This window comes from Phoca vitulina, unplaced genomic scaffold (genome assembly GCF_004348235.1).
Source record: "Phoca vitulina isolate PV1807 unplaced genomic scaffold, GSC_HSeal_1.0 scaffold7, whole genome shotgun sequence".
In the NCBI taxonomy this organism is placed as follows: domain Eukaryota; kingdom Metazoa; phylum Chordata; class Mammalia; order Carnivora; family Phocidae; genus Phoca; species Phoca vitulina.
Window position 1 is genome coordinate 1,199,752 of NW_022589710.1, and position 126,490 is coordinate 1,326,241.

General features: G+C 51.5%; 5 protein-coding genes and 1 long non-coding RNA gene across 13 annotated transcripts; 3 read left to right on the plus strand and 3 right to left on the minus strand.

Annotated features, from left to right (window-relative positions):
• The first annotated feature begins 24,226 nt into the window (after window positions 1–24,226).
• On the plus strand, window positions 24,227–56,947 carry LOC116632822. Of its 6 annotated transcripts, none has more exons than XM_032404773.1 (3): window positions 24,227–24,490; window positions 25,895–26,057; window positions 55,692–56,947. In XM_032404773.1, the coding sequence occupies exons 1-3, from the start codon at window positions 24,467–24,469 to the stop codon at window positions 55,913–55,915; spliced, it is 411 nt and encodes a 136-aa protein (XP_032260664.1). In that variant the 5' UTR covers window positions 24,227–24,466; the 3' UTR covers window positions 55,916–56,947. The 6 variants fall into 6 exon arrangements, 2 of the variants coding, with proteins under 2 accessions (XP_032260664.1, XP_032260663.1); XM_032404772.1 differs by lacking the exon at window positions 24,227–24,490 and adding an exon at window positions 24,926–25,439; XR_004299499.1 differs by lacking the exons at window positions 24,227–24,490; window positions 55,692–56,947 and adding an exon at window positions 42,737–42,817 and having other exon boundaries at window positions 24,926–26,057.
• Window positions 33,218–61,786, minus strand: ZFHX2 (zinc finger homeobox 2). Its single transcript, XM_032404771.1, has 10 exons — window positions 61,469–61,786; window positions 44,331–46,424; window positions 43,617–44,134; window positions 42,782–43,022; window positions 41,177–41,251; window positions 40,707–40,765; window positions 38,857–39,057; window positions 38,319–38,442; window positions 34,680–38,144; window positions 33,218–34,408 (listed from the first exon to the last, which is right to left on the minus strand). The coding sequence occupies exons 2-10, from the start codon at window positions 46,372–46,374 to the stop codon at window positions 33,429–33,431; spliced, it is 7,707 nt and encodes a 2,568-aa protein (XP_032260662.1). The 5' UTR covers window positions 46,375–46,424; window positions 61,469–61,786; the 3' UTR covers window positions 33,218–33,428.
• Window positions 61,787–64,161: 2,375 nt separating this feature from the next.
• Window positions 64,162–67,388, plus strand: THTPA (thiamine triphosphatase). 3 transcript variants are annotated; one of them, XR_004299503.1, is made up of 3 exons: window positions 64,162–64,517; window positions 64,915–65,161; window positions 66,520–67,388. XR_004299503.1 is itself a non-coding variant. In XM_032404775.1 (3 exons), exons 2-3 carry the CDS (start codon window positions 64,929–64,931, stop codon window positions 66,663–66,665), a joined length of 693 nt encoding a protein of 230 aa, XP_032260666.1. In that variant the 5' UTR covers window positions 64,162–64,517; window positions 64,915–64,928; the 3' UTR covers window positions 66,666–67,388. The 3 variants fall into 3 exon arrangements, 2 of the variants coding, with proteins under 2 accessions (XP_032260666.1, XP_032260667.1); XM_032404775.1 differs by having other exon boundaries at window positions 64,915–65,475; XM_032404776.1 differs by having other exon boundaries at window positions 64,924–65,475.
• A 99-nt stretch (window positions 67,389–67,487) lies between these two features.
• AP1G2 (adaptor related protein complex 1 subunit gamma 2) lies at window positions 67,488–75,409 on the minus strand. The gene is made up of 21 exons (XM_032404777.1): window positions 74,948–75,409; window positions 74,398–74,522; window positions 74,117–74,258; window positions 73,895–73,991; window positions 73,642–73,718; window positions 73,428–73,523; window positions 72,938–73,018; window positions 72,538–72,636; window positions 72,309–72,364; window positions 72,025–72,138; window positions 71,699–71,839; window positions 71,560–71,614; window positions 71,351–71,473; window positions 70,557–70,646; window positions 70,343–70,470; window positions 69,992–70,096; window positions 69,532–69,649; window positions 69,313–69,448; window positions 68,270–68,433; window positions 67,957–68,055; window positions 67,488–67,856 (listed from the first exon to the last, which is right to left on the minus strand). The coding sequence occupies exons 1-21, from the start codon at window positions 75,149–75,151 to the stop codon at window positions 67,755–67,757; spliced, it is 2,352 nt and encodes a 783-aa protein (XP_032260668.1). The 5' UTR covers window positions 75,152–75,409; the 3' UTR covers window positions 67,488–67,754.
• A 514-nt stretch (window positions 75,410–75,923) lies between these two features.
• On the minus strand, window positions 75,924–85,981 carry JPH4 (junctophilin 4). Its single transcript, XM_032404778.1, has 6 exons — window positions 85,345–85,981; window positions 84,257–84,806; window positions 82,704–83,475; window positions 79,362–79,480; window positions 78,520–79,052; window positions 75,924–77,596 (listed from the first exon to the last, which is right to left on the minus strand). The coding sequence occupies exons 2-6, from the start codon at window positions 84,633–84,635 to the stop codon at window positions 77,513–77,515; spliced, it is 1,887 nt and encodes a 628-aa protein (XP_032260669.1). The 5' UTR covers window positions 84,636–84,806; window positions 85,345–85,981; the 3' UTR covers window positions 75,924–77,512.
• A 4,049-nt stretch (window positions 85,982–90,030) lies between these two features.
• LOC116632826 lies at window positions 90,031–111,695 on the plus strand. Its single transcript, XR_004299504.1, has 3 exons — window positions 90,031–91,466; window positions 109,523–109,753; window positions 111,375–111,695. It is a non-coding gene; the product is annotated as an uncharacterized LOC116632826 (long non-coding RNA).
• Window positions 111,696–126,490: the final 14,795 nt, after the last annotated feature.

Consider the following 126,490-nt stretch of genomic DNA (forward strand, 5'->3'; position numbering starts at 1 on the left):
TGAGCCCCTGTTCAGTTTTGTGATGGTAAAGAGAGTCTTGGCCTTGCTGTAGTCAAGTAATTTAGTGTCTCTCTCTGCCTTAGTTTTTCATCTGAGGAGGGAGGGAAGAGGGTTTGACCAGGACCTGGTTTTGCCTATTTTTGTTACAGTTTTATGAAGGCTTGGGGAGATGTCTGTCAGGAGTTCACAGCAGTCTTCATGGATATATTTTTTAATTAGAAAAATATATTTTGTTTATAAGGAAGGGATGATCTGATTATGTCCATTTTCAGTACCATGGAGAGTTCAGGCTTTCCCATCTTGTTGCTTGCCTTGGGTGGGTGGAAAGTACATAGCTAAACCAATCCATAGAGCTGCATGGTGTAAATCTGCCACTTTACAGAGCCCAGTTTATCTGTCCAATCTCCAGTTCTGATTGGTAGCAGATTGAGTGAGAGTCAGCAACAGTCCTGGGTATCCTCATCCTCCCTGCAATCTATTAGGTGTGTAAATCTCAGATCTATGTTTAGACTTATCGAAGGATTTGGCCAACTTGATGGAAGCGTGTGCGTGAACTCCTGCCTTCTCCTCTGTTGGTAACATCATTCGTATTGTGATGCACAAGATTTTAAACAACCCTTGAGAGGAACTCTGTCCCCTATTCTTTGCTTGCAGACCCTTGAGGAGACTTAAACTTGCACTATGATTTCTTATGCTCAGCCTCTCTTTCTGCCTCTGCATGGAGAAAGGCATCACTGCTCTGGCTCTCTGCCCAGTCTTGCTTTTGTATTTCTTTGATCTCTTTGTTGAGAGGGTCTCAGAGAAGCCCCAAGAGCCGTGCCTTCGCATGTTTAAGCTATTGATGCTCTTGAAATAACAGAGCATTGCTGTGTAAGAAGTATATTAAAGGTCTGTCCTGAACAAATTTGGGTCAATAGGTGGCAGTAGTCACCTAGTCCCGAGGCCCTGACACCCCCTGAACACAAGCACATTTGATGGCCATTATATTTAAGGTTGTGAGAAAGGAGGTCACATTGAAATAAAAATGGGGGAAAAAACCAGCCGTTTTTGGTGGAATCCAGGAAATGCTGAAATGTACTGGATTAGTTCCGTGGGGGTGTTGTATGGGGAGATTGCCAACAGCTTGAAGGGCCCTGGTAGGAAAGAGCAGGGCCTCAGGATTGGGGGCGGACTCCGTGGGTACTAGGGTTTCTGAGAGCTGGAGTAAGACCGTGTTAAATGAGGACCAGTGCTGGAAAGAGAGAGTCTGGGGTTGGGGGGGGAGTAGATAGGGAGAGAGGTGGAGGAGGGAGAGGCAGAACTGTGTGAAGGAACCAGGAAAGGGTGGGCTGTGATGGGGAGGACTGCGGTTAGAGGGGGAGGGGGAGGCTGCTGCAATACTGAGCCCATCATATGGGGGAGGGGAGGAGGGGGGGATAGTGGTCTGTGCTGCAGCTGCATTGGCTCCCCTCCCCCACGCTTCCAAGGAACTGGAGCAATGCTGGCAAATCTGTCTTCATGTATTTATTATTATTAAAAATGTGACGGATCCTCCTCCCTGGAAGTACAACAAATACCACTGATCACATTTCTCTCTCCTCCCTCTGCAGAGCTTTTGCGTTCTCTCTTTCATTCTTTCCACCCTGGCCCCCTCCTAGGTCTGTTTGACTGTTGGGGGTGGGGGGACACCCTTCCTTTTTCCTTCTCTGAGCTTGGTGGCTCCCTGGGGGTTTCTAATGATGGTTGGGAGTTGCAAGGCGATGCTGGGAGGAAGCAGCTGAATGAGGGGCATCCATTGCCCCAGGGAGGGAGCTGTGCTCCAACATCCAGTGGGGAAAGGAAATCACTTGGAAATAAAGATAAAATCCTTTGTCAAGCTAACGAAAGAAGCAGCAGCACACACGTTCCTTTCAGTACCTGGCATTCCTTCCCTTTCATACCCTTTTCTAGTGCCTGAATTCTAAGGGGGAAACCCCCTTGGAATGGAAAAAGCCAGGAGTTCTGTGTCCTCCCTCCTTACCTTGTTAAGTCCCTCTTTTCCCAGGAGAGCCATATAGAATTTATTCTTCTAGCCTGCGTGTTGGTTACCGAGAAGGGCAGAAGCCATAGCTTCTCCCTCCCCACCCGTACCCCAGACTCCCCGTGCCCAGGTGGGGGCCTCTTTTGTTGCTGTCTGTAACCCTTCGCCATGCCCGTAGGTGGTGCTGCTGTTTCTGAGCATGCTGGCCCTCCTCCCCAACACCATTCCTCTCCACCCCCCCACCGCGCCCTCCCCCTTTCCCCAGCCCTCTACTGCCTGACTGTTATTCCACCAACGTCTCCTCTACTGTTCCCGTCCTCAAATTAATTTTGTGGCGCTCTTTTTTCCGCAGTGCCATCTTCCCCTCCCCCCCGCTCCAGCTCTCTTGCTTTCTCTATTTCTCTCTCTCTCCTCTCTGTCTGCAGGGTTTCCATCGGCCACCCCTATCTAAAATCTACACTCTTCCTTACGCCCTTTCTTTTTCTTTATCTCCTCTACTGTTGGCATCTTACAGATGACTCTCCTAATGAAAAGCAGCTGTGGATGAGAGTGGGTGAGAAGAGAGCAGGGTGAGGGGAACTGAGGAGTCAGTGTCGAGGGCTAGGTCAGGAGAGTGACAGGGCTCTGAGGGAAGTGAATGGAAGTGGAAAAGTAAAGGTATCCTTTGCTGTCCAGATCTATTCAGTGTTTGGATTTGGATGAGAGCTCAGCTGGCAAGGGAATACTGTGTTATCTGAATTCACAGAATTTGATTCCATGTGCTGGGACAATGGGAGATAGGGAGTTACAAGAATTCAGATAATAAGGGCTTTATCCAAAAACTTCTGGTTTAGAGGCGCGTGGGTGGCTCAGTCGTTAAGCGTCTGCCTTCGGCTCAGGTCATGATCCCAGGGTCCTGGGATCAAGCCCCGCATAGGGCTCCGCAGGAAGCCTGCTTCTCCCTCTCCCACTCCCCCTGCTTATGTTCCCTCTCTCACTGTGTCTCTCTCTGTCAAATAAATAAAATCTTCAGCAAAAAAACCCCAAAAAACTTCTGGTTTAGATTGCTAAGGATAGCCGTGCTTTTGTTACCCTGTATTTGAAGACTCAGGAAGAAAACGGTGCTCTAAAACCTGTTCTCTGGTCCCTCAGGAGATGTCCTGGTACTGATCTTTTGAGTCTTGAGAAGGTCCTCTTGCCAGGACAGCTGTGATGCTTGCTTGGTGGGTATCCTGGCTGCCTGCTGAGCACAGTTCTGGCTATAGGACCTCAGTTTGCTCTTGCAGCCTGCTGCTTTCTCCTGCCATTCCGGGTCTCCTTTATCTCAACCAAGTTGACATGGTTGCCACGTCTGCCTTTCTCTCAGCCATAGCTGCCTTTATTGTTTAGTCTTTCCAGAATATAGCCCAAATGCATCAGACCACTACCCTAGCTCTTACCCCACCTGGCTTCTTAACTTTACCTGGAGACTGCTCATTGTGTGACCAATACAACCCCTCAGCTAACTCAGCAGTGCCGTTGATTGTAAGGTTATCCCATTTCTAGGATGGCTAATTTTCCTCTTACTGAATTATCTTTATGGATGAATAGCATCCTAGCAACTCTCTGGACAACAGTGCTGAGTCTTTGCCTTGTGTGTGCCCTAGGAATCATGGATGGACATCCTTCCTTCATTTCCCCATGAGAGGAGATCTTCCGTAGCATATGTGGCTGTCCCAGAGCGACTGGCTCCCACTTCCCTAGCATGTGTGGGTCAAAGCTGCCTCCTAGATTGGAGAGAGGCAGAGTTGCCTGCCCAGCAGAGCACGGGAAGGAGCCTCAGTGAAAATGGGGGCTAGAACACCACACCCTTAGCTTTTTTCTCCAAGCCTTGCAGGTGTCTGTGAAAACCTCTCTTTTGCCTGCCTCTCCCACCTTCCTAAGGTGTGCATATTGATGGAGGCAGGTAGGCCAGTGGACTCTTTGTTTCCTCAGCTGAATTTTCTACTGCCCTTTTTCAGACCCTCTAGTTAGGGTCATGGACTCATGTAATATAGACAGTGATCCCTGTTAAGGTCCCTCTCTTAAAAGCAAGGCCCAATAAATATTTGTTGCACTGAATGGCAGGAACTTTTCAGCTTAGTACCTGTCTAGAAGAGTTATAAATTAAGTTTTAACTGTTTCTTCCCTTAGTGCTTATGGTGCTGTAGCTAAAATTGGTTGATTTTTGTTTCTTTCACTCAAGCCTTACAGAGGGAAGTGATTTGTCCAAAACTTTATGAATAAATCATTAGCAGAGCTGGCATGAGAGCCTATATCCTCTCCGACATCTAGGTCTGGCTTTGTTGACTCCCTCTTGGAAACCAGTGTTCCTATTTCATCCCCAGAGTCACTGACAGCCTTGAAGCCAGCAGCAGGTCAGGTTTTATGTCTAAGCTAAGCCAGCCTTGGTTGGCCTGCTGAGGGAGAGCATTAGCAGTGGGAGAGCTGGGGTATGTGGGCCAGCCGAGGCACCTGCCAGATTCCTCTCGGGTGTTCCACAGTCCAGCCTGTCGGAGAGGCCTTGACAGTGGCAAGGTAGGGGATTTCCAAAGCCCTGGCTTCTATTTCCCATTCCACATTTAATTTGACCTTATTGCTAATATACCCCTTCCCCTAAGACTTCTCCCTCTCAAAACTATCTTAGAGCTCCAGCTCTTAAGTGGTGGATGCTGGAAACTCTGGTCTCTGTTCTTTCCTTGCTGCTCATTTGCAACTAACTCTTCAGTTCCAGTATTTGTACTAAAATAACAAAAGGTTCTATGGACCACCTGCTTCCTCCTACTCATGCCTGTGATCCGGAATCTAGTGTAAAACCATCATTGTGGCTCTATTAATAAATGTCCATGTAGTTTTTTATTGTTAATTTAAACCTAGACTAGAAAATAGGCTCAGAAAGCATTCATGTATTTCTATTCTGACTGAGCCTGTAGCAACTTCCTGAGAACTGCTTTGTCTCATCTGCCAGCCTTGGGTTTAGCCCCATGGGTGAGCTCTGGAGAATAAAGAGCCCCCGAGTTTCTACTTCCTCTCTCCCAATTGTGATTCACTCGCTGCTAGCTCTTGCAGGAAGCCCTAGGAGGTAAAGAGATCAAATCAGAATTCCTAGCCAGGAAAACCCTGTCTCTTAGCTACAATGACCCCTATCTGCCATTGCATTCAGCTCTATGGCAGTTAACACCAGAAAAGCTTCATCTGGCTTCACACCCTCCTTCTGTTTCTTTCAGTCAAGGCTTATGTAATCTATCACTGATGGCAGACTTCCTTCTTGCCCTCCTCTATTCCCTCCAAGGCTTTAAGCTCCAAAGCTTCCTAGATGCCTCCCACCAAAGGGGTGCTTTCTGAAGCCCCTTTCCTCTCTTTCTCATCCCTCAAATCCTCAAATCAACCCCCTAATGGATGTATTTCCCTCAGTATCAGATGATACCCTTAGTGAGCCAGCTGGGTGGTGCTAAAAACCCCATTCCTCACCCATCTCCCCGCTGGAGCTCCTGGAATCGGGTCTGCAGCCTCCTGTCATCCTAGCCTCCTTTTCTGTTCATTTGGAAGCTTTTCTCCATTGCTTTTGATAAATTCCTGGTTTGGCAGAAATATCCAGTATTTAGGAAGGTCCTGCGAGATGAGTTCCCTGTCTCCGGCACCTTAGTTGACCCTCAGAAGGATCTGCTCCTGCCCCTCCCTGCCTTGCTGCCTTTCCCCCTCTGCCTGGCCTAGGCTGGGTGGGATCAGTATGTGGAAGTCCTCTGCTCGGACACTCCATCCCTCTTTATCCATCGTGGCAAACAAAGCGTAGCTGTGCCCCTGACTTCCTCCTCTTCCTTCTCCATTATTTATTTCTTCTCTTTCGCCTTCTCCCACCTCTCCCTTCCCTCTTCACGTAACACTTTTCATTCCTCTTCCTTTAAATCTCCTCGTCCACTTGCTCCCCGTCGCCCATCTGTGCCTACTCCCTCCACACCCCCATCTCTCATTTTCAATAGCTATCTTCCTCATTGCCTGCACATGCTGAGGAAACAGGCAGGTATGGGAAGAATGGCTGCAAAGTGGGTCTCTGGTTGTCAGAGTAAGCTATCCCTTTTTCTCCAGAGGATTAGTGCCTATCTTTTCCCATCTTGTCCTCAGTGGTCCTTTGGAGCCAGGGAACCCCAGGATGCTGGCTCGCTCTTTTGGGATGAACAGTCCCTCCTCTTTGCTTCATCCAGTGTTGAAGAGGAGAGGAGTCATTGGATCCGATGCCCTCTTCTTTTGCTCTTCCTGAGTGTGGGTCTGTCCGTGTTTCTCCCCCTTCTTTCTCGTTTTCTCCCTCTTTCTGTCTCTCCCCAGCACAAAGCAGCGGCAGGACTGAACGATTCTGTCTAGAGGCTCTGCCAGTCTATGCCCCTCACTCTTGCCCCTCCCCCTTCGCTGTGCGTGCTATGGGAGGGGGGGTTGGAGGGCGGTGGCATGGTGCCAGCCAACCCAGAACCATCTCCGGTGCCTTCTGCACTAAGGCGGGCTCTGTCTCTCCTGCCCTCCTCCTCTCCCACTCTTCCTCTCCCATTTTTAATTAGCTGTTGAATTAATTAAATCCCACATGCTAATTAACATTCCTACGGGGAAGCAAGCCGGGTCAGAAAAGCAGGGGGTGGTAAAGCAAGGCTTCTGTCCATCTAGGATAGGAGATTTTGGGATGGGAGGTAGGGGGAAAGGGGATAAAGGGTAGATGAGGAAAGAATCTAAGTGGAAAGAAACCCGAGAGAGGTATGAAGAGACAGAGAAGGGAAATCATGGAGAATGGAACCTATTAAAAAGGAAAATAATTAGAATAATTAAAATGGGAGAAATGAAAGTGTCTTGAAGCCTCTAAAGGTTAGAGGTAGAGCTATGGGTCTCAAACATTAGCATGCATGAGTAACCTGAGAAATAATGATACAGAGGATGCTAATTTGCTGCCTTGAATGTCTTCCAAAGAAATAAATCTCAATTTCAATAGGAGTGCTTTAGGTTAGTAATGAGGGAGAACTTCCTCCTTGCAAGGCAGTGGCGTACTCCGCTGAAGGAACTCTTTGGGAGATAAATTCTTACCTGTCTAGAATGGTTAAAGTTTGCCCCAAACCAGAGGAGATGATGAACTTTGAAGGTGTTTTCTAAATAGACAAATATTAATCTGTAAGTGTGTACTCTGTCCTGGAGAACCAAGAAAATCCAGGATGGGAAAATTCAGGATTCGTTCTCAGTTCCCTTTACTTATTGCATTCTGGTGAGCTTTGAGTTTGCTCTCTGTGGTCCTGTCAACTTTTTAGGGATGAGCCTTCTCCTTAAATCAGATAATTGCTTTGCTGGGAGGTTTAGAGCACTGATTCCTGGTGAGATCTTCAGAAAGATGAGTGCCTTATGGCTACCATGGCGTCTGTCTTTGAGCAAGGGGTAGAGAGATGAGAACAACTGGAGTTACATGTAAGAGAGCAGAGAAGGGAGGTTTGGGTATGGATTGACAAGGGTAGGTCTGGCACCAAGGATTCTATTAAAGTCACTACTGTGGCCCAACCTGAAAAAATTAGGGACATCTTGCTTGTCATTGCTTTTCTTCTCTGAAGAGTAAAGAAAACTATATTCAATACAGCTCTAAACTCCCCCTTGTTTAGCACCCCCCCCCCACCAAGAACTCAAGTCTGGGAGGAGTCCAGCAGGTTAGAAGAATGTTTCCCAACCATTTTGAGTCTGAAATACACCGAGAGCAAGTGCTGTGTTGTCTACACCCCTAACCAACCTTCACTTAGACGGCGTTCCCCGCCATGATACTGCAGTAATTAATTCACTCAAATATATTTGCATACAAGCCGCGCAGAGTGTGATACAGTGCAGTAAGTCAGCCTGTGTGTATGTATCAATGTGTGTGTGGTCCTCTAGCACCTATTGGCCTGTGCTGGTCTTGTGTCCTCTTATATTGTTACTTATTCTTTCTTATATCTGTGTCTGATCTGTCACAGAGATGGTGGCTCCTGGAAAAACCAGGTCTTTAGAGTGGGACACACAGAGCACTAGCCTAAACCCTTACATGTTTGCAGCTCCTCAGCAAATGTTGATTAACATACAGCCATATATCGAGGTTTAACAGTTGATTTAGAGTCTGTGACATTCCTAGTTGTGGCGAATATTTTCCTCTGAAGGGACCACTTATTTTTTAAAGTTATGAAAAGCGTGACGGTGAGTAAGATAATGAATTATGTGACAAGTAAGGTAGGCAACTCAACAGGGTCCTTGCTCCTTGATGGGGTTTGACGCCAGTTTCTAAAGAGGGGCCAGGCCTGAGGAGAGGCAGCAGAGTGCAGAGAACAGGGCACAGGCTTGTTGTCTGTACTGTGTTCCCTTTCACTCTCGCGTAGACATTTCCCAGCATCTTCCCACTCCGGAATTATGATTAGGCCATTCGTGCCCATTTACATCCTATTTTGTCCACTTAATGTTGTGTCATATTCTCCTATGCTATTAAAAATCAGGTTAAAGAACACCTCGTGAACATGTAATATTCTAACATGGATGTACCATAATTTGTGAAACCATTTCTTATTGTTGGACATTTAGGATGTTTCCAGGTTTGTTGTTATTGTTTCTTCCTTCTGTGATGGATATCCACATCTTTATACTTAAATCTTGCAAATCTTGCAATTTTCCGAAGTGGAATTTCTGGAGCAAAGGATAAAGACCCCCATTCTGGTTTGTGGATTGACTGCATTTGATTCACCTAAGGAAGCTTATTATTATTTAATTTTTTAAAAGGATTTATTTTTTGAATAGGTAAAAAATTCAGACACTACAAAAGGGAACACAATGCAATTTCCTTCCACCTTTGTCCCTCATTTCCCTCCCCAGAGGTGTTCTATGCATGTATAAGCATATGTATAGCTACAGAAGGTTTGTAAAAATAGAAATCATTCAATCCCACCTCCAGAAATTCTAATCTGGTCTGAAAAGGAGCCTTAGAATGTCTCCTCCCCTTCCCCCACCTGTAATAGCTTTCTAGCTAATTCTACTGTGCCGGCAGATGTGGGAACAACCACCAAGTCAGATGAACTCTCGGGATCCTTTCCAGCTCTAAAATTTAATGACTGAAACTCACAGAATTAGTAATTTAAAAAATAATAATGATTAATGTTAAGACTAAATCATAATCAAGTGTCATAAAGATTCTCTTTGAAATGATCTCAGGGATCCAATTTTTGATACTGAATTTATTATTATTAATACAAATAATGGCTACCATTTATGGAGTGCTTATCTGTGCCAGGCTTTTAGAAAGTACTTTAAACATTCTCACTTAAATCTCATAGCACCCCATGAGCTAGGGAATTCTTAAAGCAAGGCTTTGGAAAGATCAAGCAGTGAGCCCATGATTGAGGAACCATTAAGTGGCAGAATGAAGATTTGAACCCAGGCGTCTTCCTCTGGTGTCTATTCACCTCTATCCCCACCCCAACCGTGAGATCATACTCTGCCTGTTGTTTGGTAAACTTCCTTTTTTCACTAAAACGTGTCTTGAATGTCTTTTGTTTCATATATAAAGGTGGTATTTATGTTCATTTTTAGGTTTTTTATTTTATTATCTTGTCATGCATTACACATGAATACATATCTAAAACAAAAAATTCAAATAGTACAGATAACTGAAACTCCCTTGATCTCACGCCCTCAATTCTTATAACCACTGTTACCAGATTTGTATGTATCTGGGCCCTCTTCCATGCATTTATGTATGTACAGAAATATATGGTTTTTTTGAGTGTTTTGTAGTTGTTATTTTACTTTTACATGAATGGGAGCACCCTATACATAGGGTTTTGTAACGTGCTTTTTAAATTATTGTATCATGAAAGTCTTTCTAGGTCTTTAAAGATCCTTTTCAATTTTTTAATTGCTACATAATACCTATAGCTCATGCAACTATTTTGCTGGTGATAGGAATTATTATAAACATTACTGTTGTGAAGAATGTTGAATTGTTTTTCTCATAGATGCCTAGAAGTAGAATTGCTGGATAGAAGTTTTAAATGTTAATGGACACTGAAGTTGCCCTCCAGAAAGGCTAAATGAGTTTGTACTTCACCAGCAGTGCACGAGAGTGACATTTCCCTTGCCAGTACCGGACACACTGCAGCTCTTCCCCCGAATTTGCTTTATGTTAATTGCTTCTTCTGGATGGTCTCTTGCAGAACAAGCCAAATATTGACAGATCTCTTTTGATTAAACTCTAGGGTAACTTTTCGCCTATTATTTCTGACCTCTGTACTGGGCCTGTTCTCTGAGATACATAGACCTTTTTTTTTTTTTTTAAAGAATCGAATTGTCTAAGTCTTGTGTCTCTTCTGGAATGTCCTCATGCCTGTCTGCAGCCCCTTTCGCAGTCGTTAATATGCCTGGAATGGTTTAGGCATAACCCTGCTTACAGCCAGAATGCTTCTCTCAATTACCTATTGGCACAGGGAGAGGCGAGTCAAAGAATTACATAACACTTTTTTTTAACACATTGTTTATTTGCTATTTTAATGCTTTCTTTGTTTCATAGCTATGATTTCTTCCTATTGTAATCTTTTTAGAATGTGTGAGTCCGGCTACCTTGAGTAGATGCACTAACCGGTGGGATCATCATCAGCTTGTCAAGAGGCCTCTTGGTTTATAGGGCAGCATTGACTAGCACCCAGAGTGAAAGGGCCTGCCCTAATGATAAGGCAGCCTCAAGCCTTACTGACTTTTGGATCGCAAACACAGGGATAAACAACAAAGAAAGACAAACAGTACTAAAATTAAATGAGAAGAAAAAAACATTGTTTGCTACATTAACAGGTTCAGTTGCCTTAATAGTTATTAGAGGAAAAATAAAGGAGGTGGCGAATTTAGAAAGCCTTCTTTCTATTCCTTAAGGCCTTTCTTGATTCTTCTCCTGTGTGAATAATGGAAGAGCAGATATGTGGAGGGCTAAGAGGTCTTTCCCAGCCCTGCGGATCTAGAGTCCTTGAATAATTTGGAGGATTTGCTTCCGTGGCTATAGAAAGTGCCGTTTGGGCAATTTACCTTCCAGATCTTGATGTTATCGACTGATAAATGAAGAAAAAAATTCTCAGGGATCATTCAAGAAATTTCGGGGCTCTAATGCTGAAAGGGAGTTTGAAGATCGTTTAATAACGGCATATGGTTTAGTGGGTTTTGGGATCTGAAAAAAACTGACTGAAATTCAGCCACTTCTTAGCTGCAGAGCTTTTGGCAAGTCACGTCTCTGAGCCTCAGTTACTTCGTTTGCAAAATAAAGAGAATAACTCCATTCTAGGATTTTTACAAAGGATAAAAATAAGTATAAAGCCTTTCTTGTAGCTCCTCGCCTTTGGAAGGTACCTTAGTGCATGTGGTTATCATGTGGGCCAGCACCCTATTTTGCATGAGGAAACTTGGGCTCAGGGAAGTGAAATGGCCAGCCCAAGGTCACAGAGGGTGTGAGTAGCAGAGCCAGGCCTCAGATTTAGATTTTTTTTACTTTTGGCCCAGTTTCCTTTCTAACAGCCTACATTTAGTCTTTTTTCATTCTTTATTAAAAAACAAACAAAAAACGTGCTGCCCCTTCCCCCCCCCCAATTCTTCTTTGTCTTTCTTTGTGTATAGAGAGATAATAGGGGCAGGAACCCTACAGAGGTACAGGATAGGAGGAAGTATTCTGTTGGAGAAACTTAATTGACCAGCTTATCAAAATGTCTTGCCAGGCTGGCAGAAAACCAGTGATCCTGGATCCAGCTCTGGCTGTAAGCAATGAGAAATGTATTTTGAGCTCCTCTACTCCCTCCCCCTTATTTCCTTCAGTGCCCGCAAGCTCTGGTTGGCCAGGACTTCCAAGAGGATGAGGCTGATTTGAGCCAGTATCCTCTTGGCCAACTCTGTTTTGCTCCTCACTGGGAGCTGCTGAGAGGAAAATGGCTGGTTGGCCTTTGGGATGTTTCTGCCATCTGCAGAGGGAAGAAAAGAAGAGGTGAAACTGGAAGGTCCGAGGTTGACAGTCTGGCATCAGCAAAAAGATGCAAGTGTCTGGGAATCCTTGGCTCTCCTACTGCTAACTTCTGTGCAGAGATTGCCCTGTGTGGATGGAGTTGGCAACACCTACCCACTCTCCTCTCTGAGCTTCTGTCAGGGACTGCTGTAGCCTGCGCTGACGAGGATGCCTGCCAGATCCCTCTTCACTGTGGCACCCTGTGCTCTGGACCTTTACCTGCCTTTCTCAATAATATTTGATATTTTCCTCCTCCTGTTCCCAAAAGGCCTTATTTCTGCTGGGAGACAGTAAATAAATGACACCAGCTAATGACTGCTAACTAGTTTGATTTCTCATGGTATCCTTCCCAGGTGACATAATGGGTAAGAGAAGCACGTGTGTCTGCAGAAGGCCCTACGTGACTCCAGGCGTGGGCAGTTTGGGCAGCGGTATCTGCAGCAGGTAGCATTTGCTAGGCATGCACTAACTCTCTCGGAGCTCTGCTTTTTGCATTAGGCACTGTGCTAGGTGCTGGGATAGGACATGAACTCCCTCTTATGGAGGAATTCAGTTTGGAAGGGAGTCGGGCATGTTCGGATAGTCATTATGATAGTGGCTGTGCTCTGGAGCAGACCATTTGTGTAAGGTCCTATGTAAGATCAGCTGAGCGAATCCATTAGACATGTCGGGGAGATTTCAGAGCCTCAGTCCAGGCCTGGGTGGTAGTGGGGGGGGTGCTGCACTTTAGTTGTCTGTAGACTCAGAATCATGTGGAAAGCTGATACTATGGTGGAGGCAGAACTCTTCAGGTCAGTTTATACTGGAACAAGCACAGCCTGTGTCTAAAAGGAATTTTCCTGGGGCGCCTGGGTGGCTCAGTTGGTTAAGCGACTGCCTTCGGCTCAGGTCATGATCCTGGAGTCCCTGGATCGAGTCCCACATCGGGCTCCCTGCTCGGCAGGGAGTCTGCTTCGCCCTCTGACCCTCCCCCTTCTTATGTGCTCTCTCCCTCTCATTCTCTCTCTCTCAAATAAATAAATAAAAAAATCTTTAAAAAAAAAATAAATAAATAAAATAAAAGGAATTTTCCTGGTGGAGCAGAAGCCTTGATAGCATGTTCAGCCCCACCCAGGGGTAGGGACGATCTTCACGAGAATTCACCCAATTCTGGTATGGTGCAGTGGCAAAACTGTGACTGGGGAATAATAAGACCTAGGTTGAAGTCCAAGTTTTCTTACAGAGAGCTGGATCAGTTAATCTATAACTTTATCGAGTACCTACGATGTGCAAGGAGGGTATGGGAATCAGGCATATAGACTCCTTTCCTGATCCCAAAAGCCCATAGTCAGGGTTCAGGCCAAAGGTTGCATGGCCTAAAGAGGAGGAAGGTAAGTGATTAATAATTACTATTAAACAACTTAATGGCAGGAACTGAGTTACCTACAATTACATCTTTGTGTGTGTGTGTGTGTGTGTGTGTGTGTGTGTGTGTTTAATAGGTATGCTGGCTCCTTGCTTGGAGCTAGGTATTAGCAAAGCCCTTGATAAATATTAGTTGACTGACTATGGTCTATCAATGAAAGGAAAGCCACTTCTGAGGGCCTTGGTGAAGTGATGCTGTATCATTTGAAGAAATAACAGAAAATTCCCTCAGCTCTTAAATGTGTCTGTAGTGCTGGAGGGTCCTTGGAGGGAAACGGGGAACTAAATGCAGATGCCATCATTAGTCTGGCGCATGCCATTGGGAGACCCTTGTCCTGTCATGAGACGCGACCTGCCTATGGCTTCCGTCCAGGCCACTTGGAGTGGAGGCAAGTACCTTGGACCACGAATCAGAGGCCTGGGCTCTACTCCCACTTCTGCCATTTGCCATCTGGGTGAATTTGGGGGAGTCAGCCCTGCCCGTGCCGCGTAAAGGGAATAATGTCTACCCTGCATTAATACGGTAGTCCCCCTTTATCTGCAGTTTCATTTCCCGAGGTTTCCGTTCCCCACAGCCACCTGCAGTCCAGAAGCAAGATGATCCTTCTCATGTGCCATCAGGTCAGTAGTAGCCTCATGCGCCTCACGCACCTGTGTCATTCCCCTCACTGCTTCATCTCATCACGTAGGTGTTTTATCATCTCACGGGATCCCAAGAAGAAGAAGGGTAAGAGAGACCACATTCAAATAACTTCTATTACAGTATATTGTTATAATTGTTCTATGTTATCAGTTATTGTTCATCTCTTACTGTGCCTAATTGATAAACTTTATCATAGGTATGTGTGTTGGGGAGAAAACATGGTATGTATGTGGTTCGGTACTGTCTGTTGTTCAGACATCCACCGGGGGTCTTGGAACATATCCCCTGTGGATAAGGGGGGCTACTGTATGCGGAACAGAAAATCTCCAAAGCAGAGCTTAAAGGATAATGTGTTCCTATCCACAAAGCACCCTATTCAGAGGCATTCACCCTCTAAAGTATCCCTGCTCTGTAGATGAAGTAACGAAGTCTAGAAAGGCTAAATGACTTGCAGATTATGTGTTGAGCTGATGGTATCTTTGTTTCAGAGAAAGAGATCTTTCCTCAATTGTCACCTTCTCTGTGTTTAAAATTGCCCCTTGCCCCTCCCTCCGTACACACTCCGTCTCCCTTTCCTGCTTTATTTTTCTCTGTAGCGCCAACACAATTTAACATATCATATATCCTTAGAGATGGCTTACCTGCTGGACATTGCCTTATGCTACATTTTAGGCTGGCATTTCAGAAGCAAACAAATGAAGGATGGTGATGAAAGTGAGCCCTGGACATTGGAGCCTTGGGCCCTATCTTCTGGCTGAGAAGGGGTTCTGCCAAGTAAAAGGATCTTGGAAGTCTGCTTCGCTGGGTTCAGCTTCTAGGTCAAGGGTAAATCTAGTAGTAGGTAATGTTTGCAAAAAGAGATCTGAGAAATAGGGTTCTTGGGTTCCTTTGCTTTTGTGCTTGGTCCTGGGTTCTGTCATCATGGCGGAGGCCAAGAGGATTCTGAGGGCTCAGCTTCCCTAGAGTGAATTCTCCTATAGGCTTGTCCAGTTAGGAATAAGGCTACTGTATTAAAGCTTTGGGTTTATGCAAGATGTAATGATTAATGAAAGAGGGATTATTTACTTAGAAAAGGATTCTGGGCATTTGTGTGCTGTAGATGACAAAACCCTGGACTAAGCCTTAGCAGTGCTAGGTTCCGGTCTCGGCTTTGCAGCTAATCTTCTGGGTGACCTTTGGCCAGGCACTATACTTCTCTAAAGCTGGTTTTCCCCATTTCTCTCTAGGTTGTAAGAATTGTGTAAGATTGCAGCCTTAAAAGTCTTTAAAGCCTATAAAGGAAGGAAGGAAATGACTGTTCGCATTTATGAGGTGACTCCTAAGAGCCAGCTACAGTGTAGGATGTGTTCATCAGGAAAATTAGCTCATTTAGTCTTCACAAGCACTTGGACCATTTTACAACCATTTTATAGATTAGGGAACTGAGGCTCAGGGGGATTTGTCTTCAGAGGGTCAGCAACAGTTTCAGGGTTCTGGGTCTAGTGCATGAGCTCCTGCCTTAGATGTGGGTCTTGGCCCTCAAGAGACTTCCAGGTGACCCTGCCCTGCTCCTTATCCTGGCGATTCTCTACTAAACCTTAAGGTGAATAAGGAAATTGTTTTTGTTATTCAGTGGCATTAAAAGGGGGCTCATGAAACACAGCAGTGCTAAGCAGTGTTTTCTGTCAGCAGCCTGCGTGGGATAGATTCGGGTGGTCCCAAGATCTTTGTCCAAACATCGTTGACCTCAGCATTTGACCTGTTGACCTCTTCTTCTTGAAACTCTTCTCCCTGGCTTCTGTGACATAGTCTCCCGTCTGTCTTTGTATCATTCTGTTCCTTTTTGGTCTCTTTTGGGGCAGGCCCTGCCTCCACCCCTTAGATGTTATTTTAAGAGTCTGCCTCTTCTTTACTTCTCACTCAGCATTTTCTCCCTGGGTGATACAGCAGTCATTCCCAAGGATTCAACTCCACCAATTTCCTAATAATTCCTACATCTCTATCTTCAGCTCAGATTTCTTCCTTGAATTTCCAACTCCTCTATTCAAAAGCTGCTTGCTGGGAGCGCCTGGCTGACTTAGTCAGTAAAGCACATGACCCTTGATCTCAGGGTTGTGAGATTGAGCCCCACGTTGAGTGTGGAGATTACTTAAAAATAAATCTTTTTAGGGCGCCTGGGTGGCTCAGTTGGTTAAGCGACTGCCTTCGGCTCAGGTCATGATCCTGGAGTCTTGGGATCGAGTCCCGCATCAGGCTCCCCGCTCAGTGGGGAGTCTGCTTCTCCCTCTGACCCTCCCCCCTCTCATGCTCTCTCTATCTCATTCTCTCTCTCAAATAAATAAGTAAAATCTTAAAAAAAATAAAAATAAATAAATAAATAAATAAATAAATAAATAAATCTTTTTAAAAAGGGCGCCTGGGTGGCTCAGTCTGTTAAGCGTCTGCCTTCGGCTCAGGTCATGATCCCAGGGTCCTGGGATCAAGCCCCATGTCTGGCTCCCTGCTCAGCAGGAAGTCTGCTTCTTCCTCTCCTTCTGTCCCTCTCTGTCGGCCCCTCCCCACTGCTCGTGCTCTCTCTCTGTCTCTCTCAAATGAATAAATAAAATCTTAAAAAAAAAAAACTTTAAAAAAATCTGCTTGATGGGTGTGTCCACCTCGATGATCTAAACAAACTTTATTTTATTTTATTTTATTTTTTTAAAGATTTTATTTATTTATTTGACAGAGAGAGAGACAGCTAGAGAGGGAACACAAGCAGGGGGAGTGGGAGAGGAAGAAGCAGGCTCCCTGCTGAGCAGGGAGCCCAATTTGGGGCTTGATCCCAGGACCCTGGGACCACGACCTGAGCTGAAAGCAGACTCTTAACGACTGAGCCATCCAGGCGCCCGTAAACAAACTTTATTTTAGCTTGACTTCTAACTTCAGACTTTTAGCTTAATTTCTAAAGCTAACTCCATTATTTCCCCACCAAATCTACTTTTATTCACTCTCCTAGTAGGTGATTCCATTCTCTTCCTGATCACCAAACATGGGACCTGAGCGTCTTCCGGCATCTTTTTCTTCACTCATCCTTATATACCACCAGTTAAGAAAAGCTAATCTTAACTTCCCTTTCCTTTTTTTTTTTTTTAAGATTTATTTATTTATTTGACAAAAAGAGAGGGAGGGAGAACACAAGCAGGGGGAACGGCAGAGGGAGAAGGAGAAGCAGGCCCCCCACTGAGCAGGGAGCCCGATGCGGGCTTGATCCCAAGACGCTGGGATCATGACCTGAGCCGAAGGCAGACGCTTAACCAACTGAGCCACCCAGGCGCCCCTTAACTTCCCTTTCCTATTACCACTGTTTCTGCTCAGTTTCTAGTCACCTCTGACCTCAACCAGCCACAGCCTCCTGTTATCCCTGCCTCTGGTTTCATCCCCATTCGAATCTAGCCTCTGATGAGCCACCAAAGTCATCTCTCTGAAGCACAAATTTTACCATCATTCCCCTGCTTAAATCTTTCCATTTCTCTTGATAGCCTTCAGGATAATGTTTCCATATGCAGAAGGGGTATAGGTGGTATATATATGTGAAGGCCCTTTCTGCTCTGCCTTCTGCATATCTTTGCCTTATACTTTATACTGTGTAACAACAATCTGCTCATAGTTCCTTGTGTTCATTAACTGAATGATAGTGAAATATATAAACATGAGACCCCCTGGACTCGAAGTATCCCAGGCTCAAAGCTTCTAGAATAGGATGCTAGGGAATCAACTTAGCTAGAGGGCCTAAAAGTTCCTCTAACTGAGGGTGTGTGTAAATCCCACTGACTTTTCTGTTCTTGGTTTTGTGGTGAAGAACTCACATTCCAGCACTGCCCTGGGATTCAGGAGACTTAGACCTAGTCTTGAATCTTTCACTTAGAGCAACTCCCATCCCATCTCTAGGCCCAGAATCAGTGGGTGAGCCAGGTAGTTAGGAGAATGGGCTCTGGAGCCCAGGCTGCCTGACTGGAACTCCATCTACTCCTCTCAAAGCTGACCTCTCCTTGCCTCAGTTTCTCCATCTGTAGAATGAGTATAATGATAGTCCCTATCTCAGAGTTGTTTAATTAGATGAGTTAACATAATGCCTGATACAGAGGAAGTGCTAAGTAAATGTTGGTTTCTATTATTATTATTACCGTTGAAGGAAATCTAGTTGGCCTCGAGAGACCTCCGGATGACAGACAATTACAAGATTAACCTAGTGGAGGTGCGGGGGACCCAGGGCTCCTTTTTAGTTGTCCTGGGATTAAATTATGTCTGAGTAACTCAGTCTTCCATGTCTATGGAATGGGCAGAAATAATGCTTGCCTTTAGCAAGTTTCCCAAAAAGTGGAAGAGCCAAAGAAGAAAGAGAAAGAAGACCTAATGGGTGTGTTCCCCATCCCTTTTTGCTTCCTCTACCTAGATGCCTTTACAACTAGGCTCCCAGAGCCCTCATCTTGCTCCTAGAACCCGGGGACAGCCATGATACCCCTTCTTGCTGCTGGCTTATTCCCATTGTTCCAAGCTTCTAATCTTAGAGGATCCAGGAACCTCTGTGCTAAGATTTAATTGATGGTAATTGTGTCATCCTTTTGGGAACATCTGCTTAACAGTCGCCCTTCCCAGACAGGCAGAGTTGCTCCAAGGAGTAGTGTCCTTGATGATGGGAAGGTTGAGTACCCTTCAGTTCTGTCCATTAGAGCCTGTCTGGGCAATAGTCTATGTTGGGTCTGGCACTTGGAAGCACTCCAACTGAGCTGAGGCCTAGGCCACTCCCCTGGCTTATGCTAGATTTCCCCATATAAAATGGACAGACTTCCATCAGTCTAGACATGCTCATTTTCATCAGTTTACTTTCCAAGATGAGATATTTAAACTTAGCACCTAATGGCCAAAGAGCCTGTCAAAAATAGAAAGTACAGAGTCAGGACACTCTGGGACATGGCCTTACCCATGAGACATGCTTCACCTTAGCTCCACACTGCCGCTCTCCTCTACTTCCTCGTTTTTTCCCCCAGATTTCTCCAAGGGCTATCTTAAATTTTTGTAGCTCTGACGGAAAGAAAATGGCAAGTCCACTGCACAGATCCATTACTTTTGGTCCTCGTCCTGTGCAGAGCCACATACTGGAGTTAGGTAGAAGCAGAGAAGAGAGAGCAATAAGGTTCATGTAATAAGTCTGCTAGCTCTCTGTCCGTACCAGAGATCCTCATGGTGTGGCCCAAACAACACCTGTCATTACAGTCACCTTGAGGATTGGGGAGAGTCTTTAAAAATGCATATTTCTGGGTCCTTCCACATTTAATTGAATCAGTCTCTGGAAGGTAGTCTGCTAGTAAGTGTTAATAAGCTTATCGGGTGAGTCTTAGGCCTACTCAGGTTGGAGGATCATGGTGTTAGAGATTGGGCTTTTAAGTCTGGGATGGCCTGAGAGGGACACTGAAGTCTGGAGGAGGGCTAAATGACCTGATTGAATGCAAGTCAGGCAGGTGCTTGGGGTTCAGCAGTAAACATCCCACTTAAATATCCAGGTTTTCCTGAGTGGCATGTTCTTCAGGCTGTGATGGGGATGGAGGAGGACATGGGGCATCCACCAGCCATCCTGCCAGAAGGGGGAGAGCACTGAAATGGCAAACCATCTCTCCCTGCCCCCAGCCCCAAATGCAGAAGTAGGCAGGTGGGTCTGACCAAAACATGAACCATTCTAACCTTAGCTTCATTTGTTCAGCAAATATTTATTGAGCACCTACCTTCTATGTGTTGGGCATTGTTATTGGTGTTTGGGATATATTCATGAATAAAGCAAATATCCCTACTCTGGTGGAGTTTACATGCCAGAGGTAAGAAATAGAAAATAAACAATAAACATTATGTAAATAAGTCAATTATATGTTAGGAGGTAATAGATGCAATGGAAGAAAAGAGTAGAGCAGGGTAAAGGGGCTGGGTGGGGACAAGCATCAGTACTAAGTAGGGCAGTCAGGTAGGCCTCCTGGGCAAAGAGCAGGAGGAGGGCAGGGAGCTGGCTATGCATCTGTCTGAGGAGATGCATACCAGCACAGAGAACAGAGAGTACAAAGGCCCTGGGGGGTGTAGAGCAGATCTGGTTTAATCTTAAGTCTGGGGCTCAACGTCTTAAACCATTTTCCTAGAAAACTTACTCCCATGACCCTATTTCTGTGAGGGTGCTCAGGACCTAAAAGAAATACGACAGTAACTTTAGAAGACGTGCTAAGCTGCCGTATTAGAGAAGGTTAGTGCTGGACTGAAGTGTAGGCACCTTCCCTTCTCTTTCATGTGAATAGGGGGAAGTGAAGTGCCATCGAAGGTGTGGCAGAGATGGGACTAGACTATAGGCCCCCTTCCTGTTAGATTTTTCTGGGCAGTTTTGTTTCAGATTAACCCTCCAGAAGGACAGGTCAGGACAGAGCCTGAAGGGTCAGAGTAGGCTGGTTTGTGTTGGGGGCTGTAGAAGTGGTGGGCTCTGAGGACTTCATCTTCCCCAAGATTTCTGGGCCCCTTTGCTTTTCCCTCTGCCGCCCCCCGCCACCCCCCCCGCCCGCCCCACCAGGGCCATCACTAACCAGTATCTCCCTCTTTGCTGCTAATGGTGGAGGCTTAGGGAGTGGCTGTCAAGGAGAGTGATGGTTCTAGAAGACAATATACAGTTTATGAATATTGAATTTTGGAGCTCGCCTCTGCCGCCACCGTTGTAGGGAGCCAGCCAGGCTTGGCAATGTTATTTGATAATAGAATAATCATCATTTATATCGCAGCTCTGGAGAGCCTCTGCTACTGACAGTGGCTCAGGCCCTGGCTGTTCGGGAAGTATAACAGGCTCTAGCAGGGAGAGTGAACCGGGTTGAAATCCCTGACCCTAGAGAGCTGGAGTTTGGCCTCTGTCACCGACCACTGAGAGGGGGGTAATTTAGCAGAGATGACACCCAATAATAAAAGCAGCCCTGAAATACTTTCTTTAAAAAATGTGTCCTGTGGGCGCCTGGGTGGCTCAGTTGGTTAAGAGACTGCCTTCGGCTCAGGTCATGATCCTGCAGTCCCAGGATCGAGTCCCGCATCGGGCTCCCTGCTCAGCGGGGAGTCTGCTTCTCCCTCTGACCCTCCCCCGTCTCATGCTCTCTCATCTCATTCTCTCAAATAAATAAATAAAATCTTAAAAAAAAAAAAAAATGTGTCCTGTGAGAACATCTAGGTTTACCTCTGGCTCTCTAGTTGGGTAGTTGACTCCACTTTGTCCTCCCTTTATTGGGTGGTTCCTCAGCTAGAGGTGTAGTTAGCAGGTGGACAGTGGGTCACACTCTGACATGGCTCTGTCACGTGCCAGAGGGCTGTCCCATCAGAAACACGGGAAGGAAGGAGGAAATGGGGTCAGCTGGCACATGCATAGACTTTTAAAGATCCAAAGGAAGGACCTCATCATTCCTGGATCTTTGGATATAAATCTCTTTGGCAAATCAAACTTGTATTTCAAAGCTATTCTCCCTTTAAAATGGGGTGGTGAGTTATCTTGTGAAGAGAGTCATCATTCTTATGAAGTTGTCAGGGGGTTACCCATGGGGGAGTGTGGGTGGAAAGTGGGGCTGGCTCACACAGTAGGACCCAGAAAGCAAAAAATATTCGGTAATGTTCTTCAACTTTGAAATAAGCTAGACTCCCACCTTTCTCCATTGTTTCTAAGTTCCCCAAAGGGCCTTGAGAGAAAAGAGGGGCTCACACTGTGGCGGGAGGATGGATGTTCAGAAGCTCAGAGAGGCTGTGGGCCCCAGGATGTCTCTGAAACTGGCTCCAGGGCCTCCTCACTGGTGAGTCAGGTGTCCCTCCAGCTCGAAGACAGCCTATCCTCTCGAGGACTCTGATGGAGAGGTTAAGGGACCTCAGGGACTCCAGACGCCAAAGTGAGGACAGGCAAAGGGAAGGTTGCTAGGAATACAGCAGGAGATGTCCCAGGAGGCATTTGAGGTTTCTTGACCAGAAGGAGATTGAGGTCATGGGGGAGTAGAAGCTTTGGCTTGAAACCAATAGTATATAGTGGGGGGCAGGGATGGGGGCACCCTAGAAGACAAGTCCTGAATCCATGGTATCAGAAACACTTAGGAGCTTTTGTGGAACACAAACTCCTGCCCCCATCCCCACTTCCACAGGAAGACAGAATAGACTCTCCAGAGGCAGGGAGAGGCTGCAGGGTTCCAAAGGTGGGGATGAAGACAGAGGGCAGTGGTGGTAAAGAACAGGCCCGGGCCTCCGTCCACAGAGGGAAGGGGTCTGGGTGAAGCTCTTTAAGAGCATAGGTAACTGATAAATCCCATGTCAGCCTGGTCCCAGACTTTTAAGTCTTTGCCTATTTTAGAGGTCGGGAAATCCCTGTCCTGATGTCAGTGCTATCATCTAGTGGCTCTGTGACCTTGGGCAAATCACTTCACCTTTCTGAGTCTCAGTTGCTTCTACTATAAAATCAAATGGTTACTAAGGTCTCTCTCCAGCTCTTAAAAATATAGGTCTGTGGTTCTAAAGATTGTTATGGCTGGTGTATTCCATTCAGAAGACCAGAGCCTGGGTGCTATTCCTTTATTTGTGGACTATTAGGAGGCAGCTGACCTGGGGCCAGCTAGTCTGTCGGCCAGCTTTCAGGCCACAACCACACCTGATCACTTAAGAGAGCTTTCCCCAAACTGGAACACTGCTTCTGTGTGAGTAAAATTAATTAAATTAGAAAATATAAAAATGGGGGTTCCATGGCCCAATGAGTTTGAGTGTCTGTGGGTTAAACACATTCAACATTTTCTTTTTTCACAGGACTTCTCAGAGCCTTAACACACCATTATGCATTTTGAATCTCTTAGAGGGGGAATAAACAGAATTTCCCAAACAAATCTGATCATGGAATCCATTTTTCTAAGGAACAGCCCATCAGATTAGTGTTTCATAGAGCACCCGCAGAAAGAAGTTTCCCTACACTGGCATCTCTCTTTCTCTAAAAACAGTAACAATTGCAAGTCAGGTGGCCCTTACTCTTTCTACAAAGGTCACAAATTCTTGACCTTCGAGGTGGGTAGGAGTGTTTCTACTCTTCCTACTCTGGAATCCCAAAGGCAGGCAATCTTTTATCACAGTCTCCCTAGCGCAGCCTTGCAGGCGGTGCCAATGGTTTTTTGCTAATTGCTATTGAATTCCCATTGAATGGACACCCCTCAGGGTTCCCCATATTAGTCCCCATGCCTCCCTGCAGCAGATGCTCACAGATTGTCCCCTTCACCTTGACAGAGAGGTAGAGAAAGACAAGTCAACATGGGCTTCTCTGAGCCCAGAGCTTCCTCTGGGTGGTGACCTGGTCTAAGGATCATTGTGGCTGGATTGACAGGTAGTAGCTGTTGACTCTGGTTTGGAGTTGATTTTCTGTAAGAAACGGAAAGAAAGCTGCTGGAGTCCCCCACCTAAGGAGTATATACGTCGTGGGATGGAAGGTAAGCTTGAGGAGGAGGAGTTGGCTGTCTTATTTGGGCAGGAAGGGCTGGGTTGCACTCCCTTGGACTCTGTTTTTACACCCCATTTTCCACACGCATGTCTCATCACTCTACCCTCTTTCTCCTTCGTCCTTCTTTTGGGTTCTTTCCGTCTCCCCCCTGCTCTTCTAAGCAGACAGGCTCTCCTTCCTCTTCCCCCATCCCAATCTCCCAATCCCCTCTTCACACCCCCGCTGCCCTCCCAGCCTGGCAGCCTGCCCTGTAGGAATGTTAATTAGCATTCATGATTTAATTAATTCAGTAGCTAATTAATGATGGGGGGTGGAGAGCTGGGGTGCAGGGGAGCTAGGGGCTGGAGGTGGCAAGGAGAAAGCGGAGGCTGCAGAAGGCATCGCAGATGGCGGTGTGGTGGCTGGCACGGTGCCCACCGCCATGGATGCAGACACTCACGCGCACGCACACGTACACACACACGCACGCACACACCAAAAAAAAGGAAAGGGTGATCGAGGAATAAAATCAAAAGCAGGGAGAGAAGGGCACAGGGGCCCTGGGAACTGGGGGTGGGGAAGGCTCTAGATCTATTTGAATCTGCTCCGGAAGTGGAAGAGGAGAAAAAAAAGAAACCACCACAGGCGCAGAGAGAGGAGAGAGCTCTCCCGATACCCCAGCCCACCCCCAGCCCACCCCAGCCACCCCTCCTCCCTGGCATGGGATTCATGGGCACCAGCTGAGGACAGGGTCCCCTCCCTCTGCTTTCCATAAATATTGGCACCAAGGACCCAGGCTCAGAAGGACGGGACATTCTCAAAGAAAATTGTGGGGTTTTTTTTTAAGTTCCTTTTTACAATATATGTGTATATATATTTTTAAAGCATTGCACCTGTTTTGGTATGAGGGCGAAGGCGAGTGAAAGAAGGTGACCGAGCCAGGAGGAGAGAGCACAGATGGCTTGGTGGTGGTATGGTGTGGTGAGTTGTGGGGAGGAGGCGAAGGGGTCTGGCAGAGGTTGGGGGTGGGCGGAATGAGGACCCTGTTTTCTTTTCGGTGTGCTGTGGATGAAGGAGAGAGAGAGAGAGAAAGGGGGTGGGGAGAGAAGCGAGACAGATGGCAGAGTGGAGAGGCGGCAGCCAGTGCCGGCACGGCCCAGCCTGGGCGGACCCAGCCCCCCCTACCCCCTCACCCCCCACCCCCCGCCTGCCAGCTTTCCAAATGCCACCCTTCCCCCATCCTCCCCTCTCCCCATCCCCCCAGCTTGGCACTGATCTCCAAGAGGGAGGGAGGGAGGCTGGGCAAAGAGCATCTGTTCCCTCCATTCTCCCAGCTCTATCGGCTGCCAACCTAGGGCCATCGTCTGCCTTCATCACCCCTCCGCCCGCCTGCCCGCCCGCCTACCCACCCAATCCCAAACGGGTGCTGGATCAGGTGCCGAATCGGGCTGCCTCCTCGGGTATACCCGTCACTATGCATTGCTGTGTGTCTGCCACCGCTGCCTGGCACTCGTGGGGCCGTGTGCGTGTACGTGTGTGTGTGTGCGCGTGTACATGTACGCAGAAGCGCGTGCTGTATGTGAGCCTCCTGGGCACGGGTGGGGGTTGGCACTGCGCTGGCCAATCTAGTGTCCAACCAGGAGGACAGAGGGATGGAGTGGCAGAAGGAGGGGAGAGGGTCGGGGCCCGGGAGGGCAGAAGCAAGTGCATGGGTTGCTTCGTGCTGCCTGCTTCCAGGCGTGGGCACTGCAGCTGCCACCCTTGTGCCCGCAGAGATGGGAGGAGTCGGGTGGGGGTGGGGCAGCAGGAGCCCCGGGGCTCTGAGAGGAGGACCGCTGCCCTGGAGCCATTGGCATCACCCCCGTCAGGCCGGTGCCCGAGCTGGCGCCTTGGGAACAGGGGCCCCAGGAGGCAGAGAGGAGGGGCAGGGGTATGCTAATGATGTCGCTGTCCCTCTGGAGCTCAGCTCTGAGAAACGGTGGGACTAGGGGGTAGTCAGCCTTCTTCCGGTCTGGGAAAGTAAAGTGGGGGAAAGAGTAGCCAGGGAAGTGCCCAGAAAGTGTCTAAGAGCCAGGACGAGGGACTGTGCCACTGCTCCCTGGGGAGAGCTCCTCGGGGCCGGCAGTCCGGCCCTACATGAAAAGCAGGGAGACATGGGCGTGAGGCCGTGGGTGCTGGCGCTGCCTGAGGAGCCGGGCACAGGCTCTGGCATTGTGTGGAATGGAGGAGGGTGGCCGTGCCTCTTGCCAATCTGCTTGAGAGGGTGGCTGTGCCAGGGGTGCGAAGGGAGGTGAGATGTTGGAGAGTGTGTGTGTGTGTGTGTGTGTGAGTTGTTTGGGAGAACAGACTTTTTTCTGCCAGGGCCTCCTTCCTGTTCCCTCTTAGGCATGGGGAGTGGAGCAGCAGAGGGAGAGAGGCATGAGGACACAAAGGAGGAAGCGCGCCATTGCCAAGACCCCAAGGAAGAAGGATGGAGAACGCTGGCAGTCCTGTCTGGCCCCCGGCCAGTTTCCTGCTGAAGATGGCCAGCTCCTCTTGCCTGGTCTGCGTATGTCCCTGCGCGAGCGTGCTGAGGGCGGGGGTGGGGCCTGCTTGCTGAGCTCCGATCTAGAATGGGAAGGGCACCTTTCTGGGGATCCCATTTGGACTTTGCACTCTAACAAGTGAGGTATCTGATTTTCTCCCTGGTGCCTTCCTCTCCTCCCCCTCCCTCCCCTCCACCCCTCTTTCATCTCTCTATCACCATCTGGGTCCTACTGCTTGGCACCCAACCAGCTAGATGCCGCCACGCTTGGCGGTGCTGCACTGGCACGTGAACAGCGTCTCAGATCCTGGCACTGCGGCAAACCCAAAGCCGCCAGACATGCTCACGACCGCCACTTGGCGGCAGAGAGAGAGGGGGCGGCGCACACAGGCAGGCCGGGCATCAGGCGGAGCTCTGGGTTGGGGGGTGGCACGAGACGGGACCCTCAACAGCTCGCTGCATCAGTACTCCAGCCAACCCCAACTAGACACCCCCCGCCCTCCTACCTCACTGCCCCCGGGAAAGGGAGTCAGCTGCTACCACACTCAGTGTGTGAGCAGCTATCGCGAGGGAAGCTGGAGCACACAGGGACAAGGGCACAGGCAAGAAGCCAAATCCAAGGCTCCAGGCCAGTGACCTGTACACCTCTCTGGGCAGTGGGGACAGAAAAAAATACTGTCAGGGTGAATGAGAGCTGGAGAGAGGCCAGCCAGCTGTGTTGTCACAAAGCCAGTGCCAGAAGAGATTGGAAGAGAAGTGGGAAGGAGGGACCCTCCAGCCTTGCTGCTGGGTAGTGGGGTGGTTTGCGCCTGTATGCATTTCATCTGCCTTGTGATTGGCTGAGCTGTGGTTGAGATGAATCAGTTCTTTCTCCCTTGTTAGAAGGCCCATATTCAATAACAGTCCTAGAAAAATGAAGAGGTGCTCTAGGCCTAGAGAGGTAGGCAGGTATAAGGAAGACAAAGGCACCTGGGACTTGTCCTTCCAGAAAGACTGTTAGGGGAGATACAGTGTTTCGGAATTTCTCAATGGCACCCCAGTTAGGTAGAATTTGGATAAATATCCATGTCTTTGAAGTCCACCCCTGGAAGGGAAACCACAAATCAGCAATAAGCCCTCATAAAAAGGAAGGCTCTTAGGAGGGGAGTCCCCAGCATCTGTGATGACAGAGACCACCCCTATGCCTTCAGGGGCAGTGCCCTTGGCAGTGCCACAAAACTGGACCTTGGGCCTCCATCTGGAAGAACTTCTAGTAGGATGGGCTTTCCTTCCTAGCCAGAAGCCGTGGATTAGTAACTAGGAAGATACTCAGGTAGAAGATTTGGCTCTGGGTGATGTTGAGGGAGACTGGGTGGCTCTGATGGAGGATAGGACCTGCCCAGAGGGAAGTCAAGCCATAGCCGTGCTGGACTGAGCTGCTTAGGGTTGGGGGAGCTCTGGTTTCAGCATTTCTGGAAGTGGATGCCAACTTCAGAAGAGGGGAGATGGTTTCCACAGCAGAGGAAAAAGCAGGGAGACACTCAGCCAAATGGGTGAGTGGACAATGTTTCTTTTCTCCTGTTCAAGAACAGCCAATGTAAGCAGAAGACACGGTCAGATTTCCCAGATGGCGGAGGTGGGGGTGAAGGCAGAGTAATGAAGAAGACAAACCTGAGGTGATGCTAGGCCCCTGGTGGTACCCCCTGGTGGAGCAGGGTTGGGCCTGGGTGCTGGAGAGCGAGGGGGCAGGTCACAGATGTATATGGGCTGAGCAGCCCAAATCAGGGGTTCTTGAACTCCAGAGAGCATGGGATCACTTCAGGAGTTTCTGATTCAGCGAATCTGAAGTGTGGTTCAGAAATGTGCATTTTAAGCCAGCACTCGGGTGACCGCGCTGCAGGTAGACAGAACTTTGAGATACTGTTCTAAGATGCGGCAGTCACGGTAGGACAGTTAACCTAGTCTGATTTCTCTAGGCCTGTGCATCTTTCTTCTTCCTCCCCAACCACAGGCATGTCTTATGCTGTCATGCCTGTGGTCTGTGTGTTGTGAGATGGGTGTCAGTGTGTTGTGGGTAGGAGCAGTTGGACAGATTGTGAGGTCAAATCAGGCAGATTTAGCTTGTCAGAACCATGCCTCTCGCCTTACGGAACACTTCCAAATTCTGATGGTTGGCTGCCCTGTGTTTTTGAAGCTTCACCACTGAGAACCACTAGGTTAGGAGCACAGCCGGGAGATGGCTCTCTGTGGTCCAGTAAGATTTGTGTGGATTCTGTAGCTCGGTACAGGATGAGTCCTAATTGTACTTCTTCTTGGAGACAGGTCTGGGTCCTGGGTAGTGGAAGGAGGGGTGGACAGAGTACAGGGCCTAGCCTACTGTGGATACCTAGCAAGATGCAAATGAGGCTGTTGTTTGAGCACTTGGTGGGAATGAGCACAGCGTGGGTCAGTCAAGTCCAGTTGAAAAGCCATGGTATGAGGTTGGATATCAGGGAAGGACTGTGGATGTAGGGCATGCTGAGTTCCTACTGATTACCTCTTCCAGTGTTTTAGTCATTGTTTGTGTAAAAGTGTGTGTGTGGTGGTTGGTAAGATTAAGAGTCAACCCCAGGGGGGCGCCTGGCTGGCTCAGTTCGTGGAGCATCTGACTTTTGAACTTGGGGTCATGAGTTTGAGTCCCACGTTGGGTGTAGAGATTACTTAAAAAAAAAAAAAAGTCAATACTGGGTCACCTTTCCCCATCACCTTCCTTCTGGTCCACTTAAAATCAGCCTGCTTCCACACTAGTTTCTAACCAGACACCTCTCTGTGGCTGGAGAGCTGCAGGAAACACCAGGCTCAGACTACTGACAGGGAACAATGCCATTTACCCCTTGCCTATCCTTTGTGTGGAAGGTTGTCTGGGCCCTCTGTATGATGGAGAATGACAGGGTGGGTCCTCACCTAATTTCACGTTCCTCCCATAAAGTATAGTCTCGCCCTGGAGGCTTTCCCTGGGGATCACTTCCCATCTTTCTCCAGACTTTATGAACCACGGTCTAGATCTTCTATGAATGTCCTCTGGTTTTTCTTTCATCTGCCCTTTTCACAAGGTATCCAAGCTATAGTCCTGCAGACTGGGTCTGTAGCCCTTCTTGTAGAAAGGGCCTCCTTGGCATTGGAGCATTTCTTCCTTAGTCCTCAAGGACATCCTCGGGGCTTACAAGTTTCTCACTAGTTGCTCCCAGCTGGTGGGTTGAGCTCCTCACTGCAGCCTAAAGAGAAAGGCCCTATAACACAGGGTCCCAGCCCGGTTTATTCCTGTTTCCAGGAGTTTTCCCAAAAGTTTCCTCCTGGTTTCTCTTCTACCTCTCCTCTCCCCAGTGTCACAATGCAGAGGAATGGAAGGTCCTTTCCCCATGGATTGCAACATTTGGTCACCCTTCCTGATGTAATAGGTTACATTTCCCCTGACTGTTTATAAGTTATTCTCACCTACTGTTGGATGTGAAGAAAATGAATATGTCCTGGAGGCTGGTTGTACTTATGGGAAGTGTAGGTGATAGGGCTGGGGGCATATCCCTTGCGCCTCTGTACCCATGGGGCCCATCCTTGCTGGCATGTGTGTATCCCCATAGCTCTCTCTGCCTGGCCCTGCTGGTTGCTGACAGTGTGCGTGCTTGTTTCATTGGGGCAGTTATATACACAGAGCTCTGTATTTCAGGTGTGAATTTCTATACAGGGATGAATGTTTGGATGAGAAAATGTGCCTTAAAGCAACCAGGCTAGTGGAGGTTTGGGGAATTGGTGATCTGTAAGCCCTATAAGTGGCTAAGGAACAAATAGAAGGAAATTAACAGATAGAAGGAATTAAGCAGATGGGTGCTACTGGGTCTGGAATACTTGGCTTTCTTGGTTCTTGTGCATGCTTCTGTAATGTAGAAAGGGCTAGAGGGTTGAGGGAAGAAGGGTTTCTTTTTGTGGCTCTACTGCAGACTGCCCCATTCGGCTGCTGCAGCTTTAGATTTTCTCATATTCTTCCAGAAGACTCTGAGTTTTGTTCCTAGTTGAGAATGGGGTACCTGAAGCCGTCGCCACACTGATTCTGGTTTAGTGCAAAAACAGCCAAGCTCCCTTCCACCTCCTGTCTCCTGGTACTGATCCTAGCAGTAAGTAGGCTAGGCCAGAATTTGGATGCCTTAGGGCCCATGTATGTCAGAAACCCTAGGCCTTTGCTCCAGGCTGTGGAAGACCAATATTAGGAGCCATGGATTTAAGCTCACTTTAGGGTTGTTGGGGTGGGGCCTGTATTTCAAGATAGATGTTGATGTGCCAGGCGTTTTAAGTTGGGTCTCCTCCTCAGGAGAAGCAACAGGGTTTACCCAGGGTGACCTGGTGTTCGCCTCTAGCATTCTGCATAGGGCCTGATGACCTGGCCTTCCTTCCACCAGAACAGCCCACTGAGCATTTCTGAAGCAGGAGCAGAGCTGTGGGGACTTCTGGTCTAAGAATGGGATTGGGGAGGAAGGCTTCCAGTCACTGGGAACATGGAGTGGCAGACCTGACTCCACAGTCAGCCAGACTCTTATTTCTCAAGTTACAGGGCTCCTGGTAAGGACAGTGGCTTAGAATCAGCTCCTGTCCCCTGCTGTGCATGTACACGATGTCTCTAGACCAGGGTGTCCCCATGTAAGGGAACAGGCCGGAGGGCAGGAGGAGGCAGAGGAGGGATTTCTGGCTATGTTAACTCCTGGTAAAAATATTCACAGTTCAAACAACAGCCAATCTGTCCTGGTTGTAAACTCCTAAAAATGTACACCACCACGCCTCTAATCATCCCCTACCAGGCGTTTGCCCCAGTTTTCTTTAAAATGTTTCCTCTTTCCCTCCTATCTTTCTTTCTAATTTTTGTTTTGTTTTCAACTTTCACACACAAATCACATTCCCTGAAAGCACAGAGTGAAAAAGCTTCTTTCCCCCTACACGTGCTGCTAAGAAAATAGTCTTATACACAGAGTTTCAATGGGAAAAGAAAAGGATAGGAAGGGAGGGACAGAGGAGAGGCTGAGAGGCAGGAAGTGTGGTGGCAAGAGCGAGCACCAGCATGGCAGGGCCTGCATTTATAACTGGCATCACTGAAGGACTGCTTCCCCCCTTCCCTGGTTGGCTAGAGTTGGAGCTCTTAATTTGAGATATGGATTGGATCAGAAGTGAGGTTCACAGAACATGTGGGCACTAGGGACTCGGCGATTTTCCCATCTTTTCGGCACATAAGTCTCTGCTTCGGTATTAACATGTTCATGGGCAGAGTGACAGGCCAGGAAGTGGAAATCCCAGGGCTGACTGAACTGTGTGCGCATATTAAATGGATGATGGTAGTGGAAGAAGCCCTAAAGGAGAAAGTCTGCAAGGAGAATACCTTGAGAGGGGACCCCCCCGCCCCGCCACCCCCGCCCAAGCCTGGGCAAGGGCGGTAGCAGAAACTGGAGGACTGGGAGCTTTTGCAGGCTTTTCTTTGCTGAAATAAAACACCTGCTTTTCTACCTTGTGCCACTTTAGCTGGGCTTTGGGGTCACCACCTGATGCTGGCAGAAACAATGAGGTTAGAGGTGGGGAACCCTCTTCTAGCTCATTCCTTTCATTGGTTTCCCTTGGTGATAGCACTCTGTCAGAGATTCGCCTTGTGCTTCGGTCATTGCCTTGCCCACCCACCCCCTGAGCTGTCCTCAGCTCCAGAGCCCCAGGGCCCTCCCAGACAGCCTCTGACTCTTTGGGTGGTGCCCCCAGCAGCTGCTGCTTACTGGTGGGAGGAAGGGCAAGGGCAGAGGAGGGAAGAACACAGGTGCGGAACAAGGGTCCCTGCAAAGGCAAGGATTTCAAGTGACCAGGAATGTGAAGGGGCCACTGGACATGGAAATAGAAGTTGGGGTTTGTGAAAGAAGTGAATGGGAGGAAATAGTGGTTAGCTGCAGGAAAGGGAAGTATACCCAAGATTCAGAAACCACACAGTCCTGTCCACCCCTTTCTTCCTGGGACCGCCAAGATGTTTGACAACACTGACTTTTCTAACTAGCGGCTGGGAACAAAGGGGTGTTAGCAGTCCTGATACTCAACTCAGGGGGCAAAGGTAGGTCCCTCCCCAGTCTCCAGGCTCTCCTCCCCATGGCCAGCCCCGGCTTTGGAAGCTGGGTACGGCCAGCGCCAGGCTGCATGGCTTTCTGTCCCAAGGATCACCATACCCATGCAAGGACTTAAAGCCATTTGCTCTTTCCAAGACTAGCGGTTTAAAGAAACCCTTAACGTGAGGGGAAAGAGACACAAACAGGAAAACAAACAAACACTTGTTTGATGGGAGAGTTTGCAGTTTTTTTTCTGTATTTTCCAAGTTTATGTTTTACTTTAGTTCATTCCTCTGTCTCCATCTCTCTCCCGTGCACATGTGCGTGCGTGCTCGCTCTCTCTTTTTTTTTTGGTTGTGTGTGTGTTTCAGTTTTTTTAAAAGAACTTTGGATTTGCCGTTGGTGGGCAGTGCCGGTCCCAGAGGCTGGACCCCCACATGGCAGGGCTGGGACAAGGGGCGGGCCCACGGCTGCTGAAAGGATCTCTGTGTTTAAAGCCTTTGAGAATAAGTTACTGCAGTTCCCAGGGTGCAGGGTGGGGGTTGGCAGAGAGGTTCCTGGCGGCGGCTTCCCCTAGAGTCCAGGCCGCAGGGGCTCCTGGTCAGGCGAGGAGAGGGTTAGGAGGGAGGGGTGTGGGGAGAGTGAACTGAGCACTTCTCCCCCTGCCAACCTCCAGTTTGGTTAGAGTTTTGTGGGCTCCCTGCCCATCCCAGGCTCCAGCCTTGGGAGCCAACTGGGTATTTGGAAAGTTTGTGAGCTGTGTGGCGCTCTAGACAAGGGGGTAGGGAGAGAGAAGGGGGAGTAGCAGTTTGTTTTCCTTCCCCCTTCTTTGTCTTGGGTTTTCTTTTAACTTTCTTCTTTTCCTTTTTTTTTTTTTTTTGGTGTTTTCTCAGTCAGTGAACAGCATGGGCTGACATATGTGTGTTTGCGGGGGTTGACTGTGTTGGGGGATGAATCCAGTGGGAATAAGGTAGTGGAAGATGGATTCAAGGATAGACCTCGTGTGTGGTGGGCAGGGCAGAGATGAGCGGGCCGTCAGGATGATGAGATGGGTGTGCGCACAGACGTGGGGCAAGGAGCCGCAGAGGAGGAGCAGCGTGTCTGGGGGCCGGGCTGGGGGGGGGGGCAGGGGAGCGGAGGCAGGACTCTGCCGGAGGCGGGGCGTGTGAAGCCCACTGAGGGTGGGAACTGAAAGAGTCCCGTGAGGTGGGCGGGGCCGAGGGTCGGGGTGAGGGATGTGAGCTCCCACCAAACACCCCTTGGGGTAAGGGAGGGGGCCCTGAGGCCCTCCCCTCTCCCCCCATCTTGGTTTATCTGTTTATAAAGCTAGAAGTGTAGAGGTAGTAGTAGTTTTTGGGTTGGAGTCCGTGTGAGGTAATCTTGCTTCCTCTTTGGCAAAAGCCACAGCAGCCGTGGCGGCTGTGGCGGCGTTGGTGATGGTGATGGGTGGGCCCCCTGGGGGTGGGGCCGCCTTGCGCCGGTGGGCCGAGGAGCGCAGGTGGGAGGCCAGGGCTTCGTGCCCACTCAGCAGCACCTCACACGCCAGGCAGTGGTAGGTGCAGATGGGCACCCGCAGCGGGGGGGGCACAGAACCCCCAGGGCCCCGCCCAAAGAAGCAGAAGGATCTCTGGTGAGCCGTGGCTGGCGCCTCCCCATCAAATGCCGTCTTGCACTGGCGGCACAGATAGCGGTGGGTCACGTCCACGGTGGAGATGCCGGCGCTGCCTGACAGCAGCTCGTCAGCCTCCCCGGCCTCCCCCTCCCCTGGAGCAGCCAGTTCAGGAGGCTTTGGAGGCGCTGTGGCTGTGGGCTCAGGGGGCTGGGGTGGTGGCTGGAGGAGGGCGTTGGGGAGCAGTCCGATGAGGGTCTGAGGTATCATGGGGTTCATGGGAAATAGCCCCTTCTTCATGCCGTAGAGCTGTTGGAAGTAGGCCCCCTGCAACTGGGGGCCAAAGACAGCTGGTGGTGTCGCCCCCCCTGCGGGGGGCAATGGGAAGGGCAGGAATTGGCCCCCCAAGAGGGCTGGGACAGTAGCCTTCAGTGCTTTGAGGTTCTTGAGGGCGTCAGTGGAGGAGTTGGTGGGGGCTGCAACTGGCTTTCGCTCACCAGAGACCTTGTCCCCAGAGGGCTCAGGAGGGGGGCCTGGGGCAGGGTCAGCGGTGCCTGCTGGGGAGGTGTTAGTTTGCTCGGGCACAGGTCTCTGAGGTAAGGGGCAGCCTGGGCCAGCAGTCTGGACCACTGCGGTAGCAGGCAGGACTGAAGTGGCGAGGCCGAGGAGGCCAGAGGAGGCTGCAGGGCCTAGGAAGATGAAAGGAGTGATGAAGGATTAGCCACCTCCTGGCCTGTCATCCTTCCTGCTGTAGGCCACCTCCAGCCACACCCTCGCCCACTCCCACCACCTAGCTGCGACGCGCCCTTCCCTCCCTTCTCTCCCCCCGCCCCCAAGAGCCTGAAACTAAGGGAGGCCACCAGAGGCTGGAGGTGGGGAGAGTCAAGGAGGAAAAAGAGGGGCATGTCATTAGAGAGAGATGGCTCTCTGAAGTTCAACCCCTCCCAACTGCCCACTCACCTGAACTGAAAGGAGCTAAGCTGCCCAGTGGGGGCTGGGCCAGAGCTGGGCCAGACAAGAGGACCGGGGCCAGGCGAGGCAAGGCTGGGGCAGCCCCGAGGGGCAGAGAGGCAGGTGTGGCGGCAGGTGTGGCCTTGGGAGCCGGGGCTGCCTCCGGTGCTGGGGCCAAGTCGTAGCACTTGCTTTCACTCTTCAGCTGGGCTCGGACTGCCTCTTTGAGTTTGGCCAGGTGCTGGCGTGAAAAGAGATGGCCTCGGCAGGAGACATAGAAATCATACTTGACGTCGCAGTAGGGACAGTCAGTGCGCTGGGCTCCCAAGGGGCCCTCACTGCTGCCCCCAGCCCCGCCAACCGCTGCCCCCTGCAGCTTGGCCTTCTTTTCCTTGGCACGAGCATTCTGGAACCAGACCTGGATGACTCTCTTGGGCAGCCCAATCTCCTCCCCCAGCACCTCACACTCCTGCATGGTTGGGGTACGGTAGGCTTCGTAGCAGGCTTTCATGATCTTCAACTGCAGGCTGCTCATCTGGGTCCTGTAGCGCCGCTGCCCCATCCCATCTGGAACCCCAGCCCCACTTCCTGTTCCTCCACTGCTTCCTCCAGCCCCAGGGGACTCTGGTTCGGCCAGACTGGAAGCAGACGAATCGCTGAGATCCCCGGCAGATGGACTGCAAGCCTCGCTCTCTGGAGAAGCTTTAGCCGGCTCCTCTGCACCCTCTTCCTCACCGGGTGGAGGGGGAGGTGGGAGAGGTAGCGGTGGCTCTGGTGTTGGGGTGGTGGCCTCTTTCCCAGGTGGTAGAAAAGGGAGGGGCCCGGCGGCAGGGGTAACCGGGGGGTAGGGAAAAGCAGGTGCTTCCCGCTTTGAGGCCTCCCTCCCACTCCCATCATCTACCTTGCCCAACAAGAGGTTGAACTTGGGGAAGGCTACAGGGGCAGACGTGATGGGGGGCTTGGATGTTGGGTTGGGCACCGCCCCAGGGGTGCTTCGAAATTGGCCTTTCCTCTCCCGGGCCCTGGTGTTCTGGAACCAGACCTGCACCACTCGCTTCTTGAGCCCCACCTCCTCAGAGATGCAGTCGAGCATCTTGCGTGTCGGGTTGGAGTCTTGCATGTACCAGCGGTACAGGATCTCCAGCTGCTCCGGCAGGATGGTGGTGCGCAGGCGCTTGTCCCGGGGGGGCTCGCCCTCCCCTCCCCCCCCTGCTTCACTGCCTGTCGGGGACAGGCTGCCCTCCTCGTGCTTCCGTTTGAGTGGAGGCCCTGGCGCCGGCGGAGTGCCTGCCACCAGGGGGCTTCGCTCCCCAAACACCAGCAAGGGCAGATCCAGGAGGTGCTGGGCCGCACTGGGCTGCACGGACGGCAGGAAGTGTAGCCGCCGGTGACTGGTCAGGAGGTCTTGGCTGGGGAAAGACATGGTGCACTGGTCACAAGTGTGGACCGGGGAAGGTGAGGGAGGGGCCCTCCCTTCAGGTTCTTTGCCTCCTGGCTTTGTTGCCTCTGCTTGGCTCAGCTCTTCCCTGTGCAGGGGCTCTGGTGAGGGACCCTCAGGCCCTGCGGGGGGTTCCAGGCTCTGTTCCTCCTCTGCATCCTCCTCCTCTACCTCTTCCTCCTCTTCCCCTCGCTCTGCCTCTTCCTCCTCCTCTTCAGGGGGCTGGTCGTCATAGCATTTCTTGAGGTGCCGCACCAACTCGAAAACGCAGGAGAAGGTGGCCTGGCAGCGCCTGCAGCCAGAGGCTCCCCCGTTGGCTCCTCCGGTCGGCACAGGCCCACCCTCGATGGCATTTTTGCGTGCTTTCTGGCGGGCATTCTGGAACCACACGACCACCACACGGCTAGCCAGGCCCAGGAGACTTGCGAGCCGCTCCACCTCTCCATCCTTGGGGTAGGCACTGGTCTCAAAGAAGGACTGCAGGGCTTGGGTCTGGAACTCTGTGAACTTGGTTCTGGAGAACCTGCGGCCTGCAGGCACTAGGGGAGGCACATTCCCTCTGGAGCCTTCTTCCTCCTCTGGGGGCCAGCGTCCTGCCCGGCTACGCTCCTCAGAGGGACGGGTCCCCCCTGCCTCAGACTCCGGGACCAGGAATGGAGGGCCCAGTTGGGGAGCTGGTGAATCCAGGGACCCATCAGGAGGTTTGGGGGGCTCTGCAGGGGGTGGGTATAGGCTGTCGTAGCTCTTTCGAAACTGAGCAGCATAACGGCTCAGGGCCTCAAAGGGCAGAAATCGGCGGTGGACGTGCTCCTCGTGTGTCTTGAGGATAAGCATATTGGAGAAGAGTTTCCCACAGGCCCCACAGGCCAGCTTGTCCCCACCCCCCAGGGCCTCTGGTGGGGGGGGCGTCGGGGGAGGGGGCACAGCCTGCTTTCCTTCGTTGTACTGGATCACCAGCTCAAAGCCAAAGTTTTCTAGAAGGGCTTTGGCTGCAGTGCGGGCTGCTTCGTTGGGCGTTGAGGTGGGGGGTGAGGCGGGCCCTGCCTCATTCCCCTCTTCTGCTGTGGGGGGCCGCTCCCACTCCCGCTCGGCCAGCTCAGCCTTGGGTGGCAGGGGCGGGGGAGGAGGGGCGGCAGCTAGTAGGGGTGCAGGCCCAGCCAGTGCCAGCTTGGGCCCCACCTTGAGGTCATGGAGGTAGAAGGGCAGAAGCAGCTGTTGCTGCTGGAGCTTAAGCAGTGATTCGGGCACCAGAGGGAAGGGGGGCAGGACTGGTGAGGTGAAGAGGGGGGCTGGGAAGCGGTGCAGGTCCAAGGGAGGTGGGGGAGGCGACAGGAAGGGCAACCCAGAGGTGAAGCCACCAGGGTCAGGGCCCTTCTTCTCAGTGCCCACCTCCCCCTCCGTCTCGCCCTCCTTGGGCTCTTCTTGGCCCCGCTCTGGCCCCTCAGCCTTGGCGTCAGTCTTGGTCCCCCGAGATCGAGTCTGGTGCAGAACTGAGCGCATGTGGATCTCCAGGGTGGAGCTCTGGTTGTAGGAGACTCGGCAGACCGTGCACTTGAAGGGCTTGTCTGTGGCGGCAGCAGTGGGAGGCGCGGCGCCCGCCTCTCCTCGGGCAGGGCCGGATGGGTCAATGGCAGCCTTCTTCATCTTGTGCAGGTGGGAAACAGAGTTATAATGGACTAGGAGGATATTCTTCTGCGTGAAGGACTCCTTACACACAGTGCACTTATAGGGCCGGGCAGGGTCAAGAAACTTGTCCAGGGCAAAGTTGGTGGTCTTCCGATAGGTCAGAGGGTGGCGAGAGTCAGCTGGAGCGGGCTCTGCAGGGCGGGGCTCCCCGACACTGCCCTCTTCCTCCTCAGCCACGGTGGGTGGAGGGGCCACTTCTTCCACTGGGGCATCAGGCCGAGGGGCTGGAGATGGGGCTGGAGAAGGGGATCGATCAGGGCTTCCCGGGGGCTTGTCTGGGGCCTCGGCTGAGGGTGGGGGAGGCTCAGGAAGAGGATCAGGACTGGCTTCGGGGGTCAGGTGAGGGCCTTCTGAGGGAGAGAGAAGGGTGCCGTGAGACGGGAACTTTGTCTGAAGTCAGACCCCACCCACTCAATGTCTAGGGCAACTGGTCCTTGCCTCGGGTGTCTTCAGACCCTCTTGGAATGTGGAGCCCAGGTCCCCTTTTCCTGCCACCTTGGCAGGTGTGCCGTCCCCATTCTTACCTGCTCCCTGTTCTCTGCTGGGCACAGGCTCTGGGGGAGCAGGGGGCTCTGGGGCATCCCCCAGCGGGCACAGAGTGGGCCCAGGCAGCACTTTGGTTGTAAAGGTCATCTCTACAGTTGTGGCCTGTAATGGAAGAGAGCCCAGTGACTGCCCGCCCCCCCCACCCCCCTACTCCGGACGCCCTGCTTTGCACCTGCTCCCGCCCTGTGCCCAGCCCCTGTCCAGCCTCCACCCTCATCCTGGACTCGCGCCCCCTAACTCTGCTCTTCCCGTGCTGCAGCCTGTGCCTGCTGTGAAGCAGCTCTTGTCTGGACTTAATGGAAATGAAGGAAACCCTGAGCTCCCTCACCGGCGAGCAGAGGCAAGCTCTAAGTTTCCCCCCAACACTAAAACCCCCTCGAACCTGTGAAATGCTGCTTCCTCACCACCACCCTCCCCGCCACGCACACACCTGCCTAGACACCCCTGCCTTTTCTTCCCCTCCTACCCGGCCCGAACGGGGCCTCCTGGTTGGGTCCTCCCCGAGCCAGTACTCACCACAAGCAGCAGCTTCTCCACACACTCGGGCACCACATTGTGCAGGTGGCTGAGGTGGAAGTGCAGGGCAGGCCGGCCCACCAGCTGCTCCTGGCACAGCGGGCACCTGTACTTGGGCTGCACTGCGTGCTGGGAGAGCACGTGAGCCCTCACCTGGTCGGGCTCTGGGCTCAGGAAGCTGCAGTACGGACAGCAAAACACCTGGGGACACATGGGGGTGGGGTGTGTGGAGGAGGTGTCAGGGAAGGGGGGGCCACCATCACCCAGCCCTGTGTGTGCGTGAACACAGCAAGATCTCCACGCCCAGTTTAGGAGGAGTGAGCCCCAAACGAAGGTATCAAGGCATCACGCGGGATCCACCGAGAGGCAAGAAGCTGGCTCCTCCCTCGTTTCCCTTAGATTGGGACAAAGGCCTAGGCTAGACTTGCCCTTGCCCGCCTTCTTTGTCCGGGCCTCTCCCTCCGTTCTGGGCTCTGTCTCTCCTTGGCCTGTCTTTCCCATCTCTTCTGCCTTGCTCACTTCTCCAGCTAACAGTATGGCCTTGTACCTACCTCCCCCAGATTGAGTTTTCTTTTCTTACCCACCCCCACCCTGCCGGTGTCTTCTCCATGAAATGGCTCCCCTGCCCTCTGCACATCTGGATCCAGAGGCTCCTTCATCCCTGCCCACTCTGCCTCTCCGAGGTCCCTAATCTGAGTGTCTCCTGAAGAGGGGCTCTCCCTACCTGTCTGCTCAGAAGCCGGCTCATTCTCCCAGACGCTTAGCAGCTCCCACTTTCTTTTCCTTCTCCTCTTCTTAATGTAAACAAACACCACAGCTCCCCCAGCGGCCCAGGAAAATTCTGGCCTGGCTCTGCTGGCGCATTCCCGCCCACACCTCCAGAGGGATGGGGCCGAGGGAAGGACCTGTCTCCGCCTTAGTCACCTGACTGCCTGACCTCCAGCCTGCAGTTTCTCTCCCTGGCTCACTTCCTCTCCTGCCGGCCGGTGCCACTGGTCCAAGCCCAAGAACTGGGAGGAGGGAATGGCCCGAAAGGAAAGGCATCCAGATGCTCATTTTAATGCCCTCGGCCGTAGGAGCAGACATCTGGAATGCGCCTGCAGGAGCGAACAGGAGCAAGGAGGAGGGCCTGGCCAGCACTGTCATCTGTGGGAATGCAGTAATACTGCGCGCTGAGGTCCCATTTGGAGAGCTGTGAGGGGCAGTGTGGCGCCTCAGGACCCAGGCTGGGAGTCCCCTCAGAATAACACTTTAGAGCCATAGAGCTAAACCACCCAGGTCCTGCCTGGCCTAGGCTGAGGCCCGAGGCCAGGTGACTTGGAGAGCTGCAGAGTTTGCTATCTGGGTCAGTCATCTGGGCTGGGGCCTCTACTCTCAGGAAGGAGGTGCCTGGATGCTTCCCTGCAGGCTCAGGGCCTTCTGCTGGAGATGACCAGTCTAGTTGTCTTTCTGCTCCTGACAGGAATAGAGAGCTGGGCAGCAGCTAGTCTTGTGGTTTGGGCTTTCTCTTTTCATTTCTTCACTTGTGTCTTCCGCCTTGCCTCCACCTGCTTTCAGCCTTTCCTACCTCAATACTGCTTCTGTCTCCCCTTCTCCCTCAAGTCCTGCCCTCCCTTGTCCCTCTGTGCTCCACCCCCTGTGTGGTGCTGAACACATAACTGGCCCTAGGTGGTGTTTCTCAGTGTGGTGTTCTCAGATAAGTCACAGGCCTGACCAAAATTCGGTCTACCTTTAGTCTGAAATCTCTGTGTAAAGCTCTACCAATGAGAATTTTAGGCTTTAGAATATGAACAGATCTCAGTAACACCAGACCCCCGACCCCAGCTTTTCCCAGTTATCCCAGTTCTGACCGTGGTCCGGTTGGCATTGTCTCCTGGAGGGCCAGTCTTGTTCTCTGCCTCTTCAGAAGCTGAAAGGAGAGGAGATTAAAGAGATCTGACAGCCCTCCCTCTTCCTTTCTAGACCCCCCAGCCCTTAAGATGACCTGATTTGTAGCAGAGAGCTTCCAGGGTAGGTGTTGGACTCTGGGGAAAGAGGAAAAGGCAGGAAAGGACAACGCCGCACTCAGTACAGGGAGAAGAGGCCCAGAGGGGCCAACCCCAGGTTAACGGGATGGCCAGGTTTGAGCTTTTTGGGGCCCCCCCTCCTTTCCCTCTGGTGAGTCCTTTCTTGCATCAGTTCAGCTCCCCACGCCCAGGGGGCCTTGCCAGGCATCTGGATTACTGCCATGTCCCCTGTGCCTCTCAGACTGTATGGGGGGGAGGGGAGCGGGGAATAGGGGGCAGGGATGGAGGGAAAACGGACCAGTTGAGCAACTCACCCAATTGTTCAGTTTTGTTCTGAGCATCTTTTTCAGGGGTGGGCGGCTCAGCTAAGGGGGTGACAGGAGGCTTCCCTGTGTAGGAGGAGGGGAGAGTCAGCTTAAGAGTGAAGCATCAGGGGGCGCCTGGGTGGCTCAGTCGTTAAGCGTCTGCCTTCGGCTCAGGTCATGATCCCAGGGTCCTGGGATCGAGCCCCGCATCAGGTGCCCCACTCGGCGGGAAGCCTGCTTCTCCCTCTCCCACTCCCCCTGCCTTGGTTCCCTCTCTCACTGTGTCTCACTCTGTCAAATAAATAAATAAAATCTTTAAAAAAAAAAAAAAGAGTGAAGCATCAGGAAAGGGAGTACATAGGGCAGAGGAAGTAGGACAAGCAGCCAGGAGAAGGAGAAGATGGATGGATGAGCCAACAGGCTGGAGAGGACAAAAAGCTGCCAAAAAGAAAGAGAGGATGAAGGAGAAACGGCAGGGTTAGAGCTAGGAGGGCCTAAGAGATCCTGTCTGTGAGCCCAGCCCCCGTCATTTCAAGATGAGGAAACAAGTCTAGCCGTAGGCAGCAGAGATGGGGCCCAAGTCGGCTCCCCATCTTGACTGGTCCTGGAAGCAGGGAGCCCAGAAACAAAAAGGGAGGGGCACTGGAGAAGGAAGGTGAGGCCGAATGGAAGCAGGTGCAGCGAACAGGAGGCGGCAGGTCTAGCTGGGAGAGGAGATTACCACTCAAGTAAGAATTGACAGATGTGTAGGAATTTATTTTCGGTGGCAGCCTAATTAAAGTGTTAAAGTTCCTTAACTCCATTCAGCCCTGCGCCAGGATCATTAGCTATTGATCCGGGCCCCTCCGGCACTTAACTCCAGCCAGCATATTGGCAATTCAATTAGCACCAGTCAATGCTGCCTGTTCCTGGTTCCTGCTGCCCGCACCCTCACCCTCACCCGCTGCCGCCGGCCCCTACAAAGCCCGGATGCCCGTGCCCACCTCTGACAGCCCCTTCCAGGCTCTTCTCCTGCACCCTCTGCATCAGTGGCGCCTGGCTGGCTGTTCCCGGTCTCTGCTGGTACAACCTCAGCTGCCTAAGGGGGACCCTAAGCCCAGCCTTCAGGCTGAAGACCTCCTAGGAGATAGGAAGAGGCTGGGGAGCTCGTCAAGGGCTTCCTCTCCCTGCTGCCTTCGGGCCAGGTCCCCAGCTCCCATCTCCCATCTCCTTCCTTCACGCCCTGGCCCAGCACAAAGTGCATCCCATTCTTCTGCTTTTCTACTTCCTCTCTCCTTCCTGACCAGCTCCTGCCGCCCCCCAGCACCTAGCGTTGCTGGGACACTGGTCACCATTCGGAATCACTGGGTGATTCCTCCTCACCTCCCTTCCCGTTCTCTGCTCTCCACCCAGCAAAGCCCCTGCCCTTCTCTGCCTCTCCCTCCCATGAGCCTCCTGCTTCCCCCTTCACTGGGCCGCCCCACTGCTCCCCAAGTCCGGTTTTATCAGCCCTTCACGGCTGGCTCCTTTCCACTTGCTCTCAACTGCCCACAGACCCGGTTCTCCTCACTGGCATGCCCTTCTCCCCAGCCCCAGCTCCCACCGCGTGCCGCCGCCCAGCCCCCTCTTCCTCACCGGGAGTCCGGAGCTGCCCGTGGCTGAAGCTCAGGATGCTCTGCAGGGCCGAGAGCCCTTCCTCGGCCGCGGGGCCGCTGTGCAGCAGCTGCAGGCGCCGCTGGGCCTGGGCGTCGCGGTGAGCCGGCGCGCGCAGGTGCTGCAGCACAGCCAGGCGGGAGGGGGTCTCCCACGCACACAGCAGGCAGCGGAAGAGCCCCAGCTCGGCCCCGGCCGCGGCCCCCTCCATCTCCAGCAGAAACTGGAAGCGCGGAAAGAGGCTGCTCAGGCCAGAAGGGACAGGCCCCTCTAGATCTCGGGGGCCCCCTCCGCCTCCCCAAGGGGAGCCTGACCAGCAGCAGCCCCTCCCTGCCCATCCCTTCTGCCCTCTTGAGCACACCCTTTTCCCTCCTCTGGCCACCTGGATATTAGTGCTTTTTCTCCCCCATCTCCTTCTCTTCCTCCTACCAATCCTGGCCTCCCTCCTGGTAGGTGAATGGAATCTGCTTCCATCCTCTTGAGCTGGTGACAAGATGGCCTGAGCAGACAGATACCCCCCTCCCTCTCCCCACCCCCCGCTCTAGTCCCAAACACCAGAAAAACTGAATAAAGTACTGGATTCATTTTCTCTGAGTCCACCATCCTTTGGTCTCCTCTCCACAACCGTCTCCAAAAAGTTGATGATCCTGGTACATACTTGCCATTTTATCCAAGCCTGCCACCCTAGGTTTTCCCATCGCTCTCCCACTCGTGGGGGTCTCCTCAGTCCACCCCCATGCCCTTCAACTCTTCTCTCTCCCCAGGGGCTCTGTGTCGGGGCCCCTCAAGTGCCAGACCCTCCCTGGCCCACTCTCACCTTATAGATCTGGCTGTTGTCTTCATGGGCTGCACCCCGGGCGTGCAGCTGCATCTTCTCCTTGCTGTTGGACTCGAAGTCGCAGATGTTGCAGCGCAGGTGCAGCGGGGTCATGGAGCCGTAAGGGGCCCCGTCTCCCAGGGGCACCGGGGACGGGGAGCCCATGGCCCCGCCCCCCTCCCTCAGGTGGGCGGCCAGCTGGTACTTCTGAGCATGTTTGTCGGTCTTGAGGTGGAGCTGAAAGTTGGCCTTGAGCTGGGTGCCATAGCAGCAGAGCTTGCAGCGGTGGGTGTCCCCGGCCACCTCCTTCCACTCGGCCTCCGGGAGGCTTCGGCCCACGCTGCAGTGGTAGAGCAGCAGCTCCAGGCTGTCCGTGCTGAAGGCCTGGCACACCAGGCAGCGGAACACCTTCAGGGACGGGCTGTCATCTGGGGGCGGTGAGGTGGGCAGGCTGTCGGACAAGGAGCCCAGGAGCTGACTCGGAGGCAGGTGGGTGTCCGGTGAGAGGCTGCCAGGGGCTGGGCGACAGACACAGATGAGTGGCCCAGGGAAGGAAAGGGGCGGGTGGGCAAATGAGGACAGTGCTGAGGGAGGGAGCTGGGGTTACCGAGTGTGGGGGGGGCGGCCCTTGGGAGGAAGCAGGGACTTGAGTTTGGGCCTGGGGAAGGGAGGAGGGGAAGCAGGTGCAGAGCCCGGGCTGCTTACCCTGCTTACCGGCTGTGGGGAACTTGCGAGCAGGTGCTCCGAGGTGGTGGAAGCCGTTGAGAAGCAGCTGGGCTTCCAGGGGCTTGTCCGGCCTCAGCCCGGGGCCAGGCAAGGGAGCCTGAGGCTGCCCTAGGGCCTGCGGCCCGAAGTACTGGAAGAGTTCAGGGGAGGTGGCGGGGGCAGCTCCGCCCGGGGGCGGGGGGCCTGGCCCCACCAGCCCGGGGGGCAGGCCCAGCGGCAGCCCCTGGTGCAGCATGAGGACATTCTGCATGTGCTTCTCGGAGGTCATGTGGATGCGCAGGTTGCGGGAGATGTTGGTCTCATAGCTGCACACCTTGCACTGCCAGGACGATTTGGTCTTGGGCTCCTTGTCCCCGGCAGAGGGCGGGAGGGACGCCTCCGGGGAACTGCCCCGGCCGCCGGGGCCCGCCTGGAAGCCCTGCAGGTTGGCCAGGTGCTTGTCCGACTGCGTGTGGATGCTGAGGTTGCCCTTGGTGGTGGTGGAGTAGTTGCACACGTCGCAGCGGTAGGGCTTGTAGCCGCAGTTGTAGCTCTCGCCCCGGGCCAGGCGGGGGTGGGCGCCCCCCGCGCTGCAGTAGCTGCAGTGGCTGTTGCTCTCGGGGTGCTTTTCCCGCATGTGCACGTCCAGGGTCTGCTGGTACTTGTAGTGCCAGTTGCACTTGGGACACTTGAGCGTCTTGCAGGAGTTGCGAGAGTGTAACAGAGACATGTGGCTGGACAGGCTGAGGCCCTGGAAGGCCGCAGGGGCCGGGCTATAGTCTTCAGCGAGGCGGTAGGGCTGCGGTGGGTCGCTGGGGTCTTCGGGGGAGCCGACTGGGGCAGGGAGAGTGCCCCCCTCCTTGGAGGCAGGTGAGCTTTGGTTGAGGGGGGCGCAGAGCCCTCCATCCTCTTCTTGCCCCTCGGGGAACCAATCCGGCCCCGCCTCACCTGCTGCCATCGGCGATTCTTTGGCTTCGGTTGGGCTGGGGTCCCAGGTGGCGGGAGGTGTGGGCGGGGAGGGCGGGCTGAGGGTTGTGACTTCCGCAGGCAGGACAGGAGCCTGGGCTTCTGCCTCAGGGGGGCCATCCTCGGGCCGGGCTACATTCGCCTCCGTGCCCACCGTGCTGCTATTGTCAAGGGGGGCTTCTAAAGGGGGCCGAGCAGCTGGTTTTGGTTCCAGAAAGCTTAGGAGGGCCCTGCAGCCCTCCTCTGCCGCCTGGAGGACAGCTGGGTTACCGGGCAGGCCCAGGTGGTGAGCAGGAGTTAGCTTCACCCCGTGAGACTGTGTGTGACCCACGAAAGCCTGGAGCCTGCTGAAACCCAGGCGGCACAGGACACAGAGCCAGAAGAGTGCCCTGTGGTCTCCTCCCCGGCTCCCCGTAGGGCCATCTTTGGGATCTCCGGGGGGGTTTGGAGCCAGCTGGTAGCTCCAGAAGGCTCCATCCCTTCCCTCACAGGTGGCCGGAGATGGCGCTGAGGTATCATGGGACAGAATTTGGTCAGAAGAGCTAAAGCCTTGGATTGGGTCAAAGCCATGTTGGATGTGAAGGGCAGTGAGGAGTGCAGGGGGCGGGTGGGCAAGGAGGGGCAGGCTGGGCTCTTCCTTGATTCCCACCTCGCCCCAGGGGAAGCCCTTTGGTAACAGGAGTTCACTGCCACCTGACAGGGACAGCTTGGCCACGAGGTAGGCCTCGCCACCAGCTGTGAAGAATAAATGGTTGCTTAGGTCCACGGGAGGGAGCCCTCCTCCTTCTTCCTCCTGCTCCTTGTCCTCTTGCACTCCTAGGTCCTTTGGTGAGAAGCCACCACAGCCAGGCTCTTCTCGGGGCTCCCCAGTCTCCTTTGGTGGGACGAGGCCACAGCCCGACTCCAGGGCCTGTCCCCCTGGCTCTGAGGGCCTCATGCTCTCAGAGCTGGAGGGGGCAGCAGGGGGATCTTTGGTGACAGGATCAGCAGGGGTGCTGGGGAAGGAGGTGTCCGGAGGCGGGGACGGGGCATCGTGCCCAGGGGTGGGGGCGGTGCCAGTGGTAGAGGATGCGTTAAGGGTAGCCATGGCAGACGGAGGAGTGCCGGGGGTTCATTTCAGCGTGACAGCCAGTAACCCTGGGTGGGGGGGAACGTGGAGAGAGAGGGGGGCCGTGAGGTGGCAGGAGAGACAACCAGCCAGGCAGTCAACCCTCCAGCTACTCCAGCCCCACGCTCTTCTTCCCCGAGCACCAGACTCAGGTACCCGCTTGCCAACGTGAAGCTTCACCTTAGTACTAAGTCTTCAAACTTAACATGTCCAAAATCGGAACTCTGTATTTCTCCCCTGAACTTGTTCCTCCCATCTTTCCTATCTCCAAAATTGGTACCTCCATTGATCTGGCTGCTTAGGCTAAAAGGCTAAAAGGTGGACGCCTGGGTGGCTCAGTTGGTTAAGCGTCTGCCTTCAGCTCAGGTCATGATCTCAGGGGCCTGGGATCGAGCCCCAGGTCAGGCTCCCTGCTCTGCTGGGGGTCTGCTTCTCCCTCTGCCCCTCCTCCCACTCATTCTCTCAATCTCTCTCTCTCAAATAAATAAATACAATCTTTAAAAAAAAAAATCAATAAAAACCTAAAAGGTTCCTCTTGCCCCCACCCATATGCAACTGGACAGCAACCTCTCAGACACCTGTCCTGTCCCCCACCAGCGTCGTCTCCACTAGCACCTGGGTGGCCCCAGCCACTGCCCTTCCTGAACCAGGCCAACGGACCCCACGGTGGCCTCTGCTCCCACTACTGCCCCTACAACCCAGTCTCCTTCCTTCCAGCAGCCAGAATGATCTTTCACTTAATTCTCAATTAGGAAAAATGCCAGGGCGCCTGGGTGGCTCATCGGTTAAGCATCTGCCTTAGGCTCAGGTCATGATCCCAAGTCTCCGGATCAAGTCCCGGCCTCAGGCTCCCGGCTCAGCGGGGCGTCTGCTTCTCCCTCTGACCCTTCCCCCTCTTCGTGCTTTCTCTCTCACTCTCTCAAATAAATAAAATCTTAAAAAAAAGGAAAATAAAAATGCCAAACCTACCTATATAAAAGTAGACCAAATAATATCAGGAACCCTTTCATACTCATTACTCAGCTTCAAAAGCCACCTGACAGGGACAGCTTGGCCGGTCTTGTTCCATCCATATCCTCACCCACTTCCCCTTTTCCTATATTGTTTTAAAGCACATTTCAGGTATCATAAAGAAGCATCTTTTAAAACGTAAATTGTACTATATTCTGCTTAGAACCCATCCGTGATTTCTCACTGCACTGTGAATAAGATCCAAACTCCGTCCCTGATCTACAAAAGGATCTATCTGATCTGGTGCCTACCTACTTCTGACACACCTTAAAACCCTCCACCCCGCCTGGCTGGCTAGCAGCGGCCCACTGGCCTTTCTGTTCCTCAAACACGCCAAGTTCATTCCCACCTTAGGGCCTTGCCTAAGGCTAAACAGCTTACTCAGTCTGACAGGAAGACTCTTCCCTAGACTTCTGCTTAGCGGCTCTGTCTCATTCAGGTCTCTGCTTCCATATCCCCTCTTCCAACAGGCCTTCCCGCCCTACGGAGGCTAACATGCCCTGGGGGTTACCTTCTTCAGAGATTTAGCACTACCCGGTATTTCCTGGTTTACTTATTTCTCCCTTCTAGAAGGTAAGTTCCAGGGGAGCAGGAACTCTGCTTTATTTATTACTCTATCATTGGCACCAAGAAAGATGCCTGCCACATAGTCAATACATTATCTGTTGAATGAATGAACTCTAGGAAAGACCCTCAGATTTTCCACTCGATGAAGGGGTTGTTTCCCTAAGTCAAGGTCCTCTAGCCAGAGAGGCCACAGTGAATTTTCACTGGCCTGCAGGTGCCCTCCAGATCATCCATCTCTGGTCTCAGCATGTGGAATAGGTGGGGGCTTCCCTGGCCAGTTGGAAGACAACAGCTTCTATGTGATTAACCTCCTCCTCCTCAAAGAGATTAAAAAAAAAAAAAGTAACAGTAATATTATTAAAAGCTATCCAGGTACATATACCACGGTCCTGGCACTGTGCTAAATGCTTTCATCAATAATCTCATTTAATCTAACAACCACCTTACTTTACAGATGAGGCAGCCAAAGACACAGAGAGGTTGAGTGAGCTGCTGACCGTCACACAGGTCCAAGGAGGTGAAACTAGAAAAGGACTGGCGGGGCACAGAGACCTGGGCTCCTCCAACTACCTGGATCGTCCTCAGACCCAGTACAGACCAAATACACCTCCAAAGGTCTAGCAGTCAGGATTCCTGGGCTCCCTCCAGCTGACTAGAAGCACCGGGCCTCCCACGCCCCACAGTTTTACCTTGATTACCCCACCTCCCCGCCGCACCCCCACCCAACTCACCAACTCCCCAGACTTCACCATCCCATACTTCTCCCAATGTCCCAAGTGGCCTGCATCCTCTCCAGTTCTTACTATCAGCCAGCCTCTGACTTAACCTTCAGCGCTCAGCCCAGTGCCGGGAAGGGATGTGGCCTCTCCTTCCTTGGGCCACCTCTAACCCTCACCTTCAGATTCTTCCATTAGGATTGGGTCTTCAGTCTGGCCCCACCTAGCCTGCAGGCCCCCTTTCCCACCTCCCCCCTCCTCCTGGGGGGCTAGCCAGGCGTGAAGACGGAGCCATTAAGGAGCTCCGCGTGGGGCTGGATCAGCATGCTAATGAAAATGCAAATCAGCACCTGGGCGAGGGGTGGAGGGCTGGGGGTGGTGCGGGGGGAGGTACTTGGAGAACCAAGAGGGAAGTAAAGGAATTAGATGGAGGGGTTATCCTACATAACCAGAAAGCAGAAGCCCAACACTATCTGAGAAAGGTGTCCCTCCTACGGACCCCTTGGGGGTAGGTGAGCTGGCTCACGAGGGTCTGAGAGTCCACTGTCACCCCCCACAGTGAGGACCCGCTACCCTTCCGCTGCCCCACCTGGTGAGAAGAACTGTGGCTGGGCCGGAGGGGCTTCTCCCAGGCCCTGCCACGGAGGGCTGACCTGGGTGGTGCTCCGTCCCCGCGGGGCCACCGTGCCTACATCACATCGATCAGCTGCTTCCTCCTGCCTCACAACTCCAGATCCAACTTCAGAGGAGGTGCTAGGAAGACCTAAGACCCAAATCCTCTCTCCAAAGCCTTTATTTCCCAGGCCTGGAAAAAGACCCAGCTGATTGCTAGCTAGAAGAAACCAAAGGAGTTTAGCTTTGGGCTAGCTTGTGGGTGAGACCCAGACAGCCGAGGGGAGGTCGGCAGCTGTTTAAAATTGCAAATCTCTTCCCCACCTCCCCCTCCTCCTCTACAGGAAAGAATTTCAATTGCAAATTTATCTCTGCCTCAGTGCACCCTCCTTCCTCACTCCCCCCTCTTCTCTGCGCTTCTCCCCTCACCCTCTATTTATTACAAACCTTTAACTGCTGCAATTAGTTTTTCACCTTTTCCCCCTCCTTCCGTTTCCCTCCTCCTCACTCTTTTCTTCCTTCCCTCTCTGGGTCTCTGTCCCTCTCCTTGCCCTTCCTACCTGGAACTCGGTTTGCAGCTCTTGTTGGAGATGATGCAGAACCAGAGGACAGACCAAAAAGTCACCCTCCACCTACCACCCCCAGGCCAAGCGTCCTGTCCCCCCTCAGACCACTGCCATTCCTCCTGTAGGTCCGGGCTGTCCTTAAGGGCGTCTCCTGTCCCTTGGGGCACATCCTAGATGTGGGGAAGGGGAGAAGGCGACCCTCAAGGGCCCTGGCATTCCTGCCTCTGGGGGAGGGAGGGGCCGAAGAGGGCGGACCAGGCAGAGGGTGGAAGTGGGGGGACCGTCAAAGGAAAGGTGGCAGCAAGGGCTGGGGCCCAGGAGGAGAGGGGTTAGGGGAGCCAGCAGGCAGTGGCGGCGGTGTGATTAGAGCGGAGATTGATGTGAAGGGGCGCCACGGACGGCAGAGAGAGTCAATAAAACGAGAGGATCACATTAGAGGCGACAGAGAGAGCTTTAAATTACAAGGCTGCTGCCACCGAGGGGGATGGGAGGAGGCAGGCCTGGAGCCAAGGGAGGGTGGAGAGTTCTGAGGGTGTAGTCGTCCCCTGAGATGAATCTTCCAGCTCCAAAATGGCCCCAGTCTCCAGAGCTCCCCTGCTGCCCCTTCATCCCACTTCCCTCCCTAATGCTTCCTTCCCTCACAGGGGGAGGAGGGAGAGAAAGCTATGGAGAAATAGAAGATTTTTTTTTTTTCCTATTACCCTCTTCCTCTTTCCAGAGCCGTGTCCCTGGCTACTGCTCAGATGAGAAGGGAAGGATGGAAGTGCTACTTTCAAAGCTCAGCTAGGGAGGGGTTGCCCCACAAACGTCATCACTGAACTGCACGTATTAGTCCATGGGAGGTGGACAGAAAGACACCCAGTTAATAGCTGAACAAGAATTCCTCCTTCTTGATGTGCGCTCCCTGTTCACTGGGCAGACACACAGTACTTAGAACAGGAGGGAGCCTGGAGGCTCCAAGACATACAGTGGGACCAGAAAGCTATCGAGAGAGAGAGGAAGAGAGAGACAAAGAGAGAGAGAGGTTCTGAGATGGACCAAAAAAGGTTTGGGTGTGAAGTTACGGCCATCTGAAAAGGTGGGCTCTGAGACCACGCAAGACAGGCAGAACACAGTGAGACTTAAGACCAGAGAATTATAGGAGCCAAAGGAGCAAGGGCAAAGGAAGGACCAAAGAAAGGAGGCCCGAAGAAAGAATCTCTCCCTCACGGAGGAGGAATTAGGGTGTGGGTTCAGGTTGGCCTGTGGAAGCGGAGGCAAAGCCGGCCAGGAGCGCTCCCTCCGGAGCCCGGCGAGACGGGGACTACCCTTGGGTAGCGCCCCCTCCCGGCCCCAGCCGACTACGCGAGGAAAAGGAACACTACTGCTCCCTAGTGGTTACGGAAGGAACATCACCAAGGGGAAGACAGGCCGGGCGGGGGTGGGGGTGGAGGGACAGACTGCCTTTCTCTTCCCGGCCTCCCTTCCTTACACCAGAAAGCAAAACCCCACTCCCTTCTTTTCTCCAAACCCAAGGACAAGGCAAAAGCTTTCGCAGGAAAGTCTGCCAGAGGGCACCAGCACCTTTGCTTAAAATTTGCATACAATGATTTGTGCATCAGAGCCCTCCAAACACTCTGGCCTTCCACTTTTCCAAATGTTGGATCTATCCCCTTTCCCTTATTTAGAATCAATTTTTAGGACCTTTCCTTTTCTCTTTTCCTCTCTCTGAAATTCTTGCCTACGGCACTGCTCTCTTCCACACTCACTTTGCCCTGGCCTCTCTCCCCATTTTGTCTCCTCAACCTGTTGCTTTCAAGAGGCCTCGGCCATGGAGAAGAGGTCTCGAAGAGAAAAAGGAAAGATGGAGTGAGTGCCCTGTCTCAGGGGGACTTTTTGGTATAAACAGCAAATAAACTCTGACTTGATGAGCTTTATTTTTAAGGCAGGGGAAGAACATGGGCTTTGGATTCAAGCAGACCCAGGTTCAGTGCTGGTTCCCCCACTCACCAGCTGTGCAACCTTGGTAAGTTACTTGTCTGTTTCCTTATCTGGGAAAATGGGAAGAATGATCCCTTCCTTCCTGGCCCACTGTGAAGACTATGTGACCACGCACACACTGGATGGTCAGGTTAGTTCTTTTCCTTCTCTCTTGGCTAGCTCCGCCCACAGAGCAGAGCAAGGTGTTTGCAGGTAGGTGACAACTTTCCTTCTGCCTTGCCTTCTTTTTTTTTTTTTTTTTTTTTAAGATTTTATTTATTTGACAGAGAGATACACAGCGAGAGAGGGAACACAAGCAGGGGCAGTGGGAGAGGGAGAAGCGGTCTTCCCGCTGAGCAGGGAGTCTGACGCGGGGCTCGATTCCAGGACCCTGGGATCATGACCTGAGCTGAAGGCAGACGCTTAACGACTGAGCCACCCAGGCGCCCCTGCCTTGCCCCTTCTTGACCAGGACTCATCCTCTAATTTCTGCCCATTTCAAAAACTGAGGGCAGCATCTTCAATGGACAGGATTTAAATCTAAGTGTGCCCAGCAGCAGAGTTCATTTCTCACTTGGCCCTCTTGATTGCCAGGCCTTGAGACACCCCATCATCCCAGAGCAGAGAATGGAAGTCTTGCCTAGGCCCACATTTGGCCTGGGTGCAGAAGCAGCTCATGCTTGGATCAAAACTAAAAGGCCTCTCCCTGCATTTAAAACTATCATTTTCTCTGTCTCTAAATCTTACCTTCTTATTTAAAAAGAAAACAAAAAGAGGTACCCCCTTTATTTATTTTTCATATTTCAAGTTTTTATTTAAATTCTGATAAGTAACATAGAGTGTAATATTAGTTTCAGGAGTATTTATTCCTCTATTTTAATCCTACCTACCTCTCCTAGATCTCCCCATCTCCCCCTACCCCAAATATTTGGCAGTGTTTACTTTGTGCAATAGAAGTTTTGTCCACAGGGCAGAAAATGAGAATGGCAGGGAATGAGACACTCAGGCAGGAGAAGGAGTGTCATGGGGGTAAAGAGACAGCTAAGACAGAGAGTAAGAGGGAGAAAGAGGGAGAGGTAGAGAAGCTGGGAGAAGGGGCTGGATCTTGATCCACACATGTGATTACTGAATCTCATTGAAGCCTCCCAGCTTTGACATCAGATTGGGCAGGTGGCCTGTCCCCACTGGGAGGGATGGAGCAAGGGGGCTGTGTCTCACACCCTGCAAGATGCTTAAGGTGGTCATGAGGGAACTAGGTGAGGTGTGAGGAGAAAGGAGAGACAGAGAGGAAGAAGACGGCGGGCGGGGGGCGGGGGGGGAAGGCTGGGAGCTGAAGACGGGGGTCAAAGGGAAACAGTGGACTAAAACCACAGCTAGCTAGTTGAACATCCATCCACATTTGCACGGCTTGTTGAGTGGGCTGCTGGAGGGGTGGATGTCCTGGAGAGGACTGGACCTCTTGCCCATGCTTCTCGCTTAATGACACCTCAATGTTAGGACAGCAGTATGGAGCTGTGATATTGTAGGTGCACCTGGCAGACTCAGGCTCAGACAACCCCACAAAGCCAGCTCTGAACCCTACTTCTATATGAGGGGCACGGAGTAGTGCCCTTGAGTTCAGATTCGGGATCCTCTCTGATCCTGGCAGGGGGGACCTCTGTAGAAGACTGCGGATCTCTCTGTACTCAAAAGGAATTACACACAATTCCTTAGAATTATTTGGAAGAATACAATTGTAAGTGACTGTGTATATAAATAAAATCTGATTCTTTGAGTCTACATGAACCTTTGTGATGGTAACGACTCCATTTAAATAGTGTCACAACAGCAACTAATAATATCTTTAAATGTTTACCATGTGCCAGCACCGGGCTGAGCCCTGGCCAAGCAAGCACTGCATTACCTGATTCTCCACTACAATCTGATGAAACAGATATAGCTACTCATTCCCATTTTACAAACATGGAACCAGACTTAGACGGGTTAAGGATTTCTAAGGTCTCACACTTGGAAAGAAGTAGAGTCCAGACTGGACTCAGGTAGCCTGACCCCAGCACAATTTGTAAGCTTCTGAACTCGGGCTGCCGTGCATTTTGAATGAGGTCTTTGAGTTTTTTGTGTGTGTTACTCTGCCCTTATGTGTGTCTCGCCTTGAGCATATCAGGTCCTCTTTCAGCTTGGAAGGTGTTGGTCAGATGGCCGCTCTGTTTCTTAGAAGATGGGCCAGAACAGGACCACTGCTTTGTGCAACTCCAGGGGGCGCTATTCACACTGCAGTCAATGAGGGGCCGTGGCCATTCCTTTTGTGTGTTTGTGTTTGGGGGTGTGGGTGGAACTAGATATCAAAAGGTCGAGTTGAGGATATGTGTATTCATTTGTGATAATGTCTCTTAAAGTCTACATATGTGCATCCATAATAGCATATGGACTTCAAGACAAGCAGTATGGTATTATATAAGAACGCGGCCTTTAGGGTCAGACGGACTTGGAATCAAATTTTAGTTCTAGTGTGTATTATGTACGTGACTTCTGGTGAGTTGCTTAAAAACTGCTTCTTCATATACAGAATGGGGAATAGCTCCTCATGGAGTTGTGTCCATTGAGATGATCATTATCCAGGCCAGCACTTTGTGATCAATAAGTGGAAACGATAATTATTCATCCACGTGCCTTATTCGCTGAGTCGGGGTGTACGTGTGTGTTTACTGCTTTCTGACTGTGTGTGTGGCTGAGGGCCTGGGTGGAGCGCTGTCTGTCCCAGCCCCTCTTCGGGGTGAGTGAAGGTGCTGGCTCTCAAGCCTCCGGCTCGGTCTCCCCGACGGCCCGGTTCTGCCCGCGCGGGCCGGCGGCGTGTCCGGTGCGGGTGTGTGGCCGCGTGCCTGTGTGTGCTCGGCGGCCTGGCTGGCGCGGGCGTGTTTGGGGTGGTGGTAATTACTGGGATGGCCCAGCCCTAATGAGTGTGATCCCGTTACACTCTCGCCGCCTCTAATGGAGCTAACCTCATTTCACAGCCATTAGAGATGGAGATGAGGCCCCGCCCACTGGCCCCGCCAGCTGCAGCTCCCGCAGCCCGGCCACGATCCTTCCCTCCGGCTCGCCATTTCCCCGTGCCGCCTCTCCGTCTCCCGCCTGGTCTTTCTGCTCCTCCTTCCAGGCTTCCCTGCCCTGTTCCCCATTGTTCTTTTCCCTCCCGTCTCTCCGCTCCCCACTCTTCTCCCCTGCTCCTGGCGCGTGCCCTTCCCTCGGCCTCCCCCATGCCTGGGTTCCCTCCCCCTCGCTCAGGTCCGCTCGGCCTCCGCATCGCCACTCGCCCGTCCTCTTCTCCGCGCCCCTCCTCCGCCCTTCCCCGCCGCTGGCCCTCCCCTCCCCCACGTTGCCCCGTCTGGCCAAAGGACAAATCTCAAGGGGAAACCAGCAAAGACAAACAAGGAGCAGTGACTTCATTATCGTCGTTAATTTGCCACTTCAGTTCCTCCCACAAGGGTCAAAGCCAGCACGGCTTGAACTCAGGACTGCCACGGAGGCTGAGCCGGGGCTGCCTTTTCCGCTGGAAGCCTCTCGCCAGCCACTCTCCCTCCCTCCTCCTCCCCGCTGCCTTCGCTTCCCGGCAGGGGGTCAGGCGCCCGGTTTTGCTCCTCCATTTCTTTCCCCGCTGCACAGCCTACCGCCCTCCTTCCTTTTTCATTTAAATTGTGGCCTTCACTCCAGCTCCAAGTCACATGGTTTTTACCTCGGACTCCTTCTCTCAGTCGTACTCTGCCTCTCCCCGCCTCTCCCACTCCCTGCCCCATCCATCCTGCACCTCTTCCTTGGCCTCCCCTGGCCTTCTCTCTTCCTAACTTCAAGTGCACTCCTTTCCCTGAAGCACCAGGATTTATCTCTGGATTTTGGAAATGGGGTAGCCAGAAGAAGCTGGAGATGGAAGAAGGCATTCAGGCCCAAGCAGGCCAGTGGTCCAGAACTTGGAAAGGGCTGGAGAGAAAGGAAGACAGCTGCCGTGGGGGCAACAGGCCCATGAGTCAGAGGAAGCAGCAGAATCCAGACTCAGACATCCCAGACTTGAGAAACCACCTCCAAGACCAGAGATAAAGGAGGACAGAGCCAGCCAGAGGGCCTTGGGCTTGAGACTTGGGGGGGGGGGGGGGCTGTCACCAATAAAACAAGGATTGAAAGATTTGATGATGGAAATGGCGTGTATCCCATCAGTTCCTAAGGGAAACCCAGTCTAACACTCCGTCCCACCCTCTGCCTTCCTTCACTGAGAAGCCAGATGACTGGCAATTGACTCTTAACCTTTCTTCCGATCCCAGCCCCAAAGAGAGAGGCTAAGGGTAGCTGGCTGTGACTGGAGAAGGCACTAGGGAAATGTCCACACAGGAAGTAAAAATTTCTGGCCCACACCCCTCCTGCCCCACTGACTGCACATCGGCGCGCTACACGGAGCGGGACCCTGCATACATTTACCTTCTCTCAGAACAGAGCTCTTGCTACTGTGTCCTAAATGCACAGGCCGCCGAGCCGGCACCGGGCAGGTGGATGGCCCTGCGGCGATTCCAAGGCTGGAAACTTCGCTTTCATGGAATCCCTTATTCCTGCCCAAACACAGGGGCAGCTCCTGTTCTCTCACTTGACTTTGAAAGAAAAATTTTGAGGGATGCCCAGCTATCTCGGCAGGAATTTAGAAAAAGATGTCTCCCTCCAGGTATATGCAGCCTGCACTTCAGTGGTATAGCTTGGTGACAGGAGAACGGGTGGATCTCAGCCCAGCCACCCCTTACACGGGGCACCCCAAACAACCGTCCAAAGGCCCCGTCTCCGGACTAGTTTCCTACAGGAGGGGGCTACTGAGAGCCAATGGCATTACCTCAGGGTGCCGGAAGGCCCTCTAAATCTTTCACCCCTGTCTCAAGAGCCTGGGGTGGGGGAGGGGTGGGCAGGCAGTCCCCTGGGGCTTTCCCCAGAGAGGCAAGGGGCTCTGGGAAAGTGAGTGGTGGGATGACTGAGAAGGCAGAGAAGAAAGATGGAAAAATCAATGAAATGAGTTTCTAACGGTGAGGTAAAGGACCGCCGTGTCGACAGCCTGTCGCCTGCTACAAAATATGAGCTGCCCAGGTCCATGGTGGTGGCTGACAGTGCATCCAACCGCCACGGCCCTCCCTTCAGGCTACCCCCCTCCCCCCCAGCCCCTTCTCCAGTTGCCCTGGCCTTTCTCATTATAGCCAGACTCCCCACCCCCACCCCCCACTAGGGCTCCCCGCTTGCTTGCTCCCTTCCAGGTCTTCTCTCCTAGAGTCCTCAACCCATTCAGGGTCTTTCTGACTCCACCATAGAAACAGGACAGGTTATAATCCGTGACCGGTGCATCTTTCTCTAAGACTTCTGTGTATTGAGACCTCTCTGCAGATTTCCCTCAGAGTTGTGCTGAGCTCTGCATCTCTTGCCCCACCCCATCCCTTTCTAGATACCGCTGGACTCTCTCAACAACGGGGCCATCCCTCACAGGGTTCCTTACATCCAAGTCCGTGCCTCCTGCCTGCTGGCCCACTTGGCCAATGCTGACTTCCTTGTAATTGCCTGGATTGGCACAGGGTGTATAGGATGGGCCTGGTATTGATTTATGAACTCTTTGTGACTTGGGGGGCTGGGCAGGGGTAGGGCTGATTCAGTTGTGGTTTCATGATTGGGAATGGGGTAGGGTGGGGATGCTACTTCCAATTCAAATCTGCCAACTCTGTCTTTAGAAACAACTCCCAACCTTTTCTGGAAACCACCTCCTTTCTCTACCCTCCTCCGCATCTTCCTCTTGGCTCCTGAGATTGTTCATTCATGTTTTCTTCCCATCATCTCTCCAAAGACTCCCCAGATCAGCCCCTGGAGTCAGCCCTCCAAGTGTGGCTGCCCTTGGCTAACACCAGGTGTGCCCCTCACCTAGTCAGTCTCTCCTCTCTCCACCTCAGGTCTCACTGGGGCTCAGTGAACTCCCCTCCAGCCCTTTCCTTCAGTTTCTGCTTTCCCAACTTGCCCATTTATGCAGACTTAGGCTTGAGGCTTGGGGTGAGAGGAAGGTGGGCAACTCTTTTCCCTAGCTTCTCCCGATTAATTCAACATTCAATCAATAGATATTTATTAAGCATCTTCTATGTGGCAGACGCCGGGCTAGGTGCTGGGAAACAATCGGAAAGTAGATGGACAAGGCCCCTTGCTCCTAGGGCCATCATGACTAACCCTGGGTCTCTCACCCAACAGCTTCCTTTCTCCACTCAGTTCCCTCACCCCCCTCCCCAGCCAAATTCCACTGTGCCCTCTGGCCTTTCAGAACCCTGCCCTTTTCTCTAGCTCTGCCTCAGGTTACACTCACACAGCCCTGATCTCCTCTCTTCTGCATTTCCAGCTTCAGTCTCCATGCCTAAACCCAGAGCTAGGTTCATCTTACATTTTCAACAACTCTCCTCCCTGCTCACAAAACCCTTCTCCTTTCATGTTCCCTAACTGCCATTTCCAGTTTTCTTCCTTCTTTGCCTGCCTTTCAGTCCTACCACCTGGTCCTTAATGCCCCCTGTCTCCCAAGGTCCCTTCCTCTTGCTCCTGTAGGTTTTAGTGAACGTCAGGCACTCACAGGTCTCACTCTGAGCTCAGAACAGCTCCAGGGAGGCAAGGTCAAGCTACCGACCCAGACCCAGGGATCCTACAGATCAGACTCCGGCCCTGGCCCTGTCCGTGTACAGCTCCCAGCAAAGCAGCAAGTTGTTCCTCTGTGGGTCTCAAGGTAACACCAGCTGCTCTGACATCATGGAGGGAGGAACCCTGTCAGGTTGCCAAGGCAACACGAGCAATTTATGACATCAGAAGCTTGAGGTCTTTGGTTCTCAGGGGGCTAGAAAGATGCAAGTTCCTGTCAGCTAAAGTAAATGGGAATTCTACTTTTTCGTCTTTTTGCTTGTGTCCCCCTGGCTTGGGAATGAAAAGCAAAGGCCTCTAGTGGGGCAGTGAGGGATGTGGCCAATGGAACGAATGCTTGTGAGGTCTCTTTTCCTGTCTCTTCACCAGTATCTCTGCACGCGCTCTGCCTCTCCTTTGGCATCTCTCCCTTGCGGGGCTTCACCCAGTGGTATTTCTGCTATGCCTTTTTCCGAATCACCCCTCCTGCGGTGCTCTCTTTGCACCGGTCACGCTGTGTCCCTCTCACACCAGAGGCATTTGTTCCCTTTGATACCTCATTCTCTCCTTTCTTCCCCCTCCCAAGCTCTGTGCGGCTCTGATCTGCTTCAGCACTCCTCCATTTGCCTTCCATTTACCTTCTTTGTACCATATTCTTTTTCCACCTCATCTTATTCTTCAATTCCTCCCTTCCCCCACTTTACCATTGTATTCACTGCATATTGCCTTTTCTGTTGACCTCCTCTTTGGGAATACTCTATCATTTCTGTCCATCTTCTGTATCGCTCTAAACTCATGCTTTATTTTATTCTCCCAATTTTTCATTAATCACCCCTCAGTTCCTTCCCTGCCCCCATTCCGCATGGATTTTCTTCCCTTCCTTTTGCACATTCCTCACGTCATGCATTTCTCTACCCCACACATTTATTGTACCCAGCCTCTCCTTCCTTTCTGGAATACTGTTCACCTCTGAAATCTTCCATCTTCTGCCCCTATCTACCTCCTTCTCTTACCCTTCCAAGCTCCGAGGGCTGGAAAACAATGATGGGCTTAAAACAAGGTAAAGTCTCCTGACTATCCACCTTTCCCATTCTTTAGGCTGAATGAACCTGGCCTCTTGTACAAGATAGCGTCTGTCATATGAATGAAAACAGCCTCGTAAAGGATTATGCTGAATCCAAATATGATAATAACAGGGGCCCAGGAAGAAGATGAGCTAGAAAGTGAAGAAAAAGCCACTGAAATCTAGAATGAACTGAAGGATGAGAGGCAACCAAGCAGGGTGGAGCTCAGAGTCCTAGAGAATGTCCCCTTACAAAATCAAAGTTGACAGTTAATGGACATAATGGCCCTGACTAATGAAGGGGTTATATGCCCCTGGAAGCCCATTAAATTGATTTCTTGGCCTGTTTATGTGCCTTCACAAACCATACTCCCCACCTCTCCCAGCCCCTTGCTCTCTGGTACCTTCTGCTGCCGAGGTTAAAATGCTGGGTGAGAGGATAAGGGATAAAAGGAAATTAGGGTGACCAAGGAGAAAAGGTAGGCAGAGGGCATGTTATGGGAACAAAGGTAAAGACAGGCAAGGGAGATCATGGGAGACAGGAATGCAAAAAAAGGGGGTGAAACAAAGTGGGGAAATGAAAAAAAAATACAATGGCAAAATGAGGGAAGGGAGGAAATCAAGTCAGCAAAGAAGAGGTTTGTGGTGGGAAGCTCCTGGAGAGGCAGATGACACGCAGGAGACCAGAGGTTCTGGTAGGGGAGACAGGCACATGGCAAAGGAGATAGTCAACAATGCTAGAACTTCCAAAGCTTCCTGGGTGAAGGTGCAAAAGGATGCTATCCTGGCTGTGCTGAAGGGGTACTTGAGTCCTTCAGGAAGATACATCTGCCCCATCCCTCAGACTCTTTCCAGGCCCCTGACCAGTGACTGCCACAATCATGACTGATAAGCATGAAAAAAAGTAGCCTGAAAAGGCCAGGGATATCATAAGGACTCTGAAGAAGAGGGCATGGAGTCCTAGACCAGTCAGGCAGCCAAGGCGTGACACATAGTGACAGGGACACACAGGGAGAGGATCACTCGGATAGGAAGAGTCACATGCGGAGACAGTGGCACACAGACCCAGAGATGGATGGCTGGAGAGAATGAACGAGGGGGAAGAATGGCAAAATCAAGAGGCAGGGACGCATGGACACAGATCAGCGGGGCTACAGGCACATCGAGACCACGCGTGGTCGAGTGCTCAAAAATGATAGGGCTACTCTGAGAGGGGGGCAGACAAGAGCAGAGCAGATGGAGAGTTGGGGGGCCAGGAGAGACACACTTCACCTTGAGTGGAGCAGTGGCCTCCCCTCACTACTCGCACCTTTCCAAAAAAAAAAAGCTCAACTTCAGGCAAAAACGAAGATCGAAGATTAAGAGTATCCACGTCCCCTCCCACCCACCCTCGCCCCCAGCACGCTAGCCCATCCGTCAGCCCGCCTGCCGCGGTTTCCGATCCCGCAGCCGGCGGGGGGCAGCCGAGACCCAGGCCCCTCCGGGCTGACAGCTCCGAGCCCGCACTCACCCGGCCTCCCCTTCCCTCCGGGACCCCCGCTCCCCGCACAGCTCGGCGCGGTCCGTCTAGGCTCTCGTTACCCTCCGTCTGTCCGGCTGGCTCCTGGTCCAGCCTCGATGCCTTTTCCCTTCGCCGTCTCTCCCTCCACCCCTGCATCTCTCTCCCCCACCCCATCCTCCTTCGCACACCCCTCCCCCCCACCGCTGCCCCTCCTTCTCCTCAGGCTCTCCGTCTGTCTGTCCGTCCGTCCGTTTCCCCTCCCCCAGCCCCTTCCCGTCCCTCGCCGTGCCCTCCAGCGGCAGTCTCCGAGCGCCTCCTCTCCCCTCCGTCTCCAGCTTCCAAAGAGCAAGGAAAGGAAGAAGAGAGAGAGGGAGAGGAGAAAAAAAACCAACCCAGCAGCATCGGAAATCGATGCACTTACACCTCAGCTGGAAGCAGGGACGGGAGTCGAACCGCGGCCGCCGAGCAGCGCGAGGCGGGGAGGGGAGGGGGCGGCTCTTGGAAGGGACTTCTCCGATGTGTTGATTCCTTTTTTTTTTTCCCCTCCTCCTCCCTCCCTCCAGCGCTCACTCCGGGGCGTCAGGGACGGAGATGGAAAAAAAAAAATAAATAAATTCACGGCGGTGAGGGAAGTGAAGGAAAATAATCAATGCTATTTGGCTGCGGCTGAAGTGTTTTCCCGGCTTCGTGAGGGGGTTTCCATTGATTCACCCTGGGCACTCGCTCTCTCCCTGCCTCCTCCTCCTCGCCCTCCTCCTCCTCCTCGCCGCCCTCCTCCTCCTCCTCCTCCTCCTCCTCCTCCTCCTCGCCCTCACTCCTCCGCCTCATTCACTGGCTGGAGCCGAGGCGTCCCACACAATGGAATAATCAATACCCAGGCGCCCGGGGCGGCCCCACTGAGCAGGTGCAGCGTCCCGCCCGCCGCGGTGAGTGCCGGGAGTTGTAGTCCGTCCGTCCCTGCTCCCACCGGCCTGCCCGCAAGCGCTGCGTACGCGCGCCGGACAGAGGCCCCAAGGTAGGCCGGCCAGCGGGCGGGGCCACCTTGCTCGACTGTGGTCCTGGGTCCAAGCCAGTGCTTGCAAAGGTGGCAGGCGCCTTTAAACTCCTTCCCGTGTTCTCCTCTTCCTCCTGCCTACAGAAACCATACATGTGTTTTGTTGTTTTAAATCGGCTCTAGGGTAAGCCTGGGCTTCTACCAGCTTCCCAGAGCCTCCCCAGGCCTATCTTTCTTTTCCACTCCCTTCTTCCTGCCTTACCAGTCCCCCACCTTTCCAATGGGGTACTAGAACCTTCTCTTCCTCAGCAGTTACTCTGAAGTCTCCGAGAGCGTTTGTCTCCTCCACCCAGAGTTGGGTCGGGAAAGGGAGGTTCTGGCTCCTGGTCCTCATCTTCAGGTTATAAGCTCTCTTATATTCTAATAATAACTGTAGAGATCTATTGAGTGCACAGAACAGTTCCAAGCAAGCACTTTTATGTACATTAACTTGCTTAATTCTCACAACTAGTCCCATTTTACAGTTGCGGAAACCAGGCCACAAAGAAGTTATGTGGCCCAAAGTCACATGGCCAGTAAGTGACAGTGCCAGGTTTCAAACCTCGATGGTCTGACTCCAGAGCTCACAATAGCTGCTGTGGCCTACTTCTCTTAAAAGTAAAAGAAAGAAGAAGGAAGGAAGGGAGGGAGGGAGGGAGGGAGGAAGGAAGGAAGGAAGGAAGGAAGGAAGGAAGGAAGGAAGGAAGGAAGGAGAGAAAAAAAAACAAACCTTGGAGTTTATAGGAAAAAAGGAAGGAGAAAGAAACTAACATTTTGAGGCTTTATGATGTGACCGTTTATCACTGAATCCCCACCCATAACTGTGGCAGTCCACATCTTACCAAGGAGAGATGAAAAGTTTGGGGAGGTGAAGTAGCCTGCCCAAGACCAAACACCTGGAAATCAAAGCTGGTAGTCAACCCCAGGTCTGTCTGGTTTCTGAGTCTGCCCTCTGCCCCACTGAACTGTACCTTATAACTCAGGGAAGAGGACCTTATAATTCAGGGGAAGAGGTCTTTTTCCCCACGGAAGAAAACTGAAAATCGAAGGATGGATGAAAAGTAGGCCAGTGATTGGAGCTAGGGGCTGGGGGCCCTCCCCTCCCTGACTACTAGTACCTGTTATGGAGTGGAAGAGAGATGCATCCAAGACATCCCAAGTTCAAGATGCTATGTCTATAAATCAGTGTCCTCTCCACAGTATTTCCCACAGGTCATTTGTTTCCAGAAACATACTGGGAAGATGACAGATGTTAAGAACCTGGCACTTCTCACCCATCATAGGAGTTGAAAAGAGCCACTGTTCCTCAGCAAGCTACCTCACCCAGAGGGTCAGACACACAGTCTCCAGGTAATCATAGCCCTCAGAGAGAGTAAGGAGAAGGAGCTCTTCTTTATTTTATCTCCCAAAGCAGTCAAAGGGCCACCCCCACATCTTCCTGTATTTTAAGCAAACATGAGAGTTTCTCCCACTCCAGACAAAGCCTGCTCAGGGGCCACTGGCAACCCAGTGAAAATTCCTCAGGCTGGCACTCAAGGCCATTTCCACCGTGCCCTTCAACTGTATTTCTAGCCTCATCTCCTTATACACTGGCCAGGTGCTCTCCAGCTTCTTGGTCTTTGCTCATGCTGTTCTGTCTCCATCTGGGTCTCTGTTGAAATCCTGTCGTGTCTTTTGTTCCTATCCAAAACACTGTTCCTTCTCTGAAAGTTTTCAACCTTACCCTAAACACTCATGGCAGGATGTATTATCCCCTCTAAAACTCCTGAGTAGTTAAACTGGTCTTAGTTATCCCCCTTTGCAGCCCATTACTACTCGCTTGTATTTTGTGGGCCGCCATGATAGCCAATAAAATCTCTCTTGGACAGCGTCTGAGTAAGTGGCTTGGATTTCAGGCCTATTTGCCTAGGAAGTGAAGGGGCTGGAGACCGGACTGGGGCTCGGCTTCTTACATCAGGCTGTCCGTGCCGCCCCTGCTCAACTTTAGGTTGAGTCCCGCGGGCAGTAACCGCAGCTTTCCTGTCACCATAGCGACGGGTGGGGCGAGAAAGCAAAATCTCCCTTTGGAACTACACCTCCCATCATGCACCCGGGCCCCAGGGTGCCGGGCTCAGCCTGAGGCCTGAGACCCGGGCCGACCCCCGGGAGCCGGCAGGGGTCGGGCAGGAGGAGCAGAGCGCAGGGGGACTTCTGCGCTCCCGGCCCACCGCGGAGGTCGCGGACCCCCATCACGTAGCGGGCCTCTGGGACCCTGGCCTGTCCTCGGCACCGCCACATCGGGCCTAATATGGCCGCTCGTGCTGGCACCGGGCAGGTGCGCAGAGATCCGGGCCGAGGTCCAAGGCCAGGGACTGCTCCCGGCATTCCTCGCGGGCGTGGCGTAGGCTCCCATCGCCCATCTCCAGGTCCCGCGAGTGGAAAACCCTCGGGCTTTGAGGTGAGACCCGAGGCTCCGCGGGCCGGGCCGGTGCTGTGGCGAAGGGCGGGGTCGTTGCGCGAAGTGAGCCACTGGACACCTGGGGTAGTTGGTATAGAGGGCGAGTGTGGAAAGGAGGACCCCCACTACAGTTTTCCAGGGAACCCTTTGGATTGAGGACATCAGCAAGGGTGTAAGGGATTACCTGGAGATCTGTCACCGTTGCAGAACCTTAAGATACCGGAGCCAGACGGGGGCTATCCATCACTGAGGCAGGGAGAAAGAGCTGTAGCCCCAACACAGAGCTCGGTGACAGCGTGTGCCTCATAAATTCTTGCGGGGTGGGGGGCGGTTTGCCGAATTGTCACCCTGCAAGGCTGAGCACCCTTGGGAGCTCAGCAGATGTTTATTGATTTAGTGATTGCAGGTAGCATGGCCCAGGCCTTGATTGAGGTGGAGCGAAAGTTCATTCCTGGCCCTGACACAGAAGAGCGGCTGCAGGAGTTGGGGGGCACCCTGGAGCACCAGGTCACCTTCCGGGACAGCTACTATGACACCCCTGAGCTGAGCCTCATGCGGGCGGACCACTGGCTGCGACAGCGAGAGGGTAGTGGATGGGAGCTCAAATATCCGGGAGCGGCAGTGGTCTCAGGACCTCACACTGAGTATGTGGAACTCACAGTTGAGCCTGCAATTGTGGCCAAGCTCTGTGAAGTGCTGGGGGCTGACGTCCAGGGGGCTGGAGGTGTGGCTGTTGTGCTGGGCCCACTGGAGCTGCGGGAAGTAGCTAGTTTTGTGACTAGGCGTAGTGCCTGGAAGCTGGTGCTATCCGGAGCTGATGAAGAGGAGACTCCGCTCAGGGTGGACCTGGATACAGCCGACTTTGGCTACACTGTGGGGGAGGTAGAAGCCCTGGTGTACCAGAAGGCTGAGGTCCCAGCTGCCCTAGAGAAGATCCACAGGCTCAGCAGCATGCTCGGTGAGGGAGACAGGCCCTTCTGTGCTTTCATTGCCTTCCCTACTGCTCTTGCGGATGTACCCACTGAACCAGCTAGAGGGGAGGGTCTTGGCATTATTCTGTAACGGGGATTGTCTTGGCAATTTTTTGGAGGGCCCAGTTTGCTTTTACAGAAGCTGCCTAACTGGATCGGATCCTTCCTTGTCTTCCCTAGTCCTTGCCTCATTTAGTTCTCATACCTCCAGCCGCTCCAAGTTTGCGTCCGTTCTCTGCTTGAATCCTTCCATCCATCCTTCCTTCTCCCAAATCCTGTCCTCTTAATTTTTACAACTACCTAGATCCTCATTTAATTTGTCCTGTTGGCTTTGAGTAAAAGGCAGGAACACTGTATTTATGTGACAGATAACAGGACAAGTCGTGGCAGGTTTTTCTGTAGACAGTTCATCCACAGAAGTATGGGGTTGTGCCTCCCATGAGGCCTTAAAGTGGTGGAATGCTGCTCTCGCTTTCTCAGCAAACATACACTGAGTTGAGTTTCCTGCTCTCCGCCCAGCATGCTGCCAGGCTCTAACAGTAAGACCCTGACTTATCACGGCTCCATACCATAGAGGGGCTAGAATTCTATGTGAATCCCACCCCATGGTTGTTGCTGCTTCTCTCCTTTCTCTATCCCCGTTCTCTGTGTGCATCTCTGCATGTGCTTCATTACCAACCTAATGAGCTTTGGCCTGCCTCCATGGGCTTTAATCTTGACTGGGGGACAGGAGCAGTAACTGAAAAGAGTGGATATGGAGGCACCCTCTGTCTACATGGCACCTGAGCGACTCTTCACCATTTCTCCTTGCTGGAGGAGAGGCTCATGCTTGGCTTCCCAGCCTCACTCCCACCCGCGGTGGCCCTTGTAGGCCCCACTGGCACAGGCCAATCAGGGTGTGCGCTGGCGGGTTACAGAAACTGGTTGGATGGCATTCAGAATCCAACTTTGGGGTCGGCTATGAGGGCAGGGAGCCGAGTCAAAGCATTTACAGCTCTGTCTGCTTCTCTCCTTTCTCCTCTGGCCTGCAGGCGTGCCGGCGCAGGAGCGAGCACCTGCCAAGGTGCTGGTGTACTTACAGTGCTTCCGGCCTCAGGACTACCAGCACCTGCTAGAAGTATACAGCCCCAGAGAGAGGCCACAGGGGACTAACGCTCCTGACAGCAGCTTGGCCTAGGGTGTCACTTCCTCAACAGCGAAGAGAACTCTGGGTCTAACGGGGTTCCTTCCTGAGCACACTGTGCCTCTTCCCCTGGCCTCCTTCCCACAGTGACTCCTCTCTCTCCAGCTCTGCCTGTTCTTTCACCTTACCCTCAGCTATCCTTCCTTGAGCCCTCCCTGGCTGCCCCCTCCCTCATCCGTCAGATGCAATCTGTGGGCCGCCCCTCTCCCCTGGCCGCTAAGCAGCCTCCATTGATTTCCGCTCGTGTTTATAGGATTTCCACTTAGCCGTGATCAGTAGTTAAGCACAGGAAAATCCCTTGCCACCCCCCCTCCCTTGGTCGATGCCATTGATTCTGCCAGCGCCTCCTAAACCGCCTGACAGCTGAGTTAGAGATGAGGGGAGGCAGCAGGGACTTCCCTGCCTTGGGGTGTGGGGAATAGCAGCAGGTTGGGGAAGTGGGTGGGAATCCCTTTTAGACATCTGGAAGTTCTGGTTTCACTTTGCTACTGTGCCCTAGTCTGGCCCAGATGGTAGAGTGCCTCCTGTGGAGGTTTAGGGGCAAATCTCCCCAACCTGGAGAGGGTAAAAGGAGCCCTTCTTTGTTGAAACAAGTTCCTAAGGCTCAAGGGAAGATACAGACTTCCTGGATAAGAAGACTCTTCCCAGGGCGCCGGGGTGGCTCAGTTGGTTAGGTGTCTGTCTTTGGCTCGGGTCATGATCCCAGGGTCCTGGGATCGAGCCCCGTGTCGGGCTCCCTGCTCAGTGGAGTGTCTGCTTCTCCCTCTCCCTCTGTGATCTCTCTTGCTTTCGTTCTCTCAAATAAACAATGAAATCTTAAAAAACAAACAAACAACAAACCTTCCCTTGCTATGATTTGTAAACGTTTTCTATCTCAAATATCCCCAAATATGGCTTTCCCCCCTCAGGCTTTATTGGGCTTTCATTATTTGTGGGGGGTGGAAGGGCACCCCCCCCAATTTTGCAGAGGCAAACGCAGGACCAGAGCGCCACCTGCTGGTAGTCGTCAGGTGCAGGCTCCAAGTGGCCGAGACCCTGGGGAGTTTGGGATACAGGAGGATTTCAGACTGAGTGGAGGCTGAGTTACTGCCACGTCTCCACCGGCAAGTTGTTCACTTCAAAGATCTCCTGCACCGACCGGCCAAAGTGGTTGTAGGTGAGGCGCAGCTTTAGCCTCAAGGGGGCCTAGGAATTCGGGAGTGGAGACCAGGGTTAGCTCCTATGATCTCTGTCCCTGGGCCTTATCCACAGGGGGTGGGGTGGGGGCAGGTGCTCCTGAGCTCACCTTGTTAGGATTGAGGATTCTGAGGAGCTGGGTCACTGGAAGGCCACCCTGAGCTGGAACTGTGTCCCCACTGGGGGCCTGTAGCTGCAGCTGCAAACTCTGAACACAAGAGGTTGGGCAGAGCACAGTAAGGCAACGAGCTGGGCTCAGGCAACCCCTCCACACCCAACAGTTTCAAAGCCTCTTCCCATAACACCCCAAGTGCTTATCTCTGCACGTCATTCCCTTCCCGTCTCATTCTTCCACCCACCTCCTCTACTTAGCCTTTCTCCTGGAGTGCCCAGGCCACCTCAAACCCTGGTCTTCTACAAACCTTGGGCACCGCAGCCTGACAGACAAAGTGGGTGACATCAGCCCCTGAGGTGTTGATAGCAGTGACCGTGATTAAGAGCAAAGCAGGGGTTCCAGGGGGGCGAACAAAAGACAGATTCAGCTGCAGTCCTTCACGCTCAAACACTCTGAGATTTGGGATGGAAGCTGGAGTATGGAGAGAGAAGCAGCTCAATGTATGGGGAAGATAACAAGTTCATTCATTCATTCAACAGAAATTAAGTGAGTGCCCACTGGGTGCAGGCAGTGCTTGAGATGCTAGCGACAAAATGGACAAGAAGACGAAGTCCCTATTCTGAGCTTATAGTCTAATGGGCAGAGAAAAACAATAAACAAGAAAACAACCAAGATAATCACAGACTACTTGGTGCTATGAGGAATAACTTAAATAGGAATGGTAGGGGAAGGTATCTGGCATTTTAGCTGAGGCCCGAAGAATGAAAATGAGCCAGTCATCTGATGTGCTGGGCAAGAACATTCCATGTAGGGGCGCCTGGGTGGCTCAATTGGTTAAGCATCTGTCTTTGGCTCAGGTCATGATCCCAGGGTCCTGGGTTTGAGCCCCGCATTGGGCTCCCTGCTCAGTGGGGAAGTCTGCTTCTCACTCTGCCCCTCACCCCGCTCATGCTCTTTGTGTCCCTCAAATAAATAAAATCTAAAAAAAAAAAGAACAGACATTCCATGCAAAAGGAGCACAGATTACCAAGGGTTTCAGGTGAGACGGTCTGAGGAGCTGAGAGGGGCCAGTGGAGCAGAGAGTGGGAAAGTATAGGAGATGGGCTGGGAGGAAGCTGGGCCTCACAGGCCAGGATACAAAGTCTGGAACAAAGGGAAGGCATTGAGGGGTATCCAGGAGGGAACTGGCACAAGCTAATGAACCCTTTTATCAAGATGGGGATGTGATGGGGGGCTCACAGCACGGAAGAGGGCATGTGGACCCCAATCCTTGGCAAAGAAGGAGAAGCAGCACATTTCCAGCCCTCCTTTTCTTAAGACGTCTCCCGTCTCCCCTTTGTTGAGGCTTACCTGGGGCTGGAGACGCACAGGGCAGGTCGAGGAGGTGTACTAAAGTGCCTCCTGGGGAGGGTTCCAGAGCAGGTGGGGGCTGGGCAGCCCCAGAAGTGCCATCCAGGAGATCTAACAGATCCAAGAGCTTGGAGGCCTGGGGGAAAAGGCAGAAGGAGCAGGGCTAGGTGTGGAAGCCAGACCAAGTCCTCTTCCCTTGGGGGCTTCCGGCCTCCTCACCTGCGGCTCTGTGGCAACAAGGGCTGCTTCCGAAAGCTGGGCCTCTTTGCTTTCCTTTGCTTCCTCATCCTGAGTGCCACCTCGCTCCACGAGAGGCATCTTTTCTAGGATGGCAGCCCTGAGAGGATGGAATACAGGTGTCTCCCTCTGGGTGGACCCCGGGCTTTTCATAAGAAGCATGTGGGAGGATGGCTAAGACCGTGCAGAACCCTGCACACGGTGGGTCGGAGTGCCCTTCTGATTTCCTAAGACCGGCACGCTGTTGCTGGTTTTCGGTGAGCGAGGAGGGCTGGGAGCCACCTTGGCTACAGTCAACTATGGGTGGGAGGCTCTGACTGTGGAGGAGGAAGGACGAAGGGGAGGATGAGACCCTTGTACCCAGAAAGGGGCACTGGGGAGAGGCCACATGGGGACAGGGCAGGGGTTTGGGTCCTCCACTGTGGCACAGTGATGGTCGCACCTCATGTGGTCGTACTTCCGGAAGAGCGTGTTGTACTCCACGGCCCGCTGCTGCAGCTCCACGTCCAGGCAGCTCCCGTAGATGGACACCACCTGGCGGATGCGGCTGGGCCACAGGGTGGCGTGTGAGCGGGAGGGCAGCCTGCCCTGCCCTTCAACTCCAGGATGTGGCACGGAAGGGAAAGGCCGCACAGAGCAGGGGGGTACCCACAACACCTGGCTCAGGACGAAGAACCTAAGGACTGGGGGACTTGGGGTGTGTGCACGGAGAGAAACTCCGAAACTGGTGGGCACGGTGAAGGGACATCTGTCACTGGAGGCACCAAGAAGAGGGGCCGGGACCCTTTCTTACTTGTTGTCCCCACGGAGCCGGGTGCTGAGCTTCATGAGGGCAGTCAGGGCATATCCTCGGGTGGCCGGTAGGGACATATGGGACTGCAGCACCTTTTCCAGGAGTGCCAACACCTTCTCTTCCTCCACCTTTGCGGGGACATAGGCAGTAACCGTGGGGCATCTTGCCTCTCCCGCTGAGGCCCTCCTCAGTGTACTCCCGAGGTCGGTCTCACCTGAAGGGGCTCAGTTTCCTCACAGCCCCCCTCCAGCAGGAGGTCCCCGTATTCTCCAATGCACCAGGCTGCCACTTGCACCAGCGGTTGCTGCGTGGGACAAGAAAGATGCCAGGCCAGGTTCTGGGTCCCCTCCCCACTTCTACGCCCTGTGACATCCCTTTGTGCAGTGCAGAGCTTGTGGGGTTTGGAGAGGTGGGGAAAGGGAAGGCTCTCGCACAGTTTTGTAAGTTTGTCCGTCCCCCCCACCCCTGCCAGCTCTGTCCTGGCTCCTGGCTGTCTTCTGCCCTCTGGTGGCCAAGCGTCAGAACTACATGGCCCCACCAAAAGGAGCTCAGTGAGAACCAAGCAAGAGGGTCCCTGCCTTGAGGAAGGGGTATGTGGTTTCTGCCCACCCTACTTAATATGGAAAAAAGACGGTAGATAGATAGTGGCTGGCTTCTGTTAATCCACTCAACATTCAAGGTAGTAAAAACCTGATACACACAGAAAGAGCTCTATCTCAATTTGATCGTCAAGACAGCTGTGGGAGGCAGGCAGGGTAGAGAGCTGAGTACACTGGGCGTAAGGAGACTTAAATTAGTCATCTGTGGTTACAGAGCCAGTAGGTACTAGAGCCAGGACAGAAGTCCAGGTGTTCTAACTAAAAACAGGGCTCTGTCCTTGAGTGTCTCCATTAAACGGGTAGCTGTGACCTCCAGGGAAAAACAGTGGGGCATCAGGTATGGGGAGTAGGTGGCCCAGGAAGGGCTGGGAGGCTCGGGCAGCCCTGGGTCTGGTTGGGGGAACAGTACTTGGGAGATGTCGTCTGCCAGGGCGCTGTAGAGACGGCGCACAGAGTAGGCGTGTAGCTCCTGAGCACCCCCAATCAGCTGGGTCAGGTTGGCCACCGCGTCATCCCGTACATGGGTGCCTGCCTGGAGGGGGTGAATGTGGCCAAGGGTTCAGGGTGGTGAACCTTGCCCACTCCCTCCCAGCTCTCTCACATCAGTCCCTGCCTCACCGTTGTCAGCACACGCAGGATGGTGTCTATGTGCCACCGCTTGGTTGGGGCAAACCTAGGGGACATATGCCTCTTCAGCCCTGGTACTGACCCTCCCCAGATTCTACCGTCTCTGCCTTCTGGGCACCTATCACCTCACCTCTCTGCTGCCAGCAGGATGCCTGAGGCACAGTCGGCCCGTAGATCAGGGGGGCAGGATTCCAGAAAGCTCTGCAGCTCTTGTGTCATGGCTCGCACATTGGAGCTATTCACCAGAGCCAGACTCAGTTCCAGGGCCCGCCTGGCAGGAGAAAGATGTCGTCAATACAGGGTAGCCAGGTCACCCTGAGCTAGGCCTCAGGCCCTTCCTTCTCCAGGGACCTGTTTCCTTAATCCCTCTACTTCAGCTGCTCTGACCCGGTCCAGGTCTTGGCTATCAGGCGCTGGGCCCCCTGCCCTGCCTTCTCGTTCCTCTGTCCTCCTCACCGGCTAAGGGAGGCGTCGGGTTCCCGCAGACACTCCACCACAGTGGGCCGGTGCCGCTGCACAGCGCTGTGATCGGACTGCACCATACGCAGCAATGACGTCAGGGCTACGTACCTGGCCAGGGCGGGGGAGGGCCTATCACACCGTGGTCCTCAGCCCCCTCCCTGCCCCATCCCGCCCTAGTCCTGGAATAAGAGGCAGGTAAATCAAGAGACGCTGGAAGGGGGAGGGCCAGGGACCAGGGGCTCAGTGGCACAGCCCAGCCAGACACCTGGGATGATTACCTAATGTTCTTGTCATTGTTGAGCAGAAAGCGGCCAAGAATGTTGACAGCCAGGACCTACGGGAGGCAAAGGTTGAGGACAGTCAGGGAAGGAGCGACGCGCTCGTTAAGGAGTGCCAGCTGCAGGGCACAGGATGATGGGTGGGGAGGAGAAAGCAGTGCATAGGACCTGTCTGCCTGGCTGGGGTTGGTGGGTGGGGCCGCAGTGGGAGGGGCATATGGGATGATACCCGCAGGCCGGCTGCAGCGCGGATGTCCATGATGGTCAGCACAGTCTCAAACAGGACCGCATTGCCCGCATTGCGGCTGGTGTCTGTGTTAGTGGCCACCTGAGTGGATGGGGGAGAAGATGCAACTAGAAGGGGCTCTGTCCTCTCCTCAGGTCTCTGGAAGGTACCCACCACATCATCCCTTCATCATCTAACAAAGTTCCCCAAGCCCCCACGATGTGCCAGGGGCCACCACACTGAGACAGACTGTGTCCATGTCCTCATGGAGATCGCAGTCTAGAGGGAAACGGAGACGTGATTATATGGCCACCATGGGGTGGGTGGTCATGTGAGGGGTGCCTGGGGCTGGTAGGATCTCAGAGCCACACACCTAACCAGTGCCCACTCTCCAGCCTCCCACCTGGGCCAGCAAGTCATTCATGGTCTCACTGCTTTCTTCATGGTTCTGGCCCAGAATCCGAAGTAGACGAAGTATCTGGACCTGAGATGGGTTAAAAATTGAAAGGTGGAGGGGTTCAAAGGGTAAGGAGTTGGGTTGAAGAGAAAAATCCAGCACCAAAGAAAGTATTGCGAGGGGCCTGGCTGGTTTCCTAGAGTTTCCCTCCCCTTCCCCCCACACAGGTCCCTGGGGTCCTGGGAGATCAGAGGCATGTGAGGCCAGGGGATTTGGAGACAGGCTTTTTGTTGTTGTTGTTACCAAACTGGATTTCTGACCTTTAGGTATCCCCCGCTTCCCGCACTGGTCTCGGGATGACCCGTGCGATCCTGTGCCTGCCACCCTCCTGCCTGACACTCACTGACCCAAAGTGTTCTCTGGGAGGTGGCCGCTAGCCATGGGCTTACTGCTAAGCTCTTTTTTCCAGGGATACAGCAGGACAGGGTCAGCCCACCTGCAGAAAGGGGTCGCTGACTCCAGATACACTGTGTTCTACGGAGTATCCCGTCGTCACCAGAGTCCGGAGGATCTGCACCAGCTGGGGAACCACCTGGAGGGAGGGCACAGCCTTACTGGTCATTCTTCCTAATCCTCTCAACCTTCAGACCCATTCCAACCCCATGGCCCCTCTTTTCCTGGCCCAGGGCCTGCCCCTTTCACCAGCCCACCTTTCGAAAGTGCTTGAGGGCTGCAGGGCTTCGTTCACAGAGCTCCATGATCAGCGTGATGGTGCCCAGCAGGATGCCTGGTGTCGGGGGGGAGGGCAGTGAATGGTGGGCCAGGGGCACAGGAGAGTCTACTGCGTGTGTGTGTTCATGGGCACATGCTACCCTGCTCCTAGCGGCTGGTGTTCCCATCCTATATTTCACTTCTGTCCACAGCCAGAGGTAAGGCAGGGGATGGGGAGGCCCGTGGCCTTACCGTGGTGGCGTTCATGAAGCAGTTGGGCACAGGGTGGGAGGAAAATGTTGGAGAGCTCGGGGACCTTCCGGATCATGTGCACTGCAGTCAGAACAGCCTGCAGAGATCAGGGGGCTCAAAAAGGGGCAGGGGTCTCCCAGGATGGACCTCCCACCTTTAACACATGGCAAACAGGACGGTTTCGGGGAGGAGGGGCGAGTGCCTAGAGTCCTGCCATCTCACCTTCTTGCGCACATAGGAGCTGGGCTGCAGGAGCAGTTTCTCCACCTCAGTGGCCAGGTCCCGGCACATCTCAGCAGAGCCCACAGTGCTCAGAGTGCACAGGGCCAGGCCTTGTACTGCCTGAATCCCCTGGCTCAGGTCACTGCAGAGTTGGGAGGGTGGTCAGTCAAGCTCTGAGAAATCCATCCTTCCCAGTACCTACAACAGGCAGCCCCCTGGGACTTCCCAGTTCCCCACTCTCCCATCCCCCTGATTCCAAGTGCTTCCCAGAACCCTCTCACTTCTTGATGCTGTTGGTAATGAGCAGGTGGGCATCCTGCCTCTCATCCAGTAGAAGCATGGCCCCCAGGTAGCCCACCCTCTTGTCTGTGAATCTGGGGGAGGCGATCAGTTTCAGGCACTCCATCTACAGGGAAGGGGGCAGACCAGGAAGGGGCAGGGGTGAAACTCGAGGCACTAACATCCCTTTTCTATCTTCTTTACCACCAGATTAACTTATGCTAACACCATTTCCCATCATCCTCCCTTCAACAAAGGAAAAGGCTTAGGAAATTCAAAGTTAGTGGGTAGTTTCAAGGAACCAGGAGTCGAGGAGGTGGGAGAGAAAAGGAGGTGGCTTGAATGGGGCTGGCCAGAGAATGAAGGGTTCAGTCCAGCTTATGACCTACAGGGGTTGTAATGGGGAAGGAGGTCGGCAGTGCATGCTGTGAGGAAGGGCTCAGAAACTTTGGAGAATAAAAAAATCAGGGCACAAGCAGGTGAAAGTGTCCAAGACCCTGCCCCATTAGCCTTCCTCATCAAACTCCGAAGGGAGGCACCCCTGCCCAGTACCTGTCCAAAGTGGGCGGGGTAGCCCAACATGTGGACGTAGAGCAGTTTGGCCAGCTGGCGGTGCCTGTGCAGAGGGTCCCCATCGCGGAAGGAGGCGCGGATGTGGGCGCACTCCTTCTGGATCACCTCCCGCTCCTGGGCCTGGGTCTTGGCCCCACGAATTTCCTCGATTAGATCTTGAAGCTTCAGCGAAGGCACCACCATCCTGAGGGGGCAGAGCCCGGAAATGGAGAGGGCTTTGAACCTCTCGGGCCGGGAGTACCTGGCCGTCCAGCCCAGACTCGCTCTGTACCACGATCCTGAACGCCCGGGTCCTGCAGCTATCCTAAAACTGAGCCCACATTTACCTTTGCCCACGTGGGTTTACCAAATTCCGCCCCCTCCTCACCGTGGGAGGAGATCCCCACTACGCATGCGTCTCCGCCCCACTCCGCGCCCATTCAGACGGAGCATGCGCCAGAACCCCGCCTATCCCCCCCACCCCACCCCACCCAATCCTCCGGTCCCACCTGGTTTCCCATCCCTAGCTCGGCCATTGCTTTCCTCCCAGGGCCCTGCGCTACCTCTTCCGCGGGATTCCTCCCCAAGGTCACACCTCAGGCGGACTCAGCTTCACACCAGGACGCCAGCCTTAACGACAGCCTCACCTGGCTTGTTTCAACTCCGCTCCTCTTCCCCCCAGCGCTTCCTGGTACCCGGCCCGACGGGGGTTGGTCCTTCGTCTGGTCCTTCCCTCTTCCCGCCCCTGTCACGGGACCCCGCCCCCCCTGGGCCGCCCGGCTGAGCTGTCTAGAACCCTCTGACCTCAGGCCTCAGGCTTTGGAGTTGAGGGCAAGGAGCTGTCCTGGCGGCAAGACTGCATAACAGGCCTGGGGTTCCCCAAGAGGCCTCTTTGTACATTCTCACCCCCCAGGGAGCCTCAAGAGAGCTTGGATTTGAAACCATCGCACCCCAAAGGAGATGACAGTCCCCCCCCTTTTTTGAACTTTTTTATTAATATATTTTTTTGTTAAATTTCTTTGTATTTTTTTTTCCTGCAAGACTTGGTGTTGGCGGCACTGTTGTAGTTTAACTTCAATCCCAAATTCCATGAAATAGAAATCAGAAGTAAAGGTTTAGAGGGGAGGGAGGGAGGCAGGCCAAGGAGTAAACAGAGTTTGACTAGAAAAAAAGAAGAGGGTATGTGTGGTGGGCATTCCCAGGCAAGGCCATTCCTTGAGGGAGGGGGTTGGCAGGCAGCTTGCATCTGCCTCATGCAGGGGAGGGAGGAAAGATCCCCTGGGGACCCTACAGAGGGGTCCCCCTCTTCCTAGGACTTCCTGCCCCCAGGGGAAAGCTATTAACAGGGATCAGCCACAACCTCAAACAGGGCTCTCCACCCACCTCTCACCCTGCTTTGACTCCCACCTCTGCCCTGCCTGGAAAGTGTGTGAGAGATTGGCTTCCTTTGATCCCTCTTTCTGTTGTTTTCCCATTTCACAAGATTCTGATGTGACGGGGGAAGGGATATAACCCACTTAGAGACTACTAAACTTGTCACAGCTTCTGCTGCTCTGTGAGTTCCTGTTATCTAGGCTGGTTGTGTTCCCCAGAAATGCCTCCCCCCCCACCCCCACGCCACAACTGCCAGAGTTGGGGAGTAGGGTCCTAGCTCAAGTGCCTCTAACCCTCTGCAGTAGAAATGTCTTCTTCAGGCCCCTTAGAAATCTAATCAAAGGCCACAAGTGAGTCCAGACCAACCAAATGAACTTTTAGGGGGAGAGAGGAGGGTGGGAGAGGTCAGTGGGTAGACGTGACTGCATTGGACGGTTTCTTTCCTTTACACATTGCTCTTGACAAGGCATGCCACCCTAGGGGGTTGGACGAGGGGCTGGCTGTTGAGGAAAGGAAGAGGGAGATCCTAGGGAGTCATTCTACTTTTCATCTCCCTTATCTCCTTCAGGGAAGGATGGAGTTAGGCAAGAACCTAGCTCAGTGCTTGGAGGTGAAATAGGCTCCTCCACAGTCAGAGATGGAGGCCGTACCTCCTCCAGCTCTTTCACTAGGCCTCGCAGGGACACCAGGCCCCTTGGGTCAGGGAGCCACAGCAGCTCAGCCAGTGCCTTGCCCAGTATACAGTCATCCCTTCTCTATTTTCTTCTTCCTTTCCACTCAGCTTCTAGGAGACTCCTCAGGACACCAAACCCCCACCCTCATCGAAGTTCAGGTCTAAAGAAAAGGCGGGGAAGACACGGGGCAATGGTCTGACTTAGATTTGTGTGTCTCAGAGAAGAGAGCGACTCTGAGCGAGAAAAGCCCTTCATATGTAAACAATCTAGAGAGAGAGGTGGGGTGGGGCGGGGGAGGGAGTGAGGAAGACAGAGACAGATCCAGAATAAATGAGACAATCTGAAAGGAGAGCTGGAAAGAAAAAGCAAAAGACAAAACCAAAGGGGGACAGAAAAGAAACAGAAGGAAGGAGAGAAAGAAAGGAGAAAAAACAACCAGGAGGAGGAAAAGAGAAAAAGGCGGGTCAAAGAAGTGAAGAGGCAGCAACCGAAGCCAGAACTAGGCTGGGCAGGAGCCTCAGGTGAGGAGCTGGGAGAACAGGAACGCCAGGCTGAGGTCCAGGAGGGCCACGGCTCCCACCACCAGGGGGTTGGCAGCTCCCTAGAGAGATGGGGGGGAAAGGCAGTCTCAGTCCCTGAGGACCATGTCCAGCGACAGGTCCCACCTTCCTGCCCTGGCAGAGGTGGCAAAGCTAAAGGGTCCCAGGCACCTCTCCCCAGAGGTCAGAGCAGGGGCATCTCCAACCTTTTTTGGATTGCAAAAAAACACCTCCCTCCTGCCAGGCAGGGCCCCTCCTTCCCTCTGGCTCCCTCAAGTCGGGAACAGCCCTTCCTCCCCCTCCCTCCGCTCCCCGCCCACTAGCATGTCACGTGGCCCAGGCAGAAGGTGCCTGGCCTTAGTAGCAGACGTTGGCAGCAGCAGTCCGTACTGCAGTAAAGCACAGAGGGATGAAGGGGTGAGGATGTGGTTGCTAGGAAACAGGAGAAGGCCTGGAGTCCAATCAGAGTAGAGGCTTCTGGGAAAACTCCACCCCTCCCAGTTTTCTGCCTCCTTTCCCATTTCCCTTCTTCCCAGGAGAGGGAGGGAGAGTCAGGGTAGGGAGGGAACAAGCTTTTCCTTTTTTATTTCTGAGCACCAAAGAGAGAAAGTGTGGAGGTGGGGGTGGGGGTGGAGTAGGAAACCAGGAGCTGGAAATGATATGGAAGGAGAACAGGGAAAGATGTTTTGGCTCTACCATTCCTTATTGGTAACCTTGGGCAAATTACTTTAAGGGCTCTGGGCCTCAGTTCCCCCATCTGTCAAATGAGGGAGCTGGAGGTGAAGGTCTCTAAAGTTGCTTGCAGCTCACAAGTTCCCTATTTTTTTTTTTTTTTAGGTGGGATATAGTCCAAGAGTGGGCAGGCAGGAAGGAAGCTGAGTCCAAATCAGAGCCCCTGAAGGAATCAGAGAGAGGTCTGGAAAGGATGAGAGGCAAGGCTGCGAGGAGAAAAGGGGCCACAAAGCAGGGACAGAGGGCAGCTCACCGGCTGGGCGGGCCTCTCGGTTGCAGCAGGCTCCTCCAGCTCTTCTGTCAGGCAGCCGGCCTCAGGAGCCCTTGAGGCTGGGTCCCGCAGGACCGGTGTGGCCATGGGCTCAGGCTCCGAGCCCCCTGGGGTTCTCAGCTGGGGCAAGGGCTCTTCGTCTTCCCCTTCCTCCTCTCGAAGACTTCCGGAGCTGTCGCTGCAGCCTCCGAGGAGTGGGGAACCGTCTCTGGGCCCTGGCCCCTGCATCCCAGCCTCGTCCTCGGCCTCATAGCCAGCTAGTTCCTCTGCCTGTTCACCGGGGCCCCCCCACTCCTCAGGCCAAGCTTTGGGGCTGGAGAAGGGACCTCGGTCCCCTCCAGGAGGCAGTGGGCTCCGGCGGGCAGGGGGTCGCCAGGGTTGGCGGGAGGAGGCAGGACTGCTGGGCAGTTCAGGGGAGCCCTCTGAGGGGGTCAGTCCATTCTCGTATACCCCAGGGCTGTCCTCATCCAAGGGTTCTGTGTCGGAACCTTCTGAGTCCTGCCTGGGTCTGCGGCCTGTGGCAGGGAGAGCTAAGAATCAGAGGGGCCTAACTGGCCTTGGGCAGCAAAAGCTAGAGCTTTATCCCCCTGTCTGAGCACCTCCCAGGCTTACAGCCTCTCATAGCCAGACCCCAGACCCCTAGTCCTTATTACCCTATTTTATAAATTCCCAGTTCCACTCCCCAAACACCTGGGTCTGGCCCCCATCCTTGTCCCCTTGGACCCTCATACCTTGGCTTTTTCCATCCCCAGTCCTCTGCAGGGACTTCCTTCCCTTTCCCCACACCTGAGCCCCTCCAGCTCCCCAGGCTGCCCACGCCTCACCTGGGGCCTCTAACATGGGTTGCAGGTCCTGGGCTATCAGTTTGGCCATTCGAGCTGCCTCCACAGCCTTCTCAGCGACACTGCTGGCTGCCACTGCCTTTAGAAGGGCATCTGCCGCCCTGTCGGGTTCCAGGGACAGGGACTTAGCAGACCTGCTCAGATGCTCCAGCCCCCTGGTCCATGTCCCCACCACATCGTGTCCTCTGGATCGGAGGTCACCTCTGGAGGGCTCGGTCTTGCTCACCTTGCTCCCTGGCCTGGTGGGGCAGCTGGCCTCTGCTTTCCATTCCTAGACCTGGGCTGTGCCTGCTCTCATCACACTCTCCGGCTCCCCTCACACCTGCCACCATCACGTCCCCTCTTCCAGCCACAGCCACCGGCCGCCCTCCACTCCGTTATCGCAGTCCCATCCTGCTCCCTTCCCAGGGACAGATGAGACCTCATGCCCTCCGCACACCTCTCTATAGTCGCACCTGCTTGGGCCTTCCCAGCAGCTTTGCTCTCCCTGCCCCTTGTTCTGGGCCACCCGCTCCCTGTGCCTGGAGCCTTTGCCTCCTTTCCCGTTACCACTGCTAACCCCCCTAACATAACCCTGCCCCTTCCCTGCAGATTTCCTGACATGACAGTTTCACAGGCTCCTTCTCTTCAGCCTCGTCTGTTACCACACTCTTCTCACCTCTAGGTCACTGCCCCTTCCTCCTTGCACCATCACATCCTTTCTGAGCTCTGGAATTGGGGTAAGCGTGGGTCCCCTCCCTTTCTGCTCTTTCTACTCTCTCTCCCAGCCACCATGCATTTCTCACCGTTGTGATTATACCTTCCAAGGAAACTCTTAGTTTCCTTCCCTTCCACATGCCCCTCCCATTGTGCCCTGCGCCCTGGGTACGGGAGCCCTGAAACACTATCAGTCCTTTCTCCACGGTGGTTTCCCAGTTCTCCCTCTAATGTCAGATGCTTCCTCAGTTTCCCCTCCCTTTCACCGTCTGCTGTTAATCGCAGATGCCCGTGATCATTCAATGAGTTCTGTAATACTGACTGAAGGTGGGGCACAACGGGGCAGAGGTAAAGGTAATCAGATATCCTTGGGCTTAAATGGATCAAGACCCCTCTGCTGGCCCCAGGCTTGTTTATCTGGCTTAGGAAGGCAGTCTGGGTACCTGGGTAGGAAGAAGGCTGGTGGTGTTCACTGTAGTCTTAAGCCTACCCCCTCTTTATGTACCTAGGGAGATATGGTCAGCCTCCTCCCCTCAAACCTGCTGGGTCAAGGACTTTTAGAGCCTGTTTGGAGGGACCTCAGATAACCCTGTTCTTTTCTCTTTGGGCTGTCAGACTCTATAGAACTAGCCTTGCCCTGAAACTAAACTGGTCTCAGGGTTTAGTGCAGGGGATGACGATCACAGTCTTGGGTTGCATGGAGTTCTGTCGGGCAGCCAAAAACTGCAACAGTGACAAGAGGCTGTGTTTTTGAGTTTGGAGGGTGTAGATGAGCAAGTCTGAGGCAGTAGATCCAGTCATCAGGCCAGGCTCAGGCTACCTGGCAGAGGCACCTGCTGCTGAGGCTCTGCTGTTTCCATGGCAGCTGGCAACCAATCAGGTTTGCCAGGCCTGTTGCTGGGGAGACCAACCAGCCTCCTCCCACTGACTGATCTTTCAGCTACTGAGATCAGTTTTTCCTGCCCATGCCTGTTCCTCATCTAGACTAACGTGCTCCCTGGTGCCCTGCCCTCCGCCTTCCCTGGCTTAAGGCCCTGGACTCTAACCACCTAGACACTGAGATGTAGCTACTGATAGACATCTCTGGCTCAGGCATCTACTTTGGGTATGACACATTCCTACACAGACACCTTGGTCACTCCTTATACAAATGCACTGAAGCATATTTGGATATATCTTGGTATCTGATCCTCTGAAGCAGTCTCAAATTTCAACAAAATCCTTCAACTGTACCCTCCTTTTTAAAGAAAATCCAATATACAAAAATTCACATGTATGAGTTGTATAAATCAGAGGTCTGTGAACCTCATTACAAATGGGTTTTTGGCTTTCTTTAGATTTGTGCTATCGAATCCAGCACTAAATGTGGCTAGTCTGGGGGTGCCTGGGTGGCTCAGTCTTTAGGCGTCTGCCTTCGGCTCAGGTCATGATCCCAGGTCCTGGGATCAAGCCCCGCATCGGGCTTCCTGTTCCTCAGGAAGCTTGCTTCTCCCTCTCCCACTGCCCCTGCTTGTGTTCCCTCTCTCGCTGTGTCTCTCTCTGTCAAATAAATAAATAAAATCTTTAAAAAAAATTTATAAAAAAAGATGTGGCTAGTTTGATTTGAAATGATGCACTGATCTGAAATGATGCATATAAACATGAAATATATACTAGATTTCAAAGACTTAGTAAAAAAAAAAAAGGGGGGAGAATATAAAGTCCCTCATTAGTAATTTTATGTTGATACTAGGTTGAAATGATCAAATTTTGGATATATTGGTTTAAATAAAGATGTACTATTTATGGGGCACCTGGTTAGCTCACTTGGTGGAGTGTGGGACTCTTGATCCCGGGGTTGCTTGAGTTCAAGTCCCATGTTGGGCCTAGAGCTTACTTTAAAAAAATGTAATAATTAAAATCATTTATCTGTTTTTATTTTTTCACATGGCTACTAGATTTAAAATTACATATTTGGCTTACATTATATTCCTACTGCACAGTGCTGCTTTAGATAATAAGATAATGTGTGGACATGTAATCTGATTTACGGAGAGAAAATTTCATTTACAGGCGAGCCTCCTCCCCTCAAACCTTTATCAGCTGGGTAAAGGGAGGCAGAGGAAGCAAAGCTGAGAGGAACTATCTTCTCATGTGGATAGGTCAGCTGTACAAACTAGATCTCCCCAAGGCCCAAGGCTGAAATAACATCAGTCTGTGGGCAGGCAGGGATGTGGCTAGGAATGCACATTCCCTGTCTCTCCGCCCAGGGCTGCTCCTCCCAGCTGCAAGAGGAGCACTGGGGACACAGGTTTCTGAGCCTGCACAAGCCAGCGCTCCTTGCTACTCCCACACACAACATTGACACACATCCCCACAAAAAACACCAAGACACGGTTAGAGTCTAACACGGCTTCCCTCAAATACCCAGCCACCCACAGTTACACCCACATCCACCTGTAGCCTCAGATATAAACAATCGAAATACCCAGGGCTACAACTGCTTGGCCTTAGGCCTGCTCTTCCCCACCAGGTCCTACGCCTTGGGTCGTGGTCCTCCTTTAGGCACTACCTACCCCCACCCCCGCAACTGTCCCCAGGGTACCTTCTCCACTTAGCCCAGCTTTGGCCTCTGCAGCGGATGCCCACCTGGCAGCGGCGATCTCCTGGCGCTGGCGGGCAGCGCTCACGGCTCGACGGGCGCCTTCGACAGCCCTGTCCACCTTCTCCTTGACTTTGCCCCGGCGAAGGGCCAGAGGCAGGAGGCTGCGCACGCGCCCCCCGTGCACCAGCCGGTTGCGCTTGTACTTGCCCTCCTCGCGGGAGCCGTCCGGGCGGGTGGTGCGTCCGTAGCCGTGCCGCCGGTTGCCCAGCCACTCGCCCTCATAGCGCAGCCCGTTGGAGCGCTGGCTCACGCCGAAGCCGCTGCGCCGGTCGGCGCGCCATTCGCCCGCATACACCTCAGTGGCAGAGCCCTCGATGAGGGCGGGCGGAGCTGGGGCCGGGGGCCCGCTGGCCTCGGAGCCCGGGGGTCCTGTGCTGCCCACCTCGCTGCTCACCTCGCTGCGCAGGGAGCCCCGCTTGCTGCCCAAGGAGCTGCGGCGCCCGCCCGCCCGGAGCCCGCTGAGCAGCAGCGAGCGGCGGAAGAACCCGCCGGCCGCGGGGGTGCGCTTTCGGGAGGACGCGCCGTCAGCGTCCCCCGGCCCGGCCAGCACGAAGCCGCCCCGGGAGCCCGAGGCCGGGCTGCCTCCCTCGTCGCCCGGCAGGGGCAGGGGCGGGGGCGGTGTCGGGGGGTCGCTGTGGCCTGAGTCCAGGGAGGTGCGGCGGGGCGAGCGCAGCAGCGCCGCCTGGTGGTAGGGCACGCTCTGGCGCACCCCGTAGCCGTGGCGCTTCCCGGCCTGCCACTGGCCCTGGTAGGTGCCTGCGGGCGGGGTAGGACGGGGAGAAAGGGTCAGGACCCGCTGCTTCCTGCACCCTCGGCCCCAAGCGCCCCTGGAGGCCTTAAGTGTCGGGAGGGAGGGGTGGGGGCAGTTAGCATGGAGGTCGAGGAAGAGCTCTAGGAGTGGGGACGGGCCAGGTTGGGTCGGAAGGTGTGGAAGAGCAGAGTGAAGACCGACAGATAGCAGCAGGAGATCTGTGGTTTTGGGTCGTGCAGGTAGACAAGGGAAAGGGGGAGGGCCAGGCAGGCTGGGGTGTGTGAAGGACAGCTAGTCCAGAGGGTGCGAGGGACAGGCTGATGGGGTGTTTAAGATAGTCATGTGACAAGCAGACAGGACGATGAGGGGCAAGCTGACTGAGGAAATGTGAGGGGACAGGCAGAGCAGAGGTGTTAGGGACAGGCGGGTGGGGGGAGAGGAGAGGTGTGGGACAGGCAGAGAGGAGGGGTGGAAGGGACAAGCAGATGGGGGGGTGAGGGTCAGGTAGATGGGGGGTGTGAGGGACAGGCAGACAGGGAAGGGGTGAGGGCAGGCAGACTGCAGACCGGGGAGAGGGAGAAGCAGGCAGGGGCCAGAGTGGGAGGAAGGAGTGCGCGATGGGAGGAGAGGGCGGCAAGATGGGCGCAGGGGGCGCATATGGATGGGGGAGGCGTACAGGAGAACAGCGGGGCAGGGGGCCGATGGCGGGGAAGGCGGACGCGGGACAGGCGGACGCGGAGGCGCACGCGGACGAGCAGACAGACAGTAGTGGGCCGGGCCCCGCACCTCCGTCGGAGTAGGTCTCGGTGCCGTAGCCGTCCTGGAAGCCGTCCTTCCAGAGCCCGGCGTAGCGCAGGCCCGACACGCTCTCCCACACGCCGCTGCGCCCCTTCAGCCCGCCCAGCCACTCGCCGCGGTACGTCCAGCGGCTCTTGCGCTCCACGCCCAGCCCTTCGCGCTTGCCCTGCTGCCAGTGGCCCTGGTAGCTGTGTCCGCCGGGCCCCGTGAAGACGCCCAGTGACTCGAAGCCGTGCGCCCAGCAGCCGCTGTACTCGCCCTGGGCGCCGGGCCCCGTGCACACGCCGTAGCCATGTGCCCGCCCCGCCTCCCAGCCCCCCACGTAGCAGCCCCCGTCGTCAAAGTCGAACTTGCCCCCGGGGGACATGCATGTAGTTGGCGCGGCCTCAGCCCCCCGGCGGCTCAGCGCATCCTGGGGCTGGAGAGCCGGCTGGGGGCCTGCGAGCCGGGCGAGGCCTGGGGGCGGGGGCAGTTAGACCGGGGCCGGGCGGGGGGGCCCCAGCGCGGGCTGGCAGGGCCGGACCCTCATCCTGAGTGGCTGCGGAGAAAGAGGGGGGAAGTGGCGAGCGAGGCCCCTCCTCTTTGCCCGCCGCTCCCTGGCCCAGTGGCTCCGGGGCATCAGCACCGCCCCCCAACCCCCCACCCTTCGGCAGCGTCTTCCAGCAGCTCCTAAGCTTTGGAGGCATGGGGGCTCTCCCCACCCCTCCCTCCTTGTAGAGGACCCCTCCCAGGACTTGGGGCCCCAACCCCAAGCGGTAGTCCCGCTTCTCCAGCCTAGAACCCCAAAGTGTCGAGTGTGGATGACAGTTGCTGGCGGGGGCGGTGGAAAGGTGGTCCTGAGAGGGGGCTGGGCAGAGTCGTAGGCCACCCGCTCCTCTGGCTGCTGTCAAGACCCTTCTACCCCGGTTCTTTGGCTTCCCAGGCAAGGGGTGGGGGTTGGAAATGTAAGGGGGGGCATCGGAGCAAGGTGGGCAGTGGGTTTGGTGGGAGAAAGGATGGGGATGGAGGAGGCTCTGCGGGAAAAGGCGAGGGTGGGGATGGGCAAACAGGCGGAAGGGAGGGGGCAGGTTACTCACCATGTGGGCTGGGGCTCAGGCTGCCTCCCAGGCACAGCATCCATGGCAGGATACCTCCACTCCCACCTCGTCCCGACAAGCCAAAGCCCCCTCCCTTCCGGAGAGACTGCTCCTACCCAGAGAGCGAAGGTGGGGGAGCCGCAAGAGAGAGTCCCCTCTCTCCCCAGCTGGAGGAGCAGGCGGTGGGGGTGGGGGGCGAGGTAGTGGCAGGGGTGGGGGGGAATGAGAATAGTGGAGGGGAAAAAAATCTGCCTTGGATGGAGATAGGGAAGAGGAGCTGGGAACTGGATGGGAAGAGAGAGGGGGCTATCAAAAGGGGGTGTTTTTATTATTTTTTTCCTTCTTATGGTTGGGAGAGGAAAAAAAAAATCAAAATTCCGATTCCATCCCAGCACAAATCAATGTTTGCTCCATCCCAGCATCACGGGGGAGGCTGGGCCAGGCAGATTTAAAGGGGCAGGGAGAAGAGAGAAGAGGAGAGGGTGGGGAGAGGAGGAGAGGAAGAAGACACAGTGGCGATGTTAGCAGTTTGGGAGGGGGGTGCCCAGGCTGGAAAAGATGGGTTCCCGCTAAACCTGAGGTGAGGGAGGAGGCAGGTAGAGGGGAGAATGAGAGGCACAGAGACCCCCAGGGTGGAAAGAAACTCTGGAATGCCGGCGGGGAGTGGGGTGAGACCGAGGGTGGGGGGGAGAAAGGGGAGGGGAGCAGAGCGAGAGGGAGGAGACAGAGCTGAAGATGGGGAGGCTGGGGGAGGCCGATGCCAGGCGGGGGAGGAGAGATGCAGGCGAGGCCGGGAGAGGGCGAGAGGAATACAAAGAAAGAGGTGCAGGGGTGAGAGCTAAGGAGGGGGAGATGCTGCCGGAGAAGGAGGGAGGGGGGAGACCCATTCTGGGGCTGCTGAGGGTTGGCAAGGAGGAGAGAAGCAGGGGAGGAGGGGGAGGGGGAAAGAAATAGGGAGAGTGAGAGCGAATAAGGGTTGTAAGGGAGAGAGAAAGCGCTGCACAGGGAAGGGCTGGTATGGGCATGGAAATCCAGGCAGGAAGAGCCCAAGCGGAGGCAGGAGGGCCGGAAGTGGTGTTTGTGGGGCTCCAGGGAGAAGGATGAACCTGCCAGCGGCTTGGACTGAAGCCAGGAAGCCTTTGGAAGCCAGGAAGCCTGTGTCCTCCAAGTCCGCTGTCCTCCCTAAGTAACCACAGCAGGGCGACCAGAAGCCTCCCTTACTTGTACTTTCTGAGGAAGCTTGAAATGGGGCCCTGCAGGAAGCCTGGCCCCACTAGTGCTTATCCAGACCCCCCCCCCCCCCCCCCAACGATTTCTCCCTGGGTTGTCCCTCTGAAGGGGAAGGGGTGGCATGAGGGGTGGATTGTTTTTGAATGGGGAGCAGGGGCCATGCTTGGTAGTGCCATGAAGACTCTGGGGCTTTGGAGCCTTTTGCAAACCTAGAGGCTAAGACACATAGACATGTTGGGGTGGCCCCTTACTGTGGCAAAGCCCCCTTCAGCCTACCACCTTCCAACCACTCACAAGAGGGGCAGCACATCCTGGGCCTTATTGTTTACAGACAGAAGTGGGCACATACTATCTTCCCTGCCCCTCAGCTTACTTGCTGAGATGCTGCATCTATCCCACTCCTAAGCATTTAGGAGGGAAGACACTGTCCAATTACCCACAATGGGGTAAATAGACGTACTCAATTGCTTTTATTTTCATACAAAGTCTGATCCACTCCATTTTACAAAGAACTGAGGCCCAGAAGGGAAAGTCACTCACTAGAGTCACACAGCAGAGGTGGCAGAGCTAGAACACTAGACTTTATTTATTTTTAAGATTTTATTTATTTGAGAGAGAGTGAGCGAGAGAGCAGGAGCAGGGGCAGAGGGAGAAGGAGACCTTCTGCTGAGCAAGGGACTTGGGGCGGGCTTGATCCCAGGACCCTGGGGGTCAGGACCTGAGCCGAAGGCAGACGCCCAACCACCTGAGCCACCCAAGCGCCCCAGAACACTAGACTTGAGACTTCTGAGCTCTGTAATTCCTCCCAGGATTCCATGTACTTAGGAACCTCCCAGACTCGGGAGCTCCATTTTGAGTACTTTAGTAAAATAGTGTGAGGTTTGGAATAAACAGGAATGTCCCTTGCAATTTATTTTCCTAAAGGTGGATACAAAATTGGAGAAATGTGTATATTTTTAAGTCTCCAGGGCAGGGACCACATCTTCAAAGTGCTTTGCACAGAACAGGGCAGCTGCAGGTCTACTTGGGCGAAGACTGATGGTAGAGAAGTCCTCCCTCCCTCCCTTCCTTCCTCCCTCCAGTTCTCCATTTAGCAAACATTTACATAGTTGACTGTGTACCAGGCACATTGCTAGGTTGGAGATACAGTCTCACCCTCATGGAGCTTACCAGTGAAAAAGACAGAGATGACCAACAAGCAACTCTAGTGTAGTTAGTGCTGTAACAGGTTGGAGGGGTAGAAATAGGGAGAAGGGATGGAAACTAACTTAGGCTGGCTCCCTAGGGAAAGAGGCATTTATGACAAATCCAGAAGGGATTCTCGAGCAGGCCAAGCTCCATCTCATTGCTCATCCTTAGATATTCAAGCCTTCTTTCTTTTATCCAAGAAAGAGGGACAACAAGAAAAGAAAAGCAACCTATAGGCCTGGTGAGACCTGTGCCCTGTTCTTTAGGAAGACAGGGTGGGAGGGGTAATGGAAGGTAGGGAGTGATGCCTGTTGGTAGAGCGACTCTGTACTGAATTCTAGGCTGCAAACCAATGTGTAGGGCTGAAGAAGTCACTGACAGAAGTACCTGGAACTTGGGCACACGGTCCCAGCCACCTCCCTGGGTGAGGCAGTCTTCCAGCCCCAATCTGTTTCTGTCCCTACAGGTCTTATAATCCCTTCTCTTAAGGCAGAGACACTTTTGGAGGGTGCACTGGTTTTTGGCACAATTTGTCATTATGCTGGGGTCCTAGAAAAGGGAACAAGGATGGAGCAGCTCTGTGCCCGAGCCAGGCACTGTGTGCGGCACTTAGTCTGCATCACTGCGTTCAGTCCTCCCACAAACCTGTAACCGTAAGCAGCCCAGGCTGGAGGCCGAGATCTGGGCTTTCACAGATGGACAGACCTCTGTCTGAATCCCGACTCTACTGCTAATTAACTGGGTAACCCTGAGCACATTCCCTAACTTTCTGAGCCGCAGTACGCATAGCTCTAAGAGGGGAAGATGCTAATCTACTCCAGAGCTAATTGTGAGGACTGAAATAATCATGTCTGAATAGTGTGTGGGACCATATATAGGGGAAGACCCTTTGGGCATAGTGCCTACCTAACACATGGTAAATACCCGGTAAATGGTGGCTTGAAAAATAGGCTGGCATTATGCCAGCTTTATAGGTAAGGAATCTGGGACCCAGATGTCAATTTGCTCAACGTTGCACAGCTAATATACGGGAGTCCTTGGAGTTGAATATAGCTCAGATTCCCAAGTTGGTGTACTTCAACAAAGTCAATTTGGGGGCCTATTTATAAAAGTAAAACATGCTTATTGTTGAACTAAGAAAATAAAGGACAATATCAAGAATAGAAATCACCCCTAGTCTCACTGTATAAGAAACATGTTAGTGTATTTTCATATAGTTTTCCTTCTATGCACTGTTTAATATAATTAGTTAAGTTAGCATATCCATTTTGTATCCTGCTTATTTGCTTTGCATTACACTGTAAGGCATTTTTCTATGGCATTGAAACAGCCTGGAATTTTTAATGGCTGCATAATATTCCACTGTTTGGATGCAGCATGATCTACTTAGCCATCCCGGCATAGCACTTTTGTGCTGTTTGCAGTTTTTTGCTACTAAAAATTAACATCTTTTATACAAATCTTTGCATCTCTGATGCTTTCTTTTAAAAATGTTTTATCATGGCAAATTTCAAACATAAACCAAAGTAGACCAAAAAAACCAAAACCAAAAACAAAACAAAAAAAAACCCACAACAAAACAACCAAACCAAAAAACAGAATAAAGAAGTCCAATGTGCCCATCACCAAGCCTCAGCGATGATCATGCTCGGCTCATCTTGTTTTTTCCTTTCCCATTTAATTCAAATTCTGGGTATCATGTTATTTGAGTATTGATTTTTTGAAGTTGGATTCCTAACAGAAGAATTACTGAGCCAGAGGGTAGGAACACTTTGTAAGATTTTGGATTTCTTTTGCTTGGATCACTTGCAGAAGGGTTGTACAAATTTGTATTCTCACCCATTGTGCAGGAGAGTGCTGGTCTTTTGCACCCTGACCTGCATTGACCTTTAGTTATAACACACATACACCCCTTTTGTAACATACCTTTTGCCAACTTGACAGGTGACAGTGCTTTCTTTATATACATTTGTTTGGTTGTTGGACTTACACTGAGAAGTCACCTGGGGACTGCAGTGGAGTAAACCCTCTTGAGGGACCCCTAGGAAACATGCCAGTACTTCTTGGGGACCCTAGCCAGGACCTGTGGGGTGGGGGATTCCGTTTTCCTGCTATGCTGGGACCAGGCAGGGTGGAGCTTGGGAAGAGTGCCGGCCTTATCCCATGGGCAGCCACCAGGGGTCAGGATGGGGCCATCGAGCCTGACGGTGGGAGCGAGGGTAAGAATGGACAGCAGCCAGACCCTGCATTTCCTCTGTCTGGCCACGACTGGCTGCACACACAGCTCCCCTCTGCTGCTCAGACAATGATTCCAGAATCTTCTGGATGGCTGTCCCCTGCCTGATCACTCCTGCCTCTCGCTGCTCCCAGGTTTGGCTTTCTGAAAAGGGAAAGGTGTTTGAGAACTCGGTTCTGCTTCTTTCTCTATACTCTCTGTGGGACGAAGTTCAGTATGGAGGAGGAATTTTTACCCCGGGGTCCATGGACTGAGGGACCCAAAGAAAATGGGCAAGCGAGGCATGGATATCCATTCCCCACCCTTCCCTTGGGGAGAGGACAGTATTTTTTGTGAGATTCTGAAAGGGGGATCTGCGCCCCTCCAAGTCCAGCATTTTCTGATACGTCCTCATCCCTCCTAAGCCCATTTGCTTTCTGTGGGTGTTGTGAGGGAGCAGCTTAGTGTTGGAGACAGGGGTGGTCTCGGGGGTTATGCTAAGGAGTTGGACCTTCTGTATCATCCAATGGAGCTGAGAGAACGAGCCTGAATTTTCCCTAGAGTCGGATGGGATGGGGGAGGGGAGCTGGTCTGTACTCCAGCCACCTGAGCCGTCAGCGGGGCTGCACTAGATTTGGCTACACGCTGAGGTACCCTGCCTCACACCGAGGTACACGTGTTTATGTGCTTTAAATGACTGGCACAGGGAGCAGAGGATCGGGGAAGGAAGGCTGGTCCTAGGTCAGTTGTCTTGGAACCCGGACCTCTGAGCCATGGGTGGTGGCAGGGGCAAGATGTACAAGAGGTAGAGGAAACCAGCCGGGTTACTTTCTGCCAGGGCGCTGCTCTGATCTTCTCCACCGAGGGCTCTAAGTGACAGCCGCTGCGCATGCGCATCTGGGCGGTGGGGCTAGGGCCCCTGGGATTCTCAGAGCAGCGCAGGCTGGCCCCGCGGTAATGAGAGAAGCTGGGGGCTTGGAGAGGCAGAGTCAAGGCCAGAGTCATCCAACACAGCGGACATGAAGGAAAAATAAATTCCACGTTAGTACTCCATTTTATGTCATAAAAATGGTTTCTCTCCGTACATTAAGATATAGCAAATTGTGTTTGGCAGCCAGGCAAAGGGAAGGAGGCAGCCGGTTTGAACCACAGTGTTCACGCTTATGTGCATACAGGACATTCGGCTTCAGGCTTCCTGGTTTCTGGTGTTCACTCTGGACTCAGTAGCTCACCTGTCTTATCTTCCAGAGTAGTTTCACCTCTCGAAATTGCAACTGCTTCTTCTCACGGAACTTCCTTATTAAATGGGGAAATTGGCCCATGTTAAAGGCACATTCACATCTAGTGGACTCTCTTCGATGAAAATAGAAAAATTGAAAACATATCTTAAAAGTGACATCTTTGAAGAAAACTGGGAGCGACTGTTCAAAATGCTGTATGCCAAGAATAAGTGCGGGGAGATTTCCATACCTGTGAAATTCATTTTCAGGTAAAGAGTTTCCTCCATCTGCCCCCCCCCCCCCCCGGAGCCTGCAGGGGCCCCAGCCTTTCCTCCCTTGCCTCTCCTGCCAGTCCTCCCAGACCCGGCAGCCACGGATGCAGTTCCTGCTGTTTACACTACAGGTCCTCCTGGGCAAGGTTGCTCTTGGTAACCATAGAGACTGGAACGGGCCCCTGCACAAGTGTTAGGTGGAAGAACACATTTACCTGTCCAATCTGTTGTTTGATTCAGAGCTTCCCAGCAAGCCTGCACTAGGAGGCGATGGTGCAGGCTGATTCATTGAGTGAGACACGGAGAAGTTGAGGTGGATTTCACCTTTCAGTGAGAACTGGGCAGCCAGCACATCCCCGTTCTGTTGCATGGATCGCTCTCCAAGCAGAACACGGGACTCTACACCTAGGGCAGCTCTGGAGTTTCTTACATTGTATTATTGGTGGTTGTACTCCCCCCCACCCCCATCTCCCACCCGTGGGCCCTAGAGGGCAGGGACCCTAATTAGGTGCTAGGCAAAGCCTGAGGAGCAATAAGAAACCAAAGGCAGTCACATGACCCCTGGGGCTGCTGGCCTCTTCCCAGGTCCCAACTGGGCTTACTGGGTTTTCTGGATTCGTTCTGAAACCCAAAGCTCAAGCTACTCCAGCCAAATAGGCACCCTTGTGAGGGGGAGGCAGCCAGGGAGAGGGGAGATGGGGTGTGGGGGCGCAGCAAAACTGTGACAAGCTGGGGACTGTTCCTTCAACGGCGTGGGAACCTGCTGCAGGAAGAAGAGGGAGTGTTGGTGGGCGGGGAACAAAGAAGCCCAACACACTAGGGGTTGGGACGAGCCTCTAGCAGCTGTGGTAGCTCCAACTGGGCTGGACCCTCCTCCCTTTGGAACGCACGCATGCTCATAAAACCCACTATCAGTTGGGTTGGGGATCTGGCCAGCTTAGGGTGGGAAGGGCAGAAGGCCTGGGGCCCCTGTGGCTGGGGGTGTGGGGTGGTGGTGTTGGTGGAGGGGGGGTGGCGGTGCGAAGTCACTTGACATTCAACTGTCCAGTAACTCTTCATGATCGACACGACACGGATGTTAGGCCTGAGCTTGTCCCCAGGCTGAACACAGGTGGCCAGGGCCCCTGATAAGGCTCCAGGGGGCTCTTCTCAGCAGCCTGGGTGTCTGAGCCGGTTCTGGAGTCTGTAGTTTGTGTCGTCTTTGGGAAAGTTTATGACTTCTCTGGGACCGAGATTTCTTATCTGTTCTGTTGGGCATAGTCGCGCCTCACGGGCATGAAGAGCATGAAGCTGCACAGCCCGGGGCAGAGCCTGGCAGAGTGGGTAGGTCCTTGCTCCTGGCCTCCCCTTCTTCCCCGCCTCTGGCTCCCGCTGGTTAGAGGCCGTACGGCTAACACGGGGCTCTCTGCCGTAGTGTCTGGGCTGGGGGCTTCGTCCCCAGCTCCTGTGGTCCCTCAGAGCCTTTGGCTGGTTGTGTCCAGTCCGCAGGACTCTGCCTGGGGCTCTGGGACAGGAGGCTGGTTGCTGAGCCCCAGACCCTTGGGAATCCTCAAGGCTGGCATCTCCAGGCATTGGAGAAGGAGCCTGTTCCTGCCTCTCTGCAGGGTAGAAACTGGCTCAAGTCTCTGGTCCGACTCAACCACTCAGTGACTCCTGCTTCAGGGTTTCGTTCTTTCTGGACCCAGGGCTCTACAGGGACTCTCTTCTCCATTACCTACAAGGAAAGGGACAAAGACTGGCCGTGGGCCCCTTACACTTCGGCCTTGCTCTGACCATATGGGACCCGACCTGTCAGGAGGTAAGAGGGGAGAAGTTAAAGACCCCTTGACTCCCTGCACAATTCTGTCCACCCTGGCCCTGCTTATCTTCACTTGTGTGCAGACAGAGACTAGGCTGCCAGGCCTGACCCAAACTGAATCCAATGATTTGGGGCCACAGGGAAGACCTTTGTCTGGCAGGCATATGTCCCAGACTGCAGCTGAGAGGTGGAGAAAAGCCGTCCACGAGAGGATGAACCGGAGGGGAGATTTGTGCCAACGGCAGCTCGGTGCAATTAACAAAAGATTCAAGCTTCAAGTACTTATCCGAGACCCTCTCCTGGCGCTCTTCAACAAGTTTTTGCACACGGTCGTTGCTGAATGAACGACAGCACTAAAAGCACAGCCAGAAGAGAAGGGAAAACACTGGGAGAAAGCACTTAGGGAAGGACCAGGCCTGTGTGCAGCCCGGGTTGCAGGGCAGGTGGGAAGCATTCAAACGTAAGGCAACTGTGTGGTACAGGGCCTAGTATGTACCCAACATGGCACAGTCGGGCCTCCTACTCTTTGTGGGTCAGATGGCACATATTCCAGGATTGCCTGGCTCGCCACATGACATCACACTACTAATTCATGGTTAGGGTGTAGCCAACTCTGACCCACAGCTTTTCTTCTAGCATTCTTGGTACCCAGCCAGTTGAGCACCAGCCTATATTTTTGGGGTTGGACTTTTTTTTTTTTTTTGAGAGAGAGAGAGCACAAGCAGGGCTGGGGGGCAAGGAGAGAGGGAGAGAGAATCTTAAGCAGGCTCCACACCCAGCAAGGAGCCCAACATGGGGTTTAACCAATGGAGCCATGCAGGCGCCCCCCCCCCCCTTTTTTTTAAGATTTTATTTATTTGAGAGAGAGAGAGAAGGGGAAATGGGAGGGACAGAGGGAGAGGGACAAATAGACTCCAGGACCCCGGGATCATGACCTGAGAGGAAGTCAGACGCTTAACCGATTGAACCACCCAGATGCCCCTGACTTTGTATTCCTATCTATAGCAACATTGTTCTAAGAATGGAGGGATCATCTTCACCCCCCTACAGTGTCTTCTCCACACTGTAGTCACAGGCAACCTTTTATAGTGAGTATCAGCTGCATCACTGCCCTGCTCAAACCCTCCACTCAGAGCTACAGCGGAAGTCCTATCATGGCCAGGAAGCCTGACCCTCCCTGACTTCATTCCTATCCTTCCCTTCGGTCTGTCCACTCTAGCTTCACTGGTCTCCTTGCTGTTTCCTGAGCTACAGCAAACACCCTGTCTCCTGACTCTGCCTTAGTTTTCCTTGCTGTCCAGAACATTCTGTCCTCTCCCTGTTCCTTTAGGTCCCTGTTCACTTTTTGCCTTCTCACCTTTTGTCTGACCTGTGGCCCAATAGGAAACAAGCACTGCATCCCATCTTCCCTGACCTCACCTTGCTGTATTTCTTTTTCAGAGCACTTGTCAGAACCTGTCCCGTTGGGTTTCTTTGTGGATTGCCTGTCTCCCTCCACAGGAATGTAAGCTCCTTGCAGGAATAGACTTTTGTTTGTTTTTTAAAGATTTATTGATTTAGGGGCACCTGGGTGGCTCAGTCTTTAAGTGTCTGCCTTTGGCTCGGGTCATGGTCCCAGGGTCCTGGAATGGAGCCCCGCATCTGGCTCCTTGCGGGGCGGGAAGCCTTCTTCTCCCTCCCCCACTCCTCCCCTCCCCGCTTGTGTTCCTTCTCTCGCTGTGTCTCTCTCTGTCAGATAAATAAATAAAATCTTTAAAAAAAAAAAAGATTATTTATTTGAGATAGAGTGTGTGAGAGAGGGGGGAGGGGCAGAGGGAGAAGCAGACTCCCTGCTGAGCAAGGAGCCTGATACGGGGCTCAATCCTGGGACTTCAGGATCAGGACCTGAGCCAAAGGCAGATGCTCAACCCACGGAGCCTCCCAGAAGTCCCAGGAATAGACCTTTTAATTTAATTTATTTAAAGATTTTATTTTTAAGTCATCTCTATACCCAACATGGTGCTCAAACTTATAACCCTGAGATCAAGAGTTGCATGCTCTCCTGACTGAGCCAGCCAGGTACCCTGAGGAATAGATTTTTTTTTTAAAACTCACTGCTGTATCCCCATCACCTAGAGCAGTCCCTGGCACCTAAGAGGTGCTGAATAAACATCTGCTGAGTTAGTAAATCATGAAGACTTTGAAAACACCCCCAGCCCTGTACACCTGCCATGACAGCTCTTACAGGGTGTCCCTGGCTGTCATACTGTGGTCAGTCATCTGCAGGGGCTGAGAGGTGGCCAATGGTGACCTGCCTGCACTCGCCTACCCACAAAGGGGTTACCGGACAAGGGGCCGTTGCCTGATGCCCAGTAAGCCAAACACCGACACCGGCTTTGTGGCAGAGAGAAAGAGTTTTACTGTAGGGCACTGACCAAAGAGTCAGGAGAAAATTTCTCAATTCCACCTTCCTGAGGATACAGGGAGCTGAGTATTTATGGGATTTTTTCCAGGGGTGGGGTGGGGTGAGGGAATGGAGCTCTTGAGGATTGGATGTAGGTGATTGGATGTTGGGAAAAGGTGAGGTGCAAGGGAAAAGACATCGCTGATTCTGTGAAGGTGCCACCCAGTGACATAGTTGTACTTTCGTTGTATGTATACAAGATGGCGACACCAGCATGGCAAACAGGGGAGGTCTCGAGGTAGGCATTACGGAGATTGCTTTCACTCTTGGTCCCTTCTGCACGACTGCAAGAATTCTTCCCAGTTCTAGTCTTAGCTGCTCTTATGGGTGGTCAGTCATCTGCAAAGCAGGCTCATAAATCAATCAGGTCAACTAGAGTTTCCTCAGAGTAGAACAGCCAAGTATTTGTTAACTCGATGTGTCGGTTTCAAGGGCAGAGTCCATCAGGAGGCTATCGGCAGAAGCAAGGGACCTTGGGCCAGCTGCCCAGATGTGTTGCTGTCAGAGGCAGGGCTGGGGGCACAGCGTGGGGTGGGTTATTGGAGGAGGGGAGGTGGCTACTTCATGGGTCCCATGTGTTTGTCAAGGCAGAGGTGACCAACAGTCCTGACATGGGCATTACTGTCTCCATTTTTATTTCCTGCATGGGTGAGGGGTCCAGGCACCACATCAGCCCCTTCCCTCAAGCTGCCTGCCATTCACACTCTCCAAAGACCAGGCTGTGTCTGCCTCCAGTTTGCTCCTACCCCTGCCATCCCCGGAAGCTGCTTCTGGAAGGTTTGGCAGTTCTTCCTGGTCTTGTAGTCATCAGCCTCTTCTCAAGCTTCCTCCTCTCACACTGGCTCACCATGCCCACCTTCCCCAACCGCTTTTCCCTTCAGTTTCAAAACACACCTACTTTGCCTCCTGCCTCTCGGGCTCCTTTTTTGCTTCCTTTTCCTCTTCCCACCCCTAAAACAGAAGGATTTCTGTGTCATTCTGGGCCCAGCCAAGAAAACAATTCCAGGAAAGACACTCCAAACAGTATGGAGAACCGGTGATCTGGTGTTGATGGGTTGGAAGAGCAAACAGAGGCATTGTGGTGACTAGAGGTGGTAACTGCCAGAAACACTATTACCCCTGAGCTGGAGGGACAGAGAGAAGAGGTGGTGTTGCCAGACCCTCTGGGCTCAGAGGAGTAGCCTCCTGGCTACTTCTCAGACCACAGAATGAGGACGCACTGTGACTGCTATGTGGGCCCCTGGGGGCAAGCACTTCATGGCCCTGTTGGTGTCTCCAAGGAGGTGTGCTTCAGCTGCTGCTAAAGCTGAAATCAGGATGCCAGAGCAGGGCGAGCTACAGCTCCTAGGCCAAGTCTGGCTGCCACCTATTTCTCTATGGCCTGTGAGAATTTTTTTTTTTTTTTACATTTTTATTTATTTAAGAAAAAGTTTTTTTTAAAGTAAGCTCTACACCCAACATGGGGCTTGAACTCAAGACCCAGAGATCAAGAGTTGCATGCTCTACCAACTGAGCCAGCCAGATGCACTCCCCTACTACCCCCCTTCTACATTTTTAAATAGTTGAAAAAAGAAAACATATCTCACGACACGTGAACATTATAAAAAATGGAAACATCAGTGCCCATAATTCCAGTTTTTATTGGAACACAGTCATGCTTTTTCACTTATGTAATGTCTGTGGCCCCAATCCACAGAATTTCTGTCTGCTGGGCAACTGCAATGACAAGCCTTCCCTCTCAAAACCACTATGTCCAATAGGCGGAATTCATATTTCCTTTCAAATTCCTTCCTTTTCCTCTGTTCCCCATTTCTGTTGCTGACACCATCCTTCTCTCAGGGTAGTGTTTACATAGGCCTGGCCTCATGCTTGGATCCTTTGTCTATTGCTTTCCACATCAAAGCAATTAGAAAGACTGAGTCTGTATGAGACTGTGCAATTGTGTTGCTCTTTTCCTTTCCCAGAACCATCACCTGGGGTTAGGCCATGCTTACCCCTTGCCTAGACTACGGATAAGACCTAACAATGGCCATTACCCCACGTGAGTCTCATTCTACCTCATCCCACACGTCGTCACCAGATTCATCTTTTGAATCATCCTGTTTCTTGGTTTCTTTTTGTGTGGGTTGGCCAGGCATTTGAAGCTTTCCATATAGTCCAAATGACTACAATTTGGTTTCCCAACTTTGTTTTCTATTTCTTCCTTTCCTATACCTTGATATACACCCTTCCCCCGAGGCTCTGTGCACCTTACATTTCCCCCTCTCCAGGAAGGGCCTTGGTATTTGTGAGAATTAGGGTCAGCTATGAGTCATCAAAAACGCAGTGTAAGGGGCCTGTTGAGATGGTACAAGATCCCCTTGGACCTGTTTATCATTTCCCATAGCTTCTGCACATGCAGAGGGCCTGGGGCAGGCTTTAGCTGAACTAGTGAGGAAGGACAAAAGCCCAGTCCCTCATTTCAAATTAGGACAAACTCTGAGGTGCAATTTGTGCTCAAGAGCTCCCTTTCAGGATCAGCCTGAGACTGGCACTTTGCTGAAAACACACCTGTCCTCTTCTCCATTCCTGTCTTGCTTCCCAAACTCCCTTACTTGTTCCTTCTGGGAGCATTTAATAGTTCACTTGCAAGTGAAGCCTAGTCTTGAGATCTGTTGCAGGCAGCCCAACCTAAGACATAAATATAACAGTGGTTTAAACAAGATCACAGTGGGTCTCATATGGTCTTTATTTTTATTTTATTTTACTTTGTTATTTTTTAAAGGAAGAGAAGTTTGTAAAAAATATTTTATTTATTTATTTTGAGAGAGAGTGAGAGAGCAGGGGTAGGGGGAGAGGGAGAGGGAGAGAGAGAATCTCCAGGAGACTCCCTGCTGAGCACGGAACCCACTGGGGGGTTGGATCCCATGACCCTGAGATCATGACCCGAGCCAAAATCGAGAGTCAGACGCTTAACCAACTGAGCCACCCAGGCACCATTATTTTATTTTATTTTTGAGAGGGAGAGAGAGTGTGTGCTTGCACGTGTGCCCATGGTGGGGGGAGGGGTGGGAGGGCAGAGGCAGAGGGAGAGAGAATCTTAAGCAGCCTCCATGGTGAGCGCAGAGCCTGATGTAGTGTTCCATCTCATGACCCTGAGATCACTACCTGGGCCAAAATCAAGAGTCCGATGCTTAACCGAGTGAGCCATCCGGGTGCCCCTTGTATGGTCTTTATGATCTCCATGGACCCAGACTGCTTCAACATTATACTGCAATATTCTCATTGTGTAGCTTCCTCTTAGGTCAAGGATAGCTGCTCCAGCTTATCATTAAGTTTGCATTGTAGCCAGCAGGAGGGAGAGAAAGAAAGGAAGGGCATGCTCTCTGCATTGAAAAATACTTCCTGGAAGTTGAATACCTCACGTCCACTATATCCTTTTATCCAGAACTTGGTCATGTGGCCATGCCTGGCTGAAAGGGAGGCTGGGAAATGTCGCCTTTATTCTGAGTGTCCAGTTGCACAGCTAAAATGTTGGGTAAGGATTCCTGAGGGAACAGATAGATAGTAGGGGACAACGAATCATCTCATTTACTCTCCCTTCTTATCTCTGCCTGTTCAGATTCTTTATTTTATTTTATTAATTTTTTTAAATGGAGAGTGGATTTTTTTTTTTTTTAAGATTTTATTTATTTGGCAGAGAGAGACCCAGCGAGAGAGGGAACACAAGCAGGGGGAGTAGGAGAGGGAGAAGCAGGCTTCCCTCGGAGCAGGGAGCCCAATGCGGGGCTCGATCCCAGGACCCTGGGATCATGACCTGGGCCGAAGGCAGACTCTTAAAGACTGAGCCACCCAGGCGCCCCCGTTCAGATTCTTTAAACCCTAGTACAAATGTCACTTTCTCCAGAAATAAAATTCACCTGAGTAAATTTAAAGATCTAATTGACTTATTGAAGGATTCATTAATCAGGCAACATCTCATCCAGCAAGTGGAGGAGAGCTCCACTGAACTAAACAAAAGAAGGGTTTTCAAAGGCAGAGAGAAGGCATTAAAAAAAAAAAAAAAGAAAGGAAGGAAGGAATTTATTAGCAGGGAATGCATTGCTTAGGAAATGTCGCCTTTCTAAGGGGAGTGGAAGGGGGTCCATCAGGAAATTCCATGTTGAGTGGTTAAAGGTTACATTCCTGGAGGGTTAAAGTTGCAGTTAGGTTAGGCCTTTCAGTCTTGGCTTACTGAATTGAGGCTTTAACCTGATTGATGCCATTTTGGGGCCTGTGGTTTTCTTTTTGACATAGCCCTGCTTTCCCTCCTTAAGGATAAAATGACTCTCGCTTCCCTCAACAAAAGTGCATCTCCATTTGTCATACCTTGTGTTAATGAAAAGACATCTTACTTTCCTGGGAAGTAGAGATGATTACCTTACTTTTAGTGGCTTTAATTACATGAATTAATTAGAATTCTTAACCCTTAAAAACCTTAATTTTCTTTTTTTTAAAGATTTTTATTTATTGGGGCACCTGGGTGGCTCAGTCCTTAAGCATCCGCCTTTGACTCAGGTCATGATCCCAGGGTCCTGGGATCGAGCCCCGCATTGGGCTACCTGCTCAGCAGGAAGCCTGCTTCTCCCTCTCCTGCTCCCCCTGCTTGTGTTCCCTCTCTCGCTGTGTCTCTCTCTGTCAAAGAAATAAACAAAATCTTTAAAAAAAAAGATTTTATTTATTTATTTGAGAGAAAGAGCGAGCACATGGGGGGGCAGAGAGAGAGAGGGGGAGTAGAGAGGGAAGGAGAGGGACAAGCAGACTCAGTGCTGAGCAAGGAGCCTGACGTGGGTCTGATCCCAGGACTCCAAGATCATGATCTGAGCCAAAGGCAGAAGCTTAAGCGACTAAGCCACCCAGGCGCCCCAGAAACCTTAATTTCTAGTGAAAACTAAGAAGTAAACAGTTGTGAACTGCCTGTTATACCACATTCTTTAAGTTTGCAAATATACAAATACATTTCATAGTTTTTAGAAGCACATGTCTTTTAAATTTTTCTAATATAGCACTAAGACATCCAAATATCTTTTAGTTTCTCTGTAATAAGAACCTAAAAGTAGATAAAACTATGTTCAGCAATTAATGATTTATTATTTTATCTTATTGGGAAATGGTCTAGCTATTCAATGAAGTTAAGTGAACTCACCACCTAACTTTAGGTTAGCAAAGGTTTTAGGCTACTAAAAAGATTTGGGGAAACTCCTTAAGTAGACATATATATTCCTGCAAAATTCACTTATAAACTTTATGTTGTTTACATCTATTTAATTCAAAATTTTTAAAGATTTTATTTATTTGAGAAAGAGAGCCCACACGGGATAGAAAGAGAGAGAGAGGGAGAAGCAGGCCTCCCGCTGAGCAGGGAGCCCGATGTGGGGCTGGATCCCAGGACCCTGAGATCATGACCTGAGCTGAAGGCAGACGCTTAACCGACTGAGCCACCCAGGCTTGTTTTTAAGAATTGTTTAGACTACCTACGAAAACTTTGTTAAATATTTGACAAAATCAGTCATTATCCTAAGCTATTTATTTTTTGTTGGCAGATCTTGTAAGAGGTAACATGAACTTATTTGGCTAGTACACTCAGTTTTATATTTGGAGCGCCTGGGTGGCTCAGTTGGTTACATGTCTGCTTTTGGCTCAGGTCATGATCCCAGGGTCCTGGGATAGACTGAGCCCCAGTCAGGCTCCCCGCTCAACAGGGAGTCTGCTTCTCCTTCCCCCTCTGCTCCTCCCCCTGCTTGTGCTCTCTCTCTCTCAAATAAATAAATAAATAAGTTTTATATTTAATATTAACTCTAAATACATGCCTGTGTTAATTAAACCAATGAACTTAAACTTTAATTTACCAAAGATTATTCTGGATTATGTGACCTTGAAAAACATTTGAATTAGAACTACTATCTTTCTGGGGCGCCTGGGTGGCTCAGTTGTTAAGCGTCTGCCTTTGGCTCAGGTCATGATCCTAGGGTCCTGGGATTGAGCCCCACATTGGGCTCCCTGCTCGGCGGGAAGCCTGCTTCTCCCTCTCCCACTCCCCCTACTTGTGTTCCTGCTCTCGCTATCTCTCTCTCTGTCGAATAAATAAATAAAATCGTAAAAAAAAAGAAAAAAGAATTACTATCTTTCTGAGAATTTTAGAAGCCCCAAATCTTACAAGTGCTTACCTTCAAACCAACTAGAGCTCTTTTACAAATTAATTTTAGTAATGCCATCTGGAGGTCGAACAAGACCTCACACATACAACGTATATATATAGACATACACACAAACGCAGAGACAGATATAAAGACTTTATAGTTACTAATATTTCTGGATAAGATTTTGAAGATTTGTATTTGTCCCTGGACAATTCATCTTAAGGAGGCTGTGCTAGCATTTGGGCTCCACAGACCATTTAGAAGTTCTTATTCTGAAAAGTACTCTTTTCTCCCTTTCTCCTTCATTCTCCCAGTGATGGTGGGTTGTGTTTACATTTCAAAGACATGATAAAATGTATAACTTTAATGGACAGAGAAAGAATTTAAGTTCTTTCAAGAATGACTTCGGTTTCCGAAGGCCAATAATTTCCAAGTCCTTTGCAATAAATGGGGGAAGTTTTGGGATTTGGAAATAGGTGAATTTTGAATTTTGAATTGCTTCTCGAATCGATTTTTGTTTTGCAAAAGATTTGTAAGATTAGGATAGTTACTCTCAATTCCTCAAAGATTTGGGTTATAAATCAAATGCTATCATAGGGTGATCCACCTATCCAACTACGTTATCTTCAATTTGCTTCTTTCCCTCTAGGTACATAATTTTCATTTTAAATATTTCTGGCAATATTGAATGACCCTGCTTGGATCCTGAAAGATGGTACATAGGATATTAGCCAAAAGAAAGAACCAACAACCTACATGTCCCAAGCAGGCAGAAAGCCAAACCCAGTTACACAAACAAGAAGGCAATAATTTTTGTTGGGAGAGAAAGGATCAATACATAATGGGTCTGGATTTGCAAAGGAAAGGACGTGACATTTTATTTTCCACTCTGGACTGGGCACTAGAGACAGAAATTCCGAATAACTGATTCTGGTAAGAATTTTTACCTTTTGTTGGCTTCTGCCAGTTTTTGAGGGATCCCCTCTATAGGCTCTGGTATCTACCAGCACTTGCCCATGGCTGTTTAAAGGAACAATGTAGCAATTGACCAGGAAATCCCTCAGTTTGGACAACTCTGGAAGGGTTGGGGGCCCTACCTTGAAGGCAGATACGGGGGTGTCTGTAAGACCATTACCTTGGCAGATTTTTTTTTTTTAAAGATTTTATTTATTTGACAGAGAGAGAGACACAGCGAGAGAGGGAACACAAGCAGGGGGAGTGGGAGAGGGAGAAGCAGGCTTCCCGCCAAGCAGGGAGCCCGACATGGGGCTCGATCCCAGGACCCTGGGATCATGACCTGAGCCGAAGGCAGACGCTTAACGACTGAGCCACCCAGGTGCCCCACCTTGGCAGATTTTTGTTTATGGTTGTGTAGTCTTTTCAGAGTGGAAAACACTTCAGACAAGCATGAGTAGAATGAGTATTCAAAGGAGAGAGGAGTACAGCAGTAGGAGGTCTGTCAGTCCTACAGTCTTTTGCCTTACGTACCTCTTATACCTTTAATTTTTCTTTAGCCTTTTGCAATGAATCTTTCAATGAAACTATTTTGGAATTTTGAGACTTTTAGAGGCTTCTGCTTGCCAATTTAAGCAGGCATGGCATTCTGTTTAATTTGGAACGCTTGCTTTCAAGTGCATGTCTTAAATGATCTTATCTCATTGAAACGGTCCCCATAATGGCCGTGATAATTCCACATTGTTTTTAGTAATATTTGCCATCTTGCTCGACACCCACAACCCCCAGGATGATCATTCTTAGACATAAAATAAGCAGGTGTGCCTGAGAGGAACTTGCCCAGGAGGGCGTTGGGATGGGGGGTGCTCTCCGGTGTGCCTCGCTACATGGAAACTTTCTTGAGATCGGCAGGTGACTTTGTGTCAATCTAAACTGTTCAGTGACCAGTTTATCCTAACCCGGGAGTCTGAGTTAAGTGACGAGTGCTCTAACAGCTCTTAAATGCTCAACCTGTGCCCACCAGTTTTCGTGGCTTTTGGCCTCGGAGATCCCCACTAGCGGTAGCCTTTATTTAGACAAAACAAGACAAAAAACATGTGCAAACAATTCTCAACTCGCCTGCAGTAACCAAAACCTGTCACTGCAGACTGGCCAAGAGAAGACTGTGGGCACTACCAGAGGATAGACTCCATTATGGAGACTACAGATTGGACTCTGGGCTAGAACTGGGACAGGGTTCCAATGTGGAATTACAGACTGAATCAAGCGCTAAGGACTGGTGCTCTGTTAGAGCCTCCTGTCAGTCTACACTGCCCTGTTCACCATGGGCTGGAAAGCCAATGAGATCAGTTGCCCAGACACAAACAGAGGAGCTGAAACCCAGGGGACTTACCAGTGGCCCTCAGGATGAGAAAGATAACCAACTAAAAAGGGCTCCTGTGTTTCTCATTGTTCTCAAAGGCCATCACAAGTTTGCTTCACATCTCACTGCTGCCACCAATTTGTTAAAATACAAAATTCAACTGAGTAAATTTGAAGACCTAATTAGTTTTATTAAACAGCTCATGAATCAGGCGGCATCCCATCTAGCAAGTAGAGGGGGCTCTGAGGACGAATACAAAATGGCAGATTTTTATAGGAAGGAGGGTGGGGCAAGAATGTTATTAGTAAAAGGAAAGGATTGTTTTGGGCCAGGTAGCTTTCCCTTAGGGGGAAAGGAATGGGTCTTTTTTTTTTTTTTTTTAAAGATTTTATTTATTTATTTGACAGAGAGAGACACAGCGAAAGAGAGGGAACACAAGCAGGGGGAGTGGGAGAGGGAGAAGCAGGCTCCCCGCTGAGCAGGGAGCCCAATGCGGGGCTCGATCCCAGGACCCTGGGATCATGACCCGAGCCGAAGGCAGATGCTTAACGGCCTGAGCCACCCAGGCACCCCAAAGGAATGGGTCTTATCAAACATGTTACCTCAATCTGGGGGCAGATGGAGAGGACCCCTGTGGCAGATTCACTGATGCTGTTCGGAAATTTTCTGACTGACCTGTTAACACTTCATTTCTGGGGGAGGTTGAAACTGCAGTTAGGTCAGGTATTAAGCCCTGGTTTGGGGACTTGACCCAAGTGATGTCATTTAGGGCCTGTGGTTTTCTTTCTAACAGTTCCTTGAACTTCCAGTTAAAAGTTATCAACCCCTGAGCAGAACCCCATGGCACTTTGTGTGCCCCTCACCTGTGGTACTTAAATTTTTCTACTTTGTAACCTAGTTATTTACATATGCATTTACCAGAACACTGTAAGGGTCTTTAGGGTAGCCAGCAAATTTCAATGTTCTGGTTTGAACCTTGTAATCCGCCAATTCCTATATTCTGGAGAGTGTGGATTTGGAGTCAGACCAATCTAGCTCAAAGGCAGGCTTATTTTTAAACTAGTTATGCAGCACTCATTTATTTATTCTACAGAGTTTTATTGGTGCTCTACCAGGCGTTGTTATAGGCGCTGTAGACACGGCAGAGAATAATATAAATAAGGGCCCCATAGCAGGAGGATTAAAAACACACACTTCATAGCCTGACTAACTAGGCTTGTAGCCAGCTTCACTGTGTGACCCTGGCCAAGTTACTCTGCCTCTCTGTTCCTGAGTTTCATCCTCTGAAACATGGAGATGCTCATAGTGCAACTTTTTAGGATTGTGGTGACAGTCACACTGGTTTACATGTATAAAGTGCTTAGAACAGTGCCTGGCACATAATAAGAGCCACATAGGCATTACTTATTATTATTATTAGCTTGCAGAGCTTGCATCTGATTAAGCAGTGATAAGTGCTATGAAGGAAATAATTCTAGGATGTGAGGAAAAAGGAACCTGATGTACTGTTGGGGGAAATGAAAATTAGTGTAACCACTATGAAAAACAGTGTGGAGTTTCCTTAAAAAATTAAAAATAGACCCACCTTATGGTAACAGTGATTCCACTACTGGGTATTTACCCAAAGAAAATGAAAACACTAATTTGAAAAGATACATGCACCCCTATGTTGATAGCAGCATTATTTACAATAGCTAAGATATGCAAGCGACCTAAGTGTCCATTGATAGATGAATGGATGAGGAAGAGGCAGCATATATATATAATAGAATATTACTCAGCCATCAAAAAGTATGAAATCTTGCCATTTGCAATAACATGGATGGAGCCAGAGACTATAATGCTAAGTAAAATAAGTCAGAGAGAAAGACGAATACCATATGATTTCGCTTATGTGGAATTTAAGAAACAAAACAAATGAACAACCAAAAGAAAAAAAGAGACAAAAAAACAGACTCTTAAATACAGAGAACAAACTGGTAGTTGCCAAAGAAGAGGTGGGTGGGAGGTGAAATACGTAAAGGGGATTAAGATTATACTCACTTATGAGGAGCACTGGGTGACGTATGGAATTGTTGAGTCATTACATTGTATACCTGAAACTAATATAACACTGTATGTTAATTATACTTCAATTAAAAAAAAAAAGAAAGAGAAGAGAATGGGTAGGCGAAGTGCTTCTGGAGGGTCTGCTTTGTACCAGATGCACAGGGAAAGTCTCTATGAGGAAGTGACATTTAGGGGCCATGAAATGTAGGTGGGAAGAGTTTTCAGGGAATAGCAAATGCGAAAGCTATGAAAGCAGGCCTGAGCTGGCAGGTTTGGGGCAGAAAGAGACCTGTGGGCCAGAGCCTGCAGGCCAAGGGGAGAGCATATCAGGTGGTCTGAGAGATACTTGGAAGCCAGATCCTGCGGGGCTTTGCAAATTGGGGAAATAATTTAAGTTTTGATTCTAAGTGCAATGGGAAGACACTGGAAGGCTTTAAGCAGAGATTTCTTTTTATTATATTTTTCTTTTTTTTTAAAGATTTTATTTATTTACTTGAGAGAGAGAGAGAGAGAGCACGAGCAGGGGGAGAGGCAAAGGGACCAGCAGACCCCCCGCCTTGTGGAGCCCGATGCAGGGCTCCATCTCAGGACCCTGAAATCATGACCCGAGCCGAAAAGAAGCTTAACTGATGGAGCCCCGCAAGGAGGTTTCTTTCTTTCTTTCTTTCTTTCTTTCTTTCTTTCTTTCTTTCTTTCTTTCTTTCTTTCTTTCTTTCTTTTCTTTCTTTCTTTCTTTCTCTTTAAATATTTTATTTATTTATTTGAGAGAGAGAGAACATGAGCAGGTGGGAGGGACAGAGGGAGAGGGAGAAGCAGACTCCCTGCTGAGTAGGGAGCCAAAAGGGATCCTGGGAGCCAGGGATCATGACCTGAGCTGAAGGCAGCCACTTAACAGACTGAGCCACCCAGGAGCCCCCCACCCTCCACCCCGAGAGTTCTTTTTAAAAAGATAATTCTAGGGGGCACCTGGGTGGCTCAGTCTGTTAAGTGTCTGCTTTCGGCTCGGGTCATGATCCCAGGGTCATGGGATCGAGACCCTCATTGGGCTCTCTGCTCAGCGGGGAGTCTGCTTCTCCCTCTGCCTCTCCCCTGCTCGTGCTCGCTCTCTCTGTCAATAAATAAATAAAATCTTAAAAAAAAAAAAAGATAATTCTAGCTGCAGGGTAGAGGGAGAATGGTTTATGAGGATTTAGAAGTGCAGTGAAGGAGGTCAGTTAGGAGGCCCATGCATGATAGTATGAATGAGAAAGGGTGGTCAAGATAGAGAAGAGAGGGTTGGACACATGTTTTGGAGGCGAAATCAACAGAATTTGCTGATGGATTGAATGCAGGAGGTAAGGGGAAGAGAAAACTCAAGGGCAACTCTCAAAAATTTGGTTGAAACACCTTCCTGAGATGGGGAGATGTGAAAGGACAGGCTTTATGGTGGACGGGAATCAAGAGTTCTACTTTGGCTACATTCAATGGGGCAAATCACTTAAGAGTCTGTTCTTGAGTTTCGTTACCTAGAGCGTGAAAAGAACACTAATGTCCTGGGGCGCCTGGGTGGCTCAGTCGGTTAAGCAGCTGCCTTCAACTCAGGTCATGATCTCAGGGTCCTGGGCTCGAGCCCCGCATTGGGCTCCTTGTTCAGCGGGGAGTCTGCTTCTCCCTCTCCCTCTGCTATTCCCCCCCTTGTCTCTCTGGCTCTCTCTCTCTCTTTCTGTGTCAAATAAATAAATAAAATCTTTAAAAAAAAAAAAAGAATACTAACGTCCCTTTAGGCAGAAGGGTATTGTGGTTAAGAGAACAGAGACCTGCGTTGAAATCCTGACCCTGCCATTTACTACCTGTGTGACCTCATGTAAGTTACTTTATTTCTCTGTGCCTCAGTTTTATCATCTGTAAAATAGGGATAATCATAGTGCTTACCTCAAATGGTGGTTGTATGAAAATAAAAAGAATTAATGTTTACAAAGTGGTTAGAATAGTTTCTGGGACATAGTAAAAGCAATACCAGTATTATGGAAATATAAAAACAAATAGGAAAGAATTGAGCCTTATATTACATAAGTGGCTCTACTCCTTAAGATAATCATTAATCATGTGGAAGGAAGGAAGGAAGGCAGACAGACAGATGGACCTGTTCCTCCGAATTATGATATATAGATTCAACCAGTTTGACATAGTCTCTTACAGAAATGAAAAAGAAGGGAAAACTTCCCCAACTCATTTTATGAAGCTAGTATGACCTTGATACTAAAACCAGAAAAAGTATTAAAAAAAAAGAAAAAGAAAATTACAATCTTTATCCCTGAATATAGACCCAAAAGTCCTTAGCCAAATGTTACCAAATAGAATTCAGCAATATATAAAAATCATTATATATCATGACCAACCAAGGGTGCAAGGCCCAGTCAATATTCAAAAATCAATCCATGTAATTTACCATATTAACAGTCTAAGGGAGATTCTTCTACATTTTCTCCTAAAAGTTGTATAGTTTTATGTTTTACCTTTCAGTCTGTGCTTCCATTGTGAGTTAAGTTCTGCGTGTACACGAGGCTTAGGGGGAGGCTGACTTACTAGATGCGCCTGGAGCTGGGAACACAGGAGGGGTGGGGAGCGTGGCCGGACATTCTGTATGTTACATTGTGAAATGAACACCTTACTGATTCCTAGAAAATAATTTATGACTCAGCAAAAGTTTGTTGAGTTAATACTGAGAACGAACAGGGAGAATATATCCTTAGGAAAGAGGGGGATAAGGACAAAGTCTCCTGAAGGTTCTTGGTGTGTAGGAAGCCATGTCCTCATTCATTCCATTAATGACCTGTAGTTTCCAGGAGCCTGACCTGTATTCACCTGGGGAGAGTTTGGGGGTAAATAGGGATTGACAAACCTTCAGTTAGGGTAGAGTCTCCTAGAGGAGGAGGTTGGAGCCTCTTGCCCGTGGGTCATGGCAGGGAGGGGTGGGTATGTGGGGGGCCTGTTTTCTGAGTAATTTCTCTTGGACAGAAACTGGGTGATAGTTGTCTGTGGGGAGTCTGCCAAGGGGCCTGGCTGTCTGCCCAGCTGCCTCCCGGGGCAGTAGCCAGCTCACTGCTCTGCCCCTCAGGTTGCACAGTGGGCATCTCGGATCTGAGAGGCTGAGGGCAGGAAGGTGGGGAGTGGCGTCAGGAAGCTTCAGGCAGGTACAGGCTGGGAAATAGGTTAAAACCTGAGTGAAAATGGAACCCGCTCTACCCCGAAATGGGCATCAGGGAGTCTGGGCTCATGGCACTGGATTCCCTTCTCTGATCTTTTTAGGGCAAGAGACTGCCTCTTCCTGTCATTCCCTGCAGTCCGGCTGGTGAGTCTGGGACTGGGCCTTCTCTGTGCTCCAGCATGCGGTGGCCAGAAGTATTGAGGCAGGCCACACAGCGAAGGGGAAAGAAGGGGAAAAAGGGAGTTACCGTCTGATCAGTGCCTGGGATGCTCCCTGAGATCACGACTGAGCCGAAATCAAGAGTCAGACGCTTAACCGACTGAGCCACCCAGGTGCCCCACTTTTTTTTTTTTAGATTCCACATATAAGTGGTACTGTCTAGAATTTGTCTTTCCATCTGGCTTATTTCACTTATAATGCCCTTAAGGTTCATCTGGGTTGTTGCAAATGACAATATTTCCTTCATTTTTAAAGCTGAACTATTTTGTGTGTATTGTCCCATTCATCCACTGAGGGACCCTTAGGTTGTTTCCGTATCTCGACTATAGCGAATAATATACTGCAACGGACATAGAAGTACAGCTATCTCTTCAAGATCATGGTTTTATTTCCTCTGGATATTTATCCAGAAGTGGGATTGCTGGATCACGTGGTAGTTCTATTTTTAATTTCTTGAGCAACTTCCATATAGCAGACATCATTCTAAATGAAAAATAACCGTATTTTCTAAAATAAGAAAAATCAGTGAGAAGAGTGGCATTGTTGTCCATTTAAAAAAATCTCTTTAATGTCTGGCTTAATAGAAGACAGCTGGAATCTCACACTTGCTTCTACATTTAACCTGTTACAATATGCTGTTTTGATGGAAGTATAGAAAGCATATCTGGTCTTGCACAGATATGCAGTTGGAAGAAGGAGGAATATTAGCTTTTTCAGGCAATCATTACTATTTTCCTTTGGTACCACACCCAAACTTGACAAATGGTAGTTTCTTAAAGGTTAGTTGCAATGTGGAATCTGAGACCATATCAATGAATTTTTGGTACTCTGTTATATTAAAATCCCCTTGGCATCTTGCACTTTGAGTGGATCTTTTAACCACGTGTGATTTTTGTAACATCATGCATTGGTTATCTGGACAATTTTGGTTCACTGAGATATTCAGGTCCTCCAGATGTTGGCATATTCCATGCTACAATATCAAAAATCACATTAAGCACTGATCTCACTGGAAAAAATCTTAGAGAGTCAGGCAGTTGTCAAACTCAGGATGGCAGATACAAATTTTCTACAGTCCTAAATTTTGGCAGAAAGTTCAAATTTTTATCAATGGCAGCAAATGTTGGCAATTATTTTCCTTGAAGTTATAGTCTGCCTTGTTCATTTTTGAGAAACTATCTGCCAAATCCCTGAATCTGAATAATCATGGCTTGGCTGTCAGTCACTCCTTCCAGTAAAAACAAAGTTACATGAAAAAGGCAGATGGTTCAGCTCACATCTCAGATGATGGCACAAGGGCTTGTTCTTGAGATAACCATCATTCTTCAGGACACAACAGAAACGTTTTCTGTACATGTGCCATTTCTTCACCAAGAATGTTAAAAAGTGTGTTCTCAAAGATCAACATTTCAGACGATAATCCTTTTTAAAAATTTTATTGTATTATCTTATGTTAGTCACCATACATTACATCATTAGTTTTTGATGTAGTGCTCCATGATTCATTGTTTGCATATAACACCCAGTGCTCCATGCAGTACGTGCCCTCTTTAATACCCATCACCGGGCTAACCCATCCCCCCACCCCCCTCCCCTCTAGAACCCTCAGTTTGTTTCTCAGAGTCCATCGTCTCTCATGGTTCGCCTCCCCCTCCGATTTCCCCCCTTCATTCTTCCCTTCCTGCTATTTTCTTCTTCTTCTTTTTTTAACATATAATGTATTATTTGTTTCAGGGGTACAGGTCCATGATTCATCAGGCTTATACAACTCACGGTGCTCACCACAGCACATATCCTCCCCAGTGTCAGACGATAATCTTAAGTGGCTTTGCTTGAGCTGCAAGTTTGCGGCAGTAAGGAACGCAGTGCCCTCCTGGCTGCCTCATTGTGAGGAGCGCCAGCACCTGTGCCCTCCATCGCTCCGTGTCAGCCGTGGAAATGCCAAAGCCATTCTTTCAGGAGCAACCATGAGATTCGAGAAAGTTAGTCAGCGCTGAACATTTCACCACCACTTGTGTTCGTTGCCAAGTATTCAAATAAAAGATTTCTCATGACTAGTCTGTGCTGACACCCCCCCAATCCCCCTCCCCCCCATCGTGTATGCTGGTCCATCCATTTGTGAGGCACAAGTGCCATTCTTCAGACAAGAGATTCACTCAGTCTTCAGGTTTGCAACTACGTCAATCTTCCTTCCTTCCTTTCTTTCTTTCCCTTTCTTTCTTTCTTTCTTTCTCTTTCTTTCTTTCTTTCTCTTTCTTTCTTTCCTCCCTCCCTTCCTTCCTTCCTTCCTTCTTCCCTCCCTCCCTCCCCCCTTCCTTCCTTCTTTCCTTTCTTTCTTGATTTTATTTTATTTTATTTTTTTAAAAGATTTTATTTATTTATTTCAGAGAGAGAGTACACAAGCGGGGGGAGACAGGCAGAGGGAGAGGGAGAAGCAGACTCCCCGCCGAGCAGGGAGCCCCATATGAGGCTCAATCCCAAGACCATGAGATCATGACCTGAGCTGAAGGCAGACGCTTAACCGACTGAGCCACCCAGGTGCCCTTGATTTTATTTATTTATGAGAGAGGGAGAGAGAGAGAGAGAGAACGTGCACACGTGAGCAGGGGGCAGAGGCATATGGAGAAGCAAGCTCCCCACTGAGCAAGGAGCCCCATGCAGGACTCCATCCCAGGATCCTGGGATCCTGACCTGAGCCGAAGGCAGACACTTAACCAACTGAGCCACTCAGGTGCCTGTGACTACATTTTCGATTTGGCAAGTGAGTGACTGTACTGTTGGAAAGTGAGGGTGCCCAGGATTTCCTTCATGGACCTCCTCCAGCAGGTACTCAGCACTGTCAGTGCGCAAGGCTGGATTATCTCTCAGCTATCGTGTGCTCTTCTCCAGCTAATACAGTGTGATAACTTACCCAGTAAGATACTTCAGTGACTTTTTCATTTCTACTCCGAAGTACTCCAGGAAAATTTTTTTGGCTTTTAAAGAGCTCATCATATCTACATTTACAATAGGCAGTTCCTTTCTATCTCAACTCTGAGTGACTGGTCTCAAAATGATGCTGCATCTTGCCGAGTGCTATAACACTATTCAAAATGTTCTGTTGTCTCACACATAACAAGATAAACTACTAATATCTGTGTAGTGGAGGAAAATCTGGATTTCATCATATTTTTGTTTCTTACTTAGTTGTGCACAATTTCTTTGGAGTACGTCCTTCCCTCTCGCTAGTCAGAGAGCTCTCGGATAGTCCACCTTCATCTTTTCTAGTATTTTTATTTTTATTTTTATTTATTTTTATTTTTTTTTTAATTTTATTTATTTATTTGACAGAGAGAGAACACAAGTAGGCAGAGAGAGAGGGAGAAGCAGGCTCCCCGCAGAGCAGGGAGCCCGATGCGGGACTCGATCCCAGGACCCTGGGATCATGACCTGAGCCGAAGGCAGCCGCTCAACCGACTGAGCCACCCAGGCGCCCCTTTTCTAGTATTTTTAGACATAGAGGGCGCAGCTGTGGGTTGAGGAAGCAAGTCTTCTAATCTATCTTTCTTCAGGCAATGATGAATCCTTGAATAGAAGGAAAAGTATAATGTAGATAAATAATTTTATGTGTTAGAATAAAATACTACTATGTCTTAACAATTTCAGATAAAAACTGCAAAATTTAGAAAGGTTTTTGAAAACTATTTTATTTATTTACTTATTTATTTTTAAAATTATTTATTTATTTATTTGAGAGATATAGAGAGAGAGCGTACATGAGGGGAGGGGCAGAGGGAGAGAAGCCCAAGCAGACTCCTGAGCACGGAGCCTGACGCGAGGCTGGATCTCACGACCTTGAGATCATGACCTGAGCTGAAACCAAGAGTTGGACGGTCAACCAACTGAGCCACCCAGGTGCTCCTGAAAACTATTTTAAGATATTATTTCAAAACAAGGTAAAGTGTACTTGTTCCTTGTGTTTCCACAGAAGTACAAGAGAATTCCAGAATTTCAAAATAACAATTTATTGGATGATAATATTGAAATTATAGAAAGTATAACTGAAGATAGCTAGGAAGTTGGAGAATGGACTAAGCTAATCTCTTGGAAGTGTACATATTTATACCCTAAATCTACTTCTTTAGAGAACTTTGGAAAACATAAGAAATATACACACATTTCATTAGCCATCAGAACAATGACATCATCCCACACATGTGGCCTCTGGGAAACTCCACTGTGTGCACTGTGAGACTGAAGGTGCAAATGGCAAATAATATCTTGCCATTATTATGGAAATAATTTCGAACTCATAGACCCCTGAAAGGATTCCTCACGGGGTTCTCCCACCACACCTTGAGAATTGCTAAACTGGATAATGTTTATTCTGTGGAATATTATACAACTTTTAAAAATAATGAGGCAGGGAGGTGCCTGGGTGGCTCAGTCGTTAAGCGTCTGCCTTCGGCTCAGGTCATGATCCCAGGGTCCTGGGATCGAGCCCCGCATTGGGTTCCCTGCTCAGCGGGAAGCCTGCTTCTCCCTCTCCCACTCCCCCTGCTTGTGTTCCCTCTCTCGCTGCCTCTCTGTCAAATAAATAAATAAAATCTTTAAAAAAATAATGAGGTAGATCTATATGTACTATCATGTAACCAGTTGCAGAACAACGGAGCAGCGTTTCCAATATGATGCACACTAACACGTAAAACAAATCTACATATTCCACACTTATAAATGTATGCAAATACATAGAAAAGTTTTAGAAGAACACACTGCTAACTGTAGTTACTTTGGGGACGGGTATAGGAATTTGGTGGCTTAATAATGGAGGACTTCTCCTTTATCCATATATATATATTTTTTAAGATTTTATTTATTTATTTGACAGAGAGAGACACAGCGAGAGAGGGAACACAAGCAGGGGGAGTGGGAGAGGGAGAAGCAGGCTTCCCGTGGAGCAGGGAGCCCGATGTGGGACTCGATCCCAGGACCCTGGGATCATGACCTGAGCCAAAGGCAGACGCTTGACTGAGCCACCCAGGTGCCCCCCCATATATTTTTTTAAAAAATGGATGCATATGGATGCAAGGAGATTGTACCCATGTGTTACCGGTGTTATTTAAATATATTTTATAAATAATAGTTGTTCTTCATCTTTCTCCTGGGTGTGGTGTTAAATTTGTACAATTTTGATATTTTTTCCAGATCAATTAATAAGCTGACAAAAAGAATAAAAAGTAAAGAAGCTGACTGTCACTATTCTCTGAAGAATAGTTATCACTAGCATAAAAGGGCATGGTTGCTAGATAAAATACAGGGTGCCCAGGTTAGTTTGAATTTCAAATAACCCAGGAATAAGTTTTTTAGTATAAGCACGTCCCATGCAATTTTTGGGATATACTTATACTACAAAATCGCTTTTGGTTTATCTGAAATTCACATTTAACTGGGCATTCTGGTTTGTTTGCTTTTTATTTGCTAAATCTGTCAGTCTCATAAAAGGGACATCAAGGAGGTGCCAAGATGTGGAGTAGAACCCAGATCCATTGGCAGCTTGCTGACGCTCCTTCGAGTGTGCTGTGACAGCTTTGGGAGTCAGAGCTCATCGGACGATAAGCTAAGGAGCTCTGAGAGGAGAGTGTTGGTGGCAGTTACACTGGCAAGCTGACTTTTCTCCTGATAAATGCCTTTGCAGCTGGCCAAGCTTTTGAGATGTTGTGGCGAAAAGGGTAAGCAGGGAATGAATTGGAGGGAGGTTATAAAATGTTGTAATGGGAATTTTTGCTTTGTTTTTGAACACACATATGTCTTCAACAAATTGTGGCCTCTGGAGTTAAGTTAGCATAACTCTCCTGCAGCATCGTGGACCTGGTAATGCTTCCCGTGCTTCTGAGCTCTAGCCTGGCCCCTGTCTGTCTACATCACCCCATGGCTACCAAAGGCTATGGTTACTAAGGGGTTTCCTTGGGGTGTTAACAGGTCATCACCAGACTCTTCTCTATCATCTCTTTTCCTCCCCCTCAGGGGAATGCACATATAACCACTTTCCCCATTGTTTTCCCCACTTTTGTCTTATGAAATTTCACCATGGTCAATATCTTCTTCAAATGGACAGAACTTTAAGGTTTGTTTTTTTTTTTTTCCTTTTTTCCTCTTAGGTGTTTTCCTTCTTTTCTTCGGTGTTCCCTTTCTTTTTCTTCTCTTTTCATTTTTTTTCTTCTTTTCTTCCCTCTTGCAGTTTTTTGCCCATAGAGAAATCTCTCTTGCTTTTTCCATCTCCCCACTCTGTGAACCAACCAACCTTCCAAACAACCAATCAGCCAACCAACCTATCTGTCTTAGTCTGGTTAGGTCGCTATAGCAAAAATGACACAGACTGGGTGGCTTAAACAACATCTATCTCTCACAGTTCTGGAGGCTAGGAAGTCCAAGATCAAGGCCCTGGCAAACTCGGTGTCTATCAAAGATCTGCTTCCTGGTTCATAAACGGCTGTCTTCTCACTGTGTCCTCACATGGTGGAGGGAATAAGGGACCTCTCTAGAGTCTCTTTTATAAGTGTACTAATCCCATTTATGAGGGTTCCACCCTCATGTCCCAATCACCTCCCAAAGACCCCACCTCCTAATACTATCCCATTGGGGATTAAGCTTCAGCATGAATTTTGGGAGACACAAACATTCAGTCTAATTCCAGCACCAACCTAGAAACCAAGATTGGAGGATGCTTCAAACTGGTGTAGAGACCAAAGCAAAGTAATGCACTGCTTCATATAGATCTCAAATCTGTGAAGATAGTCTCTTATGTTGTAGGAATTCAGCTTTGAATCATTTATGCCTAGGAGAAGCGGGGAAGGGTCACCACTGGAGAAGAAAGGGTTTGGAAGCAGGTCGGGATCCAGGACTATCAATTCCCATAGAAAAATCTTATTTTTATAAAACATCATACTTACTGGTGTTTGCCCTCAGTTTGTCCTTTTACTTTTTCTTTTAAAAATCAACCCTATTGAAGTAGGGTTGTGAAATGCACACACCTTAAGTATACAGTTCCTGGAGTTTTGACAAATGCATATATCTGTGTATCCACCGTCCCAATCAAGATATAGAAAAAATCCTTCACCCTAGAACATTCCCTTGTGTCCCTATACTCAGACAACCATTGATTTCTATCACTATCTGTTAGTTTTGTCTAGTCTAAAACATCACATAAATTGTACTTTTCTTTTGACTTTGCTTAGGTAGTCTTTTTTCATGCAGCAGTAAAAAAGAATTATTATAGGGCGCCTGGGTGGCTCAGTCGGTTAAGCGGCTGCCTTCGGCTCGGGTCATGATCCCAGGGTCCTGGGATCGAGCCCCGCATCGGGCTCCCTGCTCAGCGGGGAGCCTGCTTCTCCCTCTCCCTCTGCCTGCCTCTCGTCGTACTTGTTCTCTCTCTCTATCTCTCTGTCAAATAAATAAATAAAAAAAAAAAAAAAAGAATTATTATAGTTTTTTGTTTTTTGGGTTTGTTTTTTTTTTTGAGAGAGAGAAAGAGGCAGAGAGAGAGAGAGAGTGTGCAACCTGGGGGGAGGGTTAAAGGGTGAGGGAAAGAATCTTCAGCAGGCTGTAGGCCCAGCACTGAGCCAGTCTCGGGGCTTGATCTTAAGATCCTGAGATCAGGACCTGAGCCGAAATCAGGAGTCAGACACTTAACCAATTGCGCCACCCAAGTGCCCCAAGAATTGTAGTTTTTAATGGTTTCATTTTTTTTTTACATTTAAAATTTTAGATTTTATTTATTTGAGAGAGGGAGAGAGAGCGGGAGAGCGCAAGCGAGGGGGGGAGGGGCAGACAGAGAGGGAGAAGCAGACTTCTTGATGAGCAGGGAGCTGATGACATGGGGCTCGATCCCAGGAGCCTGGGATCATGACCTGAGCCGAAGGCAGACGCTTAACCGACTGAGCCATCCAGGCGCCCTATATTTAAATTTTGTATCCATCTGAAATTTATTTTGGTGTGTTGTATGAAAGGCACAGATCTAATTTAGTTTCTTTTCCCCCAGAGAGCTAGCCAGTTGTCTCAGCATCGTTTATTGGTAAATCTTTTTTCTCGCTGCTGTGAAATGCCACCTTTATCACCTGTAAAATTCTCAAGTGTGTTTGGATTTATTTCTGAACCTTCCCTTCCGCTCCTTTGATTTGTTTGTTCACGAATTGATGCAACCCTGTTTGACCTGTGGCTAACTTATTTTAAAAAATCTTATATTTTATTTATTTATTTATTTTTAAAGATTTTATTTATTTATTTGACAGAGAGAGAGAGAGCGAGAGAGGGAACACAAGCAGGGGGAGTGGGAGAAGGAGAAGCAGTCTTCCCGTGGAGCAGGGAGCCCGATGCGGGGCTCGATCCCAGGATCCTGGGATCATGACCTGAGCCGAAGGCAGACGCTTAACGACTGAGCCACCCAGGCGCCCCTAAAAAAATCTTATATTTTAAAAGCATTTTCTGCTCTGTCTCTTCAATGAGCTAATTCTCTCCAAGATTCCTGTACTAGTTATCTATTGCTGCATAACAAATCCCCCTAACACTTAGCAGCTTGGAAATGTATTACTTCATAGTTTCCGAGAGTCAGGAATGAGAACAATGTAGCTGGTGGTTCTGGCTCAGGATGTTTCATGAGGCTGATGTGAAGTTGGTGTCTTCTCCAGACTTGACTGGGGCCAACTGGGTTTGCTCCTGAGCTTGCTCACATGGTTGTTGTCAGGCTGCAGTTCCTTGCTACGTGAGTCTTGCCATAGGGGTGCTCACAACATGGCAGGTGGGAGTGACCCAAAGGAGAAAGGGAGAGACAGAGAGGGTCCAAGACAGAACACTCAGTTTTACGTATCCTTATCTCAGAAGTGACATACCATTACTTCTGCCAAGCCCTCTATGCTGGTGGGGGTTGGATTACACAAGGTGGTGAATATCCACCTACAAGGATCACAAGGACCATCTTAGAGGCTGGCTGCCACTCTTCCAGGTTTGACTTTCCTTCCTCTTCACTTTCCCTGGATATCGCATCCATTTATGAGGCTACTGCCACCCATACCGATAGTTTGCAAATCATTCTTCTGATCTCTGACTTGCCCTCCTGAGTGCCCGGACGCTTTATCCAACTGCCTGGGTACCTCCTCTGAAATATCCATAGGCATCTCTATGTGGCTTTTTCCACCCTCTCCTTGGGTGAGCCTCAAATTGACTTCTATTTTAAGATGTAGCACTCTGCACTACATTTATTTGATTTCTCCATTAGGCTGTAAGCTTATCAAGGGTGGGGACTGTGCCTTCATTATTTTGGTGTTCATAGTACTTAACACAGTCCTGGCAGGAAGCTGGTGCTCATTCAAATATTTGGACCCAGGTGAGAGCTTGGGTGGTGGGTGGAAACCCACCCACTCTACCCCTGTTAGTCCTGTAGACCTGATCCCCAATCCTGCGGGGAGGGCCTGTTTCACTGGCTTTGAGACTGAGGCCTGCAGTCTCTTTTCGGTGCATGTAGAAATATCTTGGTGGCTTTGTACCCAGCTCTGCCCCCCAGCCAGCTAACCCTGTAGGCCCCACAGGGTGGGGTCTGGAGCCTGCTTAGACCCATGGGTCTGTTTCTGTTGTGTGAGTGTCTGGGGACAGTTGGACTGATCGGATGGACCATGGGTTCCTGGTAGGTATGATAAGGAAAATTTGTGCCCTAAGATGGCCAACTGAGCCAGCAAGGGAGTCCCAGTCCTTGCCCCGGGTCTCTTCCGGGTTCTTTTCCCTTCTCTGCTTCACGCAAGTGCCAAAAGTGCCAAGTATGTGGAAGTAGATGTATATAAATTGCCTCCTTCGTTTGTGCTCGGGGCTCAGACCTTTGGAGACCACTGTCCTCTGAGCCCGCCGGCATTAAATAAACCTCCGATCCTCCAAGATCTCTGGGTGCCGCTTGGTTTCTTCCGTCGGGAGATCCAGTCCAGGTTCTGTAACATTTGGTTCCCTGACTGGGAAACCCAACTGCGCTGGCCCATTGTTGCCACCGGTTTGGGGGCAACAGCGGGGTGGTGACGGAATGAGGGATCGTAACAGAGACGGCATGCCCTGCCTAATTTTCAGCAGTCTCCCACCCAGGTCGCCTCGGGCCGGCCCCGCTCCGCTGTTCCCACCGGACTCGAGGAGACTTGGCAGGTGAGGACCTGGTCCTGACATTGGATTCCGGTAAGGCCTGGGGCCCCAGGACCCAGACAGGCCCACCCCTATTGGGGTGGAAGGGGAGCCTGATCACCTCCCAGAGACCTCTTAGAAGTCTCACAGGTAGGGATTCCCAGGGAGGGAATGTAATAACTTCTGGAGTGTGAATGTGTGAGTGAATGTGCAGTCCAACCGGGCTTGCTCAAGCGGACTGATTCTGTGACTCCACGGGTGGGCACCCTTAAGGTCCCCAGAAGCCTACGGAGTCTGAGTGGGCCCGTCTGTAATTCCATGGTGAACGGCAGACAGTCTATGGCGGCATCGGAATAGTTTCCGATCATAAGTCACAACACTGAGACTGCTATGGCTAAGCCTCACCTAAGCTCCTTCAGGACATGGCCAGACGGGCATCTGATTAGTCTCCTCATCTCAGGAGGCACCCCCCCTTTGTCTGTCTCTGCGCCACTGTACACGGGGACATCACCATGGGGTCAGGGCAGAGTAAACCTATGGTTCTAGAGACCATGATCAAAAATTACAAGAAGGGGTTTTCGGGAGACTATGGAGTCAGGATGAACCCCGGCAAGTTGAGAACCCTATGTGAATTGGAATGGCCCACCTTTGATGTCTGTCAGGTGGCCTTCAGACAGGACATTGGATGTCCCAATGATTCGTCGAGTATGGCGAGTCGTAACAGGAAAACCAGGACACCCTGACCAGTTTCAGTACATTGACTCCTGGCTAGGAATTGCTCAGACCCTTCCCCCCCGGGTGCGATACACTTGCAATAGGCAAGGACAGGCCAGAGTCTTAATCGTCTCATCCAAGCGACCTAAAGAAAATCAGCAAAAGCCCCAGCCTCCACAAATCCTAGCCGGAGATCCCGAGGACGAACCGAACCCACCCCCACCATACATACCCCCAAGATTGCCTATACCTGGCCCTTCAGCTCCAGACACTCTGCCGCCATCGGTTTCACTGGTGCCCCCAGGCCCAGAGGATCCACCAGCGCCCCCAGGCCCAAATGATCCACTTTCTCCAGGACCAGCAGCCAGGCTGTGCCCCAGGCCAGGCGCAAGCGCCTTCCAAATGCTGGTACAAGAGACACGGGAACCTGAGAGGCGTGATGAAGATGGGACGGTCCAACCCGGCTGTTCCATGATGTATTATCAGCCCTTCTCCAGCACCGACCTCCTCAACTGGAAACATAACACCCCAACCTACTCTGAGAAACCACAGACCAGGGGCGCCTTGGTGGCTCAGTCGTTAAGCGTCTGCCTTCGGCTCAGGTCATGATCCCAGGGTCCTGGGATTGAGCCCCGAATCAGGCTCCCTGCTCAGCGGGAAGCCTGCTTCTCCCTCTCCCACTCCCCCTGCTTGTGTTCCCTCTCTCACTGTGTCTCTCTCTGTCAAATAAATAAATAAAATCTTTAAAAAAAAAAAAAAAAAAGAAACCACAGACCATGGTAGACCTCATAGAATCCCTCTTCCAGACTCATCAGCCAACCTGGGAAGACTGCCAACAGTTACTCCGCACCCTGTTTAACACAGAGGAGAGGAGGAGAATAAAGAAAGGTGCACGGCAGTACCTGGAAGAGCACGCACCCCCGGGAGTCATCAACCCTGCTGCCTGGGCTAATACAGCCGCACCCAAAGAGCACCCAGCATGGGACTTCATCACTGCACAAAAGGCAGCAAGGCCCTGCTACAGCTCCTGTCAGACTCGGGATACCGAGCCTCAGGGAAGAAGGCACAAATCTGCCAATAACAGGTCTGATACCTCGGTTTTCTCCTCACCCAAGAGAAAAGAGAACTAGGGCCAGAGAGGAAAAGGATCATCATCTCCCTGCCACAGCCCCAGACAAAAAGGGGCCTATGAGAATTCCTGGGGGCTGCAGGATTCTGCCACATCTGGATCCCTGGGTTCTCGGCAATAGCAAGACCCCTTTATGATCTCTTAGGGGGACCAGATTGAGAACCCCCTGCCTGGACTGAAAAGGAAAAAATAGCACTCAGGGTACTCACCCAGACTGTTGGACCCTGGCAATGGCCAGTTGCTTGCCTGTCAAAGAAGCTGGACCCCATGGCAGCTGGATGGCCACCATGCCTCAGGGTGCTGGCAGCCACCATCCTACTTATCAAGGAGGCAGACAAACTTACCCTGGGGCAAGAACTTAATGTCAGGGTCCCTCATGCAGTTGTGTCCCTCATGAACGCACAGGGACATCACTTCCGTTCCAACTCTCAGCTAGCACAATACCAAGGACTCCTCTGCGAAAACCCGCGGGTCACCCTTGAAACAGTAAGGACATTAAATCCAGCAACCTTTCTCCCCACGGAAGAGGGGGAACCAGACCATGACTGCTCTGAGGTGACTGATGAAGTCTACGTGAGCCGTCCAGATCTGCAGGATCAAGCCATAAAGAATCCAGAGCTCACGCTGTTCAGCGATGGCAGCAGTTACCTACAGGAGGGTGCCCGGAAAGCAGGTTATACAGTAACCACAACCACTGAAGTCCTAGAAGCTAAGGCATTACCAGCTGGATGATCAGCTCAATGGGCTGAATTATATGCCTTAGTCTGAGCCCTCACCCTCAGTGAAGGCAAGCGAGTCAACATCTATACTGACCCTCGGTATGCCTTTGCTACTGTACATATACATGGAGACATCTACAAGGAAAGGGGCCTCCTAACCATAGCCGGAAAAGCTATCAAGAACAAGGAGGAGATACTGAGATTCCTCGAAGCCATCTGGCTTCCAATGGAAGTAGCAATCCTGCACTGTAAGGGACACCAGAAAGGAGGAAGAAGCACGGGGAAATCGTCTGGCAGATGAGGCAGCCAAGACCACAGCCAGTGAGGACATGGACACAGCCCCTTCCCTCACCATGGCCCTGACACCCCTGGAAGAAGTCCCTCCGCCCAGTTACACTAAAAAGGAAAAGGAATGGGCCATGGCTGAGGGAGCCACCCTGACTGAAAAGGGATGGTGGATGATGCCAGGCGGGTGCATCTTTGTTCCAACAGCAACTGGAGGGCATCTAGTCAACGAGTACCACCGACTCACTCATCTGGGGAAAACTGCATTAGAGGCCCTTCTCAAGAAGCACTACTACCTCAGTCAGCTGCCAGCACTGTGCCGAGCAACGAGTGAACGATGCATAACATGTGCTAAAAATAATGCTCGGTCTGCACCATGGCCCCCGCCAGGTGTCCAGAGGATGGGAGCAACCCCATTCGAAGATCTAGAGGTAGACTTCACAGATGTGCAGCCGAGCAGGGGGTTCAGATATCTCTTAGTAATAGTATGCACATATTCTGGGTGGGTTGAAGCCTTCCCGACCAGGATGGAACAAAGCCAGGAAGTAGCTAAAGTCCTCTTGCAGGAGATCGTGCCCCGGTTCGGCCTGCCACTAACAATCCGTAGTGACAATGGACCGCATTTGTGGCAGACCTTGTACAGGTCTTGACCAAATCCCTCAACATCACCTGGAGACTCCACACCGCTTACCGGCCCCAAAGTTCAGGGAAAGTAGAGCGAATGAATCGCACCCTCAAGGGAACCTTAGCAAAGTTTTGTCAGGAGACTAACCTCCCATGGCCGGATCTGCTACCCCAGCCCTCCTGTGTGCTCGCTGCATGCCTGGGACATTCGGTTTCTCCCCATTCGAATTAATATATGGACGGCCACCCCCGTGCTTGGGACGCCTTCCAGGAAACTTGCATCAGGTTGGAGATAAAGGGATAAAGGAAAAGCTTCAGGCCCTGGGGACCACCCTAAATAAATTACAAAAGTACACCTTTGAGAGGACTCCAATCTCCTTAGGGTCTCAGGTACACTCCTTCCAGACAGGGGACTCAGTTTGGGTTAAAGACTGGAAGAAAGAAGAAAGCTCATCATTCGGATGAGGAGCCACACCAGTGGAGAGTCCAGCCAGACTTCACGCACCCACTCCGGCTTCACCTTCGATGAGACCCCACCGACTGATGGACACCTGCTTACCGTGGTCCCTGGCTCTCATCGGCATGATTTCCCTCACGTTGGAAGTTGGACTCTACACTGTTGCCCCTCCTGACTGGACTTTCCCCCAGAGGCTTCTACCTAAGGTCATAGATCCCACTTTTACTGGCTCTCTGCTGTCTACTCCTGAGCGCATTTCACCGTGGTTTTCCTGGCCCCAGTCAGTCTTGGTCTTCTGCTACCTGGTGTGCTGTTAAGTTTATGATTAAGTCCGTGTTCACCCCAAGCCTTGTAGTCAACCCTCAGAGTCAAACAGAATCATGCCCTCTAAACTAGGTGTTTAAAGGGGCATCAAAGGGGGGAATGATAAGGAAAATCTGTGTCCTAAGATGGCCGACCGAGCCAGCGAGAGAGTCCCAGTCCTTGCCCCGGGGCTCTTCCAGGTTCTTCTCCCTGCTCCGCTTCGTGCATGCGCCAGACGTGCCAAGTATGTGGAAGTAGAAGTGTATAAATTGCCCCCTTTGTGCTCGGAGACCTTTGGAGACCACTCTTCTCTGAGCCCCCCCCCCAGTGTTAAATAAACCTCCTATCCTCCAAGATCTCCGGGTGCCGCTTGGTTCTTCCGTCAGGCGATCCAGCCCAGGTTCTGTAACAGGTACATGCAGCATTCTGCAGACTATTACTCAGGCAACAAGTCCTCTTCTTTCCCCCAGGCTACTCCCAGCTGTGGGGGAGGCCTTTTCTCATCACCACCTTTCATAGTTCTAGGACTGTAAATTCCACAAATCCTTGAGTTTTTCAGGAAGAATCACAGGGCCTGAAACCCAGCCTGCCGCCTACCCACATCCTCACACTCAGCTGCAGACTCCACAGAGGAAGGGCTCCTGACCTGCGCTCAGGAACCACAAGAGCACAGCCAGGTAAGGCTGGGGCAGGGACAGTGTGGCCCACGGTAGGGCTGTGTAGCTCGGGGGTCCGTGACACTGGACCTGCCCACCTTTGCCTTTTAAAATTTTTGTGCTGATGCTTCTTTCTCCCTGGCTCTGTGTGCAGCTGACTTTACTTCTTCTCTGACTCTCCTAACAAAGCTCTTGGGGGCTGTCAGAGCCCGTAGGGCCCCTCAGCTCAGCGCCTCATGTTACCGAGGTGCACATGGAGCCAGAGGGGGGAACAGACTTGCCCGAATCCCACACCTTCTGTGGACATCTCCCTAGTCTCTCGTTCCTGATTTTCAGTTTCTCACTATTGCATGTCTCTCCCCTAATCTTTGTTTTCTTTGCTTTTGCCTTTTCTTTTCTCTTTGGTGAAGGCCATACACCTCCAAGATAGGACTAGTTTGAGGGTGTGTCCACTTGGCTTCCCCACCTCCATTTCTGGGCATCTAAACTGCTCAGCATGGTAAGGGGAATCAGAATGGGCAGTGCCAGGCTCAGAGACCACTCTGAGCTCCCAGGACCTGTGGTCAACTCGGGCCTAGCTGGCCCAGCTGACTACTCCAGAGAAAAGCAGAAGTGGGAATGAGGGCTGAGTGAGTGAGAGCCTGGGCCCTTAGAAGCTGCTGAGTCTCAGGCCCTGGGAAAGTGGGACCACGGGAGACAGATGAGGCCTGATTAGTCTCTCTGCATGCTACCTGCAATAGGCCAGAGCTGCTTTTCCCTACAAGTAGGACAGCTGTCCTGCAAACCACCTCACGGCAAGGTTAGCAAGGAGCAGGACTTGGTAAGAACCGTTGTAGACCACAGAGGGAACAGCCATAGACTTGCTGAGATGGGACCAGCTTCTCAGAGGTGCCATAACTCTGGTCTTCCAGCAGGGGGCAGCCCATCCTGACAAAAAGCGATTCCTCTTTTTCCTGCTGCCCTCCCAGCCAAGGAGACCAATTCCCCTGACACTTGACAGGGTTAATCTGGGCTCACGGCTTGGGGAAGAGAAGTCCCCCAGGGGCCATAACAGTGTTTAGAATCTGGTGTCCTGTTTAGGGAAGGTAGAACAGTCAGAAGCTGAAGCCCCTCATCCCCTCAAATTGAAAGGCTGTAAATATGACCTTGCAGAAAGGAGAGACAGCATGAGAGAGAATGAGCAGAGTGACAGCAGCTAGGACAAAAAGGTGAGGAGGTCTAGGACCTGCAAAGAGTAACTTTGGAAATATGGTATCAGGAGAGACATAAATTTGAAACCAAGGCTGTCTCTCTTAAGGCAGAGCATTTGGTTACCTTCATCATGACATGGATACAGCTTGATATTTTATCTGAAATTTCTCCATAATTCCTGAGCAGCACCCATTCGCTGATCATTATAGATACCGACCCCTAACTCAAGCGAACTGGGTTACATAAGGGTTGGTTGCTAAGGAACAAGGGAGATGCAGTAGGTATGACAAGGGTTGCTTAGTAACGAGGAGTCCCTTGGCGTTGGAGTGGCCAAAGCAGGTCCGGAACTGATGGGGGTCTGTGGACAGTCAGCCCCCACCAGAGCCTCCTGAAAATGCATGTCTGCTGGCCCCTCAGTCCAGAGCTACCAGAGCTTGCATCTCTTCAGCTTCGCGGCACTATCCTGCATGAAAAGTACATCCCAAGTCCCCGAGCGCCCTTGCTGCAACCATTCCTTCCCACCTGCCTCCGCAGGAAACAGATCAGACTCCTAGATTCAGGACCCTGCAGGGAAACTCCCACTGCAGGAGGCAGAAGCCTCTGGGCTCACGGTGATGTGGAGCTGGGAAATTTGGGGTCTA

Excerpts from the sequence above, each read along its gene's own strand:
- THTPA (XM_032404775.1), top strand. The coding sequence starts at position 64,929 with ATGGCCCAGGCCTTGATTGAGGTGGAGCGAAAGTTCATTCCTGGCCCT. Across the intron at positions 65,476-66,519 it reads CAGGCTCAGCAGCATGCTCG|GCGTGCCGGCGCAGGAGCGA; the intron begins GTGAGGGAGACA and ends TCTGGCCTGCAG.
- ZFHX2 (XM_032404771.1), bottom strand. The coding sequence starts at position 46,374 with ATGGCTACCCTTAACGCATCCTCTACCACTGGCACCGCCCCCACCCCT. Across the intron at positions 39,058-40,706 it reads ACAATGCCAACCGGACCACG|GTGTTTTGCTGTCCGTACTG; the intron begins GTCAGAACTGGG and ends ATGTGTCCCCAG. Across the intron at positions 34,409-34,679 it reads CTTAGCTCCTTTCAGTTCAG|GCCCTGCAGCCTCCTCTGGC; the intron begins GTGAGTGGGCAG and ends TCATCTTCCTAG.
- AP1G2 (XM_032404777.1), bottom strand. The coding sequence starts at position 75,151 with ATGGTGGTGCCTTCGCTGAAGCTTCAAGATCTAATCGAGGAAATTCGT. Across the intron at positions 72,365-72,537 it reads GCGCTGCAGCCGGCCTGCGG|GTCCTGGCTGTCAACATTCT; the intron begins GTATCATCCCAT and ends TGCCTCCCGTAG. Across the intron at positions 70,647-71,350 it reads TGGCAGACGACATCTCCCAA|CAACCGCTGGTGCAAGTGGC; the intron begins GTACTGTTCCCC and ends TGTCCCACGCAG.
- JPH4 (XM_032404778.1), bottom strand. The coding sequence starts at position 84,635 with ATGTCCCCCGGGGGCAAGTTCGACTTTGACGACGGGGGCTGCTACGTG. Across the intron at positions 83,476-84,256 it reads CGAGACCTACTCCGACGGAG|GCACCTACCAGGGCCAGTGG; the intron begins GTGCGGGGCCCG and ends CCCCGCCCGCAG. Across the intron at positions 79,053-79,361 it reads ACCCATGTTAGAGGCCCCAG|GCCGCAGACCCAGGCAGGAC; the intron begins GTGAGGCGTGGG and ends TCCCTGCCACAG.
- LOC116632822 (XM_032404772.1), top strand. The coding sequence starts at position 24,984 with ATGCATTGCTGTGTGTCTGCCACCGCTGCCTGGCACTCGTGGGGCCGT. Across the intron at positions 25,440-25,894 it reads GGCAGAGAGGAGGGGCAGGG|GCATGGGGAGTGGAGCAGCA; the intron begins GTATGCTAATGA and ends GTTCCCTCTTAG. Across the intron at positions 26,058-55,691 it reads GCTCCTCTTGCCTGGTCTGC|CACCAGGATTTATCTCTGGA; the intron begins GTATGTCCCTGC and ends CTTTCCCTGAAG.